This window comes from Arachis stenosperma, chromosome 1 (genome assembly GCF_014773155.1).
Source record: "Arachis stenosperma cultivar V10309 chromosome 1, arast.V10309.gnm1.PFL2, whole genome shotgun sequence".
In the NCBI taxonomy this organism is placed as follows: Eukaryota; Viridiplantae; Streptophyta; class Magnoliopsida; order Fabales; family Fabaceae; genus Arachis; species Arachis stenosperma.
Genome location: NC_080377.1, coordinates 71,191,140 through 71,335,318, shown reverse-complemented (window position 1 = coordinate 71,335,318; position 144,179 = coordinate 71,191,140). Strand labels below are relative to the sequence as shown.

At 36.3% G+C, this 144,179-nt stretch overlaps 1 protein-coding gene across 2 annotated transcripts in view; it reads left to right on the top strand.

The window, feature by feature from the left end:
• The first annotated feature begins 140,913 nt into the window (after positions 1 to 140,913).
• LOC130934499 (ribonuclease J) overlaps positions 140,914 to 144,179 on the top strand; it is an 8,553-nt gene continuing 5,287 nt past the window's right edge. Inside the window, exons 1-6 of one of the 2 annotated variants that reach the window (XM_057864086.1) lie at positions 140,914 to 141,220; positions 141,855 to 142,083; positions 142,415 to 142,538; positions 143,329 to 143,385; positions 143,689 to 143,880; positions 143,963 to 144,040. In XM_057864086.1, the coding sequence (XP_057720069.1) occupies positions 141,115 to 141,220; positions 141,855 to 142,083; positions 142,415 to 142,538; positions 143,329 to 143,385; positions 143,689 to 143,880; positions 143,963 to 144,040 (786 nt within the window). In that variant the 5' untranslated portion in view covers positions 140,914 to 141,114. Of the gene's footprint in view, positions 141,221 to 141,854; positions 142,084 to 142,414; positions 142,539 to 143,328; positions 143,386 to 143,688; positions 143,881 to 143,962; positions 144,041 to 144,179 lie in introns of those variants that run through there. The other variant, XM_057864129.1, reaches the window with a different exon arrangement.

The window sequence follows — 144,179 nt, the reverse complement described above, 5'->3', positions numbered from 1 at the left end:
AAAAATCAAAATAATCAAATAAAAATAAAAGTAATCCTTGTATTAAATAAATCCTAATAATATTCCAATGGTAAAATTAACAAAGCAAAGGACATGGAAGAGTAAAGCCAAGTAAAGAAAACGAATTAGAATGACGAAGTCTTGATGAGGTAATAACTCTTCTCAGTATCCCAATGCAAAAAGTGGTAGAAAAATCAAATCCTAAAAACTATGAATGTCTAGAGAGAAAAACCTAGAGGAAGAGTAAAAACTAGATCTAAAACTAAAACTGTGTAGAATAAATTGTTGTCTCTAGTTTCTGCATGTTCTCTAGCTCTAGTCTGCTGTTCTGGGCCGAGAACTGGGTCAAAATAGGGCCCAAAATTGCCCCCAGCGAAATCTACAGATTATGCAGATCGCGCACGTCACGCGATCGCGTCATCCATGCGGACGCGTCATTCGCGTTTTTTCTTGCCATGCGTTCACGTCGTCCACGCCTCCGCGTCACTTGTGCTTTTTCATTCTGCGCGGTCGCGTGAGCCATGCGGCCGCGTCACTGCAATTTCTCCTCTTTCGCGCGAACGCGTGAGCCATGCGGCCGCGTCACTTCTCGCTGGTTATCTCCTCAATTTCTTGTGTTCCTTCCATTTTTGCTAGCTTCCTTTCCAATCTCCAACTCATCCATGCCCTATAGAGCCTGAAACACTTAACACACAGATCACGGCATCGAATGTGATAAAGGAGAACTAAAATGCATAATTAAAAAGTCTCTAGGAAGCAGTTTTCAACCATGTAATAATTTTAGGAAGGAAATATAAATGCATGCTAAATTAATGAATAAGTGGGTAAGGATCATGATAAAACTACACAATTAAACACAATATAAACCATAAAATAGTGGTTTATCAGTCTGCCATCTTCAGTGAGATCCTTGTAGGTTGTGCCTCTTGGATTCCCAGCTTCTTCATTATAGAAAGAGGCATTAGATTTATGCTTGATCCAAGGTCGCATAGTACCTTCTCAAATGTGATGGTCCCTATAGTACAGGGAATCAGGAAGCTTTCGGGATCTAGCAATTTCTGAGGTAGCTTCTTTTGCACTAGAGCATTGTACTCCTTGGTCAGTACCACAGTTTCATCTCCCCTCAGGGCCTTCTTCTCAGAGAATACACTTTTCAGACAGGCCATATAGGGAAGCTTCTTCTCCAACACCTCGGCAAATGGAATATTGATTTGTAACTTCTTGAAGACTGCCAAGAATTGAGCAAGTTGCTCATCCTTGGTCTCCTTTTGCACGTTCTGAAGGTCTTGAATTTCAAGCTCTTTCATGACCACTGGGGCATGTACAAGTGCACTCCCAGTCTCCTCTAGAGCCTCTTCCTCTTTCAAATCCTTAGCAGCATCCTCTTTCTTGAGTTCGGCCTTCTTTCTTATAGTAAGGGCTTTGCACTCCTCTCTTGGATTTACCTCTATGTCGCTTGGAAGGGTGTTGGAAGGACTCTCAGGTATCTTGCTGCTCAACTGACCCACTTGTATTTCCAAGTTCCGAATTGAGGACTGAGTCTCTTGCATAAAGCTATGAGTCGTCTTGAAAAGGTCAGAGACTATTGTGGCCAAGTCAGAGAGGCTTTTCTTAGGCGTCTTCATCTACTACTGAGAGGGTTGGAACTATCTGTTGTTGAACCTATTTTGATTGGTTCCACCCTGATTATTGTTGAAGCCTTGTTGAGGCCTCTGCTACTCCCTCCCTCCAAAGTTAGGGTGATTCCTCCATCCCTGATTGAAAGTATTTTTATAGGGATCATTATTGGGATTTCTAGAGGAATTTTCCATGTAATTTACTTCCTCCCTGGTGGACTAAGCAACATCACAAACGTCCCCTTGAGGGTAACTCCTAGTTATGTCATAGGATGCATCTTGTGTGCTGACAACTGAAACTTGCATCCCGGTTAACTGCTGAGAGGTCATGCTTATCTGCTAGGACATGGGCTTATTCTGTGCCAAAATGGCATTCAGTGTGTCCACCTCCATGACTCCTCTCTTCTGAGTAGTCCCAGTGTTCACAGGGTTTTCTCTCAGAAGTGTACATGTATTGGTTGTTGGCAACCATCTCTATAAGCTCATTCGCCTCTTCAGGCGTCTTCTTCATATGTAGTGAACCACCTGCAGAGTGATCCAGTGACATCTTGGCCATCTCAGAGAGGTCATCATAAAAGATATCCAGCATGGTCCAATCTGAAACTATGTCAAGAGGGCATCTTCTATTCATCTATTTGTATCTCTCCCAGACTTCATAGAGGGACTCTCCCTCTTTTTATCTGAAGGTCTGGACATCTATTCTAAGCTTACTTAGCTTCTGGGGTGGAAAGAACTTGGCCAGAAATTCATTGACCACCTTTTTCCATGTGTCCAGACTCTCTTTGGGCTGAGAATCCAGCCACAACTTTGCTCTGTCTCTTACAGCAAAAGGAAAGAGTATAAGCTTGTAAACCTCAGGGTTCACTCCATTTGTCTTGACAGTGTCACAGATATGTAAGAAGTCAAATATGAGCTTGTTGGGGTCCTGCTGCGGGAGTCCATAAAACTAACAGTTCTGTTGCACCAGAGTGACCAGCTGAGGCTTGAGCTCAAAATTATTGGCACCAATAGCAGGTACAGATATACTGCGCCCATGGAAGTCAGTAGTGGGTGTAGTGTATGAGCCAAGCACCTTCCTTGCTTGCTCTTTAGCATTCAGATTCCCTCCATTAGCTACCATAGTGATCTCTTCAACTTTCTTCTCAAAAGTTTCTGTGAGATTCTCTCCGGCTTTGTAAGCTTTAGTTTATTGCAAACGCCTCCTTAAGGTCCTCTCAGGTTCAGGATCAAAATCAAGAAGGGGTTCCTTGTCCCTGTTCCTTCTCATAAACAACAAGAAACAAAGAAAAAGTGGGAGTCTCTATGTCAGAGTATAGAGAACTCCCAGTGAGATTTTCAAAAAGAAAATAAAATAAAATAAAGTAAACAATCAACTAAAAATTTTTTAAAACAAGGATGAACAAATAACCTAAAAAGATTTTCAAAAATAAATTAAAACAAATTAAAAATTTTCGAAAAGGAAAGACAAAACCTAAAGGGACACCAAACTTAAAAATCTGAAATTAAATGAAAATAAATAAGCTAAAAATCAAAAATTAAGAAAACTAAACAAAATAGAAATTAAAAATTAAAAATAAAAATAATTAAACAAAAACTAATAAAAATACCTAATCTAAGCAACAAGACAACCGGTAGTTGTCAATAACGAACAATCCCAGCAACAGCGCCAAAAATTTGGTGCGCAAAATTAAAGCTCACACAATTTAACCGGCAAGTGCACTGGGTCATTGGTGCACGAAATTGCAATAACACTTTTGCAATCCCGCACAACTAACCAGCAAGTGCACTGGGTCGTCCAAGTAATACCTTGCGTGAGCAAGGGTCGATCCCACGGAGATTGTCGGCTTGAAGCAAGCTATGGTTATCTTGTAAATCTTAGTCAGGATATTAGAAATTATCAGGATTGATTGTGAAAAGCAGAAGAACATGAAATGGTTACTTGTTTTGCAGTAATGGAGAATAGGTTGAGGTTTGGAGATGCTCCATCTTCTGAATCTCTGCTTTCCTACTGTCTTCTTCATCAAACACGCAAGTCTCCTTCCATGGCAAGCTGTGTGTAGGGGTTCACCGTTGTCAGTGGCTACCTCCCATCCTCTCATTGGAACGATTCCTAATGCCCTGTCACGGCACGGCATTCCATATGTCGGTTCTCAATCAGACCGGAGTAGAATCCAGTGATTCTTTTGGCGTCTGTCACTAACGCCCCGCCTTCAGGAGATTGAAGCACGTCACAGTCATTCAGTCATTGAATCCTACTCAGAATACCACAGACAAGGTTTAGACCTTCCGGATTCTCTTGAATGCCGCCATCAGTCTAGCTTATACCACGAAGATTCTGATAAAAGAATCCAAGAGATAACTACTTAATCTAAGGTAGAACAGAGGTGGTTGTCAGGCACATGTTCATAGTTGAGAATGATGATGATTGTCACTGATCATCACATTCATCCGGATTAAGAACAAGTATTATCTTAGAATGGAAGCAAGCATGATTGAATGAGAAACAGTAGTAATTGCATTAATCCATCAAGACACAACAGAGCTCCTCACCCCCAACCATGGGGTTTAGAGACTCATGCTGTGGAAGAAAAGGTGTACAATGTCATAAGGTCGCATTCCGTACTGATTACAAAGTCAAAAGGTCCTATAAGTAGTAAACTAGTATCCTAAGGTTTACAGAAATGAATAAATGACAGAAAAATCCACTTCCGGGCCCACTTGGTGTGTGCTTGGGCTGAGCATTGAAGCTTTTATGTGTAGAGACGTTTTCTGGAGTTAAACGCCAGTTCTCATGCCAGTTTGGGCGTTTAACTCCAAGTTTTATGCCAGTTCCGGCGTTTAACGCTGGAATTTCTGAGGCCGGTTTGCTACGCAGGTTTGGGCCATCAAATCTTGGGCAAAGTATGGACTATTATATATTGCTGGAAAGCCCTGGATGTCTACTTTCCAACGCCGTTGAGAGCGCGCCAATTGGGCTTTTGTAGCTCCAGAAAATCCGCTTTGAGTGCAGGGAGGTCAGAATCCAACAGCATCTGCAGTCCTTTTCAGTCTCTGGATCAGATTTTTGCTCAGAACCTTCAATTTCAGTCAGAAAATACCTGAAATCACAGAAAAACACACAAACTCATAGTAAAGTCCAGAAAAGTGAATTTTAATTAAAAACTAATAAAAATATACTAAAAACTAACTAAAAGATACTAAAAACATGCTAAAAACAATGCCAAAAAGCATACAAATTATCCGCTCATCACAACACCAAACTTAAATTGTTGCTTGTCCCCAAGCAACTGAAAATCAAAATAGGATAAAAAAAAGAGAACATACTATAGATTCCAAAATATCAAAGAAACATAGCTCCAATTAGATGAGCGGGACTAGTAGCTTTTTGCCTCCGAACAGTTTTGGCATCTCACTCTATCTTTTGAAGTTCAGAATGATTAGCATCTATAAGAACTCAGAACTCAGATAGTGTTATTGATTCTCCTAGTTAAGTATATTGATTCTTGAACATAGCCAGTGTATGAGTCTTGGCTGTGGCCCAAAGCACTCTGTCTTCCAGTATTACCACCGGATACATACATGCCACAGACACATAATTGGGTGAACCTTCTTAGATTGTGACTCAGCTTTGCTAAAGTCCCCAATTAGAGGTGTCCAGGGTTCTTAAGCACACTCTTGTTGCCTTGGATCACAACTTTATTTCCTTCTCTTTTTTTTTTTCTTTTTCTTTTTCTTTCTTTTTTTTTCGAAAATTCTCTTTTTTTTTTTTCACTGCTTTTCTTGCTTCAAGAATCAATTTGATGATTTTTCAGATCCTCAATAACAGTTCTCTTTCTCCTCATTCTTTCAAGAGCCAACAATTTTAACATTCTTAAAACAACAAATTCAAAAGACATATGCACTGTTCAAGCATTCATTCAGAAAACAAAAAGTATTGTCACCACATCAAACTAATTCAACTAGTGTCAGAGATAAATTTCGAAACCCTGTACTTCTTGTTCTTTTGTGATTAAAGCATTTTTCTTTTAAGAGAGGTGATGGATTCATAGGACATTCATAACTTTAAGGCATAACTTTAATTTTATTAATTATGAATTAAAAACAAGACTCAAAAATAGATATAGAATGAGACTAGAAAAACGAAAAATAAAAACAAAATAAAAAAAACGAAAAACAGAGGCTCCTAATGATAGAGGTTTTCACAGAGTTAGGACTCAACAACCTTGATTTTGAGAAGTGGATGCTCCCTCAGCTTGAGAGGAGAGCTTTTGGCGTTTCAACTCTTGGAGTTCACGCCCCTGCTTCTCTTGTTCCTTCAGCAATTTGCAGAGCATGCAATTCTGATTCTGCTGTTCTTCCTTCAGTTGCTCCATAGTCTCTTGCAGCTTGTTAATAGATGCTTCTAGGCTGGACCAGTAGTCAATTCTTGGGAATTCAGGGAGGAATTCCTGCGCCCTTCTCTTGATGGAGTTGTCTTGCACTTGTCCTTCCATTGACTTCTTGGTGATTGGGTGTTCAATAGGTATGAACTCATCTACTCCCATCTTCACCCCAGCCTCTTTACAGAGCAAGGAAATCAAGCTTGGGTAAGCCAGTTTGGCCTCAGTGGAATTCTTATTTGCAATGGTGTAGATCTCACAAGCAATCACATGATGAACCTCCACTTCTTTTCCAAGCATAATGCAGTGAATCATCACTGCTCTCTTGATGGTGACCTCAGAACGGTTGCTAGTGGGCAATATGGAACGCCCAATAAAGTCTAGCCAACCTCTTGCAATTGGCTTGAGGTCTCCCCTCTTGAGTTGGTTTGGGACACCCTTTGAATTGGTTATCCACTTAGTCCCAGGGAGGCAGATGTCCTCTAGAACTTGATCCAAACCTTTATCTACTCTCACCATCCTCCTATTGAAGGAATCAGGATCATCTTGTAGTTGAGGTAGTTTGAAGATTTCTCTTATTTTGTCCAGATGGAAGTACATAACTTTCCCTCTGACCATGGTTCTGTGGGTATGGTAAGCGGTTCCAGTCATTCTTTGCTTATCTGTTAGCCACAGATTTGAGTAGAATTCCTGAACCATGTTCCTTCCAACCTTTGTCTCAGGATTGGTCAGAACTTCCCAACCTCTGTTTCGAATTTGCTCTTGGATCTCCGGATATTCATCTTCTTTCAGATCAAATTTAACTTCCGGGATCACTGACCTCAGACCCATTATTTTGTGATAATGGTCTTCATGTTCTTTGGTTAAGAACTTCTCTTCATTCCAAAGATTCTTTGGATTAGTCTCTTTCTTTCCTCTTGAGTTGGTTTGTTTTCCCTTGGGAGCCATGATCTTGATAGATCTTAGCTTAGTGATCACGGAAAAGCACACCAAACTTAGAGTTTTTGCTTGTCCTCAAGCAAAAAGAAAAGAAAGAAGAGAAGAGAGAGAGAGAGAGAGAGAAATTCGAATGGTGTGAGGAAGGAGGGGTGAGGAACGTTCATTTATAGAGTGGGGGGAGGAGAATTTCGAAAACAAAAGAGAGATTTGAAAGGAAATTTGAAAAGATTTTGAAAAAAATTTGAGAAAAGGGTGAGTTTTTGAAGAAGATTTGAGATTATTTTGAAATAGATTTGAAGAATGGTTTTGATTTGTGAAGATTTGAAAGTGAATGATGAAAGGTTGAAGTGCATTTATGTAGAAGATTATGGGTAAAAAGAGGAAAGTTTGAAAAAATTTGAGTTGAAAACAAAAATGTGGTCCCCCCACCTTTCTGGCGTTAAACGCCCAGAATGGTGCCCATTCTGGCGTTTAACGCCCAAAATGCCCCTTACTGGCGTTTTTTCGCCAGTAAGCTCATTTTTTCTACTTTTTGAGCTGAATCCTTCTGTAACTCTGTGAATTCCTTCATTTTTTGATACTTGCCTCTGTAAGAACTAATCATACACCTTCCTAATGACTGGGTTGCCTCCCAGCAAGCGCTTCTTTACTGTCTTTAGCTGGACTTTCACTGAGAATCACTCTAGTCTCAGTTTTGAGCACTCCTGCTCAAAGTTTCCTTCAAGATAATGTTTGATTCTCTGTCCATTAACAATGAACTTCTTATCAGAATCAATATCCTGAAGCTCAACATATCCATATGGTGACACTCCTGTAATCACATATGGACCCCCCCAACGGGATTTGAGTTTTCCTGGAAATAGTTTGAGCCTAGAGTTGAAGAGCAGAACTTTTTGTCCTGGCTCAAAGACTCTGGTTGACAATTTCCTGTCATGCCATTTCTTTGCCTTTTCCTTATAAATTTTTGCATTTTCAAAGGCATTGAGTCTGAACTCCTCTAGCTCATTCAGCTGTAGCAGTCTTTTTTCACCAGCTAACTGTGCATCCATGTTTAGGAATCTGGTTGCCCAGTAGGCTTTATGTTCCAGTTCCACAGGCAAATGGCAGGCCTTCCCATACACCAATTGGTATGGAGAGGTGCCTATAGGAGTCTTGAATGCTGTTCTGTATGCCCACAGAGCATCATCCAAGCTCTTTGCCCAATCCTTTCTTCGGGCCATTACAGTCCGTTCTAGGATTCTTTTTAGTTCTCTGTTAGAGACCTCTGCTTGCCCATTTGTCTGTGGATGATACGGAGTTGCCACTTTGTGGCTAATTCCATATCTGACCATAGCAGAGTATAGTTGTTTATTGCAGAAATGAGTGCCCCCATCACTGATTAGCACTCTGGGAACGCCAAATCTGCTGAAAATGTTCTTCTGGAGGAATTTCAGTACGGTCTTAGTATCATTAGTGGGTGTAGCAATTGCTTCTACCCACTTAGATACATAGTCCACTGCCACCAGAATGTAAGTGTTTGAGTATGATGGTGGGAATGGCCCCATGAAGTCAATTCCCCATACATCAAACAGCTCTATCTCTAATATCCCTTGTTGAGGCATGGCATATCTATGAGGCAGGTTACCAGCTCTTTGGCAACTGTCACAGTTACGCACAAACTCTCGGGAATCTTTATAGAGAGTAGGCCAGTAGAAGCCACATTGGAGGACTTTAGTGGCTGTTCGCTCACTTCCAAAATGTCCTCCATACTGTGATCCATGGCAGTGCCATAGGATCCTCTGTGCTTCTTCTCTGGGTACACACCTGCGGATCACTCCATCAGCACATCTCTTAAAGAGATATGGTTCATCCCAAAGGTAGTACTTGGCATCTGAAATTAATTTCTTTTTCTGCATGTAACTGTACTCTTTGGGTATGAACCTCACAGCTTTATAGTTTGCAATGTCTGCAAACCATGGAGCTTCCTGAATGGCAAATAATTGCTCATCTGGGAAAGTCTCAGAAATCTCAGTAGAATGGAGGGACGCCCCAACTACTGGCTCTATTCTGGACAGATGATCAGCTACCTGATTCTCTGTCCCTTTTCTGTCTCTTATTTCTATATCAAACTCTTGCAGAAGCAACACCCATCTGATAAGCCTGGGTTTTGAATCCTGCTTTGTGAGTAAGTATTTAAGAGCAGCATGGTCAGTGTACACAATCACTTTGGATCCTACTAGGTATGATCTAAACTTGTCAATGGCATAAACCACTGCAAGTAATTCTTTTTCTGTGGTTGTGTAATTCTTCTGTGCATCATTTAGAACACGGCTGGCATAATAAATGACATGCAGAAGTTTATTATGCCTCTGTCCCAACACTGCACCAATGGCATGATCACTGGCATCACACATTAATTCAAATGGTAATGCCCAATCTGGTGCAGAGATAACTGGTGCTGTGACCAGCTTAGCTTTCAGGGTCTCAAATGCCTGCAGACACTCATTATCAAAGATAAATGGAGTGTCAGCAGCTAGCAGATTACTCAGAGGTTTGGCAATTTTCGAAAAATCCTTGATAAACCTTCTGTAAAATCCTGCATGCCCCAGAAAGCTTCTGATTGCCTTAACATTGGCAGGTGGTGGTAATTTTTCAATTACCTCTACCTTTGCCTTATCCACCTCTATTCCCCTGCTTGAAATTTTGTGCCCAAGGACAATTCCTTCAGTCACCATAAAGTGACATTTCTCCCAGTTTAAAACCAGGTTAGTCTCTTGGCATCTTTTCAGGACAAGTGATAGGTGGTTAAGACAGGAGCTAAATGAGTCTCCATATACTGAGAAGTCATCCATGAAGACTTCCAGAAATTTCTCTACCATATCTGAGAAGATAGAGAGCATGCACCTTTGGAAGGTTGCAGGTGCATTGCACAGACCAAAAGGCATTCTCCTATAGGCAAACACGCCTGAAGGGCAGGTGAATGCTGTTTTCTCTTGGTCCTGAGGGTCTACTGCAATTTGGTTGTAGCCTGAATAGCCATCCAAAAAGCAGTAGTAGTCATGACCAGCTAGTCTTTCTAGCATTTGGTCTATGAATGGTAAAGGAAAATGATCCTTTCTGGTGGCTGTATTGAGTCTTCTGTAGTCAATACACATGCGCCACCCTGTGACTGTTCTTGTAGGAACCAGTTCATTTTTTTCATTATGAACCACTGTCATGCCTCCCTTTTTGGGAACAACTTGGACAGGGCTCACCCAGGGGCTATCAGAAATAGGATAAATAATCCCAGCCTCTAGTAATTTAGTGACCTCTTTCTGCACCACCTCCTTCATGGCAGGATTTAGCCTCCTCTGTGGTTGAACCACTGGTTTGGCATTATCCTCCAACAGGATCTTGTGCATGCATCTAGCTGGGCTAATGCCCTTAAGATCACTTATGGACCACCCAAGAGCTGTCTTGTGTGTCCTTAGCACTTGAATCAGTGCTTCCTCTTCCTGTGAATTTAAAGCAGAGCTTATAATCACTGGAAAAGTGTCACCCTCTCCCAGAAATGCATATTTCAAGGATGATGGTAATGGTTTGAGTTCAGGCTTGGGAGGCTTATCCTCCTCCTGAGGAATTTTCGAAAATTCCTTTACTTCCTCTAGTTCTTCTTGATCAGGTTGAGCATCTTTGAAGATGTCCTCAAGCTTTGATTCTAGGCTTTCAGCCATATTGATCTCTTCTACCAGAGAATCAATAATGTCAGCGTCCATGCAGTCCTCTGGTGTGTCTGGATGCTGCATAGCTTTTACAGCATTCAACTTAAACTCATCCTCATTGACTCTCAGGGTTACTTCCCCCCTTTGTACATCAATGAGAGTTCGTCCAGTTGCTAGGAAAGGTCTTCCTAGAATGAGAGTTGCACTTTTGTGCTCCTCCATTTCCAGCACCACAAAGTCAGTTGGGAAGGCAAATGGCCCAACCTTGACAATCATGTCCTCTATTATGCCTGATGGGTGTTTAATGGAGCCATCAGCAAGTTGGAGGCATATCCTGGTTGGTTTGACTTCTCCAATCAACCCAAGCTTTCTGATAGTGGATGCAGGTATTAAATTGATACTTGCTCCAAGATCACATAAGGCTGTCTTGGTGTAAGTGCCTTCCAATGTGCATGGTATCAGAAAGCTTCCAGGATCTTGAAGCTTTTCTGGTAAGCTTTTTAGAATGACTGCACTGCATTCTTTAGTGAGAAACACTTTTTCAGTTTCTCTCCAGTCCTTCTTATGACTTAAGATTTCTTTCATAAACTTAGCATAAGAAGGTATTTGCTCAAGTGCCTCTGCAAAAGGAATCTTTATTTCAAGAGTCCTTAAATAGTCTGCAAAGCGGGCAAATTGCTTATCCTGTTCCGCTTTGCGGAGTTTCTGAGGATAAGGCATCTTGGCTTGATATTCTTCAACCTTAGATGCTGCAGGTTTATTCCTTACAGAAATGGTTGAAGAGGCCTTGTTAGGGGGATTACTGTCAGCACTCTCAGGTGTCTGATTCTCCTTGGGCGTTTGAACGCCAGGAGTGGATGAAGTTTGAGCGTTAAACGCCAACTTCTCCCCCTTTTCTGGCGTTTGAACGCCAGAACTGGGCAGGGAATGGGCGTTTAACGCCAGCTTTCCTCCCTGTTCTGGCGTTTGAACGCCAGTATTGGGCAAGGAATGGGCGTTTAACGCCAACTTTCCTTCCCTTTCTGGCGTTTGAACGCCAATAATATTCCTCTCTGGGCTCTTACTGTCCTCAGAGGGATTTTGAACAGTGGCTTGGTCATCCTCTGTCAACTGTTCCTTAATTGACTTCTTGCTCTTTTGAGCAGTGGCATTCAGTGTTTTCCCACTCCTCAGTTGAACTGCCTGACATTCTTCTGTTATTTGTTTAGATATTTGCTGTTTTGCTTGATTCAACTGTAGTTCTATGCTCTTATTAGCAACTTTAGTTTCATGGAGCATCTCTTTAAATTCTGCTAATTGTTCTGTCATCAGGAGTAGTTGTTGATTAAGCTCCATTATCTGTTCTTGAGGATTAGGGTCAGTGACTACTGTCATGACCTCCTCTTCTGGAGAGAACTCATTGCTAGAGTACAGATATTGGTTTCTAGCAACAGTGTCTATAAGCTCTTGAGCTTCTTCAATTGTCTTCCTCATGTGTATAGATCCACCAGCTGAGTGGTCTAAAGACATCTGAGCTTTTTCTGTAAGCCCATAGTAGAAAATGTCTAACTGTACCCACTCTGAAAACATTTCAGAGGGACATTTTCTTAGCATACCTCTATACCTCTCCCAGGCATTATAAAGGGATTCATTATCCTCTTGTTTAAAGCCTTGGATGTCCAGCCTTAGCTGTGTCATCCTTTTTGGAGGGTAAAAATGATTCAGGAATTTGTCTGATAACTGTTTCCATGTCTTTATGCTTGCTGTAGGTTGGTTATTTAACCACCTTTTAGCTTGATCTTTTACAGCAAATGGAAACAGTAATAGTCTGTAGACATCCTGATCTACCTCTTTATCATGTACTGTGTCAGCAATTTGTAAGAACTGTGCCAGAAACTCAGTAGGTTCTTCCTGTGGAAGACCGGAATATTGGCAATTTTGCTGCACTATGATAATGAGTTGAGGATTTAGCTCAAAGCTGCTTGCTTTGATGGGAGGTATACAGATGCTACTCCCATATGCAGCTGTAATGGGGTTAGCATATGACCCCAGAGTCCTTTTGGACTGATTAATTCCACTTAAGTCCATGATGGACAAAAGGGAAATGATAATAATTGCAAAGAGATCAATTTTGTTTTTTTTTTATTTGAAATAACCGAAAAAATTAAAATAAAATAAAATAAAACAAAAGGAAAATGAAATAAAATTCGAAAATTAAAAATAAAATAAGATCAAAGCAAATTGAGAACTAAATCAATTAGTAAAGAAAAAGATTTTGAAAACAGCAATTAAGAGGATATGATTGAAAGATTTTTATGAAAAAGATTTGATTTTTATAAAGAGGAAAGAGAAAAACAGCAAAAAGACACCAAACTTAAAATTTTTAGAAATCAAACACTAATTTTTTCGAAAATTTTAAAGGAAAAACACAGAGAGGACACCAAACTTAGAATATGAAACTAGACTCAACTAAAAGACTCTAAACCAACAAAAATAAAACAGTCCTAATCTAAGCAACAAGATAAGCCGTCAGTTGTCCAAACTCGAACAATCCCCGGCAACGGCGCCAAAAACTTGGTGCACGAAATTGCAATAACACTTTTGCAATCCCGCACAACTAACCAGCAAGTGCACTGGGTCGTCCAAGTAATACCTTGCGTGAGCAAGGGTCGATCCCACGGAGATTGTCGGCTTGAAGCAAGCTATGGTTATCTTGTAAATCTTAGTCAGGATATTAGAAATTATCAGGATTGATTGTGAAAAGCAGAAGAACATGAAATGGTTACTTGTTTTGCAGTAATGGAGAATAGGTTGAGGTTTGGAGATGCTCCATCTTCTGAATCTCTGCTTTCCTACTGTCTTCTTCATCAAACACACAAGTCTCCTTCCATGGCAAGCTGTGTGTAGGGGTTCACCGTTGTCAGTGGCTACCTCCCATCCTCTCATTGGAACGATTCCTAATGCCCTGTCACGGCACGGCATTCCATATGTCGGTTCTCAATCAGACCGGAGTAGAATCCAGTGATTCTTTTGGCGTCTGTCACTAACGCCCCGCCTTCAGGAGATTGAAGCACGTCACAGTCATTCAGTCATTGAATCCTACTCAGAATACCACAGACAAGGTTTAGACCTTCCGGATTCTCTTGAATGCCGCCATCAGTCTAGCTTATACCACGAAGATTCCGATAAAAGAATCCAAGAGATAACTACTTAATCTAAGGTAGAACAGAGGTGGTTGTCAGGCACATGTTCATAGTTGAGAATGATGATGATTGTCACTGATCATCACATTCATCCGGATTAAGAACAAGTATTATCTTAGAATGGAAGCAAGCATGATTGAATGAGAAACAGTAGTAATTGCATTAATCCATCAAGACACAGCAGAGCTCCTCACCCCCAACCATGGGGTTTAGAGACTCATGCTGTGGAAGAAAAGGTGTACAATGTCATAAGGTCGCATTCCGTACTGATTACAAAGTCAAAAGGTCCTATAAGTAGTAAACTAGTATCCTAAGGTTTACAGAAATGAATAAATGACAGAAAAATCCACTTCCGGGCCCACTTGGTGTGTGCTTGGGCTGAGCATTGAAGCTTTTATGTGTAGAGACGTTTTCTGGAGTTAAACGCCAGTTCTCATGCCAGTTTGGGCGTTTAACTCCAAGTTTTATGCCAGTTCCGGCGTTTAACGCTGGAATTTCTGAGGCCGATTTGCTACGCAGGTTTGGGCCATCAAATCTTGGGCAAAGTATGGACTATTATATATTGCTGGAAAGCCCTGGATGTCTACTTTCCAACGCCGTTGAGAGCGCGCCAATTGGGCTTCTGTAGCTCCAGAAAATCCGCTTCGAGTGCAGGGAGGTCAGAATCCAACAGCATCTGCAGTCCTTTTCAATCTCTGGATCAGATTTTTGCTCAGAACCTTCAATTTCAGTCAGAAAATACCTGAAATCACAGAAAAACACACAAACTCATAGTAAAGTCCAGAAAAGTGAATTTTAATTAAAAACTAATAAAAATATACTAAAAACTAACTAAAAGATACTAAAAACATGCTAAAAACAATGCCAAAAAGCATACAAATTATCCGCTCATCAGTCATCCAAGTAATACCTCATGTGAGTGAGGGTCGATCCCACAAGGATTGTTGGACTAAGCAAGCAATAGTTATCTTGTTGGACTTAGTCAAACAAACAGTAAAAGTTGTTTGTAGGTGTAAAACGCATAAACAATAATAGGCAAATAAATAAGAAAATCAATAAAAGGTTTGGTGTAAAACAATGATAAGAAAATAGTTAAGGTCTCAGAGATGTTTATCTTTCCGGATTAAAATGTCTTGCCAACTATTTTAACAATGAGTGATTCATTCTATGGCAAATCATAAGTGACTAAACCATAATCTCTTAGTGATTTAATCTCCCCTAATCCTCATCAAACGCCACTCTCGTAGTCACTCAATTCCGATTAGAAGGTTAAGTTTAGAAAACTAGTTTAGCACTATAAAAACCCAAATTACTCAAAGCTAACAGGATTATATGTCACATATCCCAATCAGTTCATGTAATTATCAATTTAGGAGGAGTGTTTTCAAGCTGTAGCTCAGGCGAGATAGCTCTCTCGATAATCACAAGAGCTCTTGTAGAAAACACAAGAAAAACACAAGAAAAACTCAAAGTAGCATCCAAAGGGGATTTTTGCACTAAAATCAAGGAAAAGTAAATAAAATCTAACTAAAAACAATATAAAAATAGCTAGAGAAAGGGTATAAGATGCTCACGCATCACACCTTTTCTAAAACTTGGACTTTGCCACCCTTCTCGGGTCCCATCCAAACTGTTTCTCAAACTCTTTTCTTGATAAATCAAATTTAAACATAATACTTTTCTCAATAAAACTCAAAACATAATCATTTCTTTAATAATTCAAAAATCGGCTAATATAATTCTTAAAACTTTTGAAAATTTATTTTGACCCCCAAACTTTGTAGAAATTACACTTCAATCACTAAACTTCTAAAATTTTATTTTAACTCACAAACTTTCTTTTATTCAACATCTAGCCCCAAAACTCTTTCTTAATTATATTTTGGTCACAAAATAGTCAAAACATGAGGATTTTGTATTTTCAAAGAATCAAATCAAACTCATCAAAAGTTCATCCAAATTACTTGTTTTTTAACTAGTTTTTCAACGATTTCGGTAACTGATTTTTCACAGCTTTTAATTTAATCTCGCGGCCATCAAACCTCATCAAATTTATCTCGAAATACCACATCACAACCACTCCAAAATAATCAAAGCACCCCAGCTGGCTGTTCATGCATAGCCAAACCAAAATCTCAAGCAAACAACAATAATTTAACAAAAATTCAACATAAACTTAGTCAAACTCAAACAATAATCAATCAAACCAATATTCACTTATCAAATTCACATTTAATTATTATAAAATTACTAAATCCTGCCTCCGTATGAAATTAAACAACAAAAATTTTTGAGAATCTTTTTTATCGAGCTGCTTGGTGCACGGAATTGTGATTTACACGTTTCATAACTCCGGTGCCACTAACCAGCAAGTGCACCCGTCCAAGTAATATCTTACGTGAGTAAGGGTCAATCCCACAGAGATTGTTGGCTTGAAGCAAGCTATGCTTATCTTGTAACTCTTAGTCAGGATATCAATAATAATTCTTAGTTTTATTTGTAAAAAGTAAAAGAACATGAAATAAATGATACTTGTTATTCAGTAATAGAGAATAGGTTGAGGTTTCGGAGATGCTCTGCCCTCTGAATTTCTGCTTTCCTACAGCCTTCTTCTTCAAACACGCCTGGCTCCTCCTATGGCAAGCTTTATGTTGGTGGATCACCGTTGTCAATGGCTACCATCCATCCTCTCAGTGAAAAAGGTCCGGCTACGGCTTTCACCGCAGGGCTAATCATCTGTCGGTTCTCACTTATGTCGAATAGGATGCCTTCATCCTTTTGCACAGTGTCACTGTGCCCAACAGTTGCGAGTTTGAAGCTTGTCACAGTCATCCCTTCCTAGATCCTACTCGGAATACCACAGACAAGGTTTAGACTTTCTGGATCTCACAAAATTGAATGTTCTATTGTCAGGAGAGACAATCAAACTCGTGAATCAAGAGCCCAAGAGATACACACTCAAGTTGTTGCAGGTAGAACGGAAGTGGTTGTCAGGCACGCCTTCATAAGTTGAGAATGGTGATGAGTGTCATGGATCATCACATTCATCACATTGAAGTATGAGTGAATATCTTAGAACAGAAGCAAGCGCGATTGAATAGAAAATAGTAGTAATTGCATTAATTCATCAAGACACAGCAGAGCTCCTCACCCCCAACCATGGGGTTTAGAGACTCATGTCGTCAAAGGTACAATAAGGAATGTAAAAATTTCATAAGTTACAAAGTAAATCTCTAAAAACAGTTTTTATACTAAACTAGTAACCTAGGTTTATAGAGAATGAATAACTAGGTGCAGATAGTGCAGAAATCCACTTCCGGGGCCCACTTGGTGTGTGTTTGGCCTGAGCTTCCTAGCTTTCACGTGTCTAGGCTCTTCTTGGAGTTTAAACGCCAGTTTTGGTGCTAGTTTGGGCGTTTAACTCCAGCTTTGGTACCAGTTCTCGCGTTTTACGCCAGAAAAGGGTCTTTAGTAGGCGTTTTGACGCCAGTTTGGACCATCAAATCTCGGGCAAAGTATAGACTATTATACATTGCGGGAAAGCTCAAGATGTCTACTTTCCAACGCAATTGAGAGCGCGCCAATTGGGCTTTTGTAGCTCCAGAAAATTCATTTTGAGTGAAGGGAGGTCAGAATCCAACAGCATCTGCAGTCCTTTCTCAGCCTCTAAATCAGATTTTTGCTCAGGTTCCTCAATTTCAGCCAAAAAATACCTGAAATCACAGAAAAACACAAAAACTCATAGTAAAGTCTAGAAATGTAATTTTTGCATAAAAACTAATAAAGATATAATAAAAAGTGAGTAAAACATGCTAAAAACTATGTAAAAACACTACCAAAAAGCGTATAATTTATCCGCTCATCATAACACCAAACTTAAACTGTTGCTTGTCCCCAAGCAACTAGACAAATAAAATAGGATAAAAAGAAGAGGGCTATGGTGCAATAACATCTCAGAGCCTTTAATGAAACTCAAATTCAAATTAGATGAGTGGGGCTTAGAGCTTTTTGCTTCTGAATAGTTTTGGCATCTCAATTTATCCTTTGAAGTTCAGAATGATTGGCATCTATAAGAACTCAAAATTCAGATAGTGTTATTGATCCTCCTAGTTAAGTATGTTGATTCTTGAACACAGCTACTTATGAGTCTTGGCTGTGACCCTAAGCGTCTTGTTTTCCAGTATTACCACCGGATATATAAAGGCCACAGACACATAACTGGGTGAACCTTTTCAGATTGTGACTCAGCTTTGCTAAAGTCCCCAGTTAGAGGTGTCCAGAGTTCTTAAGCACACTCTTTTTGCTTTGGATCACGACTTTAACCACTCAGTCTCAAGCTTTTCACTTGGACCTTCATAACACAAGCACATGGTTAGGGACAACTTGATTTAGCCGCTTAGGCCAGGATTTTATTCCTTTGGGCCCTCCTATCCATTAATGCTTAAAGCCTTGGATCCTTTTTACCCTTGCCTTTTAGTTTAAAGGGCTATTGGCTTTTTCTGCTTGCTTTTTCTTTTTCTTTCTTTTTCTTTTTCGCCATTTTTTTCTCTTTTTTTTCGCAAGCTTTGTTTTTCACTGCTTTTTCTTGCTTCGAGAATCAATTTTATTATTTTTTTCAGATTATCAATAACATTTCTCTTTTTTCATTATTCTTTCAAGAGCCAACAATTTTAACATTCATAAACTTCACTATAAAAAATATGCAATGTTCAATCATTCATTCAGAGAGCTAAAGTAATGCCACGACATATAAATAATTTGAATTTTCTTATTTTGTACTCGAAATATTTGCACCCTTGCTCTTCTAAAAAAATCTGCTATTTTATTCATGTTTGATGATGATAAGAAAATTAAATTATACCCAAATTGATAAAAAATAATATTAATGCTCATGCAATTATAATACTAATAATCATACAATCCTAATACTAATGCTTATGCAACTCTTAATATAGGTCTCTAATGACAGAAGTTATCACAGAGTTAGGACTCAACAACCTTGATTTTGGGAGATAAGTGCTCCTTCAATCTGTGGGACACCTGGTGCTTCAAGGGATAACCTCTGGCGCTTCAGCTCCTGTAGCTCACACCCTTGCAGCTCTTGTTCCTTGAGCAATTTGCAAAGCATGCTGTTCTGGTTCTACTGATCTTCTTTGAGTTAATCCATAGCTTCTTGCAGCTTGGTGACAGATGCTTCCAAGCGGGCCCAATAGTCAAATTAGGGGATTTCTAGGAGAAGCTCATGCGCACTCCTCTTGGTGGGGTTGTCTTGAGCTTGAGATCCATCCATTATCTTTTTAGTGATCGAGTGTTCAGTTGGGACGAACTCATCCACTCCCATCTGTACCCCTGCATCCTTACATAACAGATAGATCAAGCTTGGGTAAGCGAATTTGGCCTTAATAGATTCCATTTGTGCAATTATGTACATTTCACAAGGAATTAGCTGATGAACCTCTACCTCTCTTCCCAACATAATACAGTGAATCATCACTGCCCTTTTTACAGTAACTTCAGAACGGTTACTTGTGGGAAGTATAGAATGCCCAATGAAATCCAGCTAGCCCTTAACAACTGGTTTGAGATCTCCCTCCATTCTTTGCTTATCTGTTAGCCACAGATTTGCATAGAATTCTTGGACCATATTTCTTCCCATATTCATCTCAGGATTAGTTAGGATTTCCCAGCCTCTATTTCAAATCTACTCTTGGATCTCTGGATATTCATCTTCTTTCAGATCGAATTTAACTTCCGGGATCACTGATCTTCTGCATGTGTTTTTGAAGTAATGGTCTGCATGTTCTTTGGTGCAGAACCTCTCATGCATCCAAGGTTTTGGATTGTTCTATTTCTTGCCTCTTGGAGTGGTTTGTTTTCCTTTAGGGGCCATGATCTTGGTGAGTTTTGGCTCAATGACCACGGAAAAACACACCAAACTTAGAGGTTTGCTTGTCCTCAAGCAAAAGAAAGGAAAGAAGAGGGATAGAGGAAGAGAAGGATTTGAATGGTGAATGAATGGGGATGGCCGAATGGGATTTAAAAGGGAAAGGGGTGGGTTTCAAAATTATTGAAAAAGATATGATAGAAAGATATGATTGGTAAAAGATAAACATGATATGAAAAAGATAGGATTTTAAAATTTTGAAAGATATGGAAAAGATATGGGAAAACTGAATTTGAATTTTTTTTTGTTAATGCATCTAAGAAATAGGAAGTAATATGGTTGATTTGAAAAGATATGGAAAGAATTTGGAAAGATGAATGAGTTTTAAAAAGAATTGAAAAAGATTTGAAAAGGATTTATAAGATAATTAATAAATTTTTTCGAAAATGGATTTTGAAAGATGAAGATTTGTAATGTATTTATGCAGAAAATTATGAATTAAAACAAAAAAATTTGAAAAAATTTGAATTGGGAACGAAATTCCCCTCCCCATGCTCTTCTGGCGTTAAATGCCCAGAATGGTATCTAGTGCACGAAATTGTGATCTCTAATTTTCACAACTTAAACAATCCCCGGTAATGGCTCCAAAAACTCGGTGCTCAATACCATGGTCTAAACATAATTTCACAACTTCGCACAACTAACCAGCAAGTGCACTGGGTCGTCCAAGTAATAAACCTTACGCGAGTAAGGGTCGATCCCACGGAGATTGTTGGTATGAAGCAAGCTATGGTCATCTTGTAAATCTCAGTCAGGCAGATTCAAATGGTTATGAATGATATATGAATAAAGCATAAAATAAAGATAGTGATACTTATGTAATTCATTGGTGAGAATTTCAGATAAGTGTATGGAGATGCTTTGTCCCTTCCATCTCTCTGCTTTCCTACTGTCTTCATCCAATCCTTCTTACTCCTTTCCATGGCAAGCTGTATGTTGGGCATCACCGTTGTCAGTGGCTACAATCCCGTCCTCTCAGTGAAAATGTTCAACACACCCTGTCACAGCACGGCTAATCATCTGTCGGTTCTCAATCAGGTTGGAATAGAATCCATTGATTCTTTTGCGTCTGTCACTAACGCCCAGCCTTCAGGAGTTTGAAGCTCGTCACAGTCATTCAATCATTGAATCCTACTCAGAATACCACAGACAAGGTTTAGACCTTCCGGATTCTCTTGAATGCCGCCATCAATTCTAGCTTATACCACGAAGATTCTGATTAAGGAATCCAAGAGATAAACATTCAAGCCTTGTTTGCTTGTAGAACGGGAGTGGTTGTCAGGCATGCGTTCATCAGTGAGAATGATGATGAGCATCACATAATCATCACATTCATCATGTTCTTGGGTGCGAATGAATATCTTAGAATAAGAACAAGCTGAATTGAATAGAAGAACAATAGTAATTGCATTAATACTCGAGGTACAACAGAGCTCCACACCTTAATCTATGGTGTGTAGAAACTCCACCGTTGAAAATACATAAGAACAAGGTCTAGGCATGGCCGTGAGGCCAGCCCCCAGAACGTGATCAAAAGATTCAAAGATCTAAAGATGATCTAAGATCCCCCGATGAAAATACAATAGCAAAAAGGTCCTATTTGTAGAGAACTAGTAGCCTAGGGTTTACAGAAATGAGTAAATGACATAAAAATCCACTTCCGGGCCCACTTGGTGTGTGCTTGGGCTGAGCATTGAAGCTTTCATGTGTAGAGACTTTTCTTGGAGTTAAACGCCAGCTTTTGTGCCAGTTTGGGCGTTTAACTCCCATTCTTGTGCCAGTTCCGGCGTTTAACGCTGGGCAGTTTTGAGCTGATTTGGAACGCCGGTTTAGGCCATCAAATCTTCGGCAAAGTATAGACTATTATATATTGATGGAAAGCCCAGGATGTCTAATTTCCAACGCCATTGAGAGTGCGCCAATTGGGCTTCTGTAGCTCCAGAAAATCCACTTCGAGTGTAGGGAGGTCAGAATCCAACAGCATCTGCAGTCCTTTTCAGTCTCTGAATCAGATTTTTGCTCAGGTCCCTCAATTCCATCCAGAAAATACCTGAAATCACAAAAAAATACACAAACTCATAGTAAAGTCCAGAAAAGTGAATTTTAACTAAAAACTAATAAAAATATAATAAAAACTAACTAAAACATACTAAAAACATACTAAAAACAATGCCAAAAAGCGTATAAATTATCCGCTCATCAGTATCCATTCTGGTGTTTAACGCCCATCTGCTGGCCAATCTGGGCATTTAATGCCCAGTCAGGTACCCTGGATGGCATTTAAATGCCAGAAATCCTTTGTCACTGGGCATTTTTCTGAACGCCCATGATGCTGCTCATTCTGGCATTAAACGCCCAGAATGCTACCCATTCTGGCGTTTAACGCCCAGAATGCTACCTTTACTTGCGTTAAACGCCCAGAATAATACCCATTCTGGCGTTTAACGCCCAGAATGCCTCATTACTGGCGTTTTTATGCCAGTGAGCTCTTTTTCTCTATTTTTATGCTCAGAACTCTGCTGTAACTCTGTAAACTTCTGTATTTGACCATAAATTGTATCAAACACCTATAATTATTATTTAAATAACAAAAATATTTGCTAATGGCTGGGTTGCCTCCCAGCAAGCATTTCTTTACTGTCTTTAGCTGGACTTTACTGAGCTTTAATCTAGTATCAGTTTTGAGCATTCTTGCTCAACATTGCCTTCAAGGTAGTGCTTGACTCTCTGTCCATTAACAATGAACTTTTTGTTAGAGTCAGCATCCTAAAGCTCTACATATCCATATGGTGACACACTTGTAATCACATATGGTCCCCTCTACCGGGATTTCAGTTTCCCAGAGAACAGTCTGAGCCTAGAGTTGAACAACAGAACCTTCTGACCTGGCTCAAAGACTCTAGATGACAGCTTTTTGTCATGCCATCTTTTTGCTTTCTCCTTGTAAACTTTGGCATTTTCGAAAGCATTGAGTCTGAACTCCTCTAGCTCATTCAGCTGGAGTAATCTCTTCTCTCCAGCTAACTTAGCATCAAGGTTTAGGAACCTGGTTGCCCATTAGGCCTTGTGTTCCAGTTCCACTGGCAGATGATAGGCCTTGCCATACACAAGCTGGTATGGAGAGGTCCTTATAGGAGTCTTGAACGCTGTTCTGTATGCCCACAGAGCATCATCTAAGCTTCTTGCCCAATCCCTTCTACGGGTACTTACAGTCCGTTCCAGGATTCGTTTTAGTTCTCTATTTGAGACTTCAGCCTGCCCATTTGTCTGTGGATGATACGGAGTTGCCACCTTATGGTTAATTCCATATCGGACCAGAGCAGAGTCAAGTTTTTTATTACAGAAGTGAATGCCCCCATTACAGATTAGTACTCTAGGGACACAAAATCTACTGAAGATATTCTTCTAGAGGAATTTCAACACTTTCCTAGTATCATTAGTGGGTGTTGCAATTGCTTCTACCCATTTAGATACATAGTCTACTGCTACCAGAATGTAAGTGTTTGAATATGATAGTGGGAAAGGTCCCATGAAGTCAATACCCCATACATTAAACAAATCAATCTCTAAGATCCCTTGTTGAGGCATGGCATAACCGTGAGGCAGGTTACTGACTCTCTGGCAATTGTCACAGTTACGTACAAACTCTCGGAAATCTCAATAGAGAGTAGGCCAGTAGAAGCCACACTGGAGAACCCTTGTGGCTGTCCGCTCACTTCCAAAATGTCCTCCATATTGTGATCCATGGCAATGCCATAGGATCTTCTGTGCCTCCTCTCTAGGCATGCATCTACGGATTATTCTGTCTGCACACCTTTTGAAGAGATATGGTTCATCCCACAAGTAGTACTTTGCATCAGAAACTAATTTTTTTGTTTACTACCTGCTGTACTCTTTGGGTATGAATCTCACAGTTTTATAGTTTGCAATGTCTGCAAACCATGGTGCTTCTTGAATAGCAAACAATTGCTCATCCAGAAAGGTTTCAGAGATCTCAGTAGGAGGGAGGGACGCTCCTGCTACTGGCTCTATCCGGGACAGGTGATCTGCTACTTGGTTCTCTGTCCCTTTTCTGTCTCTTATTTCTATATCAAACTCTTGCAGAAGCAACACCCATCTTATGAATCTATGTTTTGAATCCTGCTTTGTGAGGAGATATTTAAGAGCAGCATGGTCAGTGTACACAATCACTTTTGATCCTACTAAATAAGATCTGAACTTGTCAATGGCATAGACCACCGCAAGCAACTCCTTCTCTGTGGTTGTGTAATTCTTCTGTGCGTCATTTAAAACACGACAAGCATAATAAATGACATGCAGAAGCTTGTCATGCCTCTGTCCTAATACTGCACCAATGGCATGGTCACTGGCATCACACATTAGTTCAAATGGTAATGTCCAGTCTGGTACAGAAATGACTAGTGCCGTGACCAACTTAGCTTTCAGAGTCTCAAAGACCTGCAAACACTCTGTGTCAAAGATAAATGGTGCATCAGCAGCTAGCAGATTACTCAGAAGTTTGGCAATTTTTGAAAAATCCTTTATAAACCTCCTATAGAATCATGCATGCCCGAGAAAGCTTCTGATTGCTTTAACATTGGCAGGTGGTGGTAATTTTTCAATTACTTCTAACTTAGCTTAATCCACCTTTATTCCCTTGTTTGAAATTTTGTGACCAAGGATAATTCCTTCAGGCACCGTAAAGTGACATTTCTCCCAGTTTAAAACCAGGTTAGTCTCTTGGCATCTTTTCAGAACAAGTGCTAGATGGTCAAGACAGGAGCTGAATGAGTCTCCAAATACTGAAAAGTCATCCATAAAGACTTCCAGGAATTTCTCTACCATATCAGAGAAGATAGAGAGCATGCATCTCTGAAAGGTGGCAAGTGCATTGCACAGACCAAATGGCATTCTTCTGTAGGCAAATACCTCGGATGGACATGTGAATGCTGTTTTCTCTTGGTCCTGGGGATCCACTACAATTTGGTTGTAACCTGAGTAGCCATCCAAAAAGCAGTAGTAATCATGACATGCTAATCTTCCTAGCATCTGGTCTATGAATGGTAAAGGAAATTGATCCTTTCTGGTGGTTGTATTGAGTCTTCAGTAGTCAATACACATACGCCACCATGTAACTGTTCTTGTAGGAACCAGTTCATTCTTTTCATTATGTACCACTGTCATGCCTCCCTTCTTGGGGACAACTTGGACAGGGCTTACCCAGAGGCTATCAGAAATGGGATAAATAATCCCAGCCTCTAGTAATTTAGTGACCTCCTTCTACACCACCTCCTTCATGGCTGGATTCAGCCGCCTCTGTGGTTGAACCACTGGCTTAGCATCATCCTCTAATAGGATCTTGTGCATGCATCTAGCTAGGCTAATGCCCTTAAGGTCACTTATGGACTACCCAAGAGTTATCTTGTGTGTCCTTAGCACTTGAATTAGTGCTTCCTCTTCCTGTGGATCTAAAGCAGAGCTTATGATCACTGGAAAAGTGTCATCTTCTCCCAGAAATACATATTTCAGGGATGGTTGTAGTGGTTTGAGCTCGGGTTTAGGAGGCTTCTCCTCCTTATGAGGAGTTATCAAAGGTTCTTCTGTTTTCTCTGATTCCTCCAAATCAGGCTGAACATCTTTAAAGATATCCTCTAGCTCTGATTCGAGACTCTCAGTCATATTGATCTCCTCCACCAGGGAGTCAATAATATCAATGTTCATGCAGTCTTTTGAAGTGTCTGGATGCTGCATAGCTTTGACAACACTCAACTTAAACTCATCCTCATTGACTCTCAGGGTCACTTCCTTTTTTTGAATGTCAATGAGAGTTCGTCTAGTTGCTAGCAAAGGTCTTCCTAGAATGAGAGTCACACTCTTGTGCTCCTCCATTTTCAGCATTGCAAAGTTAGTAGGAAAGGCAAATGGCCCAACCTTGACAATCATGTCCTCAATCACGCTTGATGGCATTTTAATAAAGCCATGAGCAAGTTGGAGACATATCTGGGTTGGTTTGACTTCTTCAGTCAAACCAAGCTTTCTGATAGTGGATGCAGGTATCAGGTTGATACTTGCCCCTAGATCACATAGAACTGTCTTAGTACAAGTACCCTCTAATATGCATGGTATCATAAAGCTTCCGGGGTCTTTAAGCTTCTCTGGTAAGCTTTTCAAAATGACTGCACTGCATTCTTCAGCGAGGAAAACTTTTTTAGTTTCTCTCCAATCCTTCTTATGACTTAAAATCTCTTTCATGAACTTAGCATAAGAGGGTATTTGCTCAAGTGCCTCTGCAAACGGAATTTTTATTTCAAGAGTCCTGAGATAGTCTGCAAAGCGGGCAAATTGTTTATCCTGTTCCGCTTGACAGAGTTTCTGAGGATAAGGCATCTTGGCTTTGTATTCTTCAACCTTAGTTGCTGCAGGTTTATGTCCTACAGAAGTGGTTGGAGAAGCCTGCTTAAGGGGGTTGTTATCAGCACTTGTAGGTGTTTAACCCCTTGTTGGCGTTTGAACGCCAAAGCTGGCAGTAGAATGGGCATTTAACACCAGGTTACTGCCCTTTTCTGGCGTTTGAATGCCAGAACTGGCAGTTGACTTGGCGTTTAACGCCAGGTTACTGCCCTTTTTCTAGCGTTTGAACGCCAGAACTGGCAGCAGAATGGGCGATTAACGCCAGGTTACTGCCCTTTTCTGGCATTTGAACGCCAGAATCATTCCTCTCTGGGCTCTTACTGTCCTCAGAGGGATTTTGGGCAATGAATTGGTCATCCCTTGTTATCTGTTCCTTTCTTAGCTTTTTGCTGCCTTGAGTTGAGATATTCAATGTCTTTCCACTTCTTAATTGAACAGCTTGGCATTCTTCTGTTATCTGTTCAAACAACTGCTGTCTTGTCTGATCCAATTGTGCTTCCATATTTTTGTTAGCATTTTTAATATCTTGTAACATTTCTTTGAACTCTGCTAACTGTTTTGTTAGAAGAAGTATTTGCTGGTTAAGTTCAACAACTTGTTCTGGAGGGCTAATTTCAGTGGATACTGCTTTAGCCTCTTCTTTCATGGAAGATTCACTATTTAAATATAGATGCTAATTTCTTGCCACTGTATTAATGAGCTCTTGAGCCTCTTCGATTGTCTTCCTCATGTGTATAGATCCACCAGCTGAGTGGTCTAAAGATATCTGGGCTTTTTCTGTAAGCCAATAGTAGAAGATGTCAACTGCACCCATTCTGAAAATATTTCAGAGGGGCATTTCCTTATCATCTCTCTGTACCTCTCCCAAGCATCATAAAGAGATTCATTATCCCCTTGTTTAAAGCCTTGGATGTCCAGCCTTAGCTGTGTCATCCTTTTGGAGGGAAATATTGATTCAGGAATTTGTCTGATAACTGCTTCCATGTTTGTATGCTTGCTTTGGGTTGGTTATTTAACCACCTCTTAGCTTGATCTTTTATAGCAAATGGAAATAGTAGTAATCTGTAGACATCCTGATCTACTTCCTTATCACGTACTGTGTCAGCAATTTGTAAGAACTATGCCAGAAACTCAGTAGGTTCTTCCTGTGGAAGACCAGAATACTAGCAATTTTGCTGCACCATGATAATGAGCTGAGGGTTTAGCTCAAAGTTGCTAGCCTTAATGGTGGGTATACAGATACTACCCCCATATGAAGCAACAGTGGGGTTAGCATATGACCCCAAAGTCCTTCTGGACTGTTCAGTTCCACTTAGGTCCATGATGGAGAAAGGGAGGTGATGTGAATTGTGAATAAAATTTAATTTTATTTTATTTTAAATATTTTTTTTTGAAAATCGAAAATAAAAGAAAATTGGAAACTAAAATAATTAATTAATTAAAAGGATTTGAAAAATTTTGGGTGGTGATTTTCGAAAATGAAGAGAGAAAAAGTGGTTAGGAAGTTTTGAAAAAGGTATGATTTTAAAATTTTAAAGATTGAAACTTTCTTAATAAGAAAACACCAAACTTAAAATTTTTCAATCAAAGTAATAAAATAAGACTAAAAAATTTGAAAATTAAGAGTAATTAAAGGAAAAGATATTTTTTATTTTTAAATTTTTAATGAGGAAAGAGAAAAACACACAAAAGACTCAAGACTTATTAAAATTTTTAGATCTAGCACCCTTGTTTTTCGAAAATTTTTGGAGGGAAACACCAAGGGACACCAAACTTAAAAATTTTAAGATTAAAACACATACAAGACTCAAGAACACCTTGAAGATTCACAAGAACACGAAGAACAAAATTCAAAGACTCAAAGAACTCAAGAACATAAAAAAAGAACATCAAACTTAAAATTTTTAGAAAACTAAAAATAATTTTCAAAAATTAAAGAAAAATAACAAGAGAATACCGAACTTAAAGGTTTGACAGTAAATTAATCAAAGAAAAATTATTTTTGAAAAATTTTTGACAGAAAAATAGAAGATGCAATTCTAGTGACTCTAAACCAAAAAGATAAATTTTTCTAATCTAAGTAACAAGATAAACCGTCAGTTGTCCAAACTCGAACAATCCCCGGCAACGGTGCCAAAAACTTGGTGCATAGGATTGTGATTTATACGTTTCACAACTCCGGTTCCACTAACCAGCAAGTGCACTGGGTCGTCCAAGTAATACCTTACGTGAGCAAGGGTCGATCCCACGGAAATTGTCAGCTTGAAGCAAGCTATGGTTATCTTGTAACTCTTAGTCAGGATATCAATAATAATTCTTAGTTTTATTTATAAAAAGTAAAAGAACATGAAATAAATGATACTTGTTATTCAGTAATGGAGAATAAGTTGAGGTTTCAAAGATGCTCTGCCATCTGAATTTCTGCTTTCCTACTACCTTCTTCTTCAAACACGTCTGGCTCTTCCTATGGCAAGCTTTATGTTGGTGGATCACCGTTGTCAATGGCTACCATCCGTCCTCTCAGTGAAAAAGGTCCAGCTACGGCTTTCACCGTAGGGCTAATCATCTGTCGGTTCTCACTTATGTCGGAATAGGATGCCTTCATCCTTTTTGCACACTGTCACTGCTCCCAACAGTCACGAGTTTGAAGCTCGTCACAGTCATCCTTTCCCATATCCTACTCGGAATACCACAGACAAGGTTTAGACTTTCCGGGTCTCAGGAATGCTGCCAATTGATTCTAGCCTCTACCACGAAGGTTCTGATCTCACGAAATTGAATGTTCTGTTGTCAGGAGAGATAATCAAACTCGTGAATCAGGAGCCCAAGAGATACACACTCAAGCTGTTGCAGGTAGAACGGAAGTGGTTATCAGGCACGCGTTTATAAGTTGAGAATGGTGATGAGTGTCACGGATCATCACATTCATCACATTGAAGTACAAGTGAATATCTTAGAACAGAAGCAAGCGCGATTGAATAGAAAACAGTAGTAATTGCATTAATTCATCGAGACACAGCAGAGCTCCTCACCCCCAACCATGGGGTTTAGAGACTCATGCCATCAAAGGTATAATAAGGAATGTAAAAATGTCATAAGTTACAAAGTAAATCTCTAAAAGCAGTTTTATACTAAACTAGTAACCTAGGTTTACAGAGAATGAGTAATTAGGTGCAGATAGTGCAGAAATCCACTTCCGGGGCCCACTTGGTGTGTGTTTGGGCTGAGGCTCCTAGCTTTCACGTGCATAGGCTCTTCTTGGAGTTTAAACACCAGTTTTGGTGCCAATTTGGGAGTTTAACTCCAGCTTTGGTGCCAGTTCTGGTGTTTTACGCCAGAAAAGAGTCTTTGGTGGGCGTTTTGACGCCAGTTTGAGCCATCAAATCTTGGGCAAAGTATGGACTATTATACATTTTTGGAAAGCCCAAGATGCCTACTTTCCAACGCAATTGAGAGCGCGCCAATTGGGCTTCTATAGCTCTATAAAATCTACTTCGAGTGTAGGAAGGTCAGAATCCAACAGCATCTTCAGTCCTTTCTCAGCCTCTGAATAGGATTTTTGCTCAGGTCCCTCAATTTCAGCCAGAAAATACCTGAAATCACAAAAAATACACAAACTCATAGTAAAGTCAAGAAATGTAATTTTTGCATAAAAACTAATAAAAATATAATAAAAAGTGAGTAAAACATGCTAAAAACTATGTAAAAATACTACCAAAAAGCGTATAATTTATCCGCTCATCACTGCTGAAAAAGAAAATGTCAGAAATCGTCTATGCCTCCTAGAACTCCAACTGGCCGAACTCAAGGGGAAAGGGAGCTATGTAAACCCCCATTAATTAGTGAATAATTAGTTAATAAATTAATTATTAATCAAATATATTAGAAAATAGAATTTTATGATTTAATGAAGTAGAGCTAATTAAAATAAAAATTTTGACATTAATAATTTTAAAGAATTTGACCCAAAATTGGACCGTCGGGCCAAATTGGTTGGACCGAGCCCAAACCAGGCCCATGGATCAACACATAAATAACCCAACTCAGCCTCCTTCCTTCCCCATTCATCACAAACACGCTGAAATGGAAGAGAGGTGAGAATGGGGGTTCCAATTTCAATTTCAATCTTCAATCCTCTATAACTTTCAATCCGGAGCTCCGACTGACGAGCCGTCAGTGGCCACGCGTTCGTCTTAAAATTCTCTAAAAAATCCACCCAACTATTTGGTAAGGAATCTGATATTGTGTGCCTAGTTTTCTGTTTTCCCATTTCTCACGAATTTAGATTTTGATTTTTGAGAGATTATGTGATTTTGGTGTTTAAGATCAAATTAGTTTTTTGGGCTTTCTGGGTGTTGACCCAAATCTCCATTGGTATGGTGAGGACTCCCAAACCCTTGTGAAATATATGTTTAAGTGAAGTTTATGTTGATTTAGTGATGATTATTTGTATTAGATTGAGTTGTAGGTTACTTTTGGGGTGTATATATATGTATAAGTACACTCTGGTCGATCTTTGCTTCGAAGGCCGATCCTAGAGCTTCTTAATTGCATTTTTGGAACTCTGATTATATATATATATATATATATATATATATATATATATATATATATATATCTTTTCCGCTCAATCGTATTTACCTTTATACTCTTATCCGATTGTGAGTGTTGCACTATTCTGCTTGTTTTTCATTCAATGACTTTCTTCAAGGCTCCTAGATAAACCTCCTTTTAACTATAGTATATATAATATTTTGTTTTATTTTTAGAGGTCGTAATACCTTGTCACCTCAGTTTTATGACTTAAGCATAAGACTTTGTGTTGTAGGGTGTTACATTATGGTATCAGAGCAGTTCGTTCCCGTAGAGCCTGGAGAATGGACTGACTATGCTTCTGAGCATACTCTGTTTGTGTGTACATGCTATTTAGGATGTCTGCTTGACATATATAACATAAATATTCATGAGCATTTTTTAGAGATTTTAAGCACTGGACTTTAGATATTTAAGAATGATCACCTTAATATCAATTGTTTAGTGTGGACAATACCCAAATGGCATCTCGTGAACGTGATGCATGAGCATCTTTTTTATCTTTTCATAGTGAATTTGCATTCAAATTATTGAGTTTAATCAATATTTAAATATCTTTTAGCCATTATGGATGCTACTTTGAGTTGTGTGTAATTCTGTTTATTTCAGGTAGCATTCAGATGGATTTGATAGAGTTTCTATAGAAAAAGAGAGGAAAGTGAATGATGCTGTCAACTCTAACCTCATTACATTCCAACGAGAATAACCTGAGTTACAAAGGTTCAATTGACATGATTTTAAGAGAATTGAAAATCTAACTTTCAGAGCTTTCCAACGATATAAAATAGTATACACTTTCCTCCCATTTGGTACGTCCAAGGTGGTGCCTAACTTGGAATTTCTCAAGTTAGGCGCCAGAACATCAAAGCTTACACGTGAATTCAGCCAAGGTGGTGCCTAACTTGGAGTTTTCCAAGTTAGGCGCCACATGAAGGAGCCAGCACGAAGATCAAAGTAATCAAATGGTCCCAGCGCATGATCAAGGCCTGCACGAAGATCTTTATTGATTTTTTTATTAAACTTTATTTTATTTAAAAATAGCAAAAGATATTATTTAGTTTTAGAAAATATATTTTACATTAATTAGGATTAGATATAAAAGAGAAAATAATCAGCCCTTCGGGATACTCTCATCTCTTCTTTCTTACCTCATTCTGCACTTTACAGTTTTACAGAATCCTTGTTTTCTCTCTGAACCATGAGCAACTAAACCTCCACTGTTAAGGTAGGAGCTCTGTCTATTGTATGGATTGATACTATTATTTTTCTATTTTTATTCATGTATTGATTTCTATTTCAAGAATTGTTTTCATTTTTTATCTTATGAATCTGGGTGGAACGGAAGTATGTCCCTTGTTCTAATTGAGTTCTTATAAAACTTGAAAAAGCTCTTTGCTTGAACAACAGCTTGAAAATAATTTCTCCTAAATTTTCAATTATCTGGACTTAACGGGATACGTGAGATATAATCCTTTTATATTTGGGTAATTAGGGTTTCTGTGGCATATAAACTAAAATTGAACTTAACCCTTTAATTGGAATAAATCAAGTGACCAAGGAATTGGCGGTTGATAAAAGTTAGAGGAGACTAAAAAGGTCTAAGGAATTAGGGTTTAGTCACATATAGTTTGCCATGAATTGAATCTTGTATGATTAAAATAGTTGGTAAGAAAAGTTAATCCGGAAAATAAATATCTCTGAAACCTTAACTGTTTCCTCCATATATTTCACAACCTGTTTACTGTTGCTTTCTGATTTTTTGAATTTACTGTTAATGCTATTGAACTCTCAAAACACCATTTTCTGTTTGTCTAACTAAGTAAATCATGCAATCATTGTTGCTTAATTCATCAATCCTCGTGGGATCGACCCTCATTCACTTGAGGTACTACTTGGTATGACCCGGTGCACGTGCTGGTTAGTTTGTGGGTTATAAATTCTGCACCAAGTTTTTGGTACCGTTGCCGGGAAATGACTGTGATTGACAACTACTGGTTGTTTTATTTCTGAGATTAGGCATTTTTGCTTTAATTTCATTTAACTTCTTTCTTTAAATTTTTGAAAAAAAAATTGATTTATTTTATTTAAATTTTTTTCTCTTAATTTCTAAAATTAAGTTTGGTGTTCCCTTAGTTGTTTTATTCCTCCTAGTTATTTTACTTATTGAGTTTGAATTTTATATTCTTTTTTGCTTATTAGTTGTTTTATTTTCTTAATTATTCAGTTTATTTTCTTTATTTTATTTTTCTTTTATTTTTGTTTTCTTTTATATTTTATTTTATTTTTATTTTTTATTATTTTTATTTTTCTTTATGTTCTTTCTTCTTTGCTTTCCTGTTTACCACATGGTGCGTTTAATTCTATTTGGTATTTTGTGCTAAGAAAAAATAATAGAGAGAGATCACATGGGTTGCTACTCACACCCAAGGAGTGATTCATATTATTGTGGATGGAGGAACTACCCGAATTTTGGTTGGCAAAGTCAAAACTGAAGAAATTTCAGTGCTCCATGTTCCAACTATCAAGAACCACCATCTCTATATTCATACCAAGAACCACCACCTCTCTATCCATATCAAGAACCATCATCTTTCTACTCATATCAAGAGCCAACATCTCCTTATTCATATCAAGAACCATCAGCTCTTGAGCTTCTCATGAAAAAATACATACATGATATGAGGATGAGTGTCAAAAATATAGAGAAATATGTGGAGTTGATTACCAAGCCCCAGGAAGAGGAACAAGCTAATTCCTTCCCAAGAAATAAAATGCAAGATCCTATGAAAGAAAGTGAGAAAATCAATCAAAGGAGATCATACTCCAGTGAATTAGAGAACTCTCCACCCTCACACATGGAAGAAGAGGAAGATGCACAAATAAAGGAGGCTGTAAGAGATGAAAACAATTATAGGAATCTACACTCCAATGAAGCAGAGAGTGGCATACAGGATGAGTTTATTGACCCACCAATTCAGAAAGTTCTTGATGAAGGATACACTCCAACCATCACACAACACCCAAATTTTGAAATCAAAGAAGTGAAGGCAACCAAGAAAAACACTAAAAAGGGGATTATGACCAAGAAATAGAAGAAAATATCCATGAAAAAGAGAAGGTCGGCAAAAAATAATCCAATCTCTACTCCAACAAGCAAGGTGAATCAAGCTAATCACAATACAATAAAGCTTGTTAGGAGGAATTTTTATCAGGGGGAACTAATTTTCTCCTCTTCTCCCTTGGAATCATTTCTTTTAACCAACTGGAAGAAGAGGAAGAAAGAGCAATAATTAATCGTCAAGCTAGTGATGTTAAAGAAGCGCTTGTTGGGAGGCAACCCAACTACTGGTATCCTTGGTTTTGCAGTTACTTTGATTTTAATTTTATAGTTATTTTGATTTTAGCATTATAGTTATTTTAGTTTTGGTTTTAAATTACTTTATCTTAATTTTTTTTAGAATTTTTCATGTTTTACATGTGTTTTGATCATGCAGAGTGATTAGAACAAGAACAGGAGCAATTAAAAGAAATTTTTGACACTCTGGAGTTTTCTTTGCTTGGGGACAAGCAAACTTTTAAGTTTGGTGTTGTAGAGTGTGCTCTCTATTTACCTTATCATCAGTGGCACCATGGGGAGATGAACGTTCTTCATGGAGGAGCACAGCCGGAGGAATGAGATGGCCACCAGCATAACTGAGGTGGTTGAGTTCCTTTCATTCTATTTTTCCTTCTGTTCTTATTTTGTTGTCTTCTATTTTCTGTTGCTTTGATTGCTTGCATGATCTTTAATACTTTCAGTTCTTAGATTTAGTTTCATTCTGTTACTTGCTTTTAGTAAAAAAAATTGTCTCATGTACTGCTCACTGATCTTGAATCTAAAAAAAGAAGAAAAGAAGTGATGTATTGCATGAGAAATTGAGTTTATATTTAAGAGTAGTCTTATTTACTTAAATGTGGTGGTATTATTTGTGATTCTGAATGCATGACATGAACATTATATATTTGAATTTGAATCAAAGGATGTTGATGTATGAGGAACAAGAATTTAGAGAATTATTATGAATTCTCTGAAGTAAACAAAAGCTTAATCCTTGAAGCAAAAGAAACAGCAAAAGAAAAATAAAAGCAAGGTCCAAGGCTCTGAGCATCAATAACTAAGGAGGTCAGACATGATTAAAAGCTCAAAGAGATGTTTCCCTAGTCATATACTTGTGGTGTAAATGTGTCAAGTAATCCTTGAGACAGATTACTAAGAGTCGAGATCAAGTGCATTTAATATAGTATGCCAAAGGCTTTGAGCACCACTGTCTGGGAGTAACTGAAAGAAAAATCAGAACCAAAAGAGAGTTCTTCAGTTAAGTGCTCGTGGTGTTTTTGTGTCAAGTGAAGCTTGAGACAAAGCATTTACAGTCACGACTAGGCTCAAGGTGCAAAGCACCAAAGAAAAGAGAATGAAAGAAATTTTTCTGTGTCCAAGGATTAAACCAAGTATAAAGGCCAGAGAATTCATAATATTATCCGAATTCTCATTCCAAATGACAGTGACATTTCTCTAATTCAAAGGATAGTGAGATGCCAAAACTATTCAGGTTTGCAGTGTATAAATCCCACTTTAAGAAGAGACAGGAACTTAATTGAACACTCACTTCTCATGCGAATTCACATCCTAAGCCTATATTAGTTTTGGTTGCTAGAGGACAAGCAACAATTCAAGTTTGGTGTTGTGATGTGTGAACATCTTTTCTATCTTTTCCTAGTGAATTTACATTCAAATTGTTGAGTTTAATCAAGATTTAAATATTTTTTAGCCACTACGGATGCTACTTTGAGTTGTGTGTATTTCTGTTTATTTTAGGTAGTATTCAGATGGATTTGATGGAGTTCCTGTAGAAAAAGAGAAGAAAGTGAATGATGCTGTCAACTCTGACCTCCTTACACTCCAACAGAAATAACTTAAGCTACAAAGGTCCAATTGACGTGATTTTAGCGGCATTGGAAAGCTAACTTCCAGATATTTCCAACAATATAAAATAGGATACACTTTTTTCCCATTTGGTATGGTCAAGGTGGCGCCTAACTTGGAGTTTCTCAAGTTACGTGCCAGAACATCGAAGCTTGCACGTGAATTCAGCCAAGGTGGTGCCTAACTTGGAGTTTCCCAAGTTAGGCGCCACATGAAGGAGCCAGCAGCAATTCCATTCGGCCAAGATAAAGTCTAACTTCACTTTGGGGAAGTTAGGCACTAGCCCAAAGTAATCAAGTGGTCCCAGCGCATGATTAAGGCCTGCACGAAGATCTTTATTGATTTTTTATTAAACTTTATTTAATTTAAAAATAGGAAAATATTTAGTTTTAGAAAATATATTTTACACTAATTAAGATTAGATATAAAAGGGAAAAGAATCAGCCCTTCGGCCTACTCTCGTTTCTTCTCTCTTACCTCATTCCGCACTTTACAGTTTTATAGAATCCTTGTTTTCTCTCTGAACCATGAGCAACTAAACTCCATTGTTAAGGTTAGGAGCTCTATCTTTGTATGGATTGATACTATTATTTTTCTATTTTAATTCATATATTGATTTCTATTCCAAGAATTATTTTCGTTCTTTATCTTATAAATCTGGGTGGAACGGAAGTATGACCCTTGTTCTAATTGAGTTCTTGTAAAACTTGGAAAAGCTCTTTACTTGAACAACAGCGTGAAAATAATTTCTCCTAAATTTCTAATTATCTGGACTTAACAGGATACGTGACATACTTATATTTTGGTAATTAGGATTTCTGTGGCATATAAACTAGAATTGAACTTAACCCTCTAAGTGAAATCAAGTGACCAAGGAATTGGTAGTTGATGAAGGTCAGAGGAGGCTAAAAAGGTCTAAAGAATTAGGGTTTAGTCACATATAATTTGCCATGAATTGAATCTTGATGATTAAAATAGTTGGTACGAAAAGTTAATCCGAAAAATAAATATCTCTGAAACCTTAACTGTTTCCTCCATATATTTCACAACCCGTTTACTATTGCTTTCTGATTTTTTGAATTTACTATTAATGCTATTAAAATCTCAAAATACCATTTTCTATTTGTCTAACTAAGTAAATCACGCAATCATTGTTGATTAATCTATCAATCCTCGTAGGATCAACCTTCATTCACTTGATGTACTACTTGGTACGACCCGGTGCACTTGCTGATTAGTTTGTGGGTTATAAATTCTGCACCAGAACATGAGTGAGATAATACGGTTGTTTCTTAGCTGCTTCTATGCAAGCTTTTGCTGAAGGAATGGAGCAAATAAACTAGAAATGGTGACCGAGACGGTAATGAACCTCGTAGTGGAGAAAACCAAGGACTTAGAACTTGTGCAGCTAGAGTGAAAATCAATGGCGTTAATCAGAAAGGTAAAAAGATACAAGAAGATATTTGGTGAAAGCAAAAGAATGATTAAGTTCTTAGTAGTTGATAATCAGAGTGACGCTATGAAAGCGCGGCAATTTTGGTAGCTCTAAAATTGTATCGACGGGAGAGAGAAGTTTTAGGATATGAGGGTGTTTTGAGGAATCTGTGTAAGATCGAGGAGTGAAAAGTGTGTATGATTTAGGCTATAACGGATTGAGTTAGACTAAAAGATTGGAAAATTGATTAGTGTTTGAGATAGTTGAGAAGAATTAGAGATCGATTTGGTTTAGATACAATCCTTGGAGGATAAGAGAGTTTGTAGTCAATAAGAAAGAGTTAGACGAAACTAAGAATGAAATAAACGGGTTTAACTTAGACTTGAAATGGGGATAGAGTGTTAAATTGATGTTGGAGAATGAAAAAATGAATGGTAAGAGATCGGTTGAATCTGAGGGAGCGTATATGAAGAATTGAGAGCAAATTTTTTAGGACGAAAATTTTTGTTAGGGGGTAGAATGTAAACCTTGAGTAATTAGTGAATAATTAGATAATAAATTAATTATTAATCAAATAAATTAGAAAATAGAATTTTATGATTTAATGAAGTAGAGCTAATTAAAATAAGAATTTTGATACTAATTTAATTTTAAAGAATATGGCCCAAAATTGGACCGTCAAGCCAAACTAATTGGATCGGATCCAAACCGGGCCCATGGCCCGACACATAAATAACCCAACTCAGCCTCCTTCCTTTCCCATTCATCACAAACACGCTAAAATGGAAGAGAGATGAGAATGGGTTCCAATTTCAATTTCAATCTTCAATCCTCCATAACTTTCAATCCGGAGCTCCAATTGACGAGCCGTCAGTGGTCACACGTTCATCTTGAAATTCTCTACAAAATTCACCCAACTATTTAGTAAGAAATTTGATATTGTGTGTCCAGTTATCTGTTTCCCTATTTCTCACAAATTTAAATTTTGATTTTTGAGAGATTATGTGATTTTGGTGTTTAGGATCAAATTAGCTTTATGGGCTTGCTGGGTATTGACCCAAATCTCCATTGGTAAGGTGAGGACTCCCAAACCCTTGTGAAATTTATATTTAAGTGAAGTTTATGTTAATTTAGTGATGATTATTTATATTAGATTGAGTTATGAGTTACTTTTGGGGTGTATATATATATGTATAAGTACATTCTGGTCGGTTTTTGCTTCGCAGGTCGATCCTAGAGCTTGTTAATTACATTTTTAGAACTCTGATCTTATATATATATATATATATATTATTTTTTCCGCTCAATCGTATCTACCTCTATACTCTTATCCGATTTGTGAGTGTTGTAATGTTCTGCTTGTTTTTCGTTCAATGACTCCCTTTAAGGCTCCTAGATAAACCTGCTTTTAACTATAGTATATATAATATTTTATTTTACTGTTAGAGATCGTAATATTTTATTACCTCTATTTTATAACTTAAGCATAAGACTCTGAAAGTTACGTCACCGTCAACTTCTACCAAATAAAAGTGACGCAAACGTATAGAGGAGAAGAATACAAACACTTTTATTAGATTAGATTTTTTATTGGAGTTATGAATTTAAAAAAATCGAAGTTGGAAGATCGGAGGTTACATGGTTTCTCCTTCTCTCTCCCTCACGGCCTTTCTCTTTTCTTGTTTGGGTTCAAGTTCGCTGGTAAACGAAAGAAAATCAAGATGGTTAAGGTTAATGGTGATGAATAATAATATGTGATGGTAAAGCATTAGTGGGTGTCATATATATATATATATATATATATATATATATATATATATATATATATATGCATTCAAGGCAATGTTTCCCTTTTTTTACTCCTTTAATAGCTTCGGCCAATCCTTTTTCCTTGTTCCCTTATGGAAACTGAATAATTATTAATGGTAATCATAAAGATTATTGGCAATTTAGTTGTTAGGTCATAGGTGTCAAGGATAATAAATAAAAGAAAGCATGTGTCATTATTATATATCACTACAAAAAAAAGAGTTTAAAATGGCATTGATATTACGGCGGTTTTAAAGAACCGCCGTAATACCCGGTTTTTATGGCATGTTTGGTTGCTGCCATAATTAACTTTGTGTATTGTGGCGGTTCTGGTGATTATGGCGGTTTTGAACCGCCGTTTTCACGCGTATATAAAACAATAGAATTGCAACCCTAGCCTCATTAAACGAAACACATTTCGGCGCTTACGACAACGCCGTTCTTCCCTTCTCTCTCCTTCGTCTCCTCCGTGCTCCGACAACGCCGTTCTTCCCTCTCGGGCTTCTCTCTCTCCGCCGGTTACTGATTTGTTTCTCTGCAGCTCACTCTCAAGTTCTCTAGGTACCTCTCCCTCTCCGTCAGTTACTGATTTCTTCATTTTTGCTCGGGTTTTGGTTTCAAAATTGTTTTTGTTGCTGATTTTTGGGGGTTTTTGTTTCTCTGCAGCTCCGCGATCGGGTCTTGTGTTGAAGCATTCGATTGACATTGGTGCGGGAGTGATTGACACCGATCGGATCTTGTGTTCAACCATTCGACGATCTCAGATCTTGGATCTTGGATCTTGGATCTTCCTTCCTCACATCTGCCATCGACACTGCTTGCAAAGCCAGCGAAGTTGTGTTCGTAACCTTACCCCTTCATCTCTCTCTCTTTCTCTCTTCCCGATCTCAGATCTAGTGCCAATGTCTAGTGTTCTGAACTGGTTATGTTGATTAAATACCACTTCTTATCTGAACTGGTTTTGTTATGTTGATTCAAGTATTTAGTGTCTGACTTGTTTAAATTTGCATCTGTATCTGATTCTGATTTAGACAAGTTTGGGTTTGTTAAATTATCTTATAAAACAGTGGCTTAATTTTTGTTAAATTATCTGATTTAGACAAGATTTATACATGTAAGACATAGCTGTTGTCCCTCTTCTAGTCATTCATCTGTAATTAATATTGACACTGATTCTGGGAGATGTAGCTGGAGGAGGGTGCCTAAATTGCCATCTCCGGTGAACAAGTTTCATAAAGTTATTAGTTTTTGTTCCACTCTTTCCCTGCATAGTATTCTTGGTAATGAAGATGAACATCTTCAAATTCACTCAACTTCCAAGCACACTCAACTTCAGTTTGCACACACGAAATCCAAAAGTGAGGGAAGGGAAAAAAAATCTAAGATAAATACACTGAAGATTCATGAAATGGCAATCTTATCTTCCACTCCTATAAGATATTTAATTGAACAATTTAAACTAAATTATTTCCCTTGGTACAGGCCATAGTTATGTCTTAAAGGGGGAAAAATGTAGAGTAGGAAAATGAACTACTATGTTGTTTATGTAAATAATCTGTGTTTACTTGATCATCAATTTTCTTGAAACTCAATTCAGGACTTACCTGTTATGTATGCTTTACTAATGTTAATCATGCTTTTGCGTTTCAGCTCTTCACAACCATCACTGTTAATGAGCCTGCTCCTGGTCTCAAAACCATCTTTAACTTCAGAGTTCCTGATCAAAGGTCTGAAAAGGTAAGACATTCATTTGCAGTGTAGACCTTACATCTCCATAGACAATAGTGGATTATAAAATTTAAGAAATGAACTCATTGAAACTATACTAAACCTTGAACTATTATGTTTTCTCTTCCCATGCATGAATTGTAATTTTTTTTTTTGGTCTTGATGCATGAATTGTTTTAAGTTTGAATGATTATTATAGGGTTATTCTGATTTTGTTTCATGTCCATGACACCGGCTTTTCGTACTAACATATTTTCAACCCCAAATTTAACATTTCTTACACTAGCTTTGAAAGTCTCTTAGATTGATATAGCTATTTAAAAGAATATGTTTGGAGTAAGAGACAAGTCTAAGATAGATGGTGTATTTAAAAATACAAATTTGTTGTAGTTTTTGTTCTTGTAAAAGGTGACATATGGTCTTAAATATTCTTAATGTTAGTTACATCATCTACTAAAAGGTATGGTGCTACACAAGTAAAATTATGAAATAGTTCAGCCTTAGAATGAGCTTCATGTTTTTATCAGGACTTTTGATCTAACTAATTGCTTAATATTAAAATTAGTTTTAATTAATAAGGCTCAATTTTTCAATCACTACTCTGTATCTTCATAAGTACCTCACTAATCTCCTTAAATTAAATGTTTGAGTTAAAACATTGCAAGAAAATATGTTACATAATTACTTAACTATATATCATTATTTATTAATTTATTTGTGACACATTTTGTTTCCAAGATAGCCTTAAGAAACAAACACTCAAATGATTCACAATCAGGTAAATTAAGAATTAAGAATTTATTAAAATTTAATTCTAAAGGTTTTCATTTCAAGGTATCTTAGATTTGCTTTACATTATCCAATATACAATTTTCACAAAAGTATTTGGTAATTGGTAGGGAGGAACTATACTTTCTCTCTCTCTCTCTCTGTTTTTTTTTTTTGGATAATTGTTATTGTTAATATAAAATTGTAGTATACAAAATGAATGATAATCATCCATCATCTTCTCTGACTCTGAATTTAGCCAATGAAGGGAAATGTTAGGTCACGCTAGAATCCTCTTTGAACTTTTCCTAAGAAGAAACCCTTTACTCCTTTAGAAAACACAGAATCTACATTGCCGCAATACATGAGCCTCATCTTGCACAACGAGTGCTGAGATCTCTCACATTGAGGATATAAAAATTAAATATCAACCACCTGCAATGAGAGGGAGTTAAGAATTCTTTAGTCTGAATGCACTTATAATGTGTAAAAAGCTAAAAAAAAGTAATCATGTAAGGATTGTTGTGCAGAAAAACTAAATAATTACCAAAAAAGAAGAGGTTATGAACTATTAACATTAACAATATTCAATTGGATACTAACTATATATATATCAGCCTGAAATGTAAAATAACTAGTACTAAATTAGAACAAATGTCCAGAATGTACACAAATAACTAGTTCAGTTTTGTCTCTGGTGTTGTAGGGACTGACGTACTTGCAATTGGTTCTGAGCTCTCTTACGACACCAAAATTGGGGAGTTCACAAAATACAATGCTGGAGTGAACTTCACCAAAGCTGACTTGGTTGCCTCTTTGACTGTGTGAGTGATTGTTTCTTCATTATTCATGTTCTTTTTTGTTTCGTCCCAACCCCTACAGTTAGCCTTTTACATCTAAGTGCTTGGGAGTTTTGAAGCTAGTCTTTAATACAAATTGTTCTTAGCTTGCTTTTTCACATTATTTTTTAGAAAAATACTCTTATAACTTAATCCACAGCTGATTATTTAACATTGTGGGCTCAATCAAGGTCCCTGCTTTAGCATCTCCCATCTCCATTGTTCGAACTTATAATTATTGTGTTCTCCCATCTCCCATCTCCCATTCTGTTCTCTGAATTAGCTAGCTAGGTTAAGAGTAATAATCTAGTTTTATTGTGTATAACCACGTGTTGTTGCTTCCCTTTTGTTTGACCCCATAACACTTATTATTATTATACATCGAAAGTTTCCCTTTTCTACTCTTTAATTTGATCTATTTTTATTAACTAATAATAAGCATTGAAAAGCTCATTTCATTAATGTATAATTTGGTTGCTCTGTGTAGCATTAAATCTCAACAACTATCAACATTAGGAACTTCAAATCTTCGTATTTTTAATTGCATGTATAGTTTTCCTTTTCGGTGTGAGCATGTGGTTCCTTTATTGCAATTTTGTTCAAACTTTTAGTTGCTTAATTAATCACCTGCTCTTGTTTCTTATTATATTAAAGGTAATATATTTTTGTTTCTTTTAAAATAAATGAATAATTGAAATTGGGACCAAAATAATAACATAGCATTTTGTCGGATGCACACACATTCTTGCTACTTACTCCTACTTAGCATGGAATCAGAACTCTGATTTTGTAATTTTAACTCATTTGGGTTAAATTGAGATATAGATAAATAATTTGAAAAAAAATAGATGCTATTAATTTGAGTTTCAAAATTCAAATAAGTTGGAATATCATGTTTGGGCTTAATTAATTCTCAATCGTATCCAACACATTATATATCTTTGGGCTTAATTAATCAATCCCAATAACATATAAAGTTGAATTTAATTACTGATCGTTTCATCTAAATAATATATTTGTTTTATTTATTTTTTTTGTTTCTTTTTATCTTGTAGAAAAAAATTAATTTGCATATATACAACTACCTGAGAAGGAAAAGTTCATAAAGCCACAGTTACAGCCACAAAATTATCATTTGAAAGAGGTAATTATAATTTTTTTTATAATTTTTTTAGAATATTATTTAAGTATTTGTTTGATATCTAATTTGCATACAAGAATTTCTTTTTATAGTAGCGCCTGCTGATATATACTAGTTAGTTGCCTAGTTAATATGAGAGAGAGAGAGAGAGAGATTTAATGAATAGATTTTTTAATATTCCTATTTGTAGTCCCTCTTAGTCATGTCAATTGATAAGTCATGGATTGGAAAACCACGAAACACGCACGAGTATAAAGATGGTATAAACAAGTTTTTGGATTTCGCCTTTGAGCATCGATCTCTCGGGGGTCATCAGATTAAATGCCCTTGTCCGGTGTGTGGTTTTGGCAAGTGGCAAACAAGAGAGAAAGTTTTTGAACATTTAATAGTCAAGCCGTTTCCAGAAAACTACAAAGTTTGGTATTGGCATGGTGAAGAAGCAGTTGGAGTTGGGTCACAAGCTCATCAAACTAGTCAAATTGTACAAGATGATTCAACATCTCAACATCCAATGGTAACACATAGTGGTGACCGAGAGGAGGATGATCCATATATTGAAGCCTCACAAGCTCGAATGGTGTATTTTGTCATTGATGAAGTGAATAAAGATTGGAGTGTTGTCGTGCATTTGAAGCCAAGAGACTCATATGATATGGGGGGAAATGAAGATGATGAAGCATGCGAGAATGAGCCATGGTTAGAGCAAAACTTGGATTCTTTATTTGAAAATGGTGATAATCTATCATTGTTAAGAGATGAGGTAGATGATGAACTACTAGATGATGACATTGGAGAAGACGAACACATGTCGGAATAGTTAGTAGGTTAAATTAATTTATGGTATGAAATTTATATTTAAGTTTTCATTTAGTTATAATTCACATTTTATCTATACTTATTAATTATTTTATTTCCAACTATTATTTATCTAAAAAAAAAATATTTATGTATAGGGACTCTTAGTGTTATTTTCTCCTGCTATATTAAGATGGTCCACTATCCATTAATTTCTCATAGGAATAGAGTATAAAACTCGATAAAATAATATTTGAGAAAAACAAAAGTCATATGTGGTTAAAGAATATTTCCCCCATGCATTTCTGTGCAGAGTGGCAAGGGAAGAAGATACCCTTCACAAGTGGATTCAGAATCTTTACGTTTGAAGAAGTTGAAGGAAGATTGTTTATTAGGTAGTACTATTTCTCCATTAAAGTTAGATTTTTAACTGATTAATGATTAAAAATTGATATATGAATCGATTATTTGGGCGCTGATCATATCTCTGTATGTGTAGAAATTGATAAAGTCAATCCGTACGGTCTTTGATAATTATCCACTAATTGGGGAAGGTATATATGTCCCATAATAATTAAATAATTAATTATTAGCTGGCGTGACATATATTTGTAACTAAACCAAATTTTAATTTGGTGTGTTTGGAACAGGAATTCTTGACAAGAATGCCAAAGCAAAAGAGGTACAAAAATCTACTTAAAGCAGCAGCCGCAGCTGCAAATTCTTCACAAGACAAGTCCACAGCAGCTGCAAATACATCACAAGTCAAGTCTGCAGCAGCTGCAAATTCCTCTCGGGACAAGTCGGCAGCTTCAAATTCCTCCCGGGATAAGTCAGCAGCTGCAAGTTTCTCTCGGGACAAGTCGGCAGCAGCTGCAAGTTCCTTTCGGGACAAGTCGGCAGCTTCAAGTTCCTCTAAAGACAAGTCGGCAGCAGCTGCAAGTTCCTTTCGGGACAAGTCGGCAGCTTCAAGTTCCTCTAAAGACAAGTCGGCAGCAGCTGCAAGTTCCTCCCGGGACAAGTCGGCAGCTTCAAATTCTTCTGAGCCATCATCAGTTGCTGCAATTATACCTGAGCATCCATCCGAACCTAAACGTAAACGTGGACGTGAATCTAAACATTATTGGACTGTTGATGCCATAGGTATGTATAGATGTTTTATTAACTATAAATTAAATTACATTTTCATTGATATTGTGCTGTATGGCTATGCCATAGGAGTTGGATTTTATTCATGGTTACTTAAGTTTCTTCATGAAGTTTTCCTTTATTTTTATAATGTATTTTATTTTTTTATTTTGTTTCTTTATGAATCTATTCTTTTTGTTTCCCATAATCCTTCTCCTGTATATGTTTTCTTTGTTAAGCACCTATGTTTGAAAACTTCACATAGAATATTTAAAGAAGAAAATTTGAATACATAGAGTGTACATAACCGTGTATCTTGTGACAGGAAGACTGCATATATATGTTTAGTTGTGATTCTGTTCGTTCTATTACTACCTCATATGCTGGTCTAGAATCCCAAAAGAACTACCTCTTCCATTTTCTTATTTATTTATCATTTTATAGCACTACTATACATTGTGACAATAATGTTCATAAAGTATATATGAGTAATTGACAAGAAAATAATAATTTATGTGATTGATACAGTTCACTGTTATAGCTTTTCTGGTCTGGTCTGATACTCATTTATTTATACTCGTTTGTCTATTTTAGATGAATACGGAGATAGTACACGTCTTCATTTATTAGTGAAGGATGTGCATAATTTGCCAGAAGGTTTGCGCATAGTTGTCAATTTTGATAAAGATTATGCAGCAATAGGAGAAGCAGCTGGACTCCTTGCAGGAGTTTGTGGGCAATTGGCCACTGATTGTGTTGCATTTCCAATTAGTTTTGACAAGTGGTCAGACATTCCAACAAGCTTTTTTGAAAATCAATGGAATATTTTTTTCCTAGTAAGAAGATTACTCAAACTCTAAAACTTATTTCTTTGCCATTATTTAGTTATATTTGCCGGTTATAATATATATTCTTTGTTATAATATTGAAGGCTCGATTTTGCTTCAAAGTGAGTGATAACTTGGCCAAACGATTTTTGCTCCAATCGCTTGGCAAAAAATGGAGGGAACATAGGATAAAGCTTTGGAATGATTTTTATGATCCGATGTTGAGTAAAACCGAGATCATAAATAATGCACCAGAAGATATTGCTCCTGATCAATGGGCTTTATTCGTAGAATATCGTTTGAAGCCTGAAACTCAGGTAAGTACTTACTCTCCTAGTTAATGTTGTTGAATCTATATAATTGAATATGAAGTAGTCAATGTTGTTGAAGAGTGATGTTGATTTCTGGCTGCGGGACAGTCTTAAATAGTGGTACATTCTCTGTTTATTTTAGTCCTAAATTGCTGTGGTTAGTGCACATTTTTACCCTATTTAAGTAAGTTTTGAAAGATGATGGTTCTTGCGGTTAACATGCAGAAGTGAATATTGCTATAAATTTACAGAATTTAGTAAGAGGAATATTGCTGTGGTTAGTGCACATTTTTACCCTATTCTTATGTGTGTCCAAATTCAACTTGCAGAAACTTTGTAAGAGGAATCAAGAAATTCGGCAAAAACAAATAATTCTTCATACTTCAGGTGCTAAATCAATTGCAAGAAGAAGGGCTGAATTGGTAATCAATTAATGCATGCATATCTAATCTATCTCAAATATAATGCATGCATCATCTCTTAATTTTCTGCATATCTAATCTAAGTTATTAGGCTGCTATTTGTTTATCAAGTCTTTCTACTTTTCTTAAATTTTAGACGGAAGAGACAGGAAAAGAAGTTAATAGAGTTCAAATGTGGGACATCACTCACAAGAAAATAGATGAAAGTTATGTTAATGAAAAGGCTAAAGAAATAGCGGTAAGACTAAAGTCCAATAAGTAACTTGTTTGTATTTCTTTTTCTTTCTTTTTTATAAGATAATACTATTTTTTATTCTTTCTCTTTCTTTTTATATATGTAGGAGAAGATTGAAGCACATAGCAGCCAACAACCGATGGAATTAACTGTTAATTCTCCTCTTGATGCTCTTGGAGTAGTTTTTGGGAGAGAGCACCCTGGCCGTGTTCGAAGTTTAGGTATGGGAGATGTTCCAACAATTGCTTTCAAGAACAACACCACAAGGATTAGTCAAATGAATTTAGGTTCTTCAAATCATGTTGGCACATCATCTACTTGTGGTCCAAATGTGCAAGAGGAGTTGGATACTGTTAAAGCGCAATTGCAAGCGCTAGTATCCTATATTGCTTCTAAGGAAGGAGGTAAAATTCCAATACAATTGGCTGGAATGTTCCCTACTCAACAAGTTTCACAGGTACATTCATATTCTGCCTATGATTCCTATTATTAATATAATTAGTAGTAGTGCTAGCTTATGCTAGAGTGATAGTAATAATTAACACAAGTTTAACAAAAGGCATATAGCTTATGCTGAAATGTAATTTATGGTACAAGATAACAACTTGGCCTAGGAAGGATCAGGATTGAGCACTCAGGTTGGTGAATTTTGACAATGGTTAATAGTGTACCACTTGGAGAACGTGCCACCCTTCTTCCAATTTTGGGCACACAGATTTTATTTTATTAATGTTAAGTAAACCACCATGAATGACTATTGTTAGCATACTCCAAAAAGAAAAGATAGAGTCTGAGATTCATGAATAATTGAGTATACATTATTGTTAGAATAAAATTAAGGCAATTTCCATGCATCTACTTTTTTATTGTTAGAATACTTAAATAACATACAAGAATATCTCCTTTATTTGTTATATACAATTATACACAATTATTGGTACTATATTTCTCTTGTCTCACTTGCTCATTGATTTTTCCAATCATGCCTTCAAATTTACTGCGTGCCCCGGCCACATGTTTTGTGAGATTCTGAGAAAAGATATATATGTCCTTGCCATTGATGACCTTCTGAATTGTCTATTGGGTTTTCATTCTACAAGTTATTAGAATAATTCCCTTTGGGTTATTTCATGTTAAGAAAACATAACATAATTCAAGTGGTTAGTTGGCTCTATAATTTTAAATTGGTTTCATTATTGTATCAATGCTATGTAATTAGACATGATAAATGTATATCAATATATGCCATTTCCTTGCATTTCTTGTGCTCATAATAGTTATATTTTTGTTGTAGGGATTGGATCAGGAGAGTGAGATTCCATCACCAAAAGAGTTAGGAAGTAGGTCTTCTGGAGCAAGCAATAAGGAAGCATGACCTTACTTGATATGTTAAGACGTATATTAAGAATTATATGTTAAGACCTATTATTGAAAAATGTTACTTTGATACTTTGTTTTTGGATTATGACATTTCAATTATGACTTGGATTATGAATTTTGGATCATGTATGAATTAAAAATCATCTAATGATGTTTGATTTATGATTATGCCTTTTGGTTATTACGAGATTTTTAAGTGAGTTTCGAAAATATCACTTTAAATTGGTAGTTTCAATCTTATTTTAAAAAGCATAAAATTGTCATCATAATTAGGTACAAATGGCGATTAGAAACCCCCATTTTAAATGAAAACGATGCCATTATACGCTGGTAGAAACGGCAGTTAAAAACTGCCATTTTAAACACAAAAGATGCCATTATAACCTGGTAAAAACGGCGGCTAGAAACTGCCATTTTAAACACATAAGATGCCATTATAATCTGGTAAAAATGGCGGTTATAATGGTAAAAACGGCGGTTAAAAACCGCCATTTTAAACACAAATGATGCCACGACATCCTGGAAAAAACGGCGGTTATAGCCGCCATTTTAAACAATTCAGAAACCGCCATTTTATACGGAAATAATGGCGGTTACAAACCGCCATTTTAACCCTCAGAGAACCGCCGTATTATCCTAAGGTAATTGTGGCGGTTTTCTGAAAACCGCCGTAATAACCAGAATGGCGCCCAGAATAACGGCGTTTCTTGGGGGTGCCATTTTCGGTAATAATGGCGGTTCTAACCGCCGTAATTCCCCAAAATAACCGCCGTTTTAACCCCCTTTTTTTGTAGTGTATGTATATGTGCATTACACGTTTTCAATCCTTTTTACTTTGTTCCCCTTAATGGTTTCGGCTAATTGAATGGAACTAAGTAGTAGTAGCAGTAGTAGTAGTAGTAGTAGTAATAATAATAATAACAATAATAATAACAATAATAATAATAATAATAATAATAATAATAATAATAATATTATTATTCTTTTATTTTTTTCAAAATATCTCATTATAATAAAAATTATTTAAAAATTTTAATAAATTTTAAACTCAAAATATCATAAAATTTAATTTAATTATTTTTTAAGAAAATAATTTTCTTTAAATAAAATTATCAAATATAATAAATTATAAGTAACTCAATATTTAATTTTTAAAAGCTCATATTGTTATACCAAGCCTGCAATAAAATATATTGTCTTAAGCCTAGCTCCTATGCCATTAATATAATAAAAGTAAAAAAAATCACAAACTAATATTGTCTATTAATTTTTATTTTAGCATTACAATAGATTTTAAAAGTGACAAAATCTATAACTCCTAGTGATTTACTGCCAATTATATTTTTTTAAATGACAAAAAAATTAATCAATCAATAACAACCATCGATTTCATTTATTTCAACCTTTCAATTCATGAGAACATGAGACAAATAACAAGTTTGACAACTGACATGTAGAGAACAAGTTATCAAAATCATTAATTGTGCCTTATAAAGTATATATATAATTTTAGAGATACTTTACTGTAAAAATTGGAGTGGTATAGAGAGAAAGTATAATTCTTTTTATAGTTATTTTTTATTATTTTATTACTATTCAAAATGTGGGTTCTATCTTTATTAATTTCTCTCTCATTCTATTAAAAAAAAAAATCTATAAACTTACATCTTTATCATATAATTCACCATAATTTTATTATACTAATGAAAATCCAATAATAAGGGGTTTGAACTTGGATCTTTTATAATATTTAAATTTTTTTATCCACAAAGACATTTTTTAATTATATATTTATATTTTTATTTTTTTAATATCTTTAATCATTTGTGCTAAAATATCTAAAGTCAATTAAATAAAATAATTCTAAAAATTTATTCTCTCCACAATAATAAACAAATACACATACACATTCATATTTTTACATAATTCTCTTTTCTCTTTTCTATTCTACATGCTTCTTTGTCATTCTCTTTATCTTCTCTCATGACTTTTTTTTTTTCGTATGTGTTTTTTCTTTTCCCTCATATCATTGTTTTTTTTTTATTTTGTTACTTTTTATCTTTATTGTTATAATGTTAATTATCATTTATCAGTTAAGATTTTATTATGTCAAATATCTTTTTTTAAGTTTAATTTTTTGTTTGTGTTGTGATATTATTTTTAATTTTTAAAATATAAAACTTTATCAATTTTTTCTTCATGAAAAGGATCCTATTTTATGACATTGATATAATGGAAGTAAAAAAAAATCAAGAGCTAATGTTGTTTATTAATTTTTGTTTAGGCATTAAATAGGTTTTAAAAATGACAAAATCTATAACTCCTAATGTCTACTGGCCAATTCAATTTTTTAAATAGCAAAAAATTAATCATTTAGTATCAATGACATGACATTGATGAAAGATGAGAAGATTTGCAAACTTCTAGATGTGATGTCCTTAGCTTGATGTCATGGTGAGTGCAATAGTAAGAATTTGAACTTGAATCTTTTATAATATTCAAATTTCTTTATGCACTTAGCCGTTTGTTTTTTTAATTATATATGTATTTTTATTTCTTTAATATCTTTAATTATTTGTGATAAAATATAAAAAATTAATCAAATAAAATAATTCTATAAACTTATTTCTTCTACAATAATAAATAAACATACATACACATCTATATTTTCACAATTCCACACGATTCTTTTTTCTCTTTTTTATTCTACATACTTCTCTATCACTTTTATCATCTTTTCTTTCTTTTTTTTACTCATCTCTTTGGTATGTATTTCTTCTTCTCTCTTGTGTCATTATTTTTTATTTTATTAATTTTTATTTTTATTATTATAATGTTAATTATCATTTATCAGTTAGGATTTTATTTTGTCAAAGATTTTTTCTTAGGTTTAATATTTTGTTTATGTTTGTGATATTGTTTTTACTTTTTTAAATATAAAGCTTTATCAACTTTTTTCTTCATTGAAAGGAATTTATTTTATGCCAACGACATAATGGAAGTAAAAAAAAATCATGAGCTAATGTTGTCTAACTTTGTCTGTTAATTTTTATTTAGGCATTATAATAGGTTTTAAAAATAGCAAAATCTGTAATTCCTAATGTTTTACTAGTCAATTTTATTTCTTTAAATGATGAAGAAATTAATCAATTAGTATCAATACAAACAGGCCCAGCAACAAATAATATGGTTGTACTATTATAAACACCAATAACTACAACAATAACAACAAGCTACTGATTGAAATGGTGGTAACGAAACTGTTATTACAATAAAAGGAAGAATACTTCACCAGTTTTGAAAAAATTTTGATCAAGTTGAAAGTTCTGAAGGCACAAAAATTATTTGTAAGTTTTGCAAATTTGTGTATTCTAAAAAGAGAGCTAGTACTTCATATTTTTAAAGCATTTTAGTAGTTTCTTATAAAGAAAGTTGCATGTTGCTGCATAGAAAAAGCAACCATTAATTCCATTTCAACTTTTCAATTCAAAAGCTAATCTTTTTATGACACCAAGTGCAAGATATTCTCATGAGAAGATGAGACAAATAATTACTACAGTAATTATGGTTCATGCTGAGCATCCTTTTAGCATTGTTGAATATGAAGTTTAGATGTGAGACTTTGAATATGCAAATTCTGAATTTCATAAAGTTTTTTACAAAACTACTTGAAGTGATTGCTTGGCAATATATGAGATAGAGAAGAAGCAATTGAAGACTTTGTTACAAAGTGTTAGGAAAATAAATTTGACAATTGACTTGTGGAGATCAAGCTATGTAATTATTGAATATATGGTTATCATATGTCACTTTATTGATGTAGGGTAGAATCTTCAAAAAAGAATTGAGTTTTGTCCAAATACCTGCTCCTAGATGTGGCATTGATGTTGTTGATGTTATTTTCAAGTATTTGAAGACTTCGAGAATTGAAAACAAAATCATTTTCGTATCTGTTGATAATGCTTCCTATAATGATTCATGTTTAAGGGCTCTTAAGGATATTATTTCAGATAATAACTTGGTGGTAGTTTGTTTCATGTTAGGTACTACACACACATTCTGAATTTGTTGGTGCTAGATAGACTAGGTAAAATTAAGGATATTATTCACAAAGTTTGTGAAAGTGTTAAGTATGTCAATTTTAATAATTCAAGATTGAAAATATTTATTGAGATTGCTTAGAACAAGCATTTAAAGGAAAAAGACTCATGATTGATTGTGCCACAAGGTAGAATTCTACTTACAACATGTTATCTGTGGCTTTGAAGATAAATTTTGTGTTTTCTATATACAGAAAAAGAGAACCATACTACAATTAAGAACCATCATAAGAGGATTGGAAGAAGGTTGAGAAGATTTGCAAACTTCTAAAAAATTTTAATCTTGCTACTCATGTCATTTTTTGAAGTGAATATCCTACTGCAAATTAGTACTTTCCTAAAATTTAGAGAGTGAAATAAGTAATTGATAGAGGTGGCAACTGATGCGTGAGCATCTTTCTTATCTTTTCCTAGTGAATTTGTATTTAAATTGTTGAGTTTAATCAAGAATTAATTATCTTTTAGCCACTATGGATGCTACTTTGAGTGTCGTGTAATTTTGTTTATTTTAGGTAGCATTTGGCTGGATTTAATGGAGAGGAAGCTTGCACAAATGGAAAGAGCACAAGAATTAAAGGAGATGATCAGCGAGGAGCGACGCGTGCGCGGACCCGACGCATGCGCGGACCTGACGCGTGCGCGTAATTTGGAGATTTGTGTAGCGACGCGTGCACGTACTTGACGTGTACGCGTGACACGTGAAGAAGACCATCGACGCGTATGCATGGCTGACGCGTACACGTGACATGCGCCACATGCAGAAAACGCAGAAAACGCTTGGAGCGATTTCTGGGCCCCATTTTGGCACTTAAGTAAGGCGCGGCTCTCTGCCAAGTTAGGCGCAGATCCCACGTTATAAGGCGTGGATTATTTAATTAATTCTGATTTAAATTTAAATTTTAAAATAGAAAAAGATATTATTTTAATTTTAGAAATTAGATTATAAATTAATTAGGATTAGATATAAAAGATTATATTATTCTATTCCAATTTACATTCTGCACTATACAATTTACCTGAATCCTTATTTTCTCTCTAAGTCATGACAACTAAACCTCCACTATTAAGGTTAGGAGCTCTGTCTATTTGTATGGATTGATAGTATTATTTTTCTATTTTAATTTATGTTTTGATTTATATTTCAAGAATTGTTTTCGTTCTTTATGTTATGAAATTGGGTGGAACAGAAGTATGACCCTCTTTCTAATTGAGTTTTTGTATAACTTGGAAAAGCTCTTTACTTGAACAACAACTTGAAAACATATTCTCCTAAATTTCTAATTATCTGAATTTAACGGGATACGTGACATATAATCCTCTCATATTTGGGTAATTAGGATTTTTGTGGCATAATAACTAGAATTAAACTTCACCCCCTAATTGAAATTAATTGACCAAGGAATTGGCAGTTGATGAGAATTAGAGGAGACTAGAAAGGTCTAAGGAATCAGGGTCTAGTCACATATAGTTTACCGTGAATTAAATCTTGCATGATTAAAATAAATTAATAAGAAAAGTCAATCCGGAAAATAGATAACTCTAAAGCCTTAACTGCCTTCTTCATATTGTTTCTCCCAACTTATTCACTTGCCTGTCTTTCTAATCTTTTGAATTTAGTGTTTATGCTTTTGAATCTTCAAAATTATTTTCTGTTTGTCTGACTAAGCTAATCACTCAATTATTGTTACTTGATCCATCAATCCTCGTAGGATCGACCCTCACTCACCTGAGGTATTACTTGGTACGACCCGATGCACTTACCGGTTAATTTGTGGTTGTAAATTTCGCACCAAGTTTTTGGCGCCATTGTCAGGGATTGATAGTGATTAACAACTATTAGTTGTTTGATTGCTTAGATTAGACGTTTTAGTTTTATCTTAGTATTATTAATTTTTATTTTTTTATTTTATTTTTTTCCTTTATTTTTTTCCTACTTTTCGTTTACCCAGCTTTTCTTTTTTTTTCGTTTCTTTTTTACTTTTCTTTTTTTCAAATTTTTATTTTCGTTCATTAGTTCTAATTTTTTTTAGTTATCCTGTTTTTGTTTAACTGTCTTTTATTTTTGTAGTTTTTTTTTGTTTTTTATTTTAGTTTCGCATGTCCCTTACCTTCTTTTTAACTTTATTTTTAATTTTATATTTTATTAGTTTTAATTGCTTTAAGCTCTAATTTTTTATTTTGAATCAATTATTTTTTTATTTTATTCCTGAAATTAAGTTTGATGTTCCCTAGTTAGTCTTATTTTATTTTTTTATTTTTCTTATTTAATTTCCCTAATAATTTCAAAAATTTTTAGTCTTAATTTTATTAGTAATTTTTGAATTTTAGTGTTTGTTTGCTTTATTCAATATTTTTATCTCTTTACTCAGGTTACCTCACTGAGAATTCTCTGCACTCTGACGTAGAGAGTTCCATTTTTTTGTCTTCAGTTTGTTTATGCGCAGGAACAGAGACAGAGAACAACTCGTAGACTTTGATCCTGAACCTGAAAGAACTTTCAGGCGACGTTTGCAACAAGCAAGACTCTACAAGGCTGCAGAATCCACTATGGATCCTAACAATGCTGCTAATGCCAATGTGGCAAATTTGAATGGAAATGAGCAAAAAAGGAGAGTGCTTGGCTCTTACTCTGCTCCTACTACAGATATTTATGGAAAAAGCATTGTGGTGCCTCCTATAGCTGCGAACAACTTTGAGTTGAAGCCACAATTGGTCACCCTGGTGCAACAAAACTGTCAGTATCATGGTCTTTCCCACGAAGACCCAAATCAATTTATTTCTAATTTTCTGCAAATTTGTAATACTGTGAAGACAAATGGAGTGAACTCGGAGGTGTACAAACTCATGCTCTTCCCGTTTGCTCTGAGGGATGGAGTAAAGCTATGGCTCGACTCCCAACCCAAGGAGAGTTTGGATACTTGGGACAAGGTTGTTACTGAGTTTCTTACTAAATTTTTTCCACCAAAGAAGCTGACTAAGCTTAGGGTGGAGGTTTAGACCTTCAGACAGATGGATGGTGAAACTCTTTATGAGGCTTGGGAGAGATACAAGCTACTGACTAGGCAATGTCCTCCGAACATGTTCTCCAAATGGACTCAACTAGATATCTTTTATGAAGGTTTGGGTGAAATGTCCAAGATGTGCTTAGATAATTCTGCAGGTGGTTCACTGCACAAGAAGAAGACACCGCAGGAGACTATTGAGCTTATTGAATTGGTTGCTAATAACCAGTATTTATACTCATCTAACAGGAATCCTGTGAACTCTGAGGCTCTTCAGAAGAAGGATGTTATGGAAGTAGAAGCTCTTAATGCTATTCTTGCTCAAAACAAGCTTATGTCTCAGCAAATAAATCTACTTACTCAACAGATGGGTGGAATGCAAGTTTCAGCTGTCAACACTCAGAATGCACATCAAGAGGTCCTTTATGATATGACAGGTAATTTTATGCAAAATAAAAATTATGATTATGCTCAATTTTCTTCTGAACAGGTCAATTACATGGGGAGTGCTCCTAGAAATCTCAATAATGATCCCTATTCTAAGATCTACATTCAAGGATGGAGAAATCACCCAAATTTTGGGTGGAGAGAGCAACCTCAGAGGCCACAGAATTTTAATAATAATTCTCAGGGTGATTTTCAACAGAATAATTTTAATAACCACTAGTTTCAGTCATCTCAGCAAGCAACTTCTCAGCCCCAGCAGAACAATGATTTGAAAGCAATATTGGCAAGTTTTAGATAGGAAACCAGAGCATCAATCAAGAATTTGGAGATTCAGATGGGTCAATTAGCCACAAAAGTTAATAAAATTGAGCAGAGGACCACTAATAGCCTTCCTGGTAACACAATTCCAAATCCAAGAGAGGAATGCAAGGCTATCACCTTGATAAGTGGACAAGTGGCAAGTACGGAAGCACAGGTTAATGAGGAGCCAGTTGAAAAAAAAGGCTCCAGTGGAGAAGAAGGAAGAAGTAGAGAACGCCCCTCTAAAGCGTGCGGACAACCCATTCCTAGACTCTCTTGACACTTATCCTACATTGCCAAAGGCTCTTGAGTACAAGCCTAAAATGCCATATCCTCAAAGACTTCAAAAGGAAACCAAGGACAAGCAGTTTTCAAAGTTCTTGGAAGTCTTCAGAAAGTTGCATATCAATATTCCTTTTGCTGAGGTTTTAGACCAAATGCCTCTCTATGTCAAATTCATGAAGGAATTGTTGTCAAAGAAGAAGCCTTTAAAGGGAGATGAGACAGTGGTCCTGACTAAAGAATGTAGTGCTATAATTCAGAATAACTTGCCAAGGAAGATGCCAGATTCAGGGAGCTTTCAAATTCCATGCACCATTGGGAGCACAACCTTTGAGAAAGCGTTATGTGATCTGGGAGCAGTATGCATGCATGCACCACTGGGAGCACAACCTTTGAGAACAACTTGAAGATCATGAAGAACACTATGCATGCATGCAATTTTCGAAAAAATTTTATTGAAATATTTTTGAAAATTTTTTGAAAATAAAACAAAAAGAAAATTACCTAATCTGAGCAACAAGATGAACCGTCAATTGTCCAAACTCGAACAATCCCCGGCAACAGTGCCAAAAACTTGGTGCACGAAATTGTGATCTCTAATAATGGCATTCAACTTGGTATGCGCATCTACTAACTCAGCACTTTCTTCATAACTCCGCACAACTAACCAGCAAGTGCACTGGGTCGTCCAAGTAATAAACCTTACGTGAGTAAGGGTCGATCCCACGAAGATTGTTCGTATGAAGCAAGCTATGGTCATCTTGTAAATCTCAGTTAGGCGGATCATAAATGGTTATGGAGTTTTCGAATAATAATAATAAATAAACAAAAAATAAAGATAGAAATACTTATGTAAATCATTGGGAGAATTTCAGATAAGTGTATGGAGATGCTTTGTCCTTGTTGGATCTCTGCTTTCCTACTGCCTTCCTTCAATCCTTCTTACTCCTTTCCATAGCAAGCTGTACGTAGGGAATCACCGTTGTCAATGGCTATATCCCATCCTCTCAGTGAAAATGGTCCAAATGCTCTGTTCACAGCACGGCTAATCATCTGTCGGTTCTCGATCATGTCGGAATAGAATCCATTGATTCTTTTGCGTTTGTCAACACGCCCAACAATCGCGAGTTTGAAGCTCGTCACAGTCATTCAATCCCTGAATCCTACTCGGAATACCACAGACAAGGTTTAGACTTTCCGGATTCTCATGAATGCCGCCATCAATTCTAGCTTATACCACGAAGATTCTGATTAAGGAATCTAAGAGATATGCGCTCGGTCTAAGGTAGAATGGAGGTGGTTGTCAATCACGCGTTCATAGGTGAGAATGATTATGAGTGTCACGGATCATCGCATTCATCATGGTGAAGTGCAAAGAATATCTTAGAACAGGAATAAACTAAATTGAATAGAAAATAGTAGTAATTGCATTAAAACTCGAGGTACAGCAGAGCTCCACACCCTTAATCTATGATGTGTAGAAACTCCACCGTTGAAAATACATAAGTGATAGTGGTCTAGGCATGGCCGAATGGCCAGCCCCCAAAACGTGATCAATAGTCTCCTAAGATGAATAATAGAACAAAACTGAGACCAAAGATGTGGTCAAAAGACACCAGTACAATAGTAAAAAGTTCTATTTATACTAGACTAGCTACTAGGGTTTACAAAAGTAAGTAATTAATGCAGAAATCCACTTTCGAGGCCCACTTGGTGTGTGCTTGGGCTGAGCTTGAGCTTTACATGTGCATAGGCTTCTCTTGGAGTTGAACGCCAAGTTGTAACGTGTTTTTGGCGTTCAACTCTGGTTTGTGACGTGTTTCTGGCATTTGACTCCAGAATGCAACATGGAACTGGCGTTGAGCGCCAGTTTACGTCATCTAATCTCGAATAAAGTATGGACTATTATATATTTCTGGAAAGCTCTGGATGTCTACTTTCCAACGCTGTTGAAAGCGTGCCATTTGGAGTTCTGTAGCTCCAGAAAGTCCATTTCGAGTGCAGGGAGGTCAGATTCCAACAGCATCAGCAGTCCTTTGTCAGCCTTTTATCAGAGTTTTGCGCAGGTCCCTCAATTTCAGCCAGAAAATACCTGAAATCACAGAAAAATACACAAACGCATAGTAAAGTCTAGAAATGTAAATTTAGCATAAAAACTAATGAAAACATCCCTAAAAGTAGCTAGATCCTACTAAAAACTACCTAAAAACAATGCCAAAAAGCATATAAATTATCCGCTCATCACAACACCAAACTTAAATTGTTGCTTGTCCCCAAGCAACTGAAAATAAAATAGGATAAAAAGAAGAGAATATACTATAAATCTTAAAATATCAATGAAGATTAGTTATAATTAAATGAGCGGGACTTGTAGCTTTTTGCTTCTGAACAGTTTTTTTTTGCATCTCACTTTTTTCCTTTGAAGTGCAGAATGATTGGCATCTATAGGAATTCAAAATTCAGATAGTGTTAATTGATTCTCTTAGTTAAGTATGTTGATTCTTGAACACAGCTACTTTTATGAGTCTTGGCCATGGCCCTAAGCACTTTGTTTTCCAATATTACCACCGGATACATAATTGCCACAGACACATAACTGGGTGAACCTTTTCATATTGTGACTTAGCTTTGCTAAAGTCCCCAGTCAGAGGTGTTCAGAGCTCTTAAGCACACTCTTTTTTTCTTTGGATCACGACTTTAGCCACTCTGTCTCAAGTTTTTCACTTGGACCTGCATGCCACAAGCACATGGTTAGGGACAGCTTGATTTAGCCACTTAGGCCTGAATTTATTTTCTTGGGCCCTCCTATCCATTGATGCTCAAAGCCTTGGATCCTTTTTACTCTTGCCTTTTGGTTTTAAGGGCTATTGGCTTTTTCTGCTTGCTTTTTCTTTTTCTTTCTTTTTTTCTTGCCACTTTTTTTTACTATTCACTGCTTTTTCTTGCTTCAATAATCAAATTTATGATTTTTCATATTATCAATAACATTTCTCTTTGTTCATCCTTCTTTCAAGAGCCAACAATTTTAACATTCATAAACAACAAGATAAAAAATATGCACTGTTTGAGCATTCATTCAGAAAACAAAAGGTATTGTCACCACATCAATATAATTAAACTAATTTCAAGGATAAATTCGAAACTCATGTACTTCTTGTTCTTTTGAATTAGGAACATTTTTCATTTAAGAGAGGTGAAGGATTCATGGAATTATTCATAGCTTTAAGACATAGTTACTACATACTAATGATCATGAAGTAGAGACACAAAACATAAACAAACATATAGCATAAAAATCGAAAAAAAAAACAGAGAAATAAGAACAAAGAGTGAGTCCACCGTAGTGATGGTGGCGCTTTCTTCATGAAGAACCAATGATGTACTTGAACTCTTCTATGTCTCTTTCTTGCCTTTGTTGCTCCTCCCTCATTGCTCTTTGATCTTCTCTAATTTCATGGAGAATGATGGAGTGCTCTTGATGTTTCACCCTTAATTGATCCATATTGTAACTCAAATCTTCTAGAGAAGTGTTGAGTTGTTCCCAATAGTTGTTGGGAGGAAAGTGCATCCCTTGAGGCATCTCCGAGATTTCTTCGTGATGAGCTTCCTCATGTGTCTCTTGGGATCCATGAGTGGGCTCTCTTGTTTGCTCCATCCTCTTTTTAGTGATGGGCTTATCCTCCTCAATAGGGATGTCTCCTTCTATGATAACTCCAGCTGAATAACATAGATGGCAAATAAGATGAGGAAAAGCTAGCCTTGCCATGGTGGAGGACTTTTCGGCTATTTTGTAGAATTCAAGGGAGATGACTTCATGAACTTCTACTTCCTCTCTATTCATGATGCTATGAATCATGATGGCCCAATCCACAGTAACTTCAGATCGGTTGCAAGTGGGGATGATGGAGCATTGGATGAACTCCAACCATCCTCTAGCGACAGGCTTGAGGTCCAGTCTTCTTAATTGAACCGGCTTGCCTTTGGAGTCTCTTTTCCATTGAGCTCCTTCCACACATATGTCCATAAGGACTTGGTCCAACCTTTGATCAAAGTTGACCCTTCTAGTGTAGGGGCGTGCATCTCCTTGCATCATGGGCAAGTTGAATGCTAACCTCACATTTTCCGGACTAAAATCTAAGTATTTCCCCCGAACCATTGTAAGATAATTCTTTGGATTCGGGTTCACACTTTGATCATGGTTCCTAGTGATCCATGCATTGGCATAGAACTCTTGAACCATTAAGATTCTGACTTGTTGAATGGGGTTGGTCAGAACTTCCCAACCTCTTCTTTGGATCTCATGTCAGATCTCCAGGTACTCAGTTTTCTTGAGTTTGAAAGAGACCTCGGGGATCACCTTCTTCTTGGCCACAACTTCATAGAAGTGGTCTTGATGGGCTTTAGAGATGAATCTCTCCATCTCCCATGACTTAGAAGTGGAAGCTTTTGTCTTCCCTTTTCCTTTTCTAGAGGTTTCTCCGGCCTTAGGTGCCATCAATGGTTATGAAAAAACAAAAAAGCTATGCTTTTACCACACCAAACTTAAAAAATTACTCGCCCTCAAGCAAGAGAAGAAAGAATAGATGAAGAAGAAGAAGATATAGAGGAGAGAAAGAAAGGGTTGTGTTTCGGCCAAGGAGGAGAAGAGAAGGTTGTGTTGTGTGAAAATAAAGAAGAATAGAGGTGTTTATATAGTGAAGGGAGAAGGAGTAGTTTCGGCCATTTAGGGTGGGTTTGGATGGGAAAGAGATTTTGAATTTTGAAGGTAGGTGGGGTTTATGGGGAAGAGTGGATGGATGTGAGTGGTGAAGAGGTGATGGGGAAGAGAGATTGAGGTGATTGGTGAAGGGTTTTGGGAAAGAGTGTTTATTGGATTTTGTGAACAAAGAGAGAGAGGGTGAGTTGAGGTAGGTAGGGATCCTGTGTGGTCCACAGATCCTGAGATGATCTTGTGGGTTCCACAGATCTTGAGGTGTCAAGGATTATCATCCCTGCATCAATGAGGTGTGTAAAACGCCCTCTGCATGCAATCCTGGCGTTCAACGCCAGATTGATGCTTTGTTTCTGGCGTTGAACGCCAGCTTCATGCTTGTTTTGGGTGTTTAACGCCCATTTGCAGCATGTTTCCGGTGTTGAACGCCAGTTCTATGCTTGTTTCTGGCATTCAACGCCAGATCCATGCTCTGTTCTGGCGTTGAACGCCAGCTAGATGCTCCTTATTGGTGTTTAAACACCAGTAAGCCCTTCCTCCAGGGTGTGCTTTTTCTTCTGCTGTTTTTTATTCTGTTTTTAATTTTAGTATTTATTTTGTGACTCCACATGATCATGAACCTAATAAAACATAAAGGAAAAATAAAATAAAAATAAGATTAGATAAATAAAAATTGGGTTGCCTCCCAATAAGCGCTCCTTTAATGTCACTAGCTTGATAGTGGGCTCTCATGGAGCCTCACAGGTGATCAGGTCAATGTTGTAGACTCCCAACACCAAACTTAGAGTTTGGATGAGGGAATTCAACACTAAACTTAGAGTTTTGCTGTGGCCTCCCAACACCAAACTTAGAGTTTGATTGTGGGGGCTCTGTTTGAATCTGTACTGAAAGAAGCTTTTCATGCTTCCTCTCCATGGTTGCAGAGGAACACCCTTGGATTTTAAACACAAGGTAGTCCCCATTCAATTGAAGGACTAATTCTCCTTTGTTAACATCAATCACAGCTCTTGTTGTGGCTAGGAAGGGTCTTCCAAGGATGATGCATTCATCATCCTCCTTCCTAGTGTCTAAGATTATGAAATCAGTAGGGATGTAAAGGCCTTTAACCTTTACTAACACGTCCTCTACCAATCCATAAGCTTGTCTTACTGACTTGTCTGCCATTTGTAATGAGAATATAGCAGGCTATACCTCAATGATCCCCAGCTTCTCCATTACAGAGAGTGGCATAAGATTTATGCCCGACCCTAGGTCACATAGAGCCTTCTCAAAGATCATGGTGCCTATGGTACAGGGTAATTAGAATTTGCCAGGATCTTGTGTCTTTTGAGGTAAAGTTTACTGAACCCATATATCTAGTTCACTAATGAGCAAGGGAGGTTCACCTTCCCAAGTCTCATTACCAAACAACTTGGCATTCAGCTTCATGATGACTCCTAAATATTGAGCAACTTGCTCTCCAGTTATATTTTTATCCTCATCAGAGGAAGAATAGTCTTCAGAGCTCATAAATGGCAGAAGGAGATTTAATGGGATCTCTATGGACTCTATATGATCTTCAGATCCCTTTAGGTCCTCAATAGGCAGCTCCTTCTTGCTTAAGAGACGTCCCATGAGGTCTTCCTCATTGGGATTCACGTCCTCCCCTTCCTCCCTAGGTTTGGCCATGTTAATTATGTTAATGGCCTTGCACTCTCTTTTTGGATTCTCTTCAGTATTGCTTGGGAGAGTACTAGGAGGAGTTTCAGTGACTTTCTTACTCAGCTGGCCCACTTGTGCCTCCAAATTTCTGGTGGAGGACCTTGTTTCACTCATGAAACTTAAAGTGGCCTTAGACAGATCAGAGACTAAATTTGCTAAATTAGAGGTGCTCTGCTCAGAATTCTCTGTCTGTTGCTGAGAAGATGATGGATAAGGCTTGCTATTGCTGAGCCTATTTCTTCCACCATTATTAAAGCCTTATTGAGGCTTTTGTTGATCCTTCCATGAGAAATTTGGATGATTTCTCCATGATGAATTATAGGTGTTTCCATAAGGTTCACCCATATGATTTACCTCTGCTATTGCAGGATTCTCAGGATCATAAGCTTCTTCTTCAGAAGATGCCTCTTTAGTACTGTTGGATGCATTTTGCCATCCATTCAGACTTTGAGAAATCATGTTGACTTGCTAAGTCAACATTTTGTTTTGAGCCAATGATAAGGAAAAACAACAAAACAAAAGGATAGATAATGGGGATTTTCCTACTAGACCTCTAAGATACCTATTCTTAGCAACCTAGGTCACCGGAAAGGATTCCCTACTAGACCTTCAAAGAACTTGTCCTTGACAACCTAGATCAGAGGGATGAAAATTGAATCACTCAATTTTCTCCATGCAATAAGCGAAGCAAATCACTCACCTCACTTAATCACATAAAAAATTGTGCATAAAGCACTAAAGAAATTTTATTCATCAAAAGTTATTCCAAATTGTCTCACCAAAGGTGTTTAAATAGACCCTAACAAACTAACTAAAAGATAAGATAACTAATTTAAATCAGATTTGATCTTATTGGATTAGATTAGATTTGATTTAAATTTTAACATTCTAAAGATATGATAACTAATTTAAATTAGATTTGATCTTAATTGATTAGATCAGATTTGATTTAAATTTAAAATTCCTAAAAATACTACTAAGCAAATCGGAAGTAAATCAAATCTTCCAACAAACTCTAACAGCAAAACAAATTAAAATAAATTATTAAGAAATTCTAAAATAATAATAATTTATGCCTCCCACAGAATTTGAAAAGCATTATTGGGCTTCTTGCTGTCCTGACTTAGCCCAATGGGCCTTATGAGTTGTCGCCCTTTCAGCACTACTATTTTTTAGACGGACTCTTGGTCTTCTTAATGTCCAAGACTGGCATGGTACAATTCTTCTAGTATTCAAATCCTTGAATATGACAAGATTACCGTTCTGTCCCTTAGCTCTAAGATGACGAAAATGCCCTCCTGACCACGTATCATTCTCTCCCTCTTCAAAAAGATTCGTCCTCGAATTTTGCATGAGATGCTCTTCGTCCCTCCAAGGAATCCAAACCCAATCTCCATGTTTAAATACCATTGTTTGATGGCTCTTCTCTATCCACTGAATTGTAGCTATGTCCCTCATGTGTGCAAGTTCAATCTTTCCAACCATGGTTTCATCATCTTGTCCAAAGTGTACAATTTGTCTTTCTTCCTTTTCATCCATATTAATGCCTCCATAATTGACCAGTGAATCTACAACGCCTGGAAAATTTGATATAAAAATACTAGGAATTTTGTGGTTAGATGTATGAGAAACTAAGGACTCTGTGGATTTCAATGAGACTAATGCACTCTTGTCTAAGCTAGAACTTTCTAGATCTCTCTCACAAGTGTGTTTATTGAACTCAGTTTCTTTTTCACTCATTGACTCTTCTCGCTCACTATTCTCATCTTTTCTCTCAAACCCCTCGCTTTTAATCAAACATGGATTATTTTCACTCAAACACTCAATCTCTTTCTCAATTTCTTTTCTCTCATATTCTTTAAATTGCTCACATCCCAAGGACCCAGTTGAGAAATTCTGCACTGTTGAATCTTCCAAGGACACATCACCCTCTACAGCATACTCAAAAAATTCTTCCATTTCTGGCTTTGAAGAAGAATGAAAGATAGGCGTAGAAGAATTCCTCTTGTTATGGCGAGCTATTATTTGTTGCACCTGCTCCCAGTCAATGGCCAATTTGACCAAATTGTCCATGGTTGTGTAACGGTAACGTTGGACTTCATCTGCAAGTTCTTTACGTAATCCAAACAAAAATCGGTCCTTAAGAACCTCAGGACTCCTTTTAATATTAGCCATGTCCATCAAATATAGAAACTCCTTGTGGTACTCCATCACTGATTGTGAGCCTTGTTGTAACGTAAAAAATTTTCTGAAAAATGTATTGTGGTATGATGATGGTACAAACTTCCTCCTCATGATTTTCTTCATCTTCTCCCAGCTGCTAATTGGGCGCTTTCCGTACCATCTTCTAGATCTTCCTAATTCATTCCACCATATACGGGCAGCATTGGAAAAATTGGCTTGTACCAGTTGAACCTTCTTTTCCTCTGAAAGGATGCAATTTACAAAAATTGATTCTACCTTCCTTTCCCATCTGAAATACGCTTCAGGATCATTCTTCCCTTTGAATGCAGGAATTTGAAACTGAGAACTCTTTTTCGCATATGAGCTTCCTTCATCATCACTATTGTAATACTCAATCATTTTTTTATATTTTTTTCAGACACTGACTTAAAGATAGGATAAATGCAAAAACAAAATTAAAAAAGGAATTTTTTTTTCGTTTTTTTTACTCTAACGTGAATTTACAAAAAATAAGAAAAACCAAAGAGACTAAACAAGACCCATGGAACGTGTAGATAAATAAGAATTTACCTACTGATGCCAGGGCATCTTGGCCAGTTTTACTGACCTTTTCTTTACTGTTTTTAAGGTAGTTTCATGCATTTTCTTAGGAAATAAGCTAGTTTTGGGTAGATATTCACTTACATCTTGATTCAAGCAAACATTGTGAATTTTGAATGATTTCATGAGAATTATGCATAAATTGAATGATAAATTGGATGATGCATGATCCCATGATTAAGAGCAAGACTTTGATGCACTTTGTTTGATTGATTTCAGGCCAAAAAAAGAAGAGAAGAGCCACGTTAGTGGCTACGTTAGTTACACTAACGTGGGCACTAACGTGGAAGGAAGGAAAGCCACAACGTTAGTGAGAAAAGTTAGTGGCATTAACTTTGAAGAAAGGAAATGGAGCCAACGTTAGTGACACTTAACATTATCACTAACGTCGGACCAAGCTCATGAGTGGCCACGTTAGAGGCCACGTTAACCACTAACTTTGAAGAAAGGAAATGGAGCCAACGTTAGTGACACTTAACATTATCCCTAACGTTGGACCAAGCTCATGAGTGGCCACGTTAGAGTCCACGTTAACCTAGTTAACGTGGCCTCTAACGTTAAGAAGGAAGGGGGGAAGCCAACGTTAGTGACACTCAACATTGTCACTAACGTTGGCCAAAGCACATTAAGCCACGTTAACTCCCACGTTAACCTAGTTAACGTGGAAGCTAACGTGAAGGAACAAAGTGGTCGACAACGTTAGTGACACCCAACATTGTCACTAACGTTGGAAGCAACCACACAACCCCCCAAGGAGCCACGTTAACTTCCACGTTAACTTAGTTAACGTAGAGGCTAACGTGTGAAAAAAAGAAGGTGCTCGCCAACGTTAGTGACACCTAACATTGTCACTAACGTTGAAAGGAGCCACACATGCCACCATGAGCCACGTTAACTCCCACATTAACTCCCACGTGGAAGTTAACGTGGTACCTAATAGCCTGACCATGCCTTCTTCAAAGACGCATAACTTGAGCGACAAAACTCCAATTGAAGTGATTCCAGTTGCGTTAGAAAGCTGACATTCAGAGCTTTCCAACGATGTATAATACTATATAGTGGGCATGAAATTGGAGCACAAACCAGAGGCATCTTTTAAGCCCCAAAAACACCAACTGGGCAGCATTTCACCATGGGCCTCAATTGGATCACTTCTCTCTCAAGTCCACTTCAAAGCTCAAGCAAGCAAGCCCACAATGGTCAACCAATCAAGGCCACAAGAAGCATCTAGAATAGAAATTTTCATTTAAGTGTAATTTGCTTTCATTTTGTAATTTAGGAGAGCCTATATAAAGGCCTTAGTTTTTACATTCAAGTAATTCTAGAGAGGGGAGAATTGAAGGAAGGGGGAGAGAGTGAAGACCAATTCGAACTTCTGTGAATTGGCACACTCCAAGGGGAGTGGGTCTTCGGACCCCTCCCCTCAACCACTCTTCTTCCTTTTCTTTTCTTTTCTTTTCCTTAGTAGTAGTTTAATTCTAGTTTGTATTTTTCATTTATGAACTTTGAAGTTTCAATTTCAGTTTTAATCTTTATCTTTACTTTTCTACACTTTCTTCTTTTCTATTTTGGTAGAGCAATGATCAACTAACTCTTTTGATTGGGTTAGAGAGCTCTATTGTGATTCAATGGATTAAGTGTAGTTCTTATTCTTCTTCTTCTATCTTTTCTCTTGATTTTACTTGAAAGCTTTCGATCTTCATCTAATTGGGTAGTTATCTTGGAAAAGAGGCTATTCATACTTGGATCTCTTTTGAACCTTGAAAGAGGAATGAAGGGATCAAGCTAGAAATGCTTTCTCATGTTGGACCAAATTGGGTTTGGATGGATATGTGACTATAATCCTCTCAACACTTGATTTGGGAAATGCATGTGGTATAATCAGTGACCATACTTCATCTCTTCTCATGAGCAATTGACCAAAGAATTGGCTATTGATCAAGATTTGAGAGATTGAATTACAAGAAATTGTAATTCAATCACTTAAGATTGCCAAGGAGATCAATTAGTGCATTGATTGAGGAAGAGATGAGAATGAACTTGATCCGGAGGATTGCAATATCTCTCAATCCCAATGTTCATTTTATTTTTAGTTCTTACATTTACTTTTCTTGCCATTTTACTTTTCTGCATTTTATTGCTTTCTTTACTTTTCTGTTAATTTACAATTCCTGCTGCTCCTTATCCAAATCTGAACCGTCTAACTAGGATAATCAATTAACCATTGATTGCTTAATCCGTTAATCTCTGTGGGATTCGACCTCACTCTTGTGAGTTATTACTTGATGACAAATTCGGTACACTTGCCGAATGGGAATTTGTTGAGAGACAAGTTTTACCCCGATCACCTACGACCTGTAACTGATACCAGATGATAAGGAAAAACAACAAAACAAAAGGAAAGATAAGGGGAGTTTTTCTACTAGACCTCTAAGAAACCTGTTCTTAGCAACCTAGGTCACCGGAATGGATTCCCTACTAGACCTTCAAAGAACCTGTCCTTGACAACCTAGATCAGAGGGATGAAAATTGAATCACTCAATTTTCTCCATGCAACAAGCGAAGCAAATCACTCACCTCACTTAATCACACAATAAAAATGTGCATGAAGCACTAAGGAAATTTTATTCATCAAAAGTTATTCCAAATTGTCTCACCAAAGGTGTTTAAATAGACCCTAACAAACAAACTAAAAGATAAGATAACTAATTTAAATCAGATTTGATCTTATTGGATTAGATCAGATTTGATTTAAATTTTAACATTCTAAAGATATGATAACTAATTTAAATCAGATTTGATCTTAATTGATTGGATCAGATTTGATTTAAAGTTAAAATTCCTAAAAATACTACTAAGCAAATGGGAAGTAAATCAAATCTTCCAACAAACTCTAACAGCAAAACAAATTAAAATAAATTATTAAGAAATTCGAAAATAATAATAATTTATGCCTCCCACAGAATTTGAAAAGCATTATTGGGCTTCTTGCTGTCCTGACTTAGCCCAATGGGCCTTATGAGTTGTCGCCCTTTCAGCACTACTATTTTTTAGATGGGCTCTTGGTCTTCTTGATGTCCAAGACTGGCATGGTATAATTCTTCTAGTATTCAAATCCTTGAATATGACAAGATTACCATTCTGTCCCTTAGTTCTAAGATGACAAAAATGCCCTCCTGACCACGTATCAGCCAATATGGCATTCAGAGCATCAATTTCAAGAACTCCCTTCCTTTGAGGTGTCCCATTACTCATGGAATTCCTCTCAGAAGTATACATGAATTGGTTATTTGCAACCATGTCAATGAGTTCTTGAGCTTCTGCAGGCGTTTTCTTTAGGTGAATGGATCCACCTGTAGAATGGTCCAGTGACATCTTAGAGAATTCAGATAGATCATAATAGAATATATCCAAAATGGTCCATTCAGAAAGCATGTCAAAAGGACACCTTTTGGTCATCTGCTTGTATCTTTCCCAAGCTTCATAGTGGGATTCACCATCTTTTTGTTTGAAGGTCTGAACATCCACTATAAGCTTGCTCAGTTTTTGAGGAGGAAAGAACTTAGCCAAGAAGGCCGCGACCAGCTTATCCCAGGAGTCCAGGCTATCTTTAGGTTGTGAGTCCAACCATGTTCTAGCCCTGTCTCTCATAGCAAAAGGGAAAAGCATGAGCTTGTAGACTTCAGGATCTACTCCATTAGTCTTAACAGTCTCACAGATCTGCAAGAACTCAGTTAAAAACTGGTAGGGATCTTCTGATGGAAGTCCATGGAACTTGTAGTTCTGTTGCATTAGGGCAACCAGTTAAGGTTTCAGCTCAAAATTGTTTGCTCCAATGGTAGGAATTGAGATGCTTCTTCCATTAAACTTGGAAGTAGGTGTAGTGTAATCACCAAGCATCCTCCTTGCATTATTATTTTCGGCTGCCATTGATAAACCCCATTTTTAGAGTTCATATTGTATTGAATTTAGAGTATTTTGATAACCTTTTCTCTCATTTAACCTATGAATTGGCATGGTTTTGTAATCTCTCCCGTATTTGTGCTTAATTGTAAAAACATGCTTTTTAAGCCTTATTTTGATGAATTCTAGTTCCTCTTTGATTCCATAAGATGCCTTGATGTGTTTGCTAGTAATCTCAGGATGAAATAGGTTAGGCATGGATCAAGGGAGCAAGGAAGAAAGCATGCAAGTGGAGAGAAGCACAAAAAGCCAAAGAATTGATCTAGGCCATGCACGCACACGCGCACAAGGCGCTCGCGCGCACATTGCGAAACAAGCCAGGGACGCGCACGCGTACCGTGCACGCACGCGTCGATGACAGCACATGACCTCATTAATGCAACACATGCCTGGCGATTTGAGAGGGTTTCTGAACCCATTTTTGGCGCCAATTGCTAAGGGAAAGGAATAAAAGGATGAAGGAATGAAGGGAGAAGGGGGGATCTAAGTCTAAAATAGAATATACTTAGGATTAGTTTTAGAGTTTCAGAGAGAGAAGCTCTCACTTCTCTCTAGAATTAGGATTAGGTTTAGTTCTTAGATCTAGGTTTTTGTCTTAGCCTTCTTCTACTTTTACTTCCCAATTCTTTGTTGTTACATTCATCATTCTTCTACTCTTTTGTTGTAATTTTCTTTATATTGTTCTTATACTTTGTTATAGATCTACTATTGCTACTTCCATTTTCTTTCAATTCAATAAGAGGTAATTCATAATAATTGTCCTTCATTGCTTTTCTATTGTTGATCTCTTGTTTTTGTAGTTGTAGATTCCTTTAATTCTTGCGTTTAATAATGTTTACTTGTATTGCACTCTATGTGTTTGATGAAATGTCTCTTCTAGATATAGTGTAGGTTTTGTTCCTCTTGGCCTAGGGAGAGTAATTAGTGACTCTTGAGTTATCTAATTTCTTTGTTGATTGATAATTAGAAGTTGCTAATTAATTTGAATATCTCTAAAGCTAGTCATTCCTTTAGGAGATGATTAGGGCTTGAGGAATCAAATTGATTCATCCACTTGACTTTCCTCCATAGTTAGAGGTTAACTAAGTGGTAGCAATGAACAATTCTCATCACAATTGAGAAAGGTAACTAGGATAGAATTTCTAGTTCTCACATCTTGCCAAGAGCTTTGTTAGTTGTTAGTTTATTTTCATTGTCATTTACTTTCATGCCTCTTATCCAAAACCCCAAAATAACTCATAATCAATAACAAGACACTTTATTGTAATTCCTAGGGAGAACGACCCGAGGTTTGAATACTTCGGTTTATAAATTTTAGGGGTTTGTACTAGTGACAAACAACTTTTTTGTATGAAAGGATTATTGTTTGGTTTAGAAACTATACTTTACAATGAGATTTTATTAGTGAAATTCTAAACCGTCAAAAATCCAATCATCAGCCATCTCCTCTTTTTTTTTTTTTGAAAATTTCTGTAAGGTTGTCTCTGGATTGTTGTAATTTAGCTTCTCTTAGTTTCCTCTTTAGAGTCCTTTCAGGTTCAGGATCTGCTTCAACAAAAATATTCTTGTCCTTGCTCCTGCTCATATGAAAAAGAAGGGAACAGAAAATAATAATAGGGATCTTCTTTACCACAGTAGAGAGATTCCTTTATATTAGTAGAAGAAAAAGGGAATAGAAGAAGGAAAAGGTAAGAATCCAAACACAAGGATGAAGATAGGTTCAGATTCTTGAGATGAAGAGAAGTGTTAGTAAATAAATAAATAAATAGAAGAAGATGAAAGGGAGGAGTTTTCGAAAATAAATTTTGAAAAATAAGTTAGTGATTTTCAAAAATTAAAGGAAGAAATAAAATTAGAATTAAAATTTGAAACAATTAATTAATTAAAAAAAGAATTTTAAAAAGGGGTGAGGAATTTTCGAAAATTAGAGAAGGGAAAGTAGTTAGGTGGTTTTGAAAAAGATAAGAAACAAACAAAAAGTCAATTAGTTAGTTGAAAAAGATTTGAAAATCAATTTTGAAAAGATAAGAATATAAGAAGTTAGAAGGGATATTTTGAAATCAAATTTTTGAAAAAGATATGATTTAAAAAGATATGATAAAAAGATATGATTAAAAAGATATGCTTGGAAAATATTTAATTTTTAAAATTAAAATTAATTGCTTGACTAACAAGAAACTAAAAGATATGATTCTAGAATTTAAAGATTGAACCTTTCTTAACACGAAAGTAACAAATTTCAAATTTTTGAATCAATCACATTAATTGTTAGTGAAGTTTTTGAAAATCATGAATTAAAGATAAGAAAAAGATTTTAAAATTCAAATTAAAAATTTTCGAAAAATAGTAAGAAAAATGAAAAAGATTTGATTTTTGAAAAAGTTTTGAAAAGATAAAATTTTTAAAATTGAAAATTTGACTTGACTTATAAGAATTAGCTAAGTTTTTTAAAAAAATTTTGACTAAGTCAACTCAAATTTTCGAAATTTTTGAGAGAAATAAGGAAAAGATAATTTTTTTATTTTTGAATTTTTAATGATGAGAGAGAAAAACACAAATATGACCCAAAATATCAAAATTTTGGATCAAAACACTTAATGCATGCAAGAACACTATGAATATCAAGATGAACACCAAGAACACTTTGAAGATCATGATGAACATCAAGAACATATTTTTGAAAAATTTGTAATGCAAAGAAAACATGCAAGACACCAAACTTAGAAATCTTTAATGCTTAGACACTATGTATGCAAAAATGCACATGAAAAACAACAAAAGACACAAAACAAGAAATTATGAAGATCAAACAAGAAAATTCATCAAGAACAACTTGAAGATCATGAAGATCACTATGCATGCATGCAATTTTCGAAAAAAAATTTTGAAAGATTTTTGAAAATTTTTTGAAAATAAAACAAAAAAAATTACCTAATCTGAGCAACAAGATGAACCGTCAGTTGTCCAAACTCGAACAATCCCCGGCAACGGCGCCAAAAACTTGGTGCACGAAATTGTGATCTCTAATAATGGCATTCAACTTGGTATGCGCATCTACTAACTCAGCACTTTCTTCACAACTCCGCACAACTAACCAGCAAGTGCACTGGGTCGTCCAAGTAATAAACCTTACGTGAGTAAGGGTCGATCCCACGGAGATTGTTGGTATGAAGCAAGCTATGGTCATCTTGTAAATCTCAGTTAGGCGGAGAATAAATAGTTATGGAGTTTACGAATAATAATAATAAATAAATAGAAAATAAAGATAGAAATACTTATGTAAATCATTGAGAGAATTTCAGATAAGTGTATGGAGATGCTTTGTCCCTGTTGGATCTCTGCTTTCCTGCTGCCTTCCTTCAATCCTTCTTACTCATTTCCATGGCAAGCTGTACGTAGGGCATCACCGTTGTCAATGGCTCCCATCCTCTCAGTGAAAATGTTCCAAATGCTATGTCACAGCACGGCTAATCATCTGTCGGTTCTCGATCATGCCGGAATAGAATCCATCGATTCTTTTGCGTTTGTCATCATGCCCAACAATCGCAAGTTTGAAGCTTGTCACAGTCATTCAATCCCTGAATTCTACTCGGAATACCACAGACAAGGTTTAGACTTTCTGGATTCTCATGAATGCCGCCATCAATTCTAGCTTATACCACGAAGATTCTGATAAAGGAATCCAAGAGATATGCGCTCGGTCTAAGGTAGAACGGAGGTGGTTGTCAGTCACGCATTCATAGGTGAGAATGATAATGAGTATCACGGATCATCACATACATCATGGTGAAGTGCAACGAATATCTTAGAACAGGAATAAACTGAATTGAATAGAAAATAGTAGTAATTGTATTAAAACTCGAGGTACAGCAGAGCTCCACACCCTTAATCTATGGTGTGTAGAAACTCCACCGTTGAAAATACATAAGTGATAGTGGTCCAGGCATGGCCGAATGGCCAGCCCCCAAAACGTGATCAATAGTCTCCTAAGATGAATAATAGAACAAAACTGAGACCAAAGATGTGGTCAAAAGACACCAGTACAATAGTAAAAAGTTCTATTTATACTAGACTAGCTACTAGGGTTTACAGAAGTAAGTAATTAATGCAGAAATCCACTTCCGGGGCCCACTTAGTGTGTGCTTGGACTGAGCTTGAGCTTTACACGTGCATAGGCTTCTCTTGGAGTTGAACGCCAAGTTGTAACGTGTTTTTGGCGTTCAACTCTGGTTCGTGACGTGTTTCTGGCATTTAACTCCAGAATGCAACATGAAACTGGCGTTGAGCGCCAGTTTGCATCATCTAATCTCGAATAAAGTATGAACTATTATATATTGATGGAAAGCACTGGATGTCTACTTTCCAACGCCGTTAAGAACGCACTATTTGGAGTTTTGTAGCTCCAGAAAATCCATTTCGAGTGCAGGGAGGTCAAATTCCAACAGCATCAGCAGTCCTTTGTCAGCCTTTTATCAGAGTTTTGCTCAGGTCCCTCGATTTCAGCCAGAAAATACCTGAAATCACAGAAAAACACACAAACTCATAGTAAAGTCCAGAAATATGAATTTAGCATAAAAACTAATGAAAACATCCCTAAAAGTAGCTAGATCCTACTAAAAATTACCTAAAAACAATGCCAAAAAGCGTATAAATTATCCGCTCATCAGTATTATTTGTGATTTTGAATGCATGACATGAACAGTGCATATTTTAATTTAAATCAAAGGATGTTGATGTATAAGGAATAGGAATTTAGGGAATTATTATGACTTCTCTGAAATAAACAAAAATTTAATCCTTGAAGCAAAAGAAACAGCAAAAGAAAAAAACTATAAAAGCAAGGTCCAAGGCTCTGAGCATCAATAAATAGGAAGGTCAGACATGATTAAAAGCTCAAAGAGTTGTTTCCCTAGTCATATGCTTGTGGTGTGATTGTGTCAAGTAATCCTTGAGACAAAACACTAAGAGTCGAGATCAAATGCATTTAACAGAGTATGCCAAAGGCTTTGAGCACCACTATCTGGGAGTAACTAAAAGAAAAATTAGAACTTAAAGAGAGTTTCCCAATTAAGTGCTTGTGGTGTTTCTATGTTAAGTAACCCTTGAGACAAAACATTTAAAGTTACGGCTAGGCTCAAGGTGCAAAGCACCAAAGAAAAGAAAATTAAAGTAAATTTTGCTGTGTTCAAGGATTAAACTGGAGTATAAAGATCAGAGAATTCATAATATGATCCGGATTCTAATTTCGAATGACACTGACATTCCTCTTATTCAAAGGATAGTGAGATGCCAAAACTGTTCAAAGTTACAATGAATAAACCCCATTTTAAGAATAGACTTGAGCATGACTAAACTCTCACTTCTCATGCAAATTCACATCTTAATCAAGCACTTATTTTGTTTGCTTGAGGACAAGCAACAATTCAAGTGTGGTGTTGTGATGTGTGAGCATCTTTCTTATCTTCTCCTAGTAAATTTGCATTTAAATTGTTGAGTTTAATCAAGAATTAATTATCTTTTAGCCACTATGGATGATACTTTGAGTCTCGTGCAATTTTGTTTATTTTAGGTAGCATTTGGCTGGATTTGATGGAGAGGAAGCTTGCACAAATGGAAGGAGTACAAGAATTAAAGGAGATGATCAGCGAGGAGCGACGCGTGCACGGACCTGACGCGTGCGCGTGATTTGGAGATTTGTGTAGCGACGCGTGCACGTAACTGACGCGAACGCGTGACATGTGAAGAAGACCATCGACGCGTATGCGTGGCTGACGCGTACGCGTGACATACGCCACGTGCAGAAAACGCTGGGAGCGATTTCTGGGCCCCATTTTGGCACTTAAGTAAGGCGCAGCTCTCTACCAAGATAGGCGCAGATCCAGTGAAGCCAAGTGGTCCCCACGTTACAAGGCATGGATTATTTAATTAATTTTGATTTAAATTTAAATTTTAAAATAGGAAAAGATATTATTTTAATTTTAGAAATTAGATTTTAAATTAATTAGGATTAGATATAAAAGATAATATTATTCTATTCCAATTTACATTCCGCACTCTACAGTTTACCTGAATCCTTATTTTCTCTCTAAGTCATGAGCAACTAAACCTCCACCGTTAAGGTTAGGAGCTCTGTCTATTTGCATGGATTGATACTATTCTTTTTCTATTTTAATTCATGTTTTGATTTATATTTCAAGAATTGTTTTCGTTCTTTATGTTATGAAATTGGGTGGAACGGAAGTATGACCCTCTTTCTAATTGAGTTCTTGTATAACTTGGAAAAGCTCTTTACTTGAACAACAGCATGAAAACATATTCTCCTAAATTTCTAATTATCTGAATTTAACGGGATACGTGACATATAATCCTCTTATATTTGGGTAATTAGGATTTTTGTGGCATAACAACTAGAATTAAACTTCACCCCCTACTTGGAATTAATTGACCAAGGAATTGGCGGTTGATGAGAATTAGAGGAGACTAGAAAGGTCTAAGGACTTAGGGTCTAGTCACATATAGTTTGCCATGAATTAAATCTTGCATGATTAAAATAAATTAATAAGAAAAGTCAATCCGAAAAATAGATAATTTTGAAGCCTTAACTGCCTTCTTCATATTTTTTCTCCCAACTTATTCACTTGCCTGTCTTTCTAATCATTTGAATTTAGTGTTTATGCTTTTGAATCTTCAAAACCATTTTCTGTTTGTCTGACTAAGCTAATCACTCAATTATTGTTGCTTAATCCATCAATCCTCGTAGGATCGACCCTCACCCACCTGAGGTATTACTTGGTACGACCCGGTGCACTTGCTGGTTAGTTTGTGGTTGTAAATTCCGCACCAGCAACGGGGCGGGTTTTTGCTCTACCCGACCTTATCCCGCCCTATAATAACTCGCATAGAACCCGCCCCGTTCTTTCCCGTGGATAGTGAAAAGTTGAACCCTAACCCGCTCCGCCCCCGTGAGTACCCGCCCCGCCCCTATAATTATTAAAATTCAATTAATAAAATTAAATTTCAAAATTTATATAACCATCATCACATACATAACATAAAATAAAGTAAAATTTTAAATATGATACAATATTATTAATAATTTTACTAATTATTTTACATATATTACATATTATATATTAAAATTATATATTATATATATACCGGGGTGGGTAGGGGCGAGTATTACCCAAATCCGGCCCCGCCCCGCCCAAGAACCCTCTCCGAATGGGTAGGGACAGGATAGGTACCTGCGGGTTTGGTGGTGTTGCCATCCCCTAGTAATTGACAATGCTATCGAGGATAAATATTACTTCATGAGAGCAATAGCAACCTCAATGAAAGAAAAATTTGAGAAATATTGGGGGAGTGCAATATGATAATATCTCTAGCTTGTGTTTTGGATCTAGGTAGTTATTAAATTCTATTTTTCTTTAATTTACATATTTGAGATTGAGGTTTAGAAGGGTCTTGGAGAAAAAGGCATCAACTGGTTAACCAAGCTTTTTAATAAGATTTTAAGGTCAAAAAAGATGCCTGATGAGTGGAGAAATAGCACCTTGGTACCTATCTACAAGAATAAGGGGGATATACAAAGTTGCAGAAACTATAGAGGGATTAAGCTTATGAGTCATACTATGAAGTTATGGGAAAGGGTGATAGAACGGAGGTTGAGAAAAGAGACATAAGTAACAGAGAACCAATTTGGATTTATGCCAGGAAGATCTACCACTGAAGTGATATACCTATTAAGAAGGATGATGGAGAGGTATCGTAGTAATAAAAGGGATCTACATATGGTGTTTACTGATTTGGAAAAAGCGTATGATAGGGTACCAAGGGAGGTCTTATGGAAGGTTTTAGAAAAGAGGAGATTAAGGATCGCATATATTCGGACAATTAAAGACATGTATGATGGGGCCACAACTAGTGTGAAGACTCAAGGTGGTGTGACAGAGGAATTCCCTATTGGTATAGGATTACACCAGGGATCATCCTTAAGTCCATACCTTTTCACATTAGTCTTGGAAGTACTCACAGAGCACATCCAAGAGCCTGTGCCATGGTGCATGCTTTTTGCCGATGATATCGTCCTTATGGGAGAGTCAAGGGAAGACCTAAATAAGAAGTTGGAGTTATGGAGAGAAGCTTTAGAAGTGTATGGTCTGCGCATAAGCCGTAGCAAGACGGAATATATGGAATGTAAGTTTAGTCTGAGAAGGAAAAACCCCAATATAGAGGTGAAGATTGGAGAAAACATCCTATGAAAAGTTAAAAGTTTTAAGTATCTTGGGTGCATCATACAGGATAATGGAGAGATTGAACAGGATGTAAATCATAGGATCCAAGCAGGTTGGTCAAAATGGCGGAGTGCATCTGGTTTTATATGCGACAAAAAAGTGCCTTTAAAACTTAAAGGTAAATTCTATCGCACCGCTATAAGACCGGCTATGCTGTATGGTACGGAGTGTTGGGCGGCTAAAGGGGAGCACAAATATAAGCTGAGTGTGGCAGAGATGAAGATGTTGAGATGGATGAGTGGTCATACGCGATTGGATAAAATAAGGAATGAAGATATAAGGGAGAGAGTTGGAGTAGCACCCATTGTGGAAAAGATGGTTGAATCGCATCTCAGGTGGTTTGGACATGTGAGAAGAAGACCGATAGAACATCCAGTCAGGAGGGTGGATGAGATGGAAGATGGACAAAGGGCGAAAGGCAAAGGAAGACCTAAGAAAACCATCCAGGAGGTGGTCAAACGAGATCTACATGTAAACGATCTCTCTGTAGACATGATACATGACAAAGCATAATGGCGTCGTTTGATTCATGTAGCCGACCCCACTTAGTGGGATAAGGCTTTGTTGTTGTTTTTGTACATATTTGAGCTTGTACCTGCTAAAAATCTATAACAATATATAATGCCAATACATATGTTTGGTGTCCAACATTTTTTTCCAATTTTGCTATTCCTAATAATCTATCCCACTATATGTCAGTTAAAAAACTTCCACTACCTTATCTTCTCTCTTATCACATGCATTCACGTTCTCTCTTATCTCATTAGCTCACAGTTACGGAACTTCTATAATTATCTCTTTCCTGTCTTACTATCATCTCCTAGATTACTGTTACAGCATAATAGAAAAACTTTTTTCTTTTCTTATTCATCTTCTCTTGCATCCTTCTCACTTTACTTAGATATAACATAGAACCTAATAAAAGAATAATTGGTGTCTAAATTTAAGTTCCAATATTGCTTCTAAAGAAAAGTTTATTATTAAAAAATTCTTTCATCAGTCACGTTAAATAAAAAATTTTCTATCCATTTTTCCACAGTAATATTATTAAGATTTTTGTATTAGATGTAAATTATTGTTGCGGATTTTTTTTATTTGGATATATTTTTAAAGAATAAAAATAAAATAGTTCAATAGGGACAATTTTTAAAAAAATAAATTTACACAAAATAATTTTTCTCTTATTATACCATTCTAATATACTCTAGGTACCTACACAATATATAATGTCAATTGGCATTTAGATTTAAGTTCCAATGTTACCCTAGAAAAGTTTATTATTAAAAAAATTTCTCCCATACATCGAATAAAAAAAAATTTCACACATTTTTCACAACAACTTTATCAAGAATTTTCTATTAAATTATTTATGTAGATTTTTTTATTATGAATATGCTTTTAAAAGAATAAAAGTAAAATAGTTTAACAGAAAAATATTTTTTTGAAAAAATTTACGCAGAATAATTTTTGTACTAATATATCAAGATTTATTTTATATATAATATTTATTCATCTGAGTTTATTCATGGAGTACCTTATAAAAATTATATTTAAGTACTTTTTTTATCTTATAACCATTTTATATTTTGGGATTCAAAATTTTGTATTTTTATTTTTATTCAAGCTTTATTTTTATGTTTTATTTTAGTTCTGTTAATAAAAAAATATTAACATTAGTTTTAATGTTTAACTTTTAGGATAAATAAAAAGATGAGATCTTTTTTATAAATTTGATGATTAAAAAACTATTTATTATAGAATAAGTTAAGTCTATTTTTTAACTATAGGAATATATATAATTTACTCTTGAATGTAATCAAAATAAATATATATTTATTTAATATTTAAAATTTTACATTAATTATTAAATCATGATATAATGGATGTACTCCTATAAAAAAATAAAAATTGATTTCATAACTATTTTTTTGTTGGAAGAAAACATGACTCAATCACTATAGAGTATAATTTAAACAACTATAGATAAGTAACATAAGTAATAAAAAACATACATAAAATTTAACTTTTTTGTTATTTTGTACAAAAATAAATATAATAAAATAAATCACTGTTCTCATACATAATAACATAAAATTTAACATTATCCTTTTTTAGAGTTATCTATTTTTTTAGTTTTTATCTTTATTTTTGTACTTTATTTTAGTTTTATTAAATCGAAAAGTACTAATATCATTTAACTTTAATTTTTAACTTTATCATAAATGAAAATATGTGACTTTGAATGTATTAGATAATAAAAAAAACTCATAGTAAAGAAAAAAAAAGTTAAATTTACTCATTTGTTACCTTTATAGGAGTGTAGATGATTCACATAAAAGTTACGAGATTTTTTTTGAGTAATTACCCAAATCAGTCCCAAGAATTTTAAAATTAAACATTTTAGTCCCCAAGAAAAATTAATACACAGATCAATCCCCAAGGTTTTACTCCGGCAAACAAATCAGTCCCAGTTCATTTTTCGACAAAGTAATTACCCAGATCAGTCCCCAAATATTTTAAAAATGAATATTTTAGTCTCCAAGAAAAATTAATGTACAAATTAATCCTTAATATTTCTCTCTGTTAGACATAACAGTCCTCCATCCAAAAATAAAATTATTATTATTATTATTATTATTATTATTATTATTATTATTATTATTATTATTATTATTATTAATTGTACAATAATACTGTACTATATTTTTTTTGTATTTTTAAACAAAAATAATGATAAATTTATTCATTATATATATATATATATTTACTCAATAATAATAATAATAATAATAATAATAATAATAATAATAATAATAATAATAATAAAATTATTAGAGATTATTCTACAAGAAATTCAAGATTAAAACCATTTGATATTTTTGTATTTAATATAATTAAAAGATGTGCTATGTAAAAAAATATGTTTGTATTAAAAAATATTTATTAAAAGAAAATATTTTAATTTGGATTTATATTAAATACATGTTTTTTTAATACAAACATATTTTTTAAAATAGTACATCTTTTGATTATATTGAATACAAAAATATCAAATAGTTTTAACCTTGAATTTTTTGTAAAATAATCTCTAATAATTTTATTTATTTATTTATTTATTTATTTATTTATTATTATTATTATTATTATTATTATTATTATTATTATTATTATTTGTAACACTCTACCACACAGGGCTTTACACCTAGGATGTAAAACAGAGGTGGCGAGGCGCTACGACCTCTAACAATAGAAATTTAATATATAATATAGTGAAAATGACTTATATCTAGGAGCCTTTGAAGGAAAGGATAAAACAAGATTCGATAAATCGAAAAGCGTAACGCTCACGAAGCGATAAAGCAGACAGTGCAAGATAGAACAAGCTAAGGAGTTGATATACCAAGAGTTCCACAATACATATAACAAAACTCAAGACTCGGCTAACGAAGATAAACTGGCCCTGAATAAGTGTATATACATATGTAGATATATAGGAAAACTCAAAAGAAAACCCAAAATACAGAGTTACAAAGCCTGAGTCTCCAAAATCACCTCTAAGAGGAATTAATACAGCATATATATAATAGGTGGAGATAATAAGAATCTAAGCAAATACAAATGACCAACATAAACCCAAAAGATGAAGATCTTCGCAATATTAGAAGCTTTCAGCATGCCTCAGTGAGGAGCCTCACGTCCTTCATCTGAAAACCACAAAATCTGCATGGGTGAGAACCGGAGGTTCTCAGCATGGTAACAGTGCCCACATATCTAACATATAATGTCTTGGGAAAGTCGAAGGCAATCCTAAAACTTCCAAAAGATAATCAAAGATTAAAACATAACTAAACCATAAGGATAAAACAATCAACTAGCTAAGGGTCTTCAGAACTATCTAAAACTCCCATTTCCAACTCCTGCAAACATCCCAACCTCCACAGTAATAGAAATGCAAACACAAGTATATCAAGCAAGGAATGTACAAGTAGGAAGCAGATAAGTCAATTAGGCAATTAGCAAGAAATGATGCAATCAATTAGGCAATCCAGACAATTCACATATAATGTATATGATGCATGCCTGCCCTAGTGGCTGATGAGTCTCATCTGTCGGTTATAGAGCCAACCCGACAAGTCCTGGTAGCTAACCATTAGACGGTCCCTTTGTCGTGCATCCCCAACTCGAGAAATTCTCAATCATAACATATTTATCATCATAATCATCATCATAATCATACAACACCCACTCTTGGTGTTTATCACGGGGGCGAGCTCATCCAGACCTTTCACAGTGTCCGGCCATACTTATGACATAGGGTCAGCAGAGTATCAAGTCTCAACCTGGAGCACGTAGTGGCTAGTCACTATTTTCATCCAGGAAAACTCGTGTCTCAGATAATCATTTCACATCCATCCATACACATTCCATAATCATTCTTTACAATCATATCATTACTCATCATAATCCGGGGCAAGTGGGACGAAACCATAACCCTTGAGTCCACCCGAAGAGCCTCTATACTAACCAACCTGGAGCAAGTGGGGCAAAACCACGATCCTTGCATTTACCCAGGAGGTACGTTCTCATATGCCCAGGAGGAACCAAGGAGGGGATCCTGTCCTCCCACCATCTCACTGGGGGCGATTTTACATTACCAGGAGGAACAAGGAAGGGGATCCTCACCTTCTACCATCTCTCTGGGGTCGCACTTTCGAGAAAGAGAACTCAATATAAAATAATCATCCACATTCAAATTTTTATTCCCAGCCATAAATTACAATTCATCATAGCCATCCAGCTTAAAATCACAATTCATACCAAGCCATAAACCATTATCACACATAGCCATTCGGCTCATATCATATACACAACCATTCAGCTCAAATCGTCTACACAGCCATTCCACTAGCCTCCTCCACAACTCATAACCTCATTATAAATCATAACTTATCATTATACCCACTTTCTTCACCCACAAGCTACCCCTTTCCTAGCTACCTCTCAATCACTATGCATTCTTCATTGATCTAAGATTTAAAGGGATAAATTGGGGGTTTATAAGTGTGAAGTAACACCTTGGAAGGTTACAAGCTTGTTGGGAATGCGAAAAAATTGAAAATAGAAGCTTTAGAAAAGAACGGGATTGCGTACGTATGCACAGCGGTGTGCGTGCGCACGCCAAGGAATATTTTTAAACGTGTGCGTACACACAAGTCTGTGCGTACGCACAGAAAGCAAAATCTTCAAGGTGAGGCGCGTGCACAACGTGTGCTAGCGCCGCCACCAGTATGCCATTCCCAACGTGTGCATGCGCACATGCCTGTGCGTACGCACAGCTCGAAATCCTTCGTTAGTTGCGCGTGCGCACAGGGCGTGCTAGCACCACCACCAGTAGCCCTGTCTCCACGTATCCGTGCACACAAGACTGTGCGTGCGGACAGGACCCAATTCTCGCGGAGTGTACGTGCGCACAGGGCTGTGCGTGCGAACACAAACCAGAAATCACAAATCCTGCAGAAGTTGCAGAATTCAGATTTTTAACCGAAATTTCCAACAATCATATCTCCTTCCACAAAATTTGGATTTTCACCAAATTCAAACCATTTTAAAACTTGTAAAATATCTTTCTTTTGATATAAAAAGCATCAAATTCCAAAAATAATGGCTTGAGATATGATCCACTGAAGTTCACTAAAATTTCATTTTTACCAACTTCATAAACCTCCAATTTCCCGAAACATGCATTTCCCAATTTCATTCAAAATCAACTAAACCTCAACCATTCTAACTTCAATCATATTCCAACTTCCCAATCCAATCCACAACCTACCAATCCTCGTCCTTTATCAATCACAACTCAATAATTCAATCTCAACACAGATTCAACATTCAAATTTGAACCACATTCAATATCTTGAATTTCCACAATATACAATCTCTTATGACAATTTCATCATCAATTTTACTATCAACATAATACCAAAAATAACTCCATTTCACTAACCATCAAACACATACCAAGGCATACATATCTTGCATACAACATCTCATCAAACCTCCAGAAACCAATATCCAGATAATCATGCCACAATTCCAACAACCAATCAATCATAATCACAAATTTCATTCCTATCCTATAGGACACTAGCCTAAGTTTTCACAGCCACATTATATTTTAGATACAGGAAATCGAAATCATACCTTGGCCGATTCCCGTTCCACCCGGAACACTCTCAAATTCAACTTCCAAAATTTCCAAACTCCACCAACAGATTTCCAAGCTTGGGATTCCACACCAAAGCTTTCCAAAATCACCAATCAAGCTCCAAAACACACATATATAATGCCTAAGCCACAATATCACATCAAAACACACTAACTCAATACCCAATACCTCAAATTCAACACTTTCACTAGGGTTTGAGATCTCTTACCTTATCCAAAGATTAAGGGAGAAAGAACAAGCCTTTTCTTCAAACAAATTTGATCATATAACACAAAGGAGCTCAAAATCTTAACATTATCACCCAAGAAACTCGAAACTCAAGCTAGAATTTTGAAGAAGAAAACGTAGTTTACTTCAAGATTGCTTATATAGGTTTTGTAGAGCTCGATGCCGTGGTCACGTAGCCACAAACGATGTGTCAATCGGAGCTCCGAATCAAAAGTTATGATTAATGAAAGTTTGGAAGTGAATAAGAGCAAGGGTTTCTAATCTTTCCCCATTTTCCCTTTGTTTCAGCGTGTGTGTGTTAGAGAGGGGAGAGAGAGTGCTGAGTTTCTAATAAAAGAGGGAGCTTGGCTGGGCCTTGGGCCCAATTTGGGTCCGATTGGTTCGGTTTGACCCGTTCGGTTCAATTTTGGGTCGATTTTTTTAAAATTGGTTTCAAAATTCTCGTTTTAATTTTCTCTACCACATTAAACCATAAAACCCTCCTTTCTTACTTTCTAGAATATATTTTAATTTATGGGTTAATTAGGCATAAATTAACCGGGTTTTACATTATTATTATTATTATTATTATTATTATTTATTATTATTATTATTATTATTATTATTATTATTATTATTATTATTATTATTGACTATATATATATATATATATATATATATATATATATATATATATGAATAAATTTATTATTATTTTTATCTAAAAAATAAAAAAATTATGGTACAATATTATTATGTAATTAATAATAATAATAATAATAATAATAATAATAATAATAATAATAATAATAATAAAATTATTAGAAATTTTTACAAGAAATTCAAGATTAAAACTATTTGATATTTTTATATTTAACATAATCAAAAGATGTACTATTTTAAAATATGTTTGTATTAAAAAAAATATGTATTTAATATAAATCTAAATTAAAATATTTTCTTTTAATACATATTTTTTAATACAAACATATATTTTTTTTACATAGAACATCTTTCGATTATATTAAATACAAAAATATCAAATAGTTTTAACTTTGAATTTCTTGTAAAATAATCTCTAATATAATATTATTATTATTATTATTATTATTATTATTATTATTATTATTATTATTATTATTATTATTATTATTATTATTATTATTAATGAGTGACTATATATATATATATATATATATATATATATATATATATATATATGAATTTAATGAATAAATTTATCATTATTTTTGTTGAAAAAATACAAAAAATATAGTATAATATTATTATACAATTAATAATAATTATTATTTTATTTTATTTTATTTTTGGACGGAAGACTATTATGTCTAACAAATAGAAACGTTGGGGATTGATTTGTACATTAGTTTTTATGGGGACTAAAATGTCCGTTTTTAAAATCTTTGGGGATTGATTTGGGTAGTTACTCTGTTGGAAAACGACTAGGGACTGATTTGTCTGCTGGAGTAAAACTTTGGGGATTGATCTGTTTATTAATTTTTCTTGGGGACTAAAATGTTCGATTCTAAAATCGTTGGGGACTGATTTGGGTAATTACTCTTTTTTTTGAACTTTTATTTTTAGAGTAGTATTCACTTCTAAGTGTAATAATTATGAACTAATATATGTTGGTAACTAATTGCGATTGAAGAGAAGATAGAAAGAGAATAAAAATGGAGGAAGAAAGAGAGAACAAGCTAATATAAGAGTGGTGGTGAGGCATACGTAGATAGATAACGATAAGAAAAAAACAATAATAAAAACAAAAATTAAAAATTCTAAAAGAATAATAAGATTAAAGATAACTTAAAATGTCAAATATAAAATTATAAGAAATAAAATTTTTTTAGCTATTAAAATTATGCGAGAAAAAGAGTGATTTAAATATAAATTTTTATATCTACTTAAAATTAAATATAATTGAGAAATAAATAAATTTACAAATATTTATAAATTTTTATCTTCATTGTTACACATATAGTAACAACATGATGATTTTAGTATTATACCTAAATTAATTTAAATTCAATTATTCTATATATTAAAGAAATTAAATAATTAATAATTTTTTTATTTTTTATTTAATTATTCTATACAAAATTTTTGAATGTTTGATATCTTAATTTTTTTTAAATGATAAAATATGACTTAACAAGTAAGTATGAAAAATTAGTATCTTTATAATAGTTATACATCTAGATATCTAAATCAAACAAAAAAATAATTCTTTTAATAAATCTTTAACAACTCAAAAGTTAACACAATGGATATGTATGGATCAAAGTAATAAACAAAAATGAGAACTGTGATTATGGTAATATGACATGGTGGTAATTGATTGCGGTCAGAGTTATTAGAAGAAAAAAATAAAATAGAAGATAAAACAAGGCAACATAACAGTGATGACGATACAATAATAGTTATACATATAAAAGAATAATAAGAAAAAATAATAGTGTATAATATGATAAGATGATATAATCAAAATAAAAATTAATAATTTTAAAATAATAATAAAATTAAAGATAATTAAAGATGTTCAATATAATATTAAAGAAATAATTTTTTATCGATTATAATTATGTATAAAAGAAAGAATGTTTTGAATATGAATATAAATTTTTAAATTTATTTTAAATTAAATAGAATTGAAAAAATAAATAAATTTAATATATAAATAACTAATTTATAAATAATATTAATAAATTTTTATCTTGACTTTGTTACATATAATAACAACAAATTCTTTTTTAATTTTTAATTTAAATTTCTTTATTTTATATTTTTTATATATATTAAATAACTTAAAATATTTTATTTTTTATAATTTATTTTTTAATTATTAATATTAAATTTATAATTTTAAAAATAAAAATATAAAAATATTTTTTTAACTCAATAGAAAAGTCTATTGAGCCGCTAGTAATGAGAATACCGAAGGTTTAGTATCCAATTCTTTTTTCCTATTCTACTCTCATTTTTATAATTTAAAACTATAGATTTTGTCACGTACTCATGTTCTCTAAATTATGTAACTGCTTTACTTTCAACCTTTCAAAGAAATTTAAAAAAAATTGTTCACCCTCAATCGTAAGATTATAAAAGTGGCTCCAATTGCACAATAGTTTAAACAAGGTAATTTTATAATTTTTTTAATTATTGATATTAAATTTATAATTTTAAGAATAAAAATATAAAAATATTTTTTTAACTCAATAAAAAAGTGGCTAAAAAATTAAAGTAAAAATATTATAAATTAATAGACGACATTCAAAAATTTTAAAGAAATACTATAGAAGCATTATCATTTTGAAAATACTCTTTATATATTTAAGCATAATTGAGAATAAAAATCTACTCTATCGAATATTTCACTTCATATATTAACTAGAACTTTAAACTAGGACAATTTTATATTACTTCTTTATTGTGTGCTTTTATAATTTAACATTTTAAAATTTTTTTTAGTAAATACTTATCAAATAAGATCACATTAATATATATAAATAAGATCACATTAATATTAAAATAAAAAATACTTATCAAATAAATTTAAAAAATAAATAATATATTAACAAAAAAATAAAATTAATTTCTTAAAAACAATAGAAAAGCGGCTGCCTGTTGAGCAGCTAGTATTGATAAAGTGAAGAATATATTGCAATAAATATACGATGAATATGCTAAAAAAATATCATCATAAGACAATAATAAGTGATGGAGTTAACACTAATTGTGTAGTTGCTTCTTCTTCTAATGTGGTTAGTTCTGAAATTAATGAAATGCTGAATATAGTTTGAAAGAAAAGAAGCTTAGTGTCTATTAATGAAAGTGCTTACATTCTTGAAGGCAATTCTAAGTCTTTTAGTACTTTGGAGTGGTGAAAAAATCATAGTTTAAAGTTCAAGATTTTATTTAAATGGCAGCAGATATATTAGCAATTTCTGTCTCAACGGTGGGCTTCAGTGTCTTCATTTAGTGCTGGAAGAAGAGCTATTAATGAATATCATTCTTGATTAAATCAAAAGTCCATTAAAGCTCTCATTTGTGGAGAAACTTGGCTTCGCAATAAGTATGGTTTGAAGAAAAAATCAAAAGTAAAAAATTTAACTTTCAAATATTTCTTTTTTAATTAAGTATCATGTTATAAAAAATATTTTTCTTCTTAAATATGAAAAAATTTGATATTGATATGATGTGAGTAGTTGGAGTAACAAAGTTAAATTTTCTTAATATATGAATGAGGTATCATATAACTAATACTAAGATTATAACCACAATTTTTTTTCAATATTTTTTTTGTATTAATAAAAAAAAGTGTTTATTGTATTTACATTGTTCAAAAATCTAATAAAATGTGTGTGTGAATTTTTTTCAAGGTGTTAGAACAAGAAGATAAAATCACTTTTAAATTTGGAGGATTAATTAATTAATTATCCAATATTCCCTTTATTTTGTTTTGATTTAAGTAGTTATTAGCTTTTATTTGATGTTATATTAATTTATTTATTATAACTCTGGATATTGATAGATTCTTTTATTTTTATATGTTACGTATTTTGGAAGTAGCCAAATAAAAATATATTCATATACATTTTTTTAATTAATGATAATTATTTATCGATAATTTTTTATAGTGTCTAAATTTTTTATCAATATTATCCATGAAATTGTTATTTTATATTTTATACTTTTGAAAATTAAATTATACCTTAAATTTAACATTGTATATTGATATTATTTATTTATTTATTTATTTATTAAAAAAATTAAATTTATTGATAAGCTTCAGGTCAGGCCAGATTTTATAACAGATCAGGTTTAGTACTTATTAAAAATCTTTCAATAAAGAAAAAAATGATAAAATCTTATGTTTGAATAAGTAAAAATAATATCACAACATAAATAAAAATTAAACTTCAAAAAAAATCTTTGACAGAATAAAATCTTAACTGATAAATGATAATTAATATTATAACAATAAAAATAAAAAAAACAATGACATGGGAAAAAAGAAAAAGCACATACAAAAGAAAAGAGTCAAAGAAAAAAGATAAGAAGATGAAGATAGTGACAGAAAAAGAGAAAAGATAATTGTGTGGAAATATGAGCCTGTTGGTGGACGAAATTGTGATTCATACTTAAATTGTTGTTTGAAATTGATTCCCAGGTAATGGCCCCAAAAATTTGGTTCTCAATACCATGGTCTAAACATAATTTCACAACTTCGCTCAACAAACCAGCAAGTGTACTAGGTCGTCCAAGTAATAAATCTTATGTGAGTAAGGGTCGATCCCACAGAGATTGTTGGTATGAAGCAAGCTATGGTCATCTTGTAAATCTCAGTCAGGCGGATAATAAATGGTTATGGAGTTTTCAAATAATAATAATAAATAAACTGAAAATAAAGATAGAAATACTTATGTAGATCATCGATGGGAATTTTAGATAGGCGTATGAAGATGCTGTGCTCCTTCTGAATCTCTGCTTTCCTACTGCCTTCATCCAATCCTTCTTACTCCTTTCCATGACAAGCTGTATGTAGGACATCACCGTTGTCAATGGCTACATCCCATCTTCTCAGTGAAAAAGGTCCAAATGCTCTGTCACGGCACGGCTAATCATCTGTCGGTTCTCGATCATGTTGGAATAGAATCCCTTGATTCTTTTGTGTTTGTCATCACGCCCAATAATCATGAGTTTGAAGCTCGTCACAGTCATTCAATCTCGAAATGCTACTCGGAATACCACAGACAAGGTTTAGACTTTCCGGATTCTCATGAATGCCGCCATCAATTCTAGCTTATACCACGAAGACTCTGATCTCACGGAATGGAAGGCTCGGTTGTCAGGCAAGGGCAACCATGCATCGTACATCAGGAATCCAAGAGATACACACTCTAGCTTTCGCTTGTAGAACGGAAGTGGTTGTCAGGCACGCGTTCATAGGGACGGATGATGATGAGTGTCACGGATCATCACATCCATCAGGTTAAAGTACGAGTAGTATCTTAGAATAGGAATAAGATTGAATTTAAATAAAAGATAGTAGTAATTGCATTAAAACTCGAGGTACAACAGAGCTCCACACCCTTAATCTATGGTGTGTAAAAACTCCACCATTGAAAATACATAAGTGATGAAAGTTCAGGCATGGCCGAATGGCCAGCCCCCCAAAATGTTATCAATAGTCTCCTAAGATGAATAATGGAATAAAACCGAGACCAAAGATGTAACGTGGTCAAAAGACACTGAATACAATAGTAAAATGTCCTATTTATACTAGACTAGCTACTAGGGTTTACAGAAGTAAGTAGTTGATGCAGAAATCTACTTCCGGGGCCCACTTGGTGTGTGCTTGAGCTGAGCTTGAGCTTTACACATGCAAAGGCTTCTTTTGGAATTGAACGCCAAGTTGTAACATGTTTTTGGCATTCAACTCTGGTTCGTGACGTGTTTCTGGCGTTTGACTCTAGAATACAGCATGGAATTGGCGTTGAGCGCCAGTTTATGTCATCAAGTCTCGAATAAAGTATGGACTATTATATATTTCTGGAAAGCTCCAGATGTCTACTTTCCAACGCCGTTGAGAGCACACCATTTGGAGTTCTGTAACTCCAGAAAATACATTTCGAGTGCAGAAACGTCAGAATCCAACAGCATCAGCAGTCCTTTGTCAGCCTTTTATCAGAGTTTTGCTCAGGTCCCTCAATTTCAGCCAGAAAATACTTGAAATCACAGAAAAACACACAAACTCATAATAAAGTCCAGAAATGTGAATTTAGCATAAAAAATAATGAAAACATCCCTAAAAGTAACTATATCATATTAAAAACTACTTAAAAACAATGCCAAAAAGCGTATAAATTATCCACTCATCACAACACCAAACTTAAATTGTTGCTTGTCCCCAAGCAACTGAAAATAAATTAGGATAAAAAGAAGAGAATATACTATAAATTCCAGAATATCAATGAATATTAATTCTAATTAGATGAGTGGGACAGTTTTGGCATATCACTTTCTCCTTTGAAGTTTAGAATGATTGGCATCTATAGGAACTTAGAATTTCAGATAGTGTTATTGATTCTCCTAGTTAAGTTTGTTGATTCTTGAACACAGCTACTTTTATGAGTCTTGGCTGTGGTCCTAAGCACTTTGTTTTCCAGTATTACCACCGGATACATAAATGCCACAGACACATGACTGGGTGAACCTTTTCAGATTGTGACTCAGCTTTGCTAAAGTCCCCAGTTAGATATGTCCAGAGCTCTTAAGTACACTCTTTTGCTTTGGATCACGACTTTAACCACTCAGTCTCAAGCTTTTCACTTGGACCTGCATTCCACAAGCACATGGTTAGGGACAGCTTGATTTAGCCGCTTAAGCCTGGATTTTATTTCCTTGGGCCCTCCTATCCATTGATGCTCAAAGCCTTGGATCCTTTTTACCCTTGTCTTTTGGTTTTAAGGGTATTGGCTTTTTCTGCTTGCTTTTTCTTTTTCTTTCTAATTTTTTTTTCACCATTTTTTTCGCAAGCTTTTGCTTTTTCACTGCTTTTTCTTGCTTCAAGAATCAATTTTCATGATTTTTCAGATTGTCAATAACATTCTCTTTATTCATCATTCTTTCAAGAGCTAACAATTTTAACATTCATAAACAATAAGATCAAAATTATGCACTGTTCAAGCATTCATTCAGAAAACAAAAAGTATTGTCACCACATCAATATAATTAAACTAAATTCAAGGATAATTTCGAAATTCATGTACTTCTTGTTCTGTTAAATTAGAAACATTTTTCATTTAAGAGAGGTGAAGGATTCATGGAATTATTCATAGCCTTAAGATATAGTTACTACATACTAATGATCATGAAGTAGAGACACAAAACATAAACAAACATATAGCATAAATTCAAAAAAAAAACAGAAAGAAAATAAGAACAAGGAATGAGTCCACCTTAGTGATGGTGGCGCTTTCTTCTTGAAGAACCAATGATGTCCTTGAGTTCTTCTATGTCTCTTCCTTGCCTTTGTTGCTCCTCCCTCATTGCTCTTTGATCTTCTCTAATTTCATGGAGAATGATGGAGTGCTCTTGATGTTCCACCCTTAATTGATCCATATTGTAACTCAAATCTTCTAGAGAAGTGTTGAGTTGTTCCTAATAGTTGTTGGGAGAAAAGTGCATCCCTTGAGGCATCTCTGGTCTTAGGTGCCATAGGTGGTTATGGAAAAATAAAAAGCTATACTTTTACCACACCAAACTTAGAATATTGCTCGCCCTCGAGCAAGAGAAGAAAGAATAGATGAAGAAAAAGAAGATATGGAGGAGAGGGAGAGAAGGTTGTGTTTCGGCCAAGGAGGAGAAGAGAGGGTTGTGTTGTGTGAAAATAAAGAAGGATGGAGGGGTTTATATAGTGAAGGGAGAGGGGTTAAGTTTCAGCCATATTGGGTGGGTGGGAAAAGGGATTTTGAATTTTGAAGGTAGGTGGGGTTTATGGGGAAGAGTGAAAGGATGTGAGTGGTGAAGGGGGATAATTAGAAAGAGAGATTGAGGTGATTGGTGAAGGATTTTTGGGGAAGAGTGTTTATGGGGAAGAGAGTTTGAATGTGAAGAAGAGGAGAGAAGGTAAGTTGAGGTAGGTGGGGATCCTGTGGGATCCACAGATCCTAAGATGATCTTGTGGGGTTCACAGATCCTGAGGTGTCAAGGATTTACATCCTTGCACCAATTAGGCATGTAAAACGCCTTTGCATACAATTCTGGCGTTTAAACACCGAAGTGATGCTTATGTTGGGCGTTCAACGCCCAATTGCAGCATGTTTCTGGCGTTGAACGCCAGTTCCATGCTTGTTTCTGGCGTTCAGCGCCAGCTCTCCTCAAGGTATATTCCTGGCGTTTAAACGCCAGGATGCTGCTTGTTTCTGGCGTTCAACGCCAGATCTATGCTCTGTTCTGGCATTGAACGCCAGCCAGATGCTCCTTACTGGCGTTTGAACACCAGTAAGTCTGACGAGAGAACTTTTGCGTGGTCTAGAAATTTGCGGATAAATCCTCGTTGCAAGTATAGTTTCTAAACCTTCAAAAGTCCTTTCATACAAACGTGTTAGGTGTCACAAGTAACAAACCCCTTTAGAAATTCTTAACCGAGTATTCAAACCTCGGGTCGTCTTCTCAAGGAACTGCGAGGAAGTGTGTTCTTATTATTGGCTATAAAGGTTGTAATCGGGGTTTAGAATATGAGAAGCAAGTGATTTAAATGACGAGTGAATTAAATGGCAATTAAAAATAAATAAATAACTGTAAAACAACTTTTAGCTAGATAAGGGAAATTAGAAGTCCAACTTAGTTATCCCTCTCAACAATAATGAAAGTTGTATCTTAATTCCACTTGGTCAACCTTTACCAGGGCAAAGGAAAGTCAAGGGACTAATTAAATTGACCTTTGAATCCTAATTATTTCTTAAGAAAAGGTTGGGATTATTTAAGTTCAGCTTAATTAGCAAGATAACGATTATCAATTATGTTGAGTTTAATAACTGTTGAGTTACTGAATTCTTAACCAGAACCAAAAGGGAAAAAGTAAATTTGCTGAAATAATAAAAATATCCTTAGATGGGAAGCAATGGCAACTTAAATCAAAGAGAACAATCATAGGCTGAAAATACCTCAATTATCATTAATTCAAATAACAATCTGTGACATGGAATAATTCATAAATCAAATTATAATAATCAATTCAAATGTTGGAATAAATAATTGTAGAACTAAAATAAAAGAACATTTAAACCTGGATCCAGAGTTACTCCCAAAACATGAAGAAGTCCTAAATCCTAAGAGAGAGAGAGAGAATCTTTCTCTAGACTAAATCTAAATCACAGAAAACTAGAAATTGGCGAGCTCCCTCTTGAATGGATGCTTTCCCTCACTTCATAACATCTGGTCTATGCTTTCTGGACTTGGATTTGGGCCAAAAAGGGATTTAGAACTCGCTGGGGCGTGTTCTGTAATTTTTTGGTGCGTGGCCTCTGTCACGCGTCCGCGTGGGTCACGCGGTCGCGTCATTCGGAGCTTTTCCTTGCCACGCGATCGCGTTAGGCATGCGACCGCGTCATGTGTGTTCTGCTTAAGGCGCGCGGTCGCGTCAGTCATGCGGCCGCGTCGCTGAATCTTCGCTTCTGGCACGCGATCGCGTCGTCCATGCGATCGCGTGAACACCAGTTTCCTTAAAGCTCTGTTTTGCTTTCTCCTTCCATTTTCGTATGTTTCCTTTTCCATCCTCTAAGTCATTCTACCTTAGAAAATCTGAAACTACTCAACACACTAATCACGGCATCGAATGGAAATAAAGGTAATTAAAATAATTAATTTTTAAAGCTTAGGAAACATGTTTTTCACAATACGACATAATAAGGAAGGAAAAGTAAAACCATGCAATTAATGTGAATAAGTAGGTGAAGGATTATATAAATCACTCAAATTAAGCACAAAAGAACTCATGAAATATGGGTTTATCAAAGTCCTTCCTCCAAGGTGTGATTTTTCTTCTGCTATTTTTTATTCTGTTTTTAATTTTAGTATTTCTTTCGTGGCTCCACATGATCATGAACCTAATAAAACATTAAAGAACAATAAAAGAAAAATAAAATTAGATAAATAAAAATTGGGTTGCCCCCCAATAAGCGCTTCTTTAATGTTAATAGCTTGACAGTGGGCTCTCATGGAGCCATACAGGTACTCAGGTCAATGTTGTAGACTCCCAACACCAAACTTAGAGTTTGGATGTGGGGATTCAACACCAAACTTAGAGTTTGGCCGAGCCCTCTCAACACCAAATTTAGAGTTTGATTGTGGGGGCTTTGTTTGACTCTGTACTGAGAGAAGCTTTTCATGCTTCCTCTCCATTGTTAAAGAAGAAGATCCTTGAGCTTTAAACACAAGGTAGTCCCCATTCAATTGAAAGACTAATTCTCCTTTGTTAACATCTATCACAGCTCCTGCTGTGGCTAGGAAAGGTCTTCTAAGGAAGATGCATTCATCCTCCTCCTTCCTAGTGTCTAAGATTATGAAATCCGCAGGGATGTAAAGGCCTTCAACCTTTACCAACACGTCCTCTACCAATCCATAAGCTTGTCTTACTGACTTATCTACCATTTACAATGAAAATATGGCAGGCTGTACCTCAATGATTCCCAACTTCTCCATTACAGAGAGTGGCATAAGATTTATACCTGACCCCAGGTCACACAGAGTTTTTTTCAAAGATCATGGTGCCTATGGTGCAGGGTATTACGAATTTGCCAAGATCTTGTCTCTTTTGAGGTAAAGTTTGCTGAACCCATGTATCTAGTTCACTAATGAGCAAGGGAGGTTCACCTTCCCAAGTCTCCTTACCAAATAACTTGGCATTCAGCTTCATGATAGCTCCTAAATATTGAGCAACTTTCTCTCCAGTTACCTCTTCATCCTCTTCAGAGGAAGAATAGTCTTCAGAGCTCATGAATGGCAGAAGGAGGTTTAATAAAATCTCTATGGTCTTTATATGAGCCTCAGATTCATTTGAGTCCTCAATAGGGAACTCCTTCTTGCTTGAGAGACGTCCCATGAGGTATTCCTCATTGGGATTCACGTCTTCTCCTTCCTCCCTAGGTTCGGCCATATTGATTATATCATTGGCCTTGCACTCTCTTTTTGGATTTTCTTCAGTATTGCTTGGGAGAGTACTAGGAGGAGTTTCAGTGACTTTCTTACTCAGCTGGCCTACTTGTGCCTCCAAATTTCTAATGGAGGACCTTGTTTCACTCATGAAGCTTAGAATGGCCTTAGACAGATCAGAGACTATATTTGCTAAGTTAGAGGTGCTCTGCTCAGAATTCTCTATCTGTTGCTGAGAAGATGATGGAAAAGGCTTGCCATTGCTAAACCTATTTCTACAACCATTATTAAAGCCTTGTTGAGGCTTTTGTTGATCCTTCCATGAGAAATTTGGATGATTTCTCCATGAAGAATTATAGGTATTTTCATAAGGTTCACCCATGTAATTTACCTCTGCCATTGCAGGGTTTTCAGGATCATAAGCTTCTTCTTCAGAAGATGCCTCTTTAGTACTGTTGGATGCATTTTGCCATCCATTCAGACTTTGAGAAATCATGTTGACTTGCTAAGTCAACATTTTGTTCTGAGCCAATATGGCATTCAGAGCATCAATTTCAAGAACTCCCTTCCTTTGAGGCATCCCATTATTCATGGAATTCCTCTCAGAAGTGTACATGAACTAGTTATTTGCAACCATGTCAATAAGTTCTTGAGCTTCTGCAGGCGTTTTCTTTAGGTGAATGGATCCGCCTGCAGAATGGTCAAGTGACATCTTAGAGAACTCAGATAGACCATAATAGAATATATCTATCATGGTCCATTCTAAAAACATGTCAGAAGAACATCTTTTGGTCATCTGCTTGTATCTTTCCCAAGCTTCATAGAGGGATTCACCATCTTTTTGTTTGAAGGTCTGAACATCCACTCTAAGCTTGCTCAGCTTTTGAGAAGGAAAGAACTTAGCCAAGAAGGCCATGACCAGCTTATCCCAGGAGTCCAGGCTATCTTTAGGTTGAGAGTCCAACCATGTTCTAGCTTTGTCTCTTATAGCAAAAGGGAAAAGCATGAGTCTGTAGACTTCAGGATTTACTCCATTAGTCTTAACAGTCTCACAGATCTGCAAGAACTCAGTCAAGAACTAGTAAGGATCTTCTGATGGAAGTCCATGAAACTTGCAGTTCTGTTGCATTAGAGCAACTAATTGAGGTTTCAGCTCAAAATTGTTTGCTCCAATGGCAGGAATTGAGATGCTTCTTCCATCAAACTTGGACTTAGGTTCAGTATAATCACCAAACATCCTTCTTGCATTATTGTTGTTGGGTTCGGCTGCCATCTCCTTTTCTTGTTCGAAAATTTCAGCAAGGTTGTCTCTGGATTGTTGTAATTTTGCTTCTCTTAGTTTCCTCTTCAGAGTCCTTTCAGGTTCTGGATTAGCTTCAACAAGAATGTCTTTTTCCTTGTTCCTGCTCATATGAAGGAGAAGAGAACAGAAAAAGAAGAGGAATCCTCTATGTCACAGTAAAGAGGTTCCTTATTGTTAGTAGAAGAAGAAAGGGAATAAAGAAAGGAGAATCCAAACACAAGGGTGAGGATAGGGGCAGTGATTTGAGATGAAGAGAAGTGTTAGTAAATGAATGAATAAATAGAATAAGATGAGAGAGAAGTTTTTGAAAACAATTTTGAAAAGGAGTTAATGATTTTCGAAAATTGAGATAAGAAATAAAATTAAAATTAAAATTTAAAACAATTAATTAATTAAAAAGAATTTTTTAAAAAGAGGGAGGTATTTTCGAAAATTAGAGAGGGAAGAGTAGTTAGGTGGTTTTGAAAAAGATAAGAAACAAACAAAAAGTCAAATAGTTAGTTGAAAAATATTTGAAAATTAATTTTGAAAAGATAAGAAGATAAGAAGTTAGAAAAGATATTTTAAAATCAAATTTTTGAAAAAGATAAAATTTTGAAAAAGATATGATATAAAAGATAAGATAAAAAGATATGATTAAAATTAAAATTGATTACTTTACTAACAAGAAACTAAAAGATAAGATTTTAGAATTTAAAGATTGAACCTTTCTTAACAGGAAAGTAACAAACTTCAAATTTTTTGAATCAATCATATTAATTGTTAGCATAATTTTTGAAAATAAAAATAAAACTAAGAAAAAGATTTTTGAAAAATATTTTAAAGGATTTTCGTAAATTAATAAAAAAAATGAAAAAGATTTAATTTTTGAAAAAGTTTTAAAAAGATAAGATTTTTAAAATTTGAAAATTTGACTTGACTTACAAGAAACAACTAATTTTAAAAATTTTTTACTAAGTCAACCCAAATTTTTGAAATTTTGAGAAATAAAGGAAAAGATATTTATTTATATAGTTTTTTTTTATTTTCTTTTTGAATTTTTAATTATGAGAGAGAAAAACATAAAAAAAATGACTCACAACATGAAAATTATGAATCAAATCACATAATGCATGCAAGAACACTATGAAGGTCAAGATGAACACCAAGAACACCTTGAAGATCATGATGAACATCAAGAACATATTTTTGAAAAAAATTTTTGATGCAAAGAAAACATGCAAGACATCAAACTTAGAAATCTTTAATTCTTAGACAATATGAATGCAAAAATGCACATGAAAAACAACAAAAGATACAAAACAAGAAAACATCAAGATCAAACAAGAAGACTTACCAAGAACAACTTGAAGATCATGAAGAACACTATGAATGCATGAATTTTCGAAAATTGCAAGAACAAAATGAATATGCAATTGACACCAAACTTAAAGGTTGACTCAAGACTCTAACAAGAAACACAAAATATTTTTGACTTTTTTATGATTTTATTATTTTTTGTATTTTATTTAATATTTTTCGAAAAACATATAGGAAAAAGAAAGTAATGAATCCAAAGTCCTCAATCAAAATCCTATGAATTAGACATGGCTTAATAGCCAGCCAAGCTAAAACATGTTATATGAAACTCTAGAATTCATTCTTGAAAACTCTGAAAATTTTCAAAAATTGGTGATAAATCCTTTTTTGAAAGACTTTTGAAAAATTTTTTAAAATAAAACAAAAAAGAAAATTACCTAATCTGAGAAACAAGATGAACCGTCAGTTGTCCAAACTCGAACAATCCCCGGCAACGGCGCCAAAAACTTGGTGGACGAAATTGTGATTCATACTTAAATTGTTGTTCGAAATTGATTCCCAAGTAATGGCCCCAAAAACTTGGTGCTCAATACCATGGTCTAAACATAATTTCACAACTTCGCTCAACTAACCAGCAAGTGTATTGGGTCGTCCAAGTAATAAAACTTACATGAGTAAAGGTCGATCCCACAGAGATTGTTGGTATGAAGCAAGCTATGGTCATCTTGTAAATCTCAGTCAGGCGGATAATAAATGGTTATGTTGTTTTCGAATAATAATAATAAATAAACTGAAAATAAAGATAGAAATACTTATGTAGATCATCGATGGGAATTTCAGATAGGCGTATGAAGATGTTCTGCTCCTTCTGAATCTCTGCTTTCCTACTGCCTTCATCCAATCCTTCTTACTCCTTTCCATGGCAAGCTGTATGTAGGGCATCACCGTTGTCAATGGCTACATCCCATCCTCTCAGTGAAAAAGGTCCAAATGCTCTGTCACGGCATGGCTAATCATCTGTCGGTTCTCGATCATGTTGGAATAGAATCCCTTGATTCTTTTGCGTTTGTCATCACGCCCAACAATCGCGAGTTTGAAGCTCGTCACAGTCATTCAATTCTGAAATGCTACTCGGAATACCACAGACAAGGTTTAGACTTTCCAGATTCTCATGAATGCCGCCATCAATTCTAGCTTATACCACGAAGACTCTGATCTCACGGAATGGAAGGCTCGGTTGTCAGGCGAGGGAAACCATGCGTCGTGCATCAGGAATCCAAGAGATACACACTCTAGCTTTCGCTTGTAGAACGGAAGTGGTTGTCAGGCACGCGTTTATAGGGACGGATGATGATGAGTGTCACGAATCATCACATCCATCAGGTTGAAGTACGAGTAGTATCTTAGAACAGGAATAAGATTGAATTTAAATAAAAGATAGTAGTAATTGCATTAAAACTCGAGGTACAGCAGAGCTTCACACCCTTAATCTATGGTGTGTAGAAACTCCACCGTTGAAAATACAAAAGTGATGAAGGTTCAGGCATGGCCGAATGGCCAGCCCCCCAAAACGTGATCAATAGTCTCCTAAGATGAATAATGGAATAAAACTGAGACCAAAGATGTAACGTGGTCAAAAGACACTGAATACAATAGTAAAATGTCCTATTTATACTAGACTAGCTACTAGGGTTTACAAAAGTAAGTAGTTGATGCAGAAATCCACTTCCAGGGCCCACTTGGTGTGTGCTTGGGCTGAGCTTGAGCTTTACACGTGCAGAGGCTTCTTTTGGAGTTGAACGCCAAATTGTAACATATTTTTGGCATTCAACCCTGATTCGTGACGTGTTTCTGGCGTTTGACTCCAGAATGCAGCATGGAACTGGCGTTGAGCACCAGTTTACATCGTCTAATCTCAAATAAAGTATGAACTATTATATATTGCTGGAAAGCTCTGGATGTCTACTTTTCAACGTCGTTGAGAGCGCGCCATTTGGAGTTCTGCAGCTCCAGAAAATTCATTTCAAGTGCAGGAAGGTCAGAATCCAACAGCATCAGCAGTCCTTTGTTAGCCTTTTATCAGAGTTTTGCTTAGGTCCCTCAATTTCAGTCAGAAAATACCTGAAATCACAGAAAAACACACAAACTCATAGTAAAGTCCAGAAATGTGAATTTAGCATAAAAACTAATGAAAATATCCCTAAAAGTAACTATATCCTATTAAAAACTACTTAAAAATAATGTCAAAAAGCGTATAAATTATCCGCTCATCACCTGTATATATGTTTGTTTATTATTGTGAAGGATATAAGTTTTTAGAATTATTTTATTTGATTGATTTTTAATATTTTAGCACAAATAATTAAAGATATTAAAAATATAAAAATGTGCATATATAATTAAAAAAACAAATAACTTAATGAATAAAGATATTTAAATATTACAAAAGACTCATTTATTATTGTATTTTTATTAATATAATAAAACTCTACATAACTCTTCATAAATCCAGGCCAGTTAAAAAATATAGACTTTTAAATAGTACTAAGTTTGGATTTATTTTTATCAGACTAAATCAAATTAGGCCAAGTTGCGGGCCTTTTAACCTTTTTCTATCCTTATTTATTACTAACACAACTATTTTACACGTACATATAAAAAAATATATCACTCATTAATTAACTACCATATAGAGAATTGAGATATATATTTGGTATTATAAAAAATTGATTATATTGATAAAAAAACTTTGATTATGTTGTTGTAATTGATTTAATTATTTTGTATTAAAAATTTGATTATTTTAATAAATGATTATTTTATTAGAAAAATACATAAAATATATATAGATATACACCAACTAATTTGATAGCTAATTATTAATATTTATATATTATTTTTTTATAAAAAAACAAGTATAATAACATATACAGGATAATATTATAATTTTTAAGTTTAAATGTTTAAATTTAAAAATTAACACACGCATGTATATATATGTTTGATTGCTGAAATATAGTAAACATTGTTTTTTTTTTTCAATAATCCATTCTCAAGAATACTAAGTGTAACATCTTATCACACAGAGCCTTACGTTTAAGTTATAAAGTAGAAGTGGCGAGGTATTACAACTTTTAAAATAAAATACGTATATAGATATAATTGAAAGAAATTATAAGTATGAGCTTTTAAAAAGAAGTTAGACAAAATCGTTACAGAAAACACATCATACTCGTCCGGATAACCGTAAAACGGATAAACAAGATCGAATGGAAAGGATACATATATACATATCAGAGTTCAAAAGGATACAAAATATCGAGTTCCAGACTCGACCTGTGAAGCTAAAGCCGGCTAGAGTATACATATACATATATTTATAACCCAAAAGCATCTTAAAAGACAAGATAAATACACTTGTTTCTCCAAGTCAATCTCTAAGAGGGACAAAATACAAGTTATATATAGAGGAGAACAAAATTACATATATAATATATACAAAAAGTAAAGGCCCAAAAGATAGTTCTTCGCTTGCATGGTCTCCAGACGCTCAATGAGGTGCTTTTCGAACTGCATCTGAAAAATAATAATATATATATGGGATGAGAATCGGGGGTTCTCATCAAAGTAAAGGTACCTGCATAAATAATATATAAGGTCCCGAAAAAGTCAGAGGCATTCCTAGAACTCCAACACTCAGATTTTATCTTAAAGATTATACTAAACCAGAAATTCTGTAAATTATCTAAGGGATTCTAGGTCTAATCTAACTCTGCACCTTCTGTTTCTTTCAAACCTCCTAACCATCGGATGGAACAACCCTCAACACACCTCCACCAAGAGAGGGTCTCTCAGATACATACACATACAAGTCAAACAAAGAAAGCACGGATAGGGTACAAATACAACAAATAAGCAAGTAGCAGATAAACATGGCTAAGAAGTTAGGCAAACCAAAACAAATGCACACTCAAACAAAACATACAAATACATATGATGTATGCCTATCCTATGGCTGATGAGTCTCATTTGTCGGTTATATAGCCAAATCCGACATGTCTGATAGTTAACCATAGATAGTCCCTCTATGCGCGCATCCCTAAGCTCAAAAATATCCAGGGAAAAATCCTAAGCTCAAATATATATATATATATATATATGCACGCCCATGGGAGAATCCAGAGAGTTAAAGTGTCCGGTCACATTGTAACACTCTAATATTCAAATCCTTATACTCGAGTCATAAGTCAATGATAATAAGGTGGTACGACTCTCAAGGTAGATTTATAATACATGTATATAAGTTGAAAGAAAGTATTAAACGAGAAACCTGAAAATGAGTAAAATAAAATCGCAAATCGGGAACACTCACGTATCAATAAAAGAAGGATAAAGCGTGATCGAAAAGCAATAAGAAATAAAACATTAAGGAAGAGTAAGATAAAGACAGGATATAAATATTTGACATAAGTAAATAGTCACTAGTCGCAACCTACGAAGTTACGAAGTTTATGCCAGATAGGGTATAGAATCAAAATTATGTTTAACAATAGTATCTTTCGTATCTCTCCCAAAATATATATAAATGCCTCTATAGGCAAGTTCTCAAAATGAATAGATACATACATATAAGTTTTTCAAAATAAGTGTGGAGATAATCTAAACAAATTATAAACAGAGCCCAATAATCTTCGCCATCTCTCAGATGTATCACAGCTCGCTGCTGAGCACCTAGACTTGCATCTAAAAAACAAAAGATATATACAGAATGAGAACCCTCCAACCCATGGATTTTCAGTACGGTAAAAATGCCAAATAGATACTGTATAAGGCAACACAAACTCACTAAGCATTCTTAATTCTCTACACATCATTATATCCATCTTAAGTCCTCTCTAATCTATAATTTGACAACTATCATAAGAGAATTCTAAGTCAAAAATCCTCAGTCTCTCTCAATACTTCAACAAAAAAACAGAACCAGCACCAGCCCTCAGCGTCAATCAACACTAGCATGAGGGACTTCTCAGTTCTACAAACACAAGCAATTCAAACAAAAAATACACAAGTAGGTTCAAGTAAAGCAAGTAGCATTTAGTCATGTATCATATTAAATTAGGCAAACTAATACAATAGGCAAACCCAAAAAAATCAAACATATGCAAATGATGTATGCCTTCCATATGGTCGATGAGTCTCATCTGTCGGTTATCAAGCCAACCCGACATGTCCGGTGGTGAACCCTGGACAGTCCCTAAGTGCTCATCCCTAAGAGTCTATGCATATGTATACTCATTTATCATTTAATCAATTTCATCTCATGGAGAAAATCCAGAGAGTTTAAGTGCCCAGTCACAACTTGCGTCGAAGGGCCAACAGAATCTTAGATCTCAACCTCGAGCATGTGGAGCTGACCCACTGTATCTATCCAAGAAAATCCAAAACTTATATAATTTCTCAAATCGCATATCATACTCGACCGAGAGCAAGTGGAGGCAAACCACTATATTTTACCTGGGAGACTCAAACCAAATCTGGAGCAAGTGGATCAATGCCACTGTATCTACCCAAGCAGGTATATCACAATCAAAATCATGTTCAACATCAATCTCCTCTTCAGTATCTTCTCAATTCATATTAATCTCAATTAATCTCATTTGTCATCATTATTCATCATCATAATCAATCATTACTCACCATCACATTCATCCTCATCACGCATCAATTTCACTAACTCAGCTCTTTAATATCAAATCTAAATGCAAGATTAGAAGAATTGGGAGAGAGGATCTTCAAGCTTAATTCCTATGAATCAACCTCTATGTGATCATGAAATTCAACCCAGATTCAAACAACCTCTTAGTAAATTTAAATCATTCAAAATAAGAACAAAAATCCTCTCTTAGAAACAACAATACATAGATCAAAGATAGAGAATCAATGAACTCATTCTATTAGAGTTTAACAGAGCTCTTCCCCTTAATGAGAAGGAATTAGTGATTCATTGCTCTAGAATTACAGAATTCCAAATGTTCAAAAGTGAAAAACGGTAAAAAAAAAGTCCTTGATGATCTCTCTCTTTCTCCCTTTTATACCTTCTTACTTTGCCTTAAGATTCAATTTCAAATTCCCTTCAATTCCAAGTTCAATTCAAGATCTAATTCAACCGAACATAGCTCATGAGTGTTAGCAAAGTGAATTTACCCCATAATTCCACCAATTTGGATGGTTAATTAAACTCCCAAGTGAAAGGGTTGATCTTGTGGAAAATAGCATGGAAAGCTCTCAAGTTGTCGTGCCATGGTAACACCTAAGTTGGCCCAAATTGAATGTGTAATGTGCCAGGTGTGGGACACCCAAAGTATGGCATAGGATAGCAACATAACCTCAATAATCTTTGGCCCAAATGTCATAGTATAATGCTGAGGTATGGGACGCTGAAGAGCTTAACGTGGGATGCCAAAGCCATTCCTTGAGTACCCAAAGTCACTTACATACAAGTAACAGGCAGGCACACTAAGGAGGTTGGCGTAGGATGCCAAGGCAGCATCAATAGGCCAAAAACACTTTGGCATGGGGTGCTCGGACTCAGAAGTGGGATGCTGATGAGCGGATAATTTATACACTTTTTGGCATTGTTTTTAGGTAGTTTTTAGTAAGTTCAAGCTACTTTTAGGGATGTTGTCATTAGTTTTTATGTTAAATTCACATTTCTGGACTTTACTATGAGTTTGTGTGTTTTTTTGTGATTTCAGGTAAATTCTGGCTGAAATTGAGGGACTTGAGCAAAACTCTGAAAAAGGTTGACAAAAGGACTGCTGATGCTGTTGGAATCTGACCTCCCTGCACTCAAAATGGATTTTCTGGAGCTACAGAACTTCAAATGGCACGTTCTCAACGGCGTTGGAAAGTAGACATCCAGGGCTTTCCAGCAATATATAATAGTCCATACTTTATTCGGAAATTGACGACGTAACTTGGCGTTGAACGCCAAGTACATGCTGCTGTCTGGAGTTAAACGCCAGAAAAACGTCATGATCCGGAGTTGAACGCCCAAAACACGTCATAACTCGGAGTTCAACTCCAAGAGAAGCCTCAGCTCGTGGATTGATCAAGCTCAGCCCAAGCATACACCAAGTGGGCCCCGGAAGTGGATTTATGCATCAATTACTTACTCATGTAAACCCTAGTAGCTAGTCTAGTATATATAGGACCTCTTACTATTGTATTAGACATCTTTGGTCTCAGTTTTGTTTTATTCTTCATCCTAAGAGGCTATTGATCATGTTTTAGGGGGCTGGCCATTCGGCCATGCCTGAACCTTTCACTTATGTATTTTCAACGGTGGAGTTTCTGCACACCATAGATTAAGGGTGTGGAGCTCTGCTGTACCTCAAGTTTCAATACAATTACTATTACTTTCTATTCAATTCTCTTTTATTCTTATTCCAAGATATACGTTGCACTTCAACTTGATGAATGTGATGATCCGTGACACTCATCATCATTCTCACCTATGAACGCGCGTGATTGACAACCACTTCCGTTCTACCTTAGGCCGGGCGCATATCTCTTAGATTCCCCAACAGAATCTTCGTGGTATAAGCTAGATAGATGGCGGCATTCATGAGGATCCGGAAAGTCTAAACCTTGTCTATGGTATTCCGAGTAGGATTCTGGGATTGAATGACTGTGACGAGCTTCAAACTCCTGAAGGCTGGGCGTGATGACAAACGCAAAAGAATCAAGGGATTCTATTCCAACCTGATTGAGAACCGACAGATGATTAGCCATGCGAGTGACAGCCGCAGAGGACCATTTTTACTGAGAGGATGGGATGTAGCCATTGACAACGGTGATGCCCTACATACAGCTTGCCATGGAAAGGAGTAAGAAGGATTGGATGAAAGCAATGAGAAAGTAAAGATTCAAGAGGAACACAGCATCTCCATACACTTATCTGAAATTCCCACTATTAATTTACATAAGTATTTCTATCCCTTTTATTTTCTTTTTATTATTAACATTCGAAAATCTATAAACCAATTTAATCTGCCTAACTGAGATTTACAAGGTGACCATAGCTTGCTTCATACCAACAATCTCTGTGGGATCGACCCTTACTCACGTAAGGTTTATTACTTGGACGACCCAGTACACTTGCTGGTTAGTTGAACGGAGTTGTGAAAACAACCGATGCCATAATAATAATTTCATACAAGTACAAAAGAATATGGATCACAATTTCGTCCACCAAGTTTTTGGCGCCGTTGCTGGGGATTGTTCGAGTATGGACAACTGACGGTTCATCTTGTTGCTCAGATTAGGTAATTTTCTTTTCAAAAATCTTTTTCAAAATTTTTCTTTTTATTTTTCGTTTTTCCAAACTATATTTTCGAAAAAAAATAATAAAAATCCAAAAAAAATCATAAAATCATAAAATTCAAAAATATTTTGTGTTTCTTGTTTGAGTCTTGAGTCAATTTTTAAGTTTGGTGTCAATTGCATGCTTTAAAAAAATTTTTCTTGCATTTTTCGAAAATTCCATGCATTCATAGTGTTCTTCATGATCTTCAAGTTGTTCTTGATAAGTCCTCTTGTTTGATATTGATGATTTCTTGTTTTGTGTTGTTTGTTGTTTTTCATGTGCATTTTTGCATTCATATTTTCCATGCATTAAAGATTTCTAAGTTTGGTGTCTTGCATGTTTTCTTTGCATCAATAATTTTTCAAAAATATGTTCTTGATGTTCATCATGATCTTCAAAGTGTTCTTGGTGTTCATCTTGACATTCATAGCATTCTTGCATGCATTCATGGTTTTGATCTAAAAATTTCATGCATTGAGTATTTTTGTTGTTTTTCTCTCTCATAATTAAAATTTCAAAAATCAAAAAAATATCTTTTCCTTATTTCCCTCCAAATTTTCGAAATTTTGGGTTGACTTGGTCAAAAATTTTTAAAATTAGTTGTTTCTTACAAGTCAAGTCAAAATTTCAAATTTTAAAAATCTTATCTTTTTCAAAAATCATATCTTTTTCATTTTTTTTATAAATTTCGAAAATTTCAAAAATATTTTTCAAAATCTTTTCCTTATCTTTACATCATATTTTCGAAAATTCACTAATAATTAATGTGATTGGTTCAAAAATTTGAAGTTTGTTACTTTCTTGTTAAGAAATGTTCAATCTTTAAGTTTTAGAATCTTATCTTGTAGTTTCTTGTTAGTGAAGTAAATAATTTCAAAATTTTTGAATTAAATCTTTTTATCTTTTATTTGATCTTTTTCAAAAAAAATTTATCTTTTTCAAAATTTGATTTCAAAATATCTTATCTAATTTCTTATCTTCTTATCTTTTTCAATTTTGATTTCAAATCTTTTTCAATCAACTAACTAACTTTTTGTTTGTTTCTTATCTTGTTCAAAATCACCTAACTACTTTTCCCTCTTCAATTTTCGAAAATATCTCCCTCTCTTTTCAAAAATTCTTTTTAATTAATTAATTGTTTCAAATTTTAATTTCAATTACATTTATCTCTAATTTTCGAAAATCACTAACCCTTCTTTTAAATTTATTTTCGAAATATCCCTTCTCTTTTCTTCTTCTATTTAATTATTAATTACTAACACTTCTCTCCACCTCTCTTCATCCAAAATCCGAATCTCCCTCTTCATTCTTCTACCCCTTCTTTTTCTACTAACATAAAGGAATCTCTATACTGTGACATAGAGGATTCCTCTTTCTTTTCTTGTTTTCTTCTCTTTCATATGAGCAGGAACAGGGATAAAGGCACTCTTGTTGAAATTGATCCAGAACCTGAAAGGACTCTGAAGAGAAAATTAAGAGAAGCTAAATTACAACAATCCAGAAACAACCTTTCAGAAATTTTCGAACAAGAGAAGGAGATGGCAGCCGAAAATAATAATAATAATGCAAGGAGAATGCTTGGTGACTTCACAAAGCCAACGTCTAAGTTTGATGGAAGAAGCATCTCCATTCCTGCCATTGGAGCCAATAACTTTGAGCTGAAACCTCAGCTAGTTGCTTTAATGCAACAAAACTGCAAGTTTTATGGACTTCCATCTGAAGATCCTTACCAGTTTTTAACTGAGTTCTTGCAGATCTGTGAGACTGTAAAGACGAATGGAGTTGATCCTGAAATCTACAGACTCATGCTTTTCCCTTTTGCTGTAAGAGACAGAGCTAGAATATGGTTGGATTCACAACCTAAGGATAGCCTGGACTCATGGGATAAGCTAGTCACTGCCTTCTTGGATAAATTCTTTCCTCCTCAAAAGCTGAGCAAGCTGAGAGTGGATGTTCAAACCTTCAAACAAAAAGATGGTGAATCCTTCTAAGAAGCTTGGGAAAGATACAAGCAGCTGACCAAAAGATGTCCATCTGACATGTTTTCAGAATGGACCATATTAGATATATTCTATTATGGTCTCTCTGAATTTTCGAAAATGTCATTGGACCATTCTGCAGGTGGATCTATTCACCTGAAGAAAACGCCTGAAGAGGCTCAAGAGCTCATTGACATGGTTGCAAATAACCAGTTTATGTACACTTCTGAGAGGAATTCCGTGAACAATGGGATACCTCAGAAGAAAGGAGTTCTTGAAATTGATGCTCTGAATGCCATATTGGCTCAGAACAAAGTGTTGACTCAACAGGTCAACATGATCTCTCAAAATCTGAATGGATGGCAACATGCATCCAACAGTACTAGAGAGGCAGCTTCTGAAGAAGCTTATGATCCTGAGAACCCTGCCATGGCAGAGGTTAATTACATGGGTGAACCTTATGGAAACACCTATAACTCATCATGGAGAAATCATCCAAATTTCTCCTGGAAGGATCAACAGAAGCCTCAACAAGGCTTTAACAATGGTGGACGTATGGTGCACGAAATTGCAATCACACTTTTGCAATCTCGCACAACTAACCAGCAAGTGCACTGGGTCGTCCAAGTAATACCTTGCGTGAGCAAGGGTCGATCCCACGGGGATTGTCGGCTTGAAGCAAGCTATGGTTATCTTGTAAATCTTAGTCAGGATATCAGAAATTATCAGGATTGATTGTAAAAAGCAGAAGAACATGAAATGGTTACTTGTATTGCAGTAATGGAGAATAGGTTGGGGTTTGGAGATGCTCCATCCTCTGAATCTCTGCTTTCCTACTGTCTCCTTCTTCAAGCACGCAAGGCTCCTTCCATGGCAAGCTGTATGTAGGGTTTCACCGTTGTCAATGGCTACCTCCCATCCTCTCAGTGAAAGCGATTGCATATGCTCTGTCACAGCATAGCGGAATTCAGTTGTCGGTTCTCGGTCAGGCCGGAATAATATCCATTGATACTTTTGCGTCTGTCACTAACGCCCCGCCTGCTAGGAGTTTGAAGCACGTCACAGTCATTTAGTCATTGAATCCTACTCAGAATACCACAGACAAGGTTTAGACCTTCCGGATTCTCTTGAATGCCGCCATCAGTTCTAGCTTATACCACGAAGATTCCGATTAAAGAATCCAAGAGATAACTACTCAATCTAAGGTAGAACGGAGGTGGTTGTCAAGCACACGTTCATAGTTGAGAATGATGATGATTGTCACGGATCATCACATTCATCCGGGTTAAGAACAAGTATTATCTTAGAATGGAAGCAAGCATGATTGAATAAGAAACAGTAGTAATTGCATTAATCCATCAAGACACAGCAGAGCTCCTCACCCCCAACCATGGGGTTTAGAGACTCATGCTGTGGAAGGTACACAAAGAAAACGTGTAAAGTGTCATGAGGTACAGGAACAATGTCAAAAGATCCTATTAATAGCAAACTAGTATCCTAAGGTTTACAGAAATGAGTAAATGACAGAAAAATTCACTTCCGGGCCCACTTGGTGTGTGCTTGGGCTGAGCAATGAAGCATTTTCGTGTAGAGACCTTTTCTGGAGTTAAACGCCAGCTTTCATGCCAGTTTGGGCGTTTAACTCCAAGTTTTATGCCAGTTCCGGCGTTTAACGCTGGAATTTCTGAGGCCGAATTGCTACGCCGGTTTGGGCCAGCAAATCTTGGGCAAAGTATGGACTATTATATATTGCTGGAAAGCCCAGGATGTCTACTTTCCAACGCCGTTGAGAGCGCGCCAATTGGGCTTCTGTAGCTCCAGAAAATCCACTTCGAGTGCAGGGAGGTCAGAATCCAACAGCATCTGCAGTCCTTTTCGGTCTCTGGATCAGATTTTTGCTCAGGACCCTCAATTTCAGCCAGAAAATACCTGAAATCACAGAAAAACACACAAACTCATAGTACAGTCCAAAAAAGTGAATTTTAACTAAAAACTAATAAAAATATACTAAAAACTCAACTAAAACTACCAAAAACATAGTAAAAACAATGCCAAAAAGTGTATAAATTATCCGCTCATCACAACACCAAACTTAAATTGTTGCTTGTCCCCAAGCAACTGAAAATCAAAATAGGATAAAAAGAAGAGAATATACTATAGACTCCAAAATATCAAAGAAACATAGCTCCAATTAGATGAGCGGGACTAGTAGCTTTTTGCCTCCGAACAGTTTTGGCATCTCACTCTATCTTTTGAAGTTCAGAATGATTGGCATCTATAAGAACTTAGAACTCAGATAGTGTTATTGATTCTCCTAGTGAAGTATATTGATTCTTGAACATAGCTAGTGTATGAGTCTTGGCTGTGGCCCAAAGCACTCTGTCTTCCAGTATTACCACCGGATACATACATGTCACAGACACATAATTGGGTGAACCTTTTTAGATTGTGACTCAGCTTTGCTAGAGTCCCCAATTAGAGGTGTCCAGGGTTCTTAAGCACACTCTTTTTGCCTTGGTTCACAACTTTATTTCTTTCTTTTTCTTTCTTTTCTTCTCTTTTTTTTTCGAAATTTTTTTTTCCACTGCTTTTTCTTGCTTCAAGAATCAATTTGATGATTTTTCAGATCCTCAATAACAGTTCTCTTTCTCCTCATTCTTTCAAGAGCCAACAATTTTAACATTCTCACAACAACAAATTCAAGAGACATATGCACTGTTCAAGCATTCATTCAGAAAACAAAAAGTATTGTCACCACATCAAACTAATTCAACTAGTTTCAGAGATAAATTTCGAAATCCTGTACTTCTTGTTCTTTTGTGATTAAAGCATTTTTCATTTAAGAGAGGTGATGGATTCATAGGACATTCATAGCTTTAAGGCATAAACTTTAAGTTTTATTAATTATGAATTAAGAACAAGACTCAAAAATAGATATAGGATGAGACTAAATAAAAATAGAAAGCAAAACAAGAAAAACGAAAAAAATAGGCTCCTAATGATAAAGGTTTTCATAGAGTTAGGACTCAACAACCTTGATTTTGAGAAGTGGATGCTCCCTCAGCTTGAGAGGAGAGCTTTTGGCGTTTCATCTCTTGGAGTTCACGCCCCTGCTTCTCTTGTTCTTTCAGCAATTTGCAGAGCATGTAGTTCTGATTCTGCTGTTCTTCCTTCAGTTGCTCCATAGTTTCTTGCAACTTGGTGATAGATGCTTCTAGGCTGGCCCAGTAGCCAATTTCAGGAAATTCAGGGAGGAACTCCTGCGCCCTCCTTTTGATAGAGTTTTCTTGCATTTGTCCTTCCATTGACTTCTTGGTGATTGGATGTTCAATGGGTATGAATTCATCTACTCCCATTTTCACCCCAGCCTCTTTACAGAGCAAGGAGATTAAGCTTGGGTAAGCCAGTTTGGCTTCAGTGGAATTTTTATTTGCAATTGTGTAGATCTCACAAGCAATCACATGATGGACCTCCACTTCTTTTCCAAGCATAATGCAATGAATCATCACTGCCCTCTTGATGGTGACCTCAGAACGGTTGCTAGTGGGCAATATGGAACGCCCAATAAAGTCTAGCCAACCTCTTGCAATTGGCTTGAGGTCTCCCCTCTTGAGTTGGTTTGGGACACCCTTTGAATTGGTTATCCACTTAGTTCCAGGGAGGCATATGTCCTCTAGAACTTGATCCAACCCTTTATCTACTCTCACCATCCTCCTATTAAAGGAGTCAGGATCATCTTGCAGTTGAGGTAGTTTGAAGATTTCTCTTATTTTGTCCAGATGGAAGTACATAACTTTCCCTCTGACCATAGTTCTGTAGGTATGGTAAGCAGTTCCAGTCATTCTCTGCTTATCTGTTAGCCACAGATTTGAGTAGAATTCCTGAACCATGTTCCTTCCAACCTTTATCTCAGGATTGGTTAGAACTTCCCATCCTCTGTTTCGAATTTGCTCTTGGATCCCCGGATATTCATCTTTTTTCAGATCAAATTTAACTTCCGGGATCACTGACCTCAGACCCATTATTTTGTGATAATGGTCTTCATGTTCTTTAGTTAAGAACTTCTCTTGATTCCAAAGATTCTTTGGATTAGTCTCTTTCTTTCCTCTTAAATTGGTTTGTTTTCCCTTAGGAGCCATGATCTTGATAAACCTTGGCTTAGTGATCACGGAAAAGCACACCAAACTTAGAGGTTTGCTTGTCCTCAAGCAAAAGAGAAGAGAGAAGAGAGGGGGAGGAAGAGGAAATTCGAATGGTGTGATGGAATGATGGGGACAAACGTGAATTTATAAGGTGGGGAGGGAAGTTTTCGAAAAAAAAAGAGAGATTTGAAAGGAGATTTGAGAAGATATGGAAAGAAATTGAGAAAAGGGTGAGTTTTTTGAATAATATTTGGAATTGATTTGAAATAGATTTGAAGAATGGTTTTGATTTTTGAAGATTTGAAAGTGAATGATGAATGGTTGAAGTGTGATTTTGTAGAAAAGTATGGGTAAGAAAAGGAAAGTTTGAAAAAATTTGGTTTGAAAACAAATTTGTGGTCCCCCCACCTTGCTGGCGTTAAACGCCCAGAATGGCATCCATTCTGGCGTTTAACGCCCATTTGTTGTCCCTTTTGGGCGTTTAACGCCCAGCCAGGTGCCCTGGCTGGCATTAAACGCCAGAAATCCTTTATTACTGGGCGTTTTTCCAAAACGCCCAGGATGCTGCACACCTGGCGTTAAACGCCCAGAATGGTGCCCATTCTGGCGTTTAACGCCCAAAATGGTACCATTACTGGCGTTAAACACCCAGAATGGTACCCATTCTGGCGTTTAACGCCCAAAATGCCCTTTACTGGCGTTTTTTCGCCAGTAAGCTCATTTTCTCTGCTTTTTGAGCTGAATCCTTCTGTAACTCTGTGAATTCCTTCATTTTTGATACTTGCCTCTGTAAGGACAATTCATACAACCTCCTAATGACTGGGTTGCCTCCCAGCAAGCACTTCTTTACTGTCTTTAGCTGGACCTTCACTGAGAATCACTCAAGTCTCAGTTTTGAGCATTCCTGCTCAAAATTGCCTTCAAGATAATGCTTGATTCTCTGTCCATTAACAATGAACTTTTTGTCAGAATCAATATCCTGAAGCTCAACATACCCATATGGTGAGACTCCTGTAATCACATACGGACCCCTCCACCGGGATTTGAGTTTTCCTGGAAACAATTTGAGCCTAGAGTTAAAGAGCAGAACCTTTTGTCCTAGCTCAAAGACTCTGGTTGACAACTTCTTGTCATGCCATTTCTTTGCCTTTTCCTTATAAATTTTTGCATTTTCAAAGGCATTGAGTCTGAATTCCTCTAGCTCATTTAACTGGAGCAATCTTTTTTCACCAGCTAACTGTGCATCCATGTTTAGGAATCTGGTTGCCCAGTAGGCTTTATGTTCCAGTTCCACAGGCAAATGACAGGCCTTCCCATACACCAGTTGGTATGGAGAGGTTCCTATAGGAGTCTTGAATGCTGTTCTGTATGCCCACAGAGCATCATCCAAGCTCTTTGCCCAATCCTTTCTCCGGGCTATCACAGTCCGTTCTAGGATTCTTTTTAGCTCTCTGTTAGAGACTTCAGCTTGCCCATTTGTCTGTGGATGATACGGAGTTGCCACTTTATGGCTGATTCCATATCTAACCATAGCAGAGTATAGCTGTTTATTGCAGAAATGAGTGCCCCCATCACTGATTAGTACTCTGGGAACACCAAACCTGCTGAAGATGTTTTTCTGGAGGAATTTCAGTACAGTCTTAGTATCATTAGTGGGTGTAGCAATTGCTTCTACCCACTTAGATACGTAGTCCACTGCCACCAGAATGTAAGTGTTTGAGTATGATGGTGGGAATGGCCCCATGAAGTCAATTCCCCATACATCAAACAATTCAATCTCTAATATCCCTTGTTGAGGCATGGCATATCCGTGAGGCAGGTTACCAGCTCTTTGGCAACTGTCACAGTTACGCACAAACTCTCGGGAATCTTTATAGAGAGTAGGCCTGTAGAAGCCACATTGGAGGACTTTAGTGGCTGTTCGCTCACTTCCAAAATGCCCTCCATACTGTGATCCATGGCAGTGCCATAGGATCCTTTGTGCTTCTTCTCTGGGTACACATCTGCGGATCACTCCGTCAGCACATCTCTTAAAGAGATATGGTTCATCCCAGAGGTAGTACTTGGCATCTGAAATTAATTTCTTTCTCTGCACGTAGCTGTACTCTTTGGGAATAAACCTTACAGCTTTAAAATTTGCAATATCTGCAAACCATGGAGCTTCCTGAATGGCAAAGAGTTGCTCATCTGGGAAAGTCTCAGAAATCTCAATAGAAGGGAGGGACGCCCCTGCTACTGGTTCTATTCGGGACAGATGATCAGCCACTTGGTTCTCTGTCCCTTTTCTGTCTCTTATTTCTATATCAAACTCTTGCAGAAGCAACACCCATCTTATAAGCCTGGGTTTTGAATCCTGCTTTGTGAGTAAGTATTTAAGAGCAGCATGGTCAGTGTACACAACCACTTTGGATCCCACTAGATAGGATCTAAACTTGTCAATGGCATAAACCACTGCAAGTAATTCTTTTTCTGTGGTTGTGTAATTTTTCTGTGCATCATTTAGAACACGGCTAGCATAGTAAATGACATGCAGAAGTTTGTTATGCCTCTGTCCCAACACTGCACCGATGGCATGATCACTGGCATCACACATTAATTCAAATGGCAATGTCCAATCTGGTGCAGAGATGACTGGTGTTGTGACCAGCTTAGCTTTCAAGGTCTCAAATGCCTGCAGACACTGTGTGTCAAACACAAATGGTGTGTCAGCAGCTAGCAGGTTACTTAAAGGTTTTGCAATTTTCGAAAAATCCTTTATAAACCTTCTGTAGAATCCTGCATGCCCCAGAAAGCTTCTGATTCCCTTAACATTGGCAGGTGGTGGTAATTTCTCAATTACCTCTACCTTTGCCTTATCCACCTCTATTCCCCTGCTTGAAATTTTGTGCCCAAGGACGATTCCCTCAGTCACCATAAAGTGACATTTCTCCCAGTTTAAAACCAGGTTAGTCTCTTGGCACCTTTTCAAGACAAGTGCTAGGTGATTAAGACAGGAGCTAAATGAGTCTCCATATACTGAAAAGTCATCCATGAAGACTTCCAGAAATTTCTCTACCATATCTGAGAAGATAGAGAGCATGCACCTCTGAAAGGTTGCAGGTGCATTGCACAGACCAAAAGGCATCCTTCTGTAGGCAAACACGCCAGAAGGGCAAGTGAATGCTGTCTTCTCTTGGTCCTGAGGATCTACTGCAATTTGGTTGTAGCCTGAATAGCCATCCAAAAAGCAGTAATAATCATGGCCAGCCAGTCTTTCTAGCATTTGGTCTATGAATGGTAAAGGAAAATGATCCTTTCTGGTGGCTGTGTTGAGCCTTCTGTAGTCAATACACATGCGCCACCCTGTGACTGTCCTTGTAGGAACCAGTTCATTTTTTTCATTATGAACCACTGTCATGCCTCCCTTTTTGGGAACAACTTGGACAGGGCTCACCCAGGGGCTATCAGAAATAGGATAAATAATCCCAGCCTCTAGTAATTTAGTGACCTCTTTCTGCACCACCTCCTTCATGGCAGGATTTAGCCTTCTCTGTGTTTGGACCACTGGTTTGGCATTATCCTCCAATAGGATCTTGTGCATGCATCTAGCTGGGCTAATTCCCTTAAGATCACTTATGGACCACCCAAGAGCTGTCTTGTGTGTCCTTAGCACTTGAATCAGTGCTTCCTCTTCCTGTGAATTTAAAGCAGAGCTTATAATCACTGGAAAAGTGTCACCCTCTCCCAGAAATGCATATTTCAGGGATGGTGGTAGTGGTTTGAGTTTAGGCTTAGGAGGCTTATCCTCCTCCTGAGGAATTTTCGAAAATTCCTTTGCCTCCTCTGGTTCTTCTTGATCAGGTTGAGCATCTTTGAAGATGTCCTCAAGCTCTGATTCTAGGCTTTCAGCCATATTGATCTCTTCTACCAGAGAGTCAATAATGTCAGCGCCCATGCAGTCATTTGGTGTGTCTGGATGCTGCATAGCTTTTACAGCATTCAACTTGAACTCATCCTCATTGACTCTGAGGGTTACTTCCCCTCTTTGTACATCAATGAGAGTTCGTCCAGTTGCTAGGAAAGGTCTTCCTAGAATGAGAGTTGCACTCTTGTGCTCCTCCATTTCCAGCACCACAAAGTCAGTTGGAAAAGCAAAGGGTCCAACCTTGACAATCATGTCCTCTATTATGCCTGATGGGTGTTTAATGGAGCCATCTGCAAGTTGGAGGCATATCCTGGTTGGTTTGACTTCTCCAGCCAACCCAAGCTTTCTAATAGTGGATGCAGGTATTAGATTGATGCTTGCTCCAAGATCACATAGGGCTGTCTTGGTGCAAGCACCCTCTAATGTGCAGGGTATCATAAAGCTTCCAGGATCTTGAAGCTTTTCTGGTAAGCTCTTTAATATGACTGCACTGCATTCTTCAGTGAGAAACACTTTTTCAGTTTCTCTCCAATCCTTCTTATGACTTAAGATTTCCTTTATGAACTTAGCATAAGAAGGTATTTGCTCAAGTGCCTCTGCAAACGGAATCTTTATTTCAAGAGTCCTTAGATAGTCTGCAAAGCGGGCAAATTGCTTATCCTGTTCTGCTTTGCGGAGTTTCTGAGGATAAGGCATCTTGGCTTGATATTCTTCAACCTTAGATGCTGCAGGTTTATTCCTTACAGAAGTGGTTGAAGAAGCCTTTTTAGAGGGATTACTGTCAGCACTCTCAGGTGTCTGATCCTCCCTTGGCGTTTGAACGCCAGGAATGGGTGAAGTTTGGGCGTTAAACGCCAACTTCTCTTCCTTTTCTGGCGTTTGAACGCCAGAACTGGGCAAGGAATGGGCGTTTAACGCCAACTTTCCTTCCCTTTCTGGCGTTTGAACGCCAGAACTGGGCAAGGAATGGGCGTTTAACGCCAACTTTCCTTCCCTTTCTGGCGTTTGAACGCCAACAATATTCCTCTCTGGGCTCTTACTGTCCTCAGATGGATTTTGAACAGTGGTTTGGTTGTCCTCTGTCAATCGTTCCCTGTTTGGCTTTTTGCTCTTTTGAGCAGTGGTATTCAGTGTCTTCCCACTCCTTAGTTGAACTGCTTGACACTCCTCTGTTATCTGTTTAGATATTTGTTATTTTGCCTGATTCAATTATAGTTTTATGCTCTTGTTAGCAACTTTAGTTTCATAGAGCATCTCTTTAAATTCTGCTAACTGTTCTGTCATCAGGAGTAGTTGTTGATTAAGCTCAATTATCTGTTCTTGAGGATTAGGGTCAATGACTAATGCCATGACTTCCTCCTTTGGGACGAATTCATTGCTAGAATATAAGTATTGATTTCTAGCAACCGTGTCTATAAGCTCTTGAGCTTCTTCAATTGTCTTCCTCATGTGTATGGATCCACCAGCTGAGTGGTCTAAAGACATCTGAGCTTTTTCTGTAAGCCCATAGTAGAAGATGTCTAACTGTACCCACTCTGAAAACATTTCAGAGGGGCATTTTCTAAGCATACCTCTATACCTCTCCCAGGCATTATAAAGGGATTCATTATCCTCTTGTTTAAAGCCTTGGATGTCCAGCCTTAGCTGTGTCATCCTCTTTGGAGGGTAAAAATGATTCAGGAATTTGTCTGACAACTGTTTCCATGTCTTTATGCTTGCTGTAGGTTGGTTATTCAACCACCTTTTAGCTTGATCTTTTACAGCAAATGGAAACAGTAATAGTCTGTAGACATCCTGATCTACCTCTTTATCATGTACTGTGTCAGTAATTTGTAAGAACTGTGCCAGAAACTCAGTAGGCTCTTCCTGTGGAAGACCGGAATACTGGCAATTTTGCTGCACTATGATAATGAGTTGAGGATTTAGCTCAAAGCTGCTTGCTTTGATGGGAGGTGTACAGATGCTACTCCCATATGCAGCTGTAATGAGGTTAGCATATGACCCCAGAGTCCTTTTGGACTGATAAATTCCACTTAAGTCCATAATGGACAAAAGGGAAATGATAATGATTGCAAAGAGATAAATTTTGTTTGTTTGTTTTTTTTTTTTGAGTTAAACGAAAAAAATAAAATAAAACAAAAGAAAATTAAAATAAAAATTCGAAAATCAAAAAGAAAATAAGATCAAAGCAAATTGAGAACTGAATCAATTAAGTAATTAAAACGATTTTGAAAATAGCAATTAAAAAGATATGATTGAAAATTTTTATGAAAAAGATTTGATTTTTGAAAAGAGGAAAGAGAAAAACACAAAAAGACACCAAACTTAAAATTTTTAGAAAATCAAACACTAATTTTTCGAAAATTTTAAAGGAAAAACACAAAGAGGACACCAAACTTAGAATTTTTATGAATCAGAAAGGGACTAAGAACATGCAAAAACGAAAATTTTAAAAGAAAAATAAAAGCATGCAATTGACACCAAACTTAGAATATGAAACTAGACTCAACTAAAAGACTCTAAACCAATTAAAAACAAAACAGTCCTAATCTAAGCAACAAGATAAGCCGTCAGTTGTCCAAACTCGAGCAATCCCCGGCAACGGCGCCAAAAACTTGGTGCACGAAATTGCAATCACACTTTTGCAATCTCGCACAACTAACCAGTAAGTGCACTGGGTCGTCCAAGTAATACCTTGCGTGAGCAAGGGTCGATCCCACGGGGATTGTCGGCTTGAAGCAAGCTATGGTTATCTTGTAAATCTTAGTCAGGATATCAGAAATTATCAGGATTGATTGTAAAAAGCAGAAGAACATGAAATGGTTACTTGTATTGCAGTAATGGAGAATAGGTTGGGGTTTGGAGATGCTCCATCCTCTGAATCTCTGCTTTCCTACTGTCTCCTTCTTCAAGCACGCAAGGCTCCTTCCATGGCAAGCTGTATGTAGGGTTTCACCGTTGTCAATGGCTACCTCCCATCCTCTCAGTGAAAGCGATTGCATATGCTCTGTCACAGCATAGCGGAATTCAGCTGTCGGTTCTCGGTCAGGCCGGAATAATATCCATTGATACTTTTGCGTCTGTCACTAACGCCCCGCCTGCTAGGAGTTTGAAGCACGTCACAGTCATTCAGTCATTGAATCCTACTCAGAATACCACAGACAAGGTTTAGACCTTCCGGATTCTCTTGAATGCCGCCATCAGTTCTAGCTTATACCACGAAGATTCCGATTAAAGAATCCAAGAGATAACTACTCAATCTAAGGTAGAACGGAGGTGGTTGTCAAGCACACATTCATAGTTGAGAATGATGATGATTGTCACGGATCATCACATTCATCCGGGTTAAGAACAAGTATTATCTTAGAATGGAAGCAAGCATGATTGAATAAGAAACAGTAGTAATTGCATTAATCCATCAAGACACAGCAGAGCTCCTCACCCCCAACCATGGGGTTTAGAGACTCATGCTGTGGAAGGTACACAAAGAAAACGTGTAAAGTGTCATGAGGTACAGGAACAATGTCAAAAGATCCTATTAATAGCAAACTAGTATCCTAAGGTTTACAGAAATGAGTAAATGACAGAAAAATCCACTTCCGGGCCCACTTGGTGTGTGCTTGGGCTGAGCAATGAAGCATTTTTGTGTAGAGACCTTTTCTGGAGTTAAACGCCAGCTTTCATGCCAGTTTGGGCGTTTAACTCCAAGTTTTATGCCAGTTCCGGCGTTTAACGCTGGAATTTCTGAGGCCGAATTGCTACGCCGGTTTGGGCCATCAAATCTTGGGCAAAGTATGGACTATTATATATTGCTGGAAAGCCCAGGATGTCTACTTTCCAACGCCGTTGAGAGCGCGCCAATTGGGCTTCTGTAGCTCCAGAAAATCCACTTCGAGTGCAGAGAGGTCAGAATCCAACAGCATCTGCAGTCCTTTTCGGTCTCTGGATCAGATTTTTGCTCAGGACCCTCAATTTCAGCCAGAAAATACCTGAAATCACAGAAAAACACACAAACTCATAGTACAGTCCAGAAAAGTGAATTTTAACTAAAAACTAATAAAAATATACTAAAAACTCAACTAAAACTACCAAAAACATAGTAAAAACAATGCCAAAAAGTGTATAAATTATCCGCTCATCAACGTAATAGGCTGCGCAATAGCAAGCCATATCCATCATCTTCTCAGCAACAGACAGAGAATTCTGAACAAAACACCTCTAATTTAGCCAATGTAGTCTCTGATCTGTCAAAGGCCACTTTCAGTTTCATGAGTGAAACAAGATCCTCCATTAGAAATCTGGAGGCACAAGTGGGCCAGCTGAGTAAGAAAGTATTTGAAACTCCTCCCAGTATTCTCCCAAGCAATACAGAAGAAAATCCAAAAGGAGAGTGCAAGGCCATTGACATAGTCAATATGGCCGAATGCACAAGGGAGGAGGAGGACGACAATCCTAGTGAGAAAGACCTCCTGGGACGTCCCTCAAGCAAGAAGGAGTTTCCCATTAAGGATCCAAAGGAATCTGAGGCTCATATAGAGACCATAGAGATTCCATTAAATCTCCTTCTGCCATTCATGAGCTCTGAAGACTATTCGTCCTCTGAAGAGGATGAAGATGTAACTGGAGAGCAAGTTGCTCAATATTTAGGAGCTATCATGAAGCTGAATGCCAAGTTGTTTGGTAATGAGACTTGGAAAAGTGAACCTCCCTTGCTCATTAATGAACTGGATACTTGGATTCAGAAAATTCTACCTCAAAAGAAACAAGATCCTGGCAAGTTCTTAATACCTTGTACCATAGGCACCATGATCTTTGAAAAAGCTCTGTGTGATCTGGGGTCAGGGATAAATCTTATGCCACTCTCTGTAATGGAGAAGCTAGGGATCATTGAGGTACAGCCTGCCTTGTTCTCATTGCAACTGGCAGACAAGTCATTGAGACAAGCTTATGGATTAGTAGAGGACGTGTTAGTAAAGATTGAAGGCCTTTACATCCCTGCTGATTTCATAATCTTAGACACTAGGAAGGAAGAGGATGATTGCATCATCCTTGGAAGACCTTTCCTAGCCACAGCAGGAGCTGTGATAGATGTCAACAGAGGTGAATTAGTCCTTCAATTGAATGGGGACTACCTTGTGTTTAAGGCACATGGCCATCCCTCTGTGACAAAAGAGAGTAAGCATGAAGAGCTTCTCTCAGTTCAGAGTCAAGAAGAGCCCACACAGTCAAACTCTAAGTTTGGTGTTGTGAGGCCACAACCAAACTCTAAGTTTGGTGTTAAGACCCCATATCCAAACTCTAAGTTTGGTGTTGGGACTATACAACATTGACCTGATCACCTTGTGGCTCCATGAGAGCCACTGTCAAGCTATTGACATTAAAGAAGCGCTTGTTGGGAGGCAACCCAATTTTATTTATCTAATTTCTATTTTATACTATTTTATTGTTATTTTGTATTTTATTAGGTACATGATCATGAGGAGTCACGAAAAAAATCAAAAAAATTAAAAACAGAGTCAAAAACAGAAGAAAAAATTTTTTCACCCTGGAGGACGCACAGGCTGGCGTTCAACGCCAGTAAGATGCATCTGGCTGGCGTTCAACGCCAGAACAGAGCACCATTCTGGCGCTGAACGCCAGAAACAAGTAACATCCTGGCGCTGAACGCCAGGAATGTGCCCAGAGAGGAAAACTGGCGCTGAACGCCAGTAACAAGCATGGAACTGGCGTTCAACGCCAGAAACATGCTTTACATGGGCGTTGAACGCCCAGAATGTGCACCAATGGGCGTTTAAACGCCAGAATGATGCACGAAGGCATTTTACATGCCTAATTGGTGCAGGGATGGAATTCCTTGACACCTCAGGATCTGTGGACCCCACAGGATCCCCACCTAACATATTCCCATCTTACCTTTTAATCCTAATCACACTCTCCTAATCCAAATTCACTCTTCCCCATGTCACACTTCCCAACACCTTTCACCAATCACCTCAATTCCTCTTCCCAATTACCCCATTCACCACTCACATCCAACCATTCTTCCCTATAAACCCCACCTACCTTCAAAATTCAAACCAATTTCCCTCCCATTCCCACCCAAATAGCCGAACATACTTCCCCCCCTTTCCCTATAAATACCCTTCCATTCTACATCATTTTCACACAACACAACCCCTCCTTCTTCACCTAAACTGAACCTACCTTTCTCCCTCTCTACCATATTTTCTTCTTCTTCTTCTTCTCTTCTTTCTTTTATTGCTCGAGGGCGAGCAATATTTTAAGTTTGGTATGGTAAAAGCATAAGCTTTTTTTTGTTTTTCCATTACCAATGGCACCTAAGGCCGGAGTATCCTCTAGAAAAGGAAAAGGGAAGACAAAAGCTTCCACCTCCGAGTCATGGGAGATGGAAAGATTCATCTCCAAGAGCCATCAAGACCACTTCTATGATGTTGTGGCAAAGAAGAAGGTGATCCCTAAGGTCCCTTTCAAGCTCAAGAAAAATGAGTATCCGGAGATCCGACATGAAGTCCGAAGAAGAGGTTGGGAAGTCTTAACCAACCCCATACAACAAGTTGGAATCTTAATGGTTCAAGAGTTCTATGCCAATGCATGGATCACTAGGAACCATGACCAAGGTATGAACCCAAGTCCAAAGAATTATCTCACAATGGTTAGGGGGAAATACTTGGATTTCAATCCGGAAAATGTAAGGCTGGCATTCCACTTGCCTATGATGCAAGGTGATGAACGCCCCTACACTAGAAGGGTCAACTTTGATCAAAGGTTGGACCAAGTCCTTATGGACATTTATGTGGAAGGAGCTCAATGGAAGAGAGACTCCAAAGGCAAGCCAGTCCAACTAAGAAGACTGGACCTCAAGCCTATAGCTAGAGGATGGTTGGAGTTCATTCAACGTTCCATCATTCCTACTAGCAACCGATCTGAAGTTACTGTGGATCGGGCCATCATGATTCATGGCATCATGATTGGAGAGGAAGTAGAAGTTCATGAGGTCATCTCCAATGAAATCTACAAAATAGCCGACAAGCCCTCACCTATGGCACGGCTAGCTTTTCCTCACCTTATTTGCCATCTATGTTACTCAGCTGGAGTTATCATAGAAGGAGATGTCTCCATTGAAGAAGACAAGCCCATCACCAAGAAAAGGATGGAGCAAGCAAGAGAAGCTCCTCACGGTTCTCAAGAGGTGCATGAGGAAGCTCATCATCAAGAAATCCCTGAGATGCCTCAAGGGATGCACTTTCCTCCAAACAACTATTGGGAGCAACTCAACACTTCCTTAGAAGGTTTGAGCCACAATGTGGAACAATTAAGGGTGGAACATCATGAGCACTCCATCATTCTCCAAGAAATAAGAGAAGATCAAAGAGCAATGAGGGAGGAGCAACAAAGGCAAGGAAGGGACATAGAAGAGCTAAAAAACATCATTGGTCCTTCAAGAAGAAGACGCCACTAGAGGTGGATTCATTCCTTGTTCTTTATTTCTTTCTATTTTCGGTTTTTAGTATTGTGTTTATCTATGTTTTGCGTCTTTATTTCATGATCATTAGTATGTAACCATGCCTTAAAGCTATGAATAAAATCCATTAATCCTTCACTTCTCTTAAATGAAAAATGTTTTAACTCAAAGGAACAAGAAGTACATAAATTTCGAAAATAGCTCTTGAATTTAATTTAATTATATTGATGTGGTGGCAATTCTTTTGTTTTCTGAATGAATGCTTGAACAGTGCATATGTCTTTAGATCTTGTTGTTTATGAATGTTAAAATTGTTGGCTCTTGAAAGAATGATGAACAAAGAGAAATGTTATTGATGATCTGAAAAATCATGAAATTGATTCTTGAAGCAAGAAAAAGCAGCGAAAAAGAAAGCTTGCGGAAAAAAAAAAAAAAAATATATATATATATATATATATATATATATATATATATATATATATATATATATATATATAGAAAAAGAAGGAGCAGTAGAAAAAGCCAATAGCCCTTAAAACCAAAAGGCAAGGGTAAAAAGGATCCAAGGCTTTGAGCATCAATGGATAGGAGGGCCCAAGGAAATAAAATCCAGGCCTAAGCGGCTAAATCAAGTTGTCCCTAACCATGTGCTTGTGTCATGAAGGTCCAAGTAAAAAGCTTGAGACTGAGTGGTTAATGTCGTGATCCAAAGCAAAAGAGTGTGCTTAAGAGCTCTGGACACCACTAACTGGGGACTCTAGCAAAGCTGAGTCACAATCTGAAAAGGTTCACCCAGTTATGTGTCTGTGGCATTTATGTATCCGGTGGTAATACTGGAAAACAAAGTGCTTAGGGCCACGGCCAAGACTCATAAGTAGCTGTGTTCAAGAATTAACATGCTTAACTAGGAAAGTCAATAACACTATCCGAAATTCTAAGTTCCTAGAGAAGCCAATCATTCTAAACTTCAAAGGAAAAAGTGAGATGCCAAAACTGTTCAGAAGCAAAAAGCTACAAGTCCCGCTCATCTAATTATAATTAATATTCATTGATATTCTGGAATTTATAGTATATTCTCTTCTTTTTATCCTAATTGATTTTCAGTTGCTTGGGGACAAGCAACAATTTAAGTTTGGTGTTGTGATGAGCGGATAATTTATACACTTTTTGGCATTGTTTTTAGGTAGTTTTTAGTAAGTTCAAGCTACTTTTAGGGATGTTTTCATTAGTTTTTATTTTAAATTCACATTTCTGGACTTTACTATGAGTTTGTGTATTTTTCTGTGATTTCATTTTCAGGTAAATTCTGGCTGAAATTGAGGGACTTGAGCAAAACTCTGAAAAAGGCTGACAAAAGGACTGCTGATGCTGTTGGAATCTGACCTCCCTGCACTCAAAATGGATTTTCTGGAGCTACAGAACTCCAAATGGCGCGCTCTCAACGGCGTTGGAAAGTAGACATTCAGGGCTTTCCAGCAATATATAATAGTCCATACTTTATTCGGAAATTGACGACGTAACTTGGCGTTGAACGCCAAGTACATGCTGCTGTCTGGAGTTAAACGCCAGAAAAACGTCATGATCCGGAGTTGAACGCCCAAAACACGTCATAACTCGGAGTTCAAATCCAAGAGAAGCCTCAGCTCGTGGATTGATCAAGCTCAGCCCAAGCATACACCAAGTGGGCCCCGGAAGTGGATTTATGCATCAATTACTTACTCATGTAAACCCTAGTAGCTAGTCTAGTATATATAGGACCTCTTACTATTGTATTAGACATCTTTGGTCTCAGTTTTGTTTTATTCTTCATCCTAAGAGGCTATTGATCACGTTTTAGGGGGCTGGCCATTCGACCATGCCTGAACCTTTCACTTATGTATTTTCAACGGTGGAGTTTCTGCACACCATAGATTAAGGGTGTGGAGCTCTGCTGTACCTCAAGTTTCAATACAATTACTATTACTTTCTATTCAATTCTCTTTTATTCTTATTCCAAGATATACGTTGCACTTCAACTTGATGAATGTGATGATCCGTGACACTCATCATCATTCTCACCTATGAACGCGCGTGATTGACAACCACTTCCGTTCTACCTTAGGCCGGGCGCATATCTCTTAGATTCCCCAACAGAATCTTCGTGGTATAAGCTAGATAGATGGCGGCATTCATGAGGATCCAGAAAGTCTAAACCTTGTCTATGGTATTTCGAGTAGGATTCTGGGATTGAATGACTGTGACGAGCTTCAAACTCCTGAAGGCTGGGCGTGATGACAAACGCAAAAGAATCAAGGGATTCTATTCCAACCTGATTGAGAACCGACAGATGATTAGCCATGCGAGTGACAGCCGCAGAGGACCATTTTCACTGAGAGGATGGGATGTAGCCATTGACAACGGTGATGCCCTACATACAGCTTGCCATGGAAAGGAGTAAGAAGGATTGGATAAAAGCAATGAGAAAGTAAAGATTCAAGAGGAACACAGCATCTCCATACACTTTTCTGAAATTCCCACTATTAATTTACATAAGTATTTCTATCCCTTTTATTTTCTTTTTATTATTAACATTCGAAAATCTATAAACCAATTTAATCTGCCTAACTGAGATTTACAAGGTGACCATAGCTTGCTTCATACCAACAATCTCTGTGGGATCGACCCTTACTCACGTAAGGTTTATTACTTGGACGACCCAGTACACTTGCTGGTTAGTTGAATGGAGTTGTGAAAACAACCGATGCCATAATAATAATTTCATACAAGTACAAAAGAATATGGATCACAATTTCGTCCACCAGATGCCAAAGCTTCTTTAATCAAATTTGGCCCAATTGTGAAGTATTGAGCACAGGCATAGGACGCTGGGACTATGGCGTGGGATGCCAAGGTTCCTTCAATAATAATTGGCCTAAATGCAAATGTGTGGAGCACAGGCATGGCACGATAGGTCTTGGCATGGGACGTCAAATTGAATTTGTGTGTACACATGGTCCTGAAGATAGCACTAGTTGTGCGTGCGTGAAGTGATGCATACGCACAACATATATAAGAATTCTATTTCAGATGCGAATGCTTGAAGAATGCGCATACGCATGTTTCCCACTTGCTGCAACTTTTGTGCGTACGCATCATTCATGCGTAGGCCCGTCAGTCATTGCACGCCACTTCTCCTGCGTTGAGCATCAAAGCTTTTAGGATCCCTTTCTTCATTCTATGGCTTTTAAAAGTGTGCCCTACCAAAGTGTATCCTCCAAAGTGTATTCTGCTTGAAAGTGTGTCCTTTACTCTTTTTGTTCTTCTTGGGTCTTGTTTTGCTTGGTTCCTCTCCAAAATCTCCTGAAACATATTATTCAATGCATTAAACATGTTCTTTACTAATCTATGCATTTATTTCTAAAAGAAAGAAAAAACTATTGAAATATGAATGAATTTCAAAAAGAAAAACTACTAATGATGCAAATGCATCAACCTACAATACAGCAAAAGAAAATCATCACTACAAGTAAAAAAGCCAGGTACATGATGGGGAAAAAATCGTCGGTAAAGATTTTTCACGAAAATAAGCGTGTTGTAAGTATAGTTTTAAACCGACAATTAAACCTCAATCAAATTTAAATTGTTTGTCACTTAAGAAAACCCAATAAAATTAACCGAAGTATTTAAACCTCGGGTCGTCTCTCAAGGAATTACAGGGAAGTGTAGTTTATTATTGGTTATGAGATTATATCTTTTTGGATTTTGAAATAGGAGACAAGAAATGTAAATAACAAGGAAGTAAAATAAAAATTAAGAAAAGTCCTAGCAAGGATTGAGAATTAGAATTCCTATCCTCATTATCATCATCAATTGTGATGGTAATTGCCTTTTGCTTTCACTTAGTTAACCTCTAACAATGAAGGTAAGACAAGTGAGTAAAATTAGCTTAGGTTCACAAGTCCTAACATAAGACTAGATTTAGTGAAGTCTAAGCCAACTAGCAAGTCTCAATTACCAATCAACAAAAGACTTTTGATAACTCAAGAGTCTCTAAATAATAAATCCAAGTTAAGAACATAAAAATCTAAATTAAAATCTTCCCAAGCATTTTATCAAACACTTGGAAGGCACAGAATAAAAACAAAGAAAATTAATAAGAGATAATAAAATCTAATATGCCCAATTGTAAGACAAAAAAATAATTGAAGAAAGAACAATAACATAAAAATATAAATTGCATTAATCTAATCAAAGGGGCAAGAGTGCATCTACAATGAAGAAACAAACGGAAGCAAAAACAAATAAACAAGAAGTAGTAAGATGCTAGAACAAATAAGAGTGAAGGAAAACTAAATTAAAGTAATGTGAAAATCTAAATCTAAGAAGAAATAAGACTAGAAATCCTAAAACCTAGAAAGATGAGAGAGCCTCTCTCTCTCTCTAGAAACCTACATCTAAACTTAACTAATGTGAATAATGAGAAGTCCATCCTTGATTCTCCCACTCTGCAGCCTCTAATCTGTGTTTTCGGGCTTGGAATTGGGCCAAAACCAGCCCAAAAATCACTCCCAGCATTTTATGATATCTGTAGCACGTGACGCTTTGTCACGCATACGCGTCACTGAATCAAAAACTTGGTCACGCGTACGCGTCGCTTGTATCCTACACCAGTCACGCGTATGCGTCATACCACGTGTGCGCGTCGCTGCCAGCTTCCCAAAACCTCAATTTCTTGTGTTCCTTCCACTTTTGCATGCTTTCTTTCTATCCTCCAAGCCATTCCTGCCCTATAAACCCTGAAAACACTCAACAAACATATCACAGCATCGAATGGTAATAAGAGAGGATTAAAATTAGCTAATTTAAGGCCAAAGAAGTATGTTTTCACTCATATTACAAAATTAGGAAGGAAAATGTAAAACATGCAAATTATATGAATAAGTGTGAGAATAATGGATAAAATATACTAAATTAAGCACAAGATAAACCCTAAAAATGGGGTTTATCAATCTCCCCACACTTAAACGATAGCATATCCTCATGCTGAGCTCAAGAGAACCAAAAGAGTGAAGTCAAAATGGTAGAACTTATGCAGTACAACCTATCTAAATGCAAGCTACCTACATGTATCTAACTATTCTAATTACTATATATATATAAGCATATATATGTGGTCTGAGTCAAATTTCTAAGAAATCATATATGCATAATCAAGGGCTAAATAAATCACATCAAACACATTCACTATTGAATTGAGTTACTTATGAGAATTCACAAACTTGCAAGACAAGCAATGATCAAGTATGGACATATGGAAATGAGCAATTGAGCCCTCTCTGGATGTGTATATGCACTCTAATCACTCAAGTGTTTGGGGTTAAACCACTCAAATCTCCTCTAATCATGCTTTCTAAAACTTTGTTCTTTATCTAACCAATCAACAATTATCTAGTGTACAAATGCAAATATCATGAGGGCTTTTCAAGGTTGTAATGGGGTTAAGGTAAGGGTGAGGATATATGTATGGCCAAGTGAGCTATTATATGAATCTTTGACTAACCTAAGTTCTCACCTAACACATACACACACTCTATACAATTCTAAAGTCAAGCTTAGCCACCCAAAATCTCATTTTTGCATATTTTTACACACTTATGTATCAATTTTAATTCCATCACATATGCATTGATTTTCTTATTGAACTTAACAATTTTCTCTTTTTCTTTTTCTCTTTTTTTATTTCTTTATTTTTTTCTTTTTTTTTTCTATATATATGAAAGCATAATACATCAATGCATATGGTTTCTATAATTTCACACGAGTATACACCCAAATTCTCAATATTTGTCAATAAAAATAAAACATATTCTTATCAACCAAAGTTCTCACATTTCCCCACACTTATTTGACACATACTCACTATCTTAAGCTAACCAAAGATTCAAATAGGACAATTAATTATTTTTCTGCTTAAGGCTAGTGATGTGGTAATGTAAATAATAAAAAGGGGGTTAAAAAGGGCTTAATTTGGCAAACAAAGGTAAATAAAATGGTGGGCTATTTGGGATAAGTGAACTATAATCAAATAATGGCCTCAATCACATAAATGCATGAATATACACTAAATAATGGACATATAGAATGGAACAAACTAAAAATTGCAATCATAGAGAAGAAAACACACAAGAATAAAAATCATGGTTAAATAATGTAACCATGCAAATAAGTTAAAAAACTCACGGGTTGTGTGTTCTTAGTTCAAAGCCCATATTCCAAACTATATCATGCAAGTTTTAAAAAGTTTTAACTTAAATCAATGTGAATCTTAAATGCCCGTTCTAAGAAAAATAAATTTTTTGAAATTTTCAACAAATTGACCAACATTTATTATTATATATGCTAAATGAAATGTTGTGATTATGAAAAGCCAAAAATTTTTAGTTCACTCCCTATTTTCAATCAAACCAAATTCTCATATGCAAAAGGGTAAACTAAACTCAATAATCCATATTTTTCCAAATCACAACTAATAAACTAAAAGTGCAATTCAAACTAAAAATCTAAAATATATACAAGCCAAAGTGCAAAATGCAACAAATTAAAAATAAACAAAAGTACAATAAAATGAAAATGTGCAAGTATTGAAAATAAAACAAAATAAAGCAAAATAAAACAAAAGTCTGAAATGGTTCACCAAAATATAGTCCGTCGGAGACGGCGATCTCCCCACACTTAAATCACAGCATCATCCTCGATGCTCCTCAAATCAAGTCAGGTGAGCGGGGTCAATGTTTGCCTCGCTATTGTTGCCTATCGATGGATGTGCTTCTGGCTCTGTCGGCTATGACTGTGCAAGTGCCTGTGGCTCTGTAGGGATCCCATGCTGAGTTTCCTCCTGCTGGGCCTCCTCCTGCTTATCATCCTCCTCCTCAAAGTGCTCCGAGGATGTATCAGGCTCTGAGGGGATGTCAGTACGTCCCGAAGTCACAATCAGTTTCAAGTGTGCATAGCGTCGCTTGTTGCGACGCTCAGACTGCTCATAACGTCGCAACAAGCACCGCTCCATCCGATCCATGCGCTCAAAGAGGCATTGCACAAGGTGGTAGACTGGCTGTGATGCAGATGAATGTGCTGATTGAGATGGTGTAGATGGTCCTGCTGCAGCTGAAGAAGTAGTCAGCTCAATAGCTGCTGCTATGGCCGCTCGGTCTCTACACCGGGCCACTGGGTGGTCACCAAACTAGTCACCCCAAGGGATAGCCTTCTCCTTACCGTGTACGGCTGGTGCATCATCGCCCTGCTCCCAGGGTACCTCAGCCTGGTGAGCTAATTGCGTGACCAAACAAGGGAATGGCAGGTTGCCTCTGATATTGGGCCGGTACATGTATCTCCTTATGAGTCGTGGAAGATACAGCTCCTTCCCATCTAAGACACACCAAATCAGAACTACTATATCGGCCAGGATCTCAGTAGAATGGGTACTAGGCATGACATAGGTGCATAGGATCTGCTACCACAGCTTGGCTTCCTTCGTCAGATAGTCGAACTTAATGCCTCTCGGAGTCTCTTTCTTGGATCCTTGCTCCCAAGAGGCATCAGGAAGGGTAATCGTACGATGCACTGCATCCCAATCAAAACTCATGCATTTAATATCCTCCTTAGCCTGATGGAAGGCATCCTTATCACTGATCTTAGGTTGAAAGTGGAGGATGTCCTCAATAGCCTTTGTAATCAGAATCTGCCTGTCTTTGAGATGAATTGCATCAAGGGTCACTCGGTAGAAATTACAATAGAACTCCTGCACCCAAGACTCGTTCACTCGCACTAACTCTCTATCTAGAAATACCCAACCTCTCTCCACAATCCAACGCTCAGTATACTGCTTCAGATCGAAGGGTACAGCTAATTTCCTTTCCATAATGAGGTTCTGCTTATCAAAGTGCAGAAATCTAAGCTCACAGTATAGGTTGGCAAACTTATATGATTTGTTAGAAGGCGTAGCTTGGTCAGCCTTGTCCTTCTCATTAAGCTTCCGCTCAGATAGGCCTAAGGTCGCTGGGTCAGTGGATGGCTGCGACCTTTTCCTCTTATTGGAGGTGACCTTGGCTTTGCCTTTCCCTTTCCTATTAGACATCCTAAAAAACAGAATTTCCAGGGTACAGATTATCAAATCAAAGCATAGAAATAGAAAGGCAAACAATATGTAGGAAAAACAACAGAAGATAGACAACAAAGGAGTTAAAGCTCAAATATGAAGTGAGTCACTAAAGTTACGATTAACTTGGAAGGGAGTATGAACAGTATTCAAAATCAGTCAGAATTCACATTCCAATTAATTGTGTATAAAGGAAATCAACTTTCTTGGTCCTTAAGAAGCAACATTGCTATGCATCAAAAGAATAGTTAAAAAGTTAGTTTAAGAAGGAAAATTTAAAGAAGGGTGAAAAACATGTAGTGAAAAGTCAAAAAGTTAGAAGTAAGGAAGTTAAATGTTAATAGCATAACAAATATTGTCTTTAACCAAGATAGCATCCAAAAAGTCTAAATGACAAGCAACTCACATTCATATAAGGCAATGCAAGTCATTGATAATGAAATATGCAAGGCACAAAGGCATAAAAGATAAAGATAAGTCATCATCAATGTATTTGATCACTTAAGTGCAAAAACTGGTGTGGAGGAATTAAATACGTACTTATGAAAGTAAAAGACACCAATAAGCACAACTTGAAAGAACCTCAAACAACACGGAATAAGACTAGGCCAAATTGAAAGTTTATGAAACAACTTCAATGGTTAAGGAGAAATAAAATTGCAGTGTGACCATGAAGGATAGAAAATTGGAACCTAACTTCAAATGTTAAAGTCATAAACGAGGTTCAAAAGCAATTGGTCAACAAGGGTCCATTTGACACAGAAATCCGTCAAATAACTCTTTGTTGCCATCAGTCATGAAATTCAGATAAAGGGAAGCAAAGAAGAGGCGAAAATGCTAGCCGACCAATTCATGAATTGAATTTGGCAATAATCAAGTAGGAATAAAGTGAAAATGTGCCAAATTCAGTTCACAATTAGAAATTAATAGCATAAAGATTTTAGAAAAATTTGATAGCATTTCGACAGTAAATTGAGCGTTCCCGGATTAAAACAGCAGCATCAACAATCCATATGAATTCCATAAATGTCAATCATCATGAAGAACAAGAATTCATATGAATGGGGCATCAATATATACAGAATAGGACAGCAGCAATCATTCAGCTTATATGAAATTCAAATCGATTTAGAATCAAGCAGAAGCCATCAAAGAGAACAAGGCAGTAATACAACTTCGCAGCAGCATCAATCAAGCTAGTGTATCACAGAGCAAATCAATGAAGCAGCAACAGTTCCAAACAGCAGCATGAACCATAATTAGCAATAACAGCAACATGTAGAGTAGTATAGAATATCACATTATCATCACTCAATAAAGCAAATGAAAATCAGTCATTTCAGACAGCAGCAGTGGCAAAAACCAAGCCTAAATCCACTAACCGAAATCCTAAAACTACCTAACCACATGCAATTCTAACTAACTAACTAAAATGCAATTAAACTAAGCTAACTATACTAACAAAACAGAATGGAAAGAACGCAGAAAGAAGAACAGGGAAAACCTAGGAGGGGTTTCTAAAGTAGAAGCAGAGATGGAAACTGGAAGGGGGAGAGAACAGTGCCGACCCAGAGATGATGGCTATTGATGACGGTGATGATGGTAGAACGGCGATGCTGAACTCAGGAAGCAGAGGAAGAAGCAAAGCCGTAGAGGAAAGGCGGCTCAGGAGCAATGCTTGAAGAATCAGGCGAGATGGTTGAAGCAGAGAGGAATGGAAGAGTAGAGGTGATGAGTGATGGAGATCGCCGGCGGCAATGGGGCTGCAGAGGTGCTTGTGTCAGCGGAGAAGATGGGCGGACGGACAGAGAAGAGGGATAGAGAGAAGAATGGGGTAGAGAAGAGAAAAGGAAAGAGAGGGAGGGGTTGTCGGCGGTAGTTCGGGGTTGCCGGACTGGAGCGGTAATGTGAGGGTGATAGTGGTGAGTGCTTTAATGAAGGGAAGAGGGAAAGAAGAGAAAGAGACGTTGGTGGGGTTGAGGGATAGGGCTACGCGAATGAAAAGGGTTCTCTCAAGGGGGTTAGTGGATTCAAATCCACGCGTACGCATCACTGATGCTTGCGCGTGGGTGGAGAGAAATAAAGGTGACGTGTACGCGTGAAGACACATAACACACAATTCCAGCGTCGTTTTTGCGCAACTCTTTGTAACTTTGCATTGGGGTGGCATTTTTGTATGACGCGTACGCGTCGGTCACGTCCACCGTGGGAGGCCAGAATTGAAAATGACGCGTACACGTCGGCGACGGCACGCGTGGGTTGGGTTGTGCTCCTGGCACCCCTCCCGCGCAGTTTCAACCCAACTTTCTGTAACTTTTTTACTAGAGAGCGAAATTCGCATCAACGCGTACATGTGGGTCACGCGTACGCGTTACACCCATTTTTTTTTTTAAAACAAGCTATCAAATTAATTCCAAACATGATTAAACCAGTAAAACCACAATTTATACTAAATAAACGTAACTAAAAAAATGAAAATTTAGCTTATTACCAATAGAAATAAAAAGAAAAATAGAAAGAATTTACCATGGTGGGGTGTCTCCCACCTAGCACTTTTAGTTAAAGTCCTTAAGTTGGACATTTGGTGAGCTCCTTGTCATGGTGGCTTGTGCTTGAACTCATCTTGAAACTTCCACTAATGCTTGGACTTCCAATAAGCTCCAACATCTCTAAGTGAATTCACCAAGCCTTGATGAAATCCTTCACAAGCTTTGAGCTCCTAAAGTTGATCCTCTTGTATGTCGGGATCCCAAATCTTGTTCCTACACCCGTCTTGAAGTGCATCATCATTGTTCCTACCGAGTGGCAAGCAATATAAATTTTCCACGCGGTACCAAACTCTTCTCTTGGATCCACCCATGTGATCACCGGTCCAACCCTTGCATCTAGCTCTTGAAATATCAACCTTGATGAGTCTTGATTTGCAACTTCAACCACTAAACATCCTTCTCTTACGCTTCATTCCACAAAGCCTCCTAAGTTGGCCATCCGTTTCAAGAATATTATACTCTAGTGGGATAATAAAGCCAATAGAAATAAGTTTTACCCACTAAATAAAGGAATATATGGCAACCTAGATAGAGAAGTCTCCAACGATCTTGATAAAGTGTATTCAACTACCATCCATCGCCTTTGGAATACTTCCATCTCCACATCATTCTTCAACCCAATTGGAGAAGGTTCTTCAAACTCAAGGAGTTCATTTGCGGATGCACATTCATCACTAGGATGGCTTGATTCATGGTCATCATCACCAAGGAAACTCGCTTCTTGATCTATTCCATCCAATTTTTCATACAGAACATGCCTTGGAGGTTGTGCACTAGCCTCCTCAACATTAATTTCAAGCTTCTTGGAGGAATACTCTACAACTCTAGATTTCCATGGAGGTCCAACATCTCCTAAGTCTTCAACCACTTCTTCCTCTTCAACAAGTATGGCTTTCTCCAATTATTCCAATACAAAGCCATATTCCTCATTTTCCATTGGAGTTCCTAATCTCTCCTTCATGCTATGCTCTTCATTAGATTCTCCACATGTAGCCATGGGGGTACTTTGAGTGTTGAAGTGCAATGAAGCTAAATTACCTACTACCTCGGTCAAGGTAGCTATGAACTCTACTGTCGTCCTTTGCATCTCTCTTTGCTCTTGAAGAAGAACATCAAGAGTGTCATCCATTGGAGATTGGGGTAGATATGAGGGTTCATTGCTTGGGAGGAAGGGTTCATGATAAGAGAGTGGTTCATCATGACAGGAATATGGAGGTGGTTTATATTGAGGTGGTGGTTCTTGGGAGTAATTGTGTTGGAATGGTGATGGCTCTAAGTATGGCTCGTATGGTTCATATGGTGGTTGGTATGGTGGATATGAGTTGGGATCATATGGAGGTGTTTGGTAACATGGGGCTTGTGAGTATCGTTGTGGGCTATATTGAGGAGGAGGTTCATAGGTATATTGTGGTGGGTGTTGATTGTCACGAAGAGGTCCACCATAACCATTGTCTTGGTATGCATCATGGAGTGGTTGTTGCTCATAGTACATTGGAGGGGTTGTTGCCAAGAGGGTTGATCAAATTCTTGTGGCTCCTCCCATCTTTGATTGTCCTATCCTTGATGCAAGCCCTCATTGTAATCTCCACTTCTTACAACATGATTATAACCAAATTCATAGCCAAAGGAGTGAGAATTCATAGTAACAAGAGAAAGTAAAAACAAAAACTAGTAAGAAATAATGAAAATAAACTCCTAAAACTAGAAACAACTAACAAAGAAACGAAAAGCAAAAATATTCACAATATTCACAATAACCAATAATAAGGCACACAATTGCAATTCCCCGGCAACGACACCAAAAATTGATGGGAAAAAATCGTCGGTAAATATTTTTCACGAAAATAAGCGCGTTGTAAGTATAGTTCTAAACCGACAATTAAACCTCAATCAAATTTAAATTGTTTTTCACTTAAGCAAACCCAATAAAATTAACCAAAGTATTTAAATCTCGGGTCGTCTCTCAAGGAATTGTAGGGAAGTGTAGTTTATTATTGGTTATGAGATTATATCTTTTTGGGTTTTGAAATAGGAGACAAAAAATGTAAATAACAAGGAAGTAAAATAAAAATTAAGAAAAGTCCTAGCAAGGATTGAGAATTGGAATTTTTATCCTCATTATCATCATCAATTGTGATGGTAATTGCCTTTTGCTTTCACTTAGTTAACCTCTAACAATGAAGGTAAGACAAGTGAGTAAAATCAGCTTAGATTCACAAGTCCTAACATAAGACTAGATTTAGTGAAGTCTAAGCCAACTAGCAAGTCTCAATTAACAATCAACAAAAGACTTTTGATAACTCAAGAGTTTCTAAATAATCAATCTAAGTTAAGAACATAAAGATCTAAATTAAAATCTTCCCAAACATTGTATCAAACACTTGGAAGGCACAGAATAAAAACATAGAAAACTAATAAGAGATAATAAAATCTAAGATACCAATTCCAAGACAACAATAACTAATAATTAAAGAAAGAACAATAACATAAAAATATAAATTGCATTAATCTAATCAAAGGGGCAAGAGTGCATCAACAGTGAAGTAACAAACGGAAGCAAAAACAAATAAACTAGAAGTAGTAAGATGCTAGAACAAACAAGAGTAAAGGAAAACTAAATTAAAGTAAGGTGAAAATCTGAATCTAAGAAGAAATAAGACCAGAAATCCTAAAACCTAGAGAGAGGAGAGAGCCTCTCTCTCTAGAAACCTACATCTAAACCTAACTAATGTGAATAATGAGAAGTCCATCCTTGATTTCCCCACTTTGCAGCCTCTAATATGTGTTTTTGGGCTTGGAACTGGGCCAAAACCAGCCCAGAAATCGCCCCCAGCATTTTCTGATATCTGCAACACGTGACGTTTTGTCACATGTACGTGTCGCCCACGCATACGCATCGCTGAATCAAAAACTTGGTCACGTGTACGCGTCATACCACGCGTGCGCGTTGCTGCCAGCTTCCCAAAACCTCAATTTCTTGTGTTCCTTCCACTTTTGCATGCTTCCTTTCTATCTTCCAAGCCATTCCTGCCCTATAAACTCTGAAAATACTCAGCAAACATATCACGGCATCGAATGGTAATAAGAGAGGATTAAAATTAGCTAATTTAAGGTCAAAGAAGCATGTTTTCACTCATATTACAAAATTAGGAAGGAAAATATAAAACATGCGAATTAAATGAATAAGTGTGAGAATAATGGATAAAATCTACTAAATTAAGCACAAGATAAACCCCTAAAAATAGAGTTTATCAGTACAACAACATAAAAATAAACGTAAACATTCAGACAAGTTCGCAAGAGGTCGGATCATCTTCAACAACACAACATAGTTCTTAAAACCTCTTGCAAACTTAGCAATCAAACCACATTATTAGAGCTTGAAATGGTGCCATTTTAGGTAAAATGGCATCATTTGGGGGCACAGAGCAAAGCCCCACATTCAATACATAAATTCATAGCAAAGAAATAATTTTCAAAGAAAGAAAAAGAACGCAAAATTACAGAACAACCATGAAGATACAATTTTAAAGGATCATTGATAACTGCCAATAAGAAACCATTTTTCACACAAACATCAAGAACGATAGTACCAGAAGCACATTATTATGCAAAAAACAGAGATGTAGAAAATAAAACAAGAGAGGCAAGACCAACCTTAATGGAAGAACCAATGAAGGAATGCACGTGACGACAATACACGAATGTTCTAGAAGGCTTCAAACAAGCACGAATGAAAAAACCAAAGTAAAAATTCAAGATAGAGAAATATTGAAAGGAAAATGGGGTTACGGTGAAATGAAAAGGCCTTAAGAGAGAATGAAAAATTTGTCAGAAGAAGAAGAAAAAAGAAAAAAGAGAAACGAAGTTAAGTATTTATAAGACTCTAGGGGCACAATGGTAAATTTACCCCTTCATTTATGACGTGCACGGTTACCAAAGTAACCGTAAGAAAACGTGCGAATGATTATGAAAAGATGCAATGGTTCAGATTCACAAACATGTAGAGCACTCAACCTGATCCTTGGAAAGGCAGTGTACCCGACGTGATAAACCAACACCATAAAAGGACCAATTCGACCTATAAATGCTTGAGTCCGACCTAATAAAGTTTGGTCTCAAACAGGGACACTGTTCATACCCTGACCCAAAGTTTTAGCCTAGTCCAAAGTGAGTAAAAGTCCAATAACATATAAGGGCTTCCACAAGCACCTACCCGACCTTATGGAGGTCGGGCCCAACGACGCCAACTTTGACTTTAGCTGCTCAACAAATTAAACTTAACTCCTACAATTTCTTTCTTTCATTTAGAAAATAGATCTCAACAACCTCCTCAACCAAGGAAACGGTTATCCACCATCAAAGGTGAAACTACTCATAAAAGTGGTTACAGATTCTACACCTACAGTTATAAATATTCTGACACCCTCATGTGTACTTCGAACCTAATCTATTAAAAACCTGCTAAAACATTTGCTAACTTAAGTATCGGAGTCCCTTGCAGGTACTATCCCCCTGCCCTCCTCACGAGGAATTCGGATGGCGGCACTTCGATACTCGTAAAAATCGGACGCTGCTTCAAAAAAAATTTGGACCTCACGTTCAAGTTTAAAGCAACCCAATTTTAGATTACACTTGAAACAAAAATATAGTACTACTACATTACTAAGTAATAGAATACCATAAAAGGATAAATAAAAATGAAGAATCAAATAAAAAATATAAAATAAAAATATATTACATCAACCTCAAAATTTTAATATATTAAATTATAAATTGTACATATTATAAACTCTTTATTTCTTCATATTTTTTGACGCAACTTTCATACGTGTTGCAACTTGAGGAGACTTTGGACCAATGTTGTGCTCTAGGATGAGAAGAGAAGTCTCTTTGCGACCTTCTTCTCTCTCTTCAGAATCCTTTTCTCTAGTTTTCTTTTTCTTCTTCCCTTCGTCTCGGTCTTTTCCTCTCTTGTTCGACGGTAGTGCAACGACCTTCTTTCTCTCCTCCTCCTCTTCTTCTTCTCTTTGGTTCTTGCTCCTTTTTTTTCTCTTTCCATTTTTCTTCTCTATGATTTGTCCCCTTCTCCTTAGTCACAAACATGATGACGACGACGACAACGGTAACTCCTTGTTATATCGCCTATTCTTTTTTTTCCCTCTCTTTATTCTAATTTACTTGTGTTATCTTTAATTTATTTGTGTTCTCTATTTACACAAGAATAAATTAGAAATTGTCAAAATTAAATAAAAATATTTTAAAAAAAATATTGGAATTTCAGTCTTTTGTTTTAAAAAATTTCAATTTCCTATATTACTATTTTTTAAAAATACTAAATAAACTAAAATTTTGTGTTTTAAAACTAAAATTTAATTCCTATCTTAATCCACCAAATATAATATTGAATCTCATCTTCCAATCTCAGCCTCGCGGCCACAAAACTAAGGTTGTTATAATCGGCTGCCACTTGGCAGTGAGGTAGAATACTTGTGTCGTGTTTGTATTTTCGAGTACTGATGACCAAATTGATAAGCGAAAGATATTTCCCGCTACGCACCCAAACAATTGGAGCAGCACCAACACCCACACCCACCTGAACCCTTCTTCTTCCTCTCTCTCCACCCTTTAATTTCCCGTTCTTCCTCATTAGGGTTCTTTCAAAGTTGCACTCTTTTTCTTTCTTCTCTCTCTGCTGCATCCCGTTGCGGTTTTCCTCATAGAAAGAAGAAATGGCCACTTTCACGTTTTCATTGTGCCCTCACACCCTCTGTTACCGCCCTTACACCACACGCTCTTCTTCCCTTTCTTGCTCTTTCCCCTCTTCTGCTCTCCCAGGTTATAATCCTTTCCCATTTCGCTTTACATTTCATGTTTCTCTATGCTTTTTTTATTTTCTGAGCTTCTCTCGTGCTTGGTACAGATATCAGAATGTGTTCCTAGTTTTTTCCATTTGTTATTGGCAGCTTAAAGTTTTGTACTTTTACTATTTTACAGAAGTATTGGATGATATGGTGTACATGATAGATATGTATACGTGATGTAATTATATATTTTTTAAATAACTTGGACTTACTGCATTGTGTGCAATTGGTTCTGTTTAGTGTTCTACCAGTTAAGGTCTTAAATTTTGTAATAGGATGTTTACTTCATCCGTTGCTTTTCTAATGTCCCATATAAGGGCTTTGAGGCAATCATTGTTGAAGATACTTATTCATCTCCTTAACACGCTTCGAAAAGGTTTAGATTTGTGGTAAGCTAGTAGGAATTAGGTTTGAGAGATTCGGTTGAGTCCATGTTGCTTGAGAACAATATTAGCCCGGACGTAACTATATATATAGGTATTGCTTGAATGATTTGTTTCAATTTCTTTCATTTTACTTCCATCGCAGAACCAGAGGCAACTGTTTTGCAGGTGGATGTTATTTATTATTCATATGGTTGTGTTATTCTATTTGTTTCATGTATGTAGATAATGTTGGATCTAAAGTACCGAGAAAACGAATAAGAAGAATAGAAGGTCCAAGAAAGAGCATGGAAGACTCTGTTAAACGTAAGATGGAGCAATTTTATGAGGGATCCGATGGACCACCCATCCGTGTTCTTCCTATTGGTGGATTAGGTGAAATTGGAATGAATTGCATGCTTGTTGGTAACTATGACCGCTACATTCTCATTGATGCTGGTGTCATGTTTCCAGAGTAAGTGTTGCTACTGGAATCTGTGTCCTCTTTGTATGTTTTCGCAGTCACACATAGCCCACTGGACAAGCCTGAATTGTTACATAGGCGATCATGTATTCATGTATAAGGAAAACTTTATACATAATCACTATCCAGACATGGAATTTAATCTTTCAGCTAATAGCAAATAATCTGTTCCAAAGTGAAATTCATTTCAAATATTAAAATCCCATTTCCACTTCAAGGTCACTATCAAATTTCTGCTGCATGGTTACTGTTTGCTTTGCTCTGCTCTGCTTTTATTTATTAGTCAACTGATCTTGTTTCACATTTGGATTGTACATTTCAGCTATGATGAGCTTGGGGTCCAAAAAATCATACCCGATACAACATTCATAAAAAAATGGAGCCACAAAATTGAGGCAGTTGTTATAACACATGGGCATGAAGATCATATCGGTGCGTTACCTTGGGTAATGTTTCCTTCTCCATGGAACTGCTGGTGTGAAGAACAATACCCTTCTTGACTAGTTATTTTTGACATATTCCCCTAAGTCTCTCTGCATTTTTGTAGAGGGATATATCTATGACCTAGTTTTTGATGCATTCTTCCATAATGAACTTAAGGTTAACCTAGATAGGAACTTGCAGTTTGATTAAAAAATCTAGAGCTTGGATAATTTTGCTACTAGGATAATACAAATGTGATGCAATCAGCTTCAAGGGAAATATACAACCACAAAGTTCATTAGGTCCTTGATTGATGACTTTGGTTTAGTAGCATGTTTAAGGATTAGGGATCTTGGTATGCTTGCTAGCTATGGTATACTCTCTTAAAAGCTTTAACATATTTCTGATGTAATGGTCGATTGGACGCTTTTCCTATGTGTGACTCTTTTACTTGATGGGGACATGTTGCCTTTTTTAGGGTATTATGACTCTCACAATTGTTGTCGCACACCCGAAGGATGTGGGGCTGGGGAAAATCCTATGACCAAGTGACCAACAAAATATATTTGTTTCTTAAAGTAAAACATAGAAGGGTCATTTTTTCTGTCTCTTTCTTTTTTTCTAGTTTCATCCTTAGTTTTGTTTCTCTTACTAGTTGATTACTTATTCTTTTATGTCTCTCCACTTTATATTTTATAATGCTCCTCCCCTCCCCTTGGATAAGTTCTCTGATTGATCATGCTTTTATTAAAACAAATTTTTTAAACATGTGCTTACTTCTGCTGTACTATTGACTGTTGCTTTAATCACCAGGTCATCCCAGCATTGGATTCTCATACACCAATTTTTGCATCATCCTTCACAATGGAGGTAAGAAGACATATAGTCTTGTTACTTTATTGGTAAGGTGCTGCTCTTCAGTTGTTTAATTTCCATCATTTGTGAATAAATAGTAAGGTTGTATAGTAGGAAGTAATAGAAATTAGATGCTAGTGTCAACATATCTTGAAATTGGCTACCTGCCTCTTCAACTCTTCATTTATGTCACCCTATTGGTACTTATCATTACAAAAACTTGTTGCACAGTTTTTTCATTGAAATTCTGTTCCTTGAATTGGTTATTTTTTTCATCAGTTCAGAAGAAGTGAAACTTCCTTTTCCTCTTGTTAACAGCTTATTAAGAAACGCTTGAAGGAACATGGTATTTTTGTTCCATCCAGACTCAAAGTATTTAGAACAAGGAAGAAGTTTATGGCAGGGCCTTTTGAGATAGATCCAATCACGGTGACCCATTCTATTCCTGATTGCTGTGGTTTAGTACTTCGTTGTTCTGATGGGACTATTCTTCACACCGGGGACTGGAAGGTTAGAATTTACTGTTTTTCTCATCACCTTGTCTTGTTATTCTGGCTTGAATCCTGTATTGCTGAACAATTTGATTCAACAGATTGATGAAACACCATTAGACGGTAAAGTTTTCGATCGTGAAGCTCTAGAGGAGCTCTCTAAAGAAGGAGTAACATTGGTGAGTCATCTGAATCATTGACTTGTCATTTATCTGCGAGTGATGCATACAGTTCCTTTCATTGTGAATATGGTTTTCATGATCGGTATTATGTTGATATTGGTTCAAATGGGAAACCTTATTCTACTTTTAGGCTATT